We start from the raw sequence: 144,179 nt of genomic DNA, 5'->3' as shown, positions 1-144,179 counted from the left end.
CATTCTGTTATTTTATTTTTAAAAAGAAATTCCACCCCATTTAATAACATGTTATGTCCATGTGCAAACTTAGAAAAATGGTCAATAAACAGAAGGCTCTAATGCCCAAACAAAGATGCTTGTATTACATTTACTCTTTCACTTTTTAAAATGTAAATGGTCAACAGGGCCAAAAAGTTACACTTAGCCCACTGCCAGTGCTGGATTGAATTCCATTGGCATGAACCTGTTAGGATAAAATTACCCATCCAATAAGGCTTCTTTCCCACCCCCTACCTTCTCCCTCCACTCAGGCTTACCCCCAAACCTAACATTGCCCAAGCCCTTAACACAAGGCCTGAGAGGGACCCAATGGAGAGGGGAAAGCATGGAGATACACATCTCTGAAAGTAAATATGTGTTAACCTGCTTGACACCACACCTCAGGGCAGAGCAAACCAGGGGTCATTACCCTAGTCTTCAGCACCCCAAGATGGCAGCACGATAGTTCTGGTTTAAAGGCAAGGAAGAGCCATAGTTTAAACAGAGAAATCAGAATAAAAAGTTCAACCTGGGATGTGATGTAAAATGAATGTAAAAAGATAGCATGGAAAATAGTCATAATCACTCTTCAAAAAGACCATTCTCAAGGGAATTTAGCAGAGAAATTAACCAAACAGAGGCATAAACACAAAATTTGCCTGAACCACATCAATTTGCTAAACCTACACTTAGAATCCCTTTTGAAACAAGGCAAGTAAAATATGAATTTAAAAATAGAAAACCAGTTTCCTGAGCCTTAAAATATTATGCTTTGGGTGACAATTTATAAGAGAACTATACTCCATCTTTGTAAAATTCCCTTTGAACACATTTGACTGGGATAGACCCACTTAAATTCCTAAAACAATTAGATGAGAGAAAAACCAAAATAGCAAAATATCCTCTGAGTTTCTAATTTCCTCAGTTACCCAGAAGTTGCCATCCTCTCTAAAGAGAGGACACTGCCCCTCCCTGCCCCGATGAGCTGCCACAATCACAGAACTGTGCCCTTCCCAAAATGTTTGAGAGTGGCAGCCTCCGATGTGAAAGCATGAGGACATCTGCGTGTGGCTGGGCCGGCCCTGTGGCCTCCCTGGACCAGGCAGTCACATATCTGTCTCACACAGCACTTACCGAAGTCTGGGTGATTCTGTGCCAAATAATACCAGGTGTGGGACATCAAAATTACATGCAGTGCACATAGGGCTGTGTCACGTTAAGACTGGTGCCTTCTCAGTCTCTGTTCAACAAAGGTCCAAAAAACCTTGGCATCCAGCCACACCCAGGTCACCGTATTACCACAGCAATGACAAATATTATTCTGTATCAAATGCCCACCGGTGCATCACCTTGTGTCATGGGAATTAAGCGGTCATCCACAGAAGACACAGAAGCACAGAGACTACTGCCAATGGTCTCTCAGAAGGAGGAAATAAAAAGACAAGTGCAAGGGAGGGAGAGGGAAGAAGAATGGGAAGGGATGAGAAAAGAGACCTGCAGGAGCAGATGGACACTGGTCAGACCTGTGCCCCTGCTGCATGGTGGCTTTTTATTACGCAAGTTGACCTCATTTTTCACCCCATGTAGAAAAGTCACTCAGCACCCCAAGTTCAACATGGCTTGATCTGAATATTTTTTAGATGTTCAAGATACAGATCCGGGTCAGGGGACAAGTTTGTTCTTGTTGTCTCTATTTTCTTAAGTATCTCCAATGAATAATTTTTAGTAGAAAAATTTAAAATCAGGCTCTGAAAATTCATCTACAGTATCATCCAATTTGATGTATAGAATATATAGGTATATGGATAGTACAAGTGTCTGGAAGGGTATCCACAGTTGCAATTCTATGCTTCTCTCCCCAGCTGCCACAGTCCCTTACCCAGTTCTTTCTGCAGCCCTCCACTCTTACTCTCTGCACCTTCTCTCTGGGGATCACATCCACTCCAATGTCCTCAATTATCATTCATCCTCCGGTGGCCCCCAAATCTGTATCTATAGCCTAGTCTTCTCTGAGCGCCAGATCAATACATTCAAGTGACAATAGGGTGTATCCATCTGGATGTCACACAGTTACCTCAAACTCAATTTATTTTAAATGGATTAGGCTTCCCCTCCCAAATCCTTTTCTCCTGCCTAATAATAGAGCAAGAAAAAAGTTAGTTCCGTTTACCCTCATCCCATCCTTAAAAATGATGTCAAATTAGCCCCCACGTGTTCATGATTCAGTAAGGTCACCATACCCAACAACTTTAAGCTAACCAGTCCTTGGTCCTTTTGTCTACTATAGGCAACATTAGAGTAAGTATATGGAAGTCTGAGGCTAAAACCAGATCATAACTGAACAGACATTTTACCCTTTCCTGGCCTCATGTATAAAGCAGGATAAGATCTCCAAACTGACTAGGAATATGTTGTGAGGGCGGGTGAGATCATGTCTGATGAAACACTTTGTGTCCTTAGAAATAAGAAAACCCTATTTCTTTGAGAAATTATTGTAACAGTTGCCTTGCAGGAATGACATCACTCTACACAGTGGTCACTTAACAAAGTGCTAAACTTTATTGTTGTTATTATTTATTAAATGATGCTGACATGTGGAAGAATGCCCCCAGCGAAACAAAGGTCAACCAAAAAAGCTATCAACCTTGAATTCCAGGGAATTAAGCGTGCTCACTTTTCTTAATTAACTGCTATGTGCCAGAACATTCTAAGTATTTCCCATGTATTACTTCATTTAATCCTTACAACGAGCCCCATCTTCAGCACTCATCTATTATTTCAGAGAGAAAACTTCAACCCATCTCATGTTTAATCTAAATATTTTTTCCACTCAGTACATGCTCCAATCACCTGCTCCATTCCCAACACTTTTCTTTTTCAAAAATTTTTGAAAAACTCAGTATTTGTTTTAGATAAATAAGAACACATAGATGAATAAAAAGTAAAAAGGTAAAGATTACTCTATCCTTCCACCCAAAGATAACCACTGTTACTATTTGGATGTCTGTAATTCCAGAGGTTTTAGTGTCTACTTAAACGTCTTATATTCTCAAAAAAGTGGAATCATACTATGAATACCGCTATCTAACCTACCTTTCTCACTTAACAATGCATGATGAATATCGTTCCCTGGCAATATGGATTGCAAGTGACATATTTATCTTATACCGTGTGAATATTCTTTAATTTATTTAACCAATCCAGTGTGCTAAATTGTTTAAGTTGTTTCCAATTTTTACTATTTCACACATTGCTGGGATGAACAGCCTTGTACATACAGTTTTTGGCCAATGAATCAATTATTTCTTTAGGACAAAGGGTTTACATATTTTAAGGCTTATGATATGTATTACAAAATGGCCCTCCACAAACCTTGAGCCAGTGTAAGCTCATTCCTACCACCAGGGTTTGAAAGGATCCATTTTGCCACACCCTCAAGCACACTGCACAGTGGGTGAGAGAGGAACTTTTATATGAATTCCAATTATTCTTTCTAGTCAAAATTATTTACTGGCTCTCAGCGTTCAGTGGGATAATATTCAAACAGTTCTCCACAAACTGGCTTCAGCCAGTTTTCCAAATTTATTTACTTCCCATCCTTACACTCTCCACTCTAAGCAGACTAGTCTCCCCCTTACTGTCATAGGAAGACTTCCTACCTCCATGCCTTTCTCACACCAGTCCCCCGTCACTCCCATCATACGGAATGCCCTAACTACCTATCCCATAGAGGACTCATTTTAAATGGCCACTTCCTCCATAAATCTGTAGCTGACTATTGTATCCCACAGAAACCTTTGCTTCCTCTGTGCTCTGAACGCACATATTTGACGATGAATATATGCTTGAGATGTTGTTATCTTTTTGTTTGTATGTTTCTTATCTCTCCAACTAGATTATAAACCAAAAGACAAGGATGGTTTCTTTTTCTTCTTTCTTTTTTTTCCAGCATTAGCACACAACTTTATTGATGATATACAAATTAAGTCAATGCCCATGACAGGAGGGAGCTTATTTATGACGAATTGGTTCACTGTCACTTATGCAGAAGAAATAGTAAAAATATTTCAATCTAGGCAGTGAGATAAAAAGCAACAAACTTGTTTTCAGAACAGGTAGTGATATTCATTCATCCAGCTTAGACCTGAAGACCAACTCAGATAAATATCAGCGTTGATGATACAGTATGATATTCATTACTCAAAATTGGCAGCTGAAAGGATTCCTTTACCATATAAACAAGGTGGAGAAAAGGAGTAGTTTACAATGTGTGTTGCTTCTAAACTACAAAATCAAGAAGTTATTCCTGGCTCTTTGGGAACATATGCTCAGCCAGTTTGGCCATGAATTTTCCAACTTTTACTTTCACCAAAAAATCATGATGGCTTTCTATCCCCAGAATCTTATCAGCACACACTTGAAATTCTTTTAAAAAGAAAAAAAGTGAAACTTCGCTGAATTGATTCTGAGTAGGTTCATTTTCCTCCCATTTAAAATTGTCATTTATGTTCTCAAATATGACCAGAAGTTTAAGAATCACCTCTTTGTTCTCCTTCTTATTAAAGAGGGAACCCAGTGAAGATGGTACTTGGGCCCTGAGCAGTTCTCTAGTCATGGCTGGATTTTCAGCCAAATTCAAAAGGAGTTTCAAAACCTGAAATTTGGTTTCTTCATTTCCTGCTGAAAATAAACGAAAAAAGTCTGAAATGGAATTAGCAAGCATGTGCTGATACTCATTAGTAACAGTCATGTTCGTAAGCAATCTTAGTCCCGCCAGCTGCACAGATGAGTTCAAGCGAGAAGTGATTGTGTCATCACACACTTGATTCATGTATATCTTAAGCCTGCGCTGATTTTCAGCATTCACACTCAAGTTATTTAGGACAATTAAAGCCTTTTCCTTAACTATGGGATCCCGAGTATTGAGAATCTTTGCAACAATCGGGAGACCACCCAGATCACGAATAATATCTCTGTTAAATGCGTAAGCAGCATTGTTACCCAGGGCAATTAAAGCTGCTTCGAGAATATAAGGCTTTTCAGACATCTCAACCAAGCAAAGAACTTTTTGCAACTCTTGAGGGGACAAAATAGTATCATCTGAATTGGGGGAAGCCCTTTTCTGCACGGCCCGACGAGCCCGGGTAGCCCTGGCCCTTGCCCTGGCCCTAGCTCTGGTCCCAGCCTCAGTCCCAATCCGGGCCCAAGGTGGGTACCATACTATACCTTTGTTCTCACTGTTGTCATCATCATCAGACCAGTCATTGTACCTGGCCCCAGGACAGTCCCCAACATCATCCATGTCGCCAGACCCGCCCTCAGCCATTTTCTCTTTGTTCTGTTTTCTTCCCCTGGTCAGTCTATAAATGCAATAGCAGGCGCCAGCCCCAATCACCAGTCCTGCGGTCACCCAGCCTACTTTCCTGGCGTAGCCCATGCAATCGTCCCTGACGATATCAGGGACCAAGGAACAGAGTAGTCACAGGCTGGGGGAGGAGGGCTATGGGCCTGGCCTGGGTGCAGGCCTTCGGAGGATGATTGTCTTCAGCCTCTTCAAGGCCACAACAGCTGATTCTGGAGGCGGACCTTAGGGGGTGGAGGAAGGAAAAGGGGTTTGAGTTTCTCCTCTCCTTGTGTTGTCCCATGCAGAGAGTTGCACAGAGGGATAAGTAAATGAGTTCTTGGCAGGAAATGTAGATTGTTAACAAATTCTTTCCTCATTTCACTCTCCCCCTACCCGCCGCAGTCCACCCCCTCCCCAAGCCTAGATAAAGGCAACGGAGCCCATAGTCTGCTGGGCCCTCAGCCACCCCAACCTCGGGTGTTCCCAGGGAGTGGCACCTTGCACTAACCTCCTTCAGACAGGCAGTTTGCCCCTTCTTCCTTCCCCTGGAGGTGTGCCACACCCAACAACCCTTGCAATCTGCAGAGAGACCAGAGCCAGTGGGAACTGAAGCCTTGATGGATTGACTGTTCATTCCTTGCTTTCCTGATTCACCTATCTAGGTTGTCAGATTTAAAAAAAAAAAAAAAAAAAACCTCTCTATGCCATCCAAAACATGCATGTGCCTGCCCCTTCCCTAGCCTGAAATGGGAGGGATGTTAGGGAAATAAGGTAGGATTGGGTGAGCCTGTCCAACCGCGGGCGATTTCCAACCCCTCCCTCATTCCAAGCAGCCCCCACGCCCACACCGACCTCTACTGATCTGAGGAAACTTCCTCCCTCTTTTCAAGTGGTGCCACCTGCTACAGCAGACCTGCAGGATGACAGATCGAAAACGTGGGGACTAAATGCTGTTGAGAGAAGAGGATTATGAACAAACTATCTGATAGGTTTCCCTTCTGTCATTCTCCCCCACCCCACCCCCCGCGACACACGCGCGCGCGCTCGCACACACACGCGCGCACACACACACACACACACACACACACACACATCGCACGCCATTTCGCCACAGTCCCGGGAGTGCAAGAAACACACTCAGACTCAAATCCAACCTAGATTATTGCCATCTCTGGTTTCTCCCCACCCCCACCACCGCCCCGGTTAGGGTCCCCATTTGGTCTTACCCTCAAATCGACCTTCACCGATCGGGGTTAATTTCCTTCCTCTTCTCTAGCCTGGCGTAGTGCCGCAACCTACGGAAAGACTGGCAACCCGGGAGAGGCTCGGACCCACAAAACACAGAGCCATGGTCAGGAAGACACAGTCACAGAAAAACTGGAAACAGCCGCTACCGAGTGCTTGGTGGACGGACCGGTCCCCAGAACAGAAAACTCTTTCCTAATTCGGAGGCCTGGTTGTCAAAGGTTTCCCACCCCTATAACCCCTCTCGGGGTTCTGCTGACACATCACGTTGCACCCCCGCCTCCCCATGTCCAGCCTTTCCCCGCCGGCACTGTCCTGGAGTACTGGGGGCAAACACCCAGGCCGCAGCTCCCTTTCCAGATTATGGCCTCGGTTCCACCAGATTCCCACCTCCCAATCTCTGAGCTCCTCCCCAAACACCCCGCTGCTCACCATTTCGCAGCAACGAAATGGGCTGCGGGCGGGACAGATGTCTTGGAAAGCCGGCGGCAAGTGCGAGAGACGATGGAGGCGCCCCAGGACTCGCGACGGTCTCCGCCCTGCGCCCTCGGCCACCCCCACCTTCTGGAATCTCCCAGGCACTGACCTGCAGGGATCCGGGACAATTTCCTTCTCCTCCTCCTTCTTGCCTCTGCTGCAGGCCCGCTCGCCCTCAGGGCAATGGGGAGCTGGTACTCAGACGGGAACAACGACCAGAACAAGAAGGACTTCTGCACACGTCAGCTCTTGGTCACGTGAGAGCTACGTCATCCACCAACTCGGGTCCCCAATTTCCCCTCCCACCAGCAGTGCGGCAGAAGAGGGCCCGCCCCCCTCCATTCCCTCCCCCATATCAGGCCTTGTTACTCTTTCTTCTTTGCTAATCCCATCTCCCTGTAGTTGTGTTTGCCTTCCTCTGATTACCAGAAAGGGACAGCATCTTCCCCTGGGGTTACTGGCCACTTGTACTTTTTGAAAAATTGCCTCTTCCTTCCCTAGGCTCCTGGGGCAGCAACCTCTCCTTCCACCTCCCCACCTTCCAGCTACAAATGTCTACCGTTTCCTCTGAAATCTAGTCCCAGATCTGAAAAGAAAAAGCTATCAGAAAAGGAGACCTGGAGTGAGTGTGGTTTTTTCTTTCTTAATGCTTTTTTGTTCTTTCAGTTCTGCCCTCTCCCACCCCCAGCCTACATTCTTTTTATGAGAAAAGAATTGCTGTAAAGCTATTTTCATTTGAGAAAAAAAAAGAGTGGGAGTTGGAGAGTGATGTTGGGTGATGGCCTCCAAAAGTCCCACATTTTCTCACTTGCAGGGAGTGTTACACACTTCACTCAAAGCAATCTTAATGTCTTCTGGGGCCCAGCACATAACACAATCCTGAATGAGCTCATCAGTGTGTCTGAGGATACATAAATCTTTTGACTAGGCCAGTCTTCTAAACAGTAGACTTTTACTCCCATCAGTTAGCAAGGAAGAGGCACGGAGACCTCAGAAGCCAGTGACACAGAAAAGGTTGAGAAGAAATCACAACTATGTCGTGGATGTCTGTTAGATAGAGGGGCACGCACACTGACAAAGTGAGTGGCAGACAAAGAACATTACAAAATATACAAATAGTATCATCTTTAAATGAAATAGGTGTTAGAGGAACACTGAGACCAAGACAAAATTTGCTGAACTCGGAATCTAGCAATTAGTGTGAAAACTTTTCACTGACTGCTTTGATGAACTCAATGATTCACCTGTCAGCAATGAGAAAACTATTTAAGAGTGGGAAAAATAAAATAATGTCAGAACACGGGGTCTACAGTGGGATATGCCCTAATATTTAAGATATAAGTTTATTATCTGAGTATAAATTTTAAGATCCACAGACCATATGGGAGTAAATCAAGAGTCTGGGAAGTTTGGGAACAGGCAAAACTCCAGGGAAATACATATCGATGTAACTTCTGGAAGACAGTACTAGGATATGACTAAAATTTATTTTTTTCTTCCAGTTTTATGAGATATAATTGATATACAACACTGTACGTTTAAGGTGAACAGGATATGACTGAAATTTAGTAAGCAGAAACCAAATCAACTATATGATTCTGTATTTGGAGAAAGATCATGTGCAGCAAGGGGGCTTATTTAAGCACAGGAATATATGAAAAGGAGAGTCAGAGGAAAGTGTTGATAGTTCCCACCCAAGCACTGTCTGGAGGAGAGGGAGTCTTGGCGAAGATGAATGGAAAAAATAGCTTTCTTTGGCAGAGCCATCCCCGTGATGCATAAGTGTACTTCAAGTTTCTTAGCTGAGAGACACTTCTTAACATGCACCAATGCCCTTGCTCTGAGTTCAGGCTCACCACACAACCTTCTGAGGTTGTGGCTTCCCAAGGAGTAGCTTGCCAACAGGGAGAGAATGAGCTGGTAAAACTGACAGAAACCTCTAGTACCCCTGAAGGTTGTATTTCTCAGGATAAATTTTTCAGTTGTCATTCCTTTGTGAGACTTTGCTTCCCTTGTGGCCTTCTTACATGGAGAGAATGCAAAGATCCATGGGTTTGGGCATTCAGATATAGATTTATATATGTCTCTATGAATGGGAGTCTTTCCTTGACAGAGGCATCTGCTCTCATCGTACAGACAAAATCAGGTATTGATCATGAAGGGATGAGGAAAAGACTGAACTGTAGATGCAACCTTGTCTACAATCTTGTCAGGGAAGCCAAGTAGCTTTAGCTTAGAAGACAGCCTTGTGCGTCACCATTTCAGAATTGTACCTCTATAACGTTCACTTAATGTGAAAGTGAAAACTAAAGCATGCTGTGGCAAATAGGCCCCCAGCACCTCAGTTACAGCTGAACAAAGGATTCGTATCCAAAGTAGTTAAAGGGCTCCTGCAAATCAACAATAACATCTGAAACAGTTTACATTTCTCTCTGGGAAAAGAAAGGAAGTGCATTTTACATTTTACATGCCCTGTCATTTTCCCCAGCAAAAGGGTGGGCATTGTGCCCAAAACAGACCAACTCAATACTCTCTTACTGAAATTTAAACCTTGAGCAGAGATAGAAAACCAAAAATCAGTGGAAGTATGGCATCCTGAAAAGACCATATATCAATTCCTTCTACCTAGACACCTCAGAGCTGATGCTGGTCTTCAACATTCGTTTAAATTAAACAGGTTTGCTTTCTGTTGCTTGCAATTAAACAAAATTAACTAACACACAACACAAAAACAAATAACACAATACAAAAGGTAATATAGCTTTTTAAGATAACAATCTTCTATAATTTATTTTTTTCACCCTCCAAAATTCCATTAGTGTTACCATCTGCTGATCCTTTTCTGTTTTTGGATACTTTATAAATCACACATCACATGTGACCATATACTGATTTAAGCCAAAAGGTTCTTTTTGGCAGTGGCTTCACATAGTCTTTTGAAGGCTTGTCTGAAGAACTGCTTAAGGATTTTCCATTTTTGCTGTTGAAATATTATGTCAGGCAAATAGCATGTCCTTAAATAAATATTTGTTGGTGGATTTATAACGGAGAGAAAAGTAGATTTTAAATGCTAGTCTCGGGCTTCCCTGGTGGCGCAGTGGTTAAGAATCCGCCTGTCAGTGCAGGGGATAAGGGTTCTAGCCCTGGTCTGGGAAGATCCCACATGCCGTGGAGCAACTAAGCCTGGGCGCCACAACTACTGAGCCTGCGCTCTAGAGCCCATGAGCCACAACTACTGAAGCTCCCGCGCCTAGAGCCCGTGTTCTGCAATAAGAGAAGCCACCGCAGTGAGAAGCCTGCGCACCGCAAGGAAGAGTGGCCCCCACTCGCCGCAACTAGAGAAAGCCCGCGTGCAGCAATGAAGACCCAACGCAGCCAAAAATAAATAAATAAAATATTTTTTTAAAAATGCTAGTCTCCAGTTTCCTTGGTAGGAATTGTGGATCAAAATTACAAAGTAAGAGAACTGAAAGTGTTATCATTCCCATGGGGTTTAGGAAGTTTAAGAGAGGGAGTGGATCCAAACAGAAAAGGTCTGACAGCCTGAGAGAATGATGGTCAGGGGTTATACAGTGGAATAACTGAAAAATATACCAAAGGGGAGAGATATTTTTTACTAATGAGGAGCGGTAAGAGTGGAGCTTTTGTCCTTGAAGGCTGGCTGAGTTGTGAGAAAGTTCTTATTGGAAAGCCACGTCAATGACACTGAAGCACCTGCCTCTTTTAAGCTTTACATACTCCTTAGTTCTTTCTAATGTATATATTCAAAATAAATAAAAGCCACTTATATAAGTTCTTAGCAGCCAAAGATTGAATGAAAACAGTTGAATCTGCGAGTTCTGTTAGTAAGGTTTCATAAATAGAATTCGCTTGCCTCGGAGAAGCAAATAAAGGGCAATGAAAAGAATGGTGTAAGGAGATGATGGCAAAACAAATGAGGTAGGGGTTTAGAGAGATGAGCTGTAATACTGGTTTGTTTGGTCTATAAAAGTTTGAGGAAGACCAGAAAGCTGTGACATGCTCTTGACTTCTGAATTTTCACCAGCAAGGCACTCTGGGCTTCCTGGCTCACCTCCTGAAAGGGCCTCCCCCACACTGGGGCCCCTCACACAGGGAGCTTCCTGCTGGGGTGTCAGATTTCAGCGTTCTAAGAAAGAGGCTGCCTGAAGGGACTATATTTAGAGTATGACTCCCCACCGGGGACAGCTGAATGTCTGGGGACTAAGTTCTGCATACTTTGTCCCTGAGTTCTGGGATTATTCTGAGGGGCTTGTATGGGTGGTGCAGTAAAATTGTAACAGAAGGCAGGGAGTGGAAAGGACTCTTTCCCTGGCGACTGCTTGGGATCCTGTAAACCGTGCCTTTTGTGAGAGAAAAATGACGGATCTCAAGGGTTGTCGCAGTGATTTACAGTCACCCACAGACTCTAACTACTATTTCCACTGGAAAATGCTGGACACTAGCCGCTGCTAGGGGGACATACAGTGCACGAATGACAGATACCAGAGATATTTCTCCAGTGTAATGATGAAATGAAAATTCCATCTACCAAGTCTCATTTTCATCAATGGGATAGCAGGGAATCCTCTAATTTCTGGATGATTTATGGGTTACACCATGAAACTTCAGAATAGATTTAAATAAAGACATTTGAATGAAAAGCAAGCTCATCTGTGAAGTTACTAATTTGTAAGATTCATCTAAATTTGGGGTCTGCAGAAAGTCTGTCCTTTGAAGCCAGAATGAAAGCCATCCAGCAGTCCCCTCTGATGATCTCAATCGTGTGACGCCTAACACCAGGAGTTCAGCCAGGAAGAAGGGATAGTGGTTCACTTAACTAAACTGGTCACAATTAAAGCACTGACCACTTCACTATAGATTCATTTTATCCATCAATTTATAAATCATATTGAAAGCACACTGGCTTTGTTTGTAATGATATGTTTTTAAATTTTAATATACTGCTTGAAAGCTGCTATTTCCTGTGCAGTCAGAAGAAAATATTTTCAGTGCGGTATAAATTAGCTTAAATCGATGAGGCCTCCTTATTAACTAGGAAATCTTGTTATATATACATATATATATATATATTTGTATTTTCTGATTACAAAATAGTGTAGCTTGAATCAATAAAAAAAGGAAGGGCCGACGAAAGCGAACATAAATATATTAAAAATACTAACAAAAATCTCACTGCTACTTGGGCTTTTCTTCCCCGCCCCTCCGCTTAATTTTGGTGCAGAGACTGGTTGTGGGAAAGGGTAAAAATTAAGAAAGAGAGGACAGGAGCTTCAGAGCCAAGGAAAGGATAAGACATTTCCCCAAAAAGAAGTATAAGTAATGATAGACCCAGGAAAAGATGCTGCCCCTTCCTGTAATTAGAGAAAGGCAAAGGCAAACACCAGAGAGCCATGGTCACTTCTGGTTTCTGGTATTGTTACAGAGGAAAAGAGTGACAGGGCCCAGTGTGATGGGGGGAGGTACGGGGCAGGCTGGCGCCTGCCGCACTGCTTGTGGGAGTGGAAATTGGGGGCCAGAGCTCACTGGTGACGTGGTCGTCACGTGACCAAGAGCTGCCTAGAGCAGAAGTACTGCTAGTCGCCTCCGTCTGGGTACCAGCCCCCTGTCACACTGCAGGCGTGTGAGGGAAGAAGGAAAGTAGCCCCGGACCGTGCAGATCGGTATGAGCGTGGGCTCTGCTTGGAGGGAGATGGGATGGGAGAAGGCCAAGAGCGCCACGGATCCACGTTCGGGCCGATGGGGGCTGTGTCCCCTTCTCGCCTACTTTCTAAATACCGCCGCCCCCCCCCCATGCCCATTTTAGTAGAGAGAACTGGCGGACTTCGGGCGGCGGGTGAGGGGAGTGAATGGCTGGTACAGAGACTCCGAGGAAAGAAAGGTTCCACAATCAGGGCACTCGTGTCCCGAGTGCTGCTCCGTCCACCAAGCACTCCGTCCCCTCGGTCCCCCGTCTGTCTGCAGGTTTGTAGATCTGTTGGCCAGTAGGTCGCTGGGGAAAGTCGCGGCGAGCGAAGGACCAAAGTGCCTTGGGACCGTGCAGGTCGGTGTGAAGGTGGGATGAGCCCTGGCCCCTGGGTGGGGGTGGCGGTGGGGATGGCGCAGAGGGGGTGCTGGGATCGGTGCGGGCCGGGTCCGAGTCGCCCCCTCCCGGCCCCTTCTTTCTCCACACCCCCTCCCATTTCAGTGCAGGGAAAGGGGTGTGGCGGCCTTTGCTGGGGAAATGGCGGACGCCAAGGGGGGTGGGGCGGGGAAGCCCGCGTTAGGAAAGTCAGGAGGGTGTGAGAAATATTTTAAACTCAAAGGCTGGAAATTCAGAAAAGCGGGTACTGGGACCTGTGTTCTCAGTACTGATCCATCCACTACACTTTCACTTCCCCAAAGGCGGCTGTCTTTCCATCTGTCCTTCTGCCAGACTGTCTGTCCGTCAATCACTGTGGAAGGCGCACTGACCACAGAAGACAAGAGAAGGAGAAGGAATTTACCTGACTTTGGTAGAGGTTGGTGGGAGAGACTGCCTCTGAGTCTTTGGGGGTGGGGGTGTGGTGGAGGAGACTACCTGAGGGTTAGCCTCACCTGTCACCCTCCTGGCTGTCACAGCCCAGCCCCACCTCCTGCCCTTCTCTGTAGGCCCTGGAAGAGAAATGGTCGGTCCTGAGGGTAGACAGAGGATGACAGAAAAGAACAAAGAAATAGTTGCCAAATAATCCACCTCTCTCAACCAGAACTCAAACTCCACTCTGTCTGCCTGGTGAGGCAAAAATCCAGGCACAGCCCAAAGTCCTAATATTATTTTTCACCCATAGATTCATCACAAGAGAGCCTCAGGAGCCTGGGATATAGACTGAAGACGTCTCCCCTCCACCATCATTCAGGTGGAGCCTTAAGAACACTCTTCATTCAGGTGGAGCAAGGCCCTCTCCTGTCCTGCCCCCAGGCTGGCACGGACCTGAGCATGGGCCGGGCTCGGGAAGTGGGTTGGATGGCAGCAGGACTGATGATTGGGGCAGGTGCCTGCTACTGCGTTTACAAACTAACCATAGGAAGAGATGACAGTGAGAAGTTGGAGGAGGAGGAAGAGGAATGGGATGATGAACAGGAGCTTGATGAGGAGGAGCCCGAGATTTGGTTTGATTTCACAACTATGGCTCGGCCCTGGAGTGAGGATGGGGATTGGAATGAACCTGGGGCCCCTGGTGGCACCGAGGACAGGCCTTCAGGTGGGGGCAAGGCCAACCGAACACATCCGGTAAAACAGCGCCCATTCCCTTATGAACGTAAAAATACTTGGAGTGCTCAAAGCTTTAAAAATTTCAGTTGTGTTCTTGGCCTCTCCAAGTGCCCTTTCATTCAGGGAAAAGTGTTGTTAACTCAGCCCAGGGACACTGGTTTTTCATTTAGCCACGATATCGATAGTCATTTGGCCAGCCTCTCCATTGCTGGAAACACGATCCCTATTCCCGACCCTGCTGTTGAGGCTTTCTGTGCCCTGGATAACTTGAAAGCCAGTGTTGAAAATCAGGGCCAGATTAAGATGTACATCAACGAAGTGTGTCGGGAGACTGTGTCACTTTGCTGCAACTCATTTCTGCAGCAGGCCGGATTAAATTTGTTAATAATCATGACAGTTATTAATAACATGCTTGCCAAGTCCGTTTCAGACTTGAAGTTTCCTTTGATACCAGAGGGAAGTGAATGTGCTGAGGGGCACGTTGTGAAACCCTTGATGGGTTTGTCTGAAAAGCCAGTCTTGGCAGGGGAGTTGCTGGGAGCCCAGATGTTGCTCTCCTTCCTGTCCCTCTTTATCAGGAACGCAAACAGACAGCTTCTCCCAGAAATCCCGGCCTCTTAAATGGCCCCCTCCAACAGGATGGGACTGATCCACCCCGAACCAAAACCCGATCAGTGAACCACACACTTGTGTTCTCAATCAAAGACTCTGCAGTGGGTGCTATTGAAGATCCAGCCTTAGCCAATAGCCATATCTCTGGGTGAAAGTTACACTCGCTAAATCCAGGACCACTCTCTTGTTGGCCAGGCAGGGGTTCCCACAGAGCTTTGAGTAACCTCTTGGTTTTGCAGTCTGCAGGCAGTGCGCATTGTAAATTGCTCCCTTGCGGCCTTCTTCCTGTGGTAAAGGGATCATTTCAGCTGTGTGGTGAAAGGACAACATTTTCTAGCCTGACAAGGGATGCCTTGCCTGTGGTGGTCTCCCTGTCTAAGCTGGACCGTCTTGTGGAGACCAGACCCATATGGGAGCTTGTGCCGAAAATGCATTGGTTGCTGCGTAGGTTGAATTCTTTTTCATTTACTCTCTTTTCTTCACGAGCCTATGGATGGTAAACCTATTCAGCAAAAAATGTACACTCCCCTTCTATGAGTTGTACTGACTCAGCCTCATCCACCAAGTCTGCATTTTTATGTATCACCAATAAAGCTGTGTGCTTTAGCTGGCAAAAACGAGAACATGGTACTTGTCTTTGAGTTTATAGTCTGCGTGAAGAGGAAGCCCAAAATACATGATCAGTGCTAACTAACTGGGGCGTTTGCTCCTGAAGAATGTCCGCCTAGCAGTGCCCACAGGAGGCAGTGGAAGAGATGGGCTGCAGGGTTCAGGATAAGCTTCCAGAAGGGGCTGGGGGCGGGGCGGGGGCAGGGGAATGGGGTGGAGGGTGGAATTAAGAAGGACTGTTGGGAGGACTAAAGGAGACAGCACCTGTGAAGCAGGCAGCACAGTGCCTGATGCAGAGGAATCCTTCCCTCGATGAAGTTGTCTTTCCTCACCTGCTGGCCTCTTCGAGAGGAAGGTCAGTATGCTTGAGGTTTTGTCTACACATCCTCGGGGGCCACAGGGCAACCCATCCCTGCACAAGTTAGTGCACAGTTATAGCAGTAACAGTTGCTACTTGCTGAGTGCCTGCTTTGTGTTGTTCTCTCTCCTGAGAAGCAGCTGTGAAACCTACTTCCAGGCCCCCTCCCTTCCTTGGGATGCCAAGCTCAAATTCCTGGCCGAGTGAAAAGGCTTGGCCGTTGCTTCCTCTGGCCAAGGAAGGGCAGAACCTCCTTTCTGCCCTATCCCTGGTACTTCTGTGGGATCCAGGAAGGGGACAGTGGAGGCCTCCGTGGATCCCCGAAGGGGTGGGAGAGCAGATGCTGAGGGGCTGTGGCATGGCCATGGCTGGTCCATCCATCAGGAGACATATTCATGCCCTCCATCCAAGCCCCTGGCACCCCTTGGAGGAAAGGAAGAACACAACCCTGCACACTGAACCACTCCATGAATCTGGGCAACTCATTCCACCACCCCCTCCCAACATTTACGGACCCCTCCCAGCAAGCCTCAGCCCCTGCATCACCAAAGCCAGGTTCCCTGGGTGTTTCTGATGTGTCGTGAAATGGCTCTCTTCCTCAAAGCCCTGGCTAACAGAGGGGACAAGAAGCTTCCTTTGGGCGGTGCTGCTTCTGAGCTCGGTGCCCTTTCCTGGTCTCCCTGGGATGTGACTCTGGGCCACTGCTCCCTGGGCATCAGCTGTGTACAAGTGCTCTGCCTTCTGACTGCCCTCCTCCATATAGAGCATAGTTTTATTTCAAATTTTTAGGTTTTTTTTTTTTCAATTTTTTCCTCCCTTCTCCTGGAGTTTGGGGAGCAGGTGGGTTGCCACTCTCCTGCTTGTACTCATCCACCCCACAGTTTGGGCTGACTAGTAGTCATGGGTGCCTGCCAGGGACTCTGCCCCTTCCCAGGCCCTGCTGCCTTGATGGACCAGCATGTGACTGTGGTTGCTGCAACATCACACCCCCAGCAACGTTCACCCCGCTGGGGCTTTGTTTGCTGGCTCTGGGGCTCTGTCTTGTTTCCAAAGAGCTGCTAACGTGGTCCCCCCTTTCTCCCAAGCCAGCCTCAGGTGGGCTGGGCAGTCTGTTTCCCACGCAGGATTGCCCTGCGGGCCTCCCTGCATCCACTTGTCCCAGTGGAGCCTGCTGGCCGATGGTGTCTTCAGCGACACCTTACTGCTCAGCCTCTGTAATCTCAGCCCAAAGGCTGAGCGTTTCTCCTTCCTCCTGGCTCGGGGTCCCAAATTAACACGTGCTTCCCTCCTGCTCTGCACTCTGCCGAGTCCCCCGTTTTGAGTCCTGCCACAGGTAGTAGGTCCACCATCTCCGAGGCAGGCATTTGGCACTTTCAGGCCACAGCTGACTCCTATCGCAGGAGGGCCTCGGAGACCTTCTGCCCATCTCCTGAGCAATTCTGTCACAGGGCAGCCTGCCAGCATTGATGTGTCTCCACGGTGTGGTCTTGGCCCAAGTCAAGAGCCCCTTCTCCATTTGCTGGCACTGCCCTCCCGAAAATACTCCCTGCGTGTGGAAGCACAGGGCTCTGGTCTGCCCTTCATCCCTTTGTTGGTTGCTGTGCCAGGGCAGGAGCCCAGTTCTGCCTACTACCGGGGTGTGGAGGGGGACTTCAGAGGGGGGCGTGGAGGGGGGGCGCAGGGGGCGGGGCGCGTGCCTGCCAGTCAGGGCCTGATTAAGACATTCAGAGGCTTTCAGCACTGGAAAGACTAAGGTGCCTCCTCCCATGCTTAATTCAAAAATGAAACAGCAGGGGACCACCAAGCACAAAGTAACCCACCTCTCTTCTGCAACCAAATGAGCTTCTTGCCAGGTTTCCCCATGGCAAACATTAGACAAGGTCATCAAAGCTTGAGCTTGTCACACTCTGTGGGGAGATGCCTGCCTTGATGGGGCCGCCCTAGCCGAAGCTGTCTCTTTGGTAAATCTGGAACTGCCTCCACAGACTGCCCTCCAGCTCCAGAAAGGGCCTTGGATTCCCTTCTTCTTCATCTCATTATCTTGTCTACACTTTGTGCCTGTAGGTACTGATCTCTGCACTAACTCCCAGCCTGCTACATCTCCTGGGAATTTTGTTATTCGACCCCCCACTGCACCCCTCCCTGCCATAAGTGCAGGCAAGGTTGCAGACATCCAGCTTCCCAGCTGGTACACCCAGTCTCACACAATGCATCCCCACGGGGGCCCTTAGTGCCACTCTCAGAGCAGTTTCAACCACGATCCCCTCACTTTGAAATGTCACCAGGGACAGGCACAGCCCTCACCAAGTCGGTCTCTATGCTGGGCCACCACAGCACCTTTTGGCTAGGAGTGTGACAGCTGTGTGCAGCACTGCCCCCCACCTCCTCCTAGCGGCCACCGGTTGGTCTAAGATGTGATGGGCACTGCAGCACAGTCCTGTCGGGCATCAGTCAGTCCCTTGTCTGCTCCTCATGCTGCATGGATCACCTTACACTCTGTCACTTCCCCCTTCACTTTACTCACGACCTCCTCTTCCCCTGAAGGCTCATTTTCCCTTATTGCCTCTTGCTTTTGCGTGTGGCTTAGGACGGCCTTCCCCACTTCCCAATTACAAAAGGAGTCTCCTATATGGTTTCCTAATTCTTTCATACCTTTCTACTTAAAGGGTTGTCTCAGGGATATACTTGGAATTTCCTGACTCCTTTTCCAAATGGATAACCTGTTAACCCAGCACCACTTATCACTCCATTCTCACGGTATAATTGGTGCATTCTGGGACCTTCATGCACCCAGCTGAGCATCCCCACTGTGGCTTCCTGTTGTGGAATTCCTCTTGGGGCACAACCCTTTCTCCCAGGAACCCCTCACTGACTCGGGGACCCTCTGCTCACTGGGTGGCCTTGGCAGGTGGGGTGCGTGTGTTGGCAGGGAGGCTGTGTTGGTGCCTGTGAGCAGGCGTCTGCCCCAGGTACCTTCTCAGGACATGCTCTGGCCCACAGGAAACTTAGGAACCCCCAGCCCTGCCTGCTTTAGCACCAAGGGAGATGGGACTGTTTTCTTCCCTCACCAAAACTGCCTCATTTTTGTGAGGCAAAGCAAGCTTTTTTTCTATATATAGACTTGCTCAACAACTTACATGGTAGTCATTACCCACACTGGAAATATGGCTATTGTTATATGTTGAACTCACCATGGTTTCTCTCAACCCTTCCCTTTATTTTTCTTTTGTGTGATATATTTGGTCAATCAGGAATTTACATTTTCTGTGTCTATCAATATTTTCCTATTAAACTTCTATATTTCTATTTTATTTTGGATAGTCTTGGACAGCCCAAGGTTATTAGAAAACATTTGGCTATATTTCCTTCTAATACAAATAGTTTCCTTTTCAAAGTAAGTTCCTTTGTTAACCTGTGTGTTTGTGTGCGTGTGTACTATTGGTTTGAGGTAGACCTTGTACCTTAATTTTCTCTGAATGTGTAATTAATTACACTAATGTCATTTTTTACAGAATCTGGTTTTAATGTTTTGATTGAAATGTGCTACATTGATGGATTAATTGGCAACTTTACAATTTTCCCATCTAGGCACATTTGTTTTGATCCTTTTTGTCACTTAGTGAAGTTTTCTTCGTAATGATCTTTCACATTTATTTTGGGGTCTATTTTTGTTGCTTTGTGAAGGGTCATGGTCTTTACCTCTCCAACAATGCTATGCTACTTCAACTCTGCTGTCCTTATCCTGTCTGCCAGCACACTGGACATATCTGTGGTTTCTGCTGCTTTGGAACAACAGTGAAAAGGGGGGATGGTCAAGTGCCTCAGCATCATTACTCATAAAGAGGAGGGAAAGGGAAAAGACAAGGCATTAAGCCCTATTGTTCCACAAGTGCTCTTTTCTTAGAACTCTCCCTGTAGACCTTTCATTTCTTTCATTTTACTTTTATATTTTCTTCCTCCCTCTCCCCTGGCAGTGGAGGAGTAGTTCAAACAGGTTTTTCTGGTTTATCCAATCATGTTTCTTTAACCCTGGCAAAGTCTCTATTAAGTCTAGCCATCAGTATTCTATTGTTCTTTGTTCTTGGATATCTGGATATGGGATGATTTTGAAGGAAGGAAAGGTAGTTTGATGGCTCAGGTTATTTCCACAAATAAGCACTCCAAATAACATGTCACACAACCCCCCTCAGAATAAATATTTGCATCTCACAAAGAGAAATTGTCAATGCATAACTATATATCCTGAATTCTGTATTTTTATTTATCCAGGCCTTTATATTAAATAGTAGGTGAATTTGGTGACTTTCTCAACTAAGGAGGGCCTGTGGAGGTAAGGGGAGTGATGGGGGATGTTCTCACCACCTGTATCTCTCAGCCTTTTCTACTCTGCCACTTGTGCTGTCGCATGTCAGACCCCACACTTTTCAAAACTTGTGCCTGGGGAAATGAGAAACTAATCCCAGTGCTCTGAGATTTTCCAATAACTCATCTGGTCATTACCAACACCCACCCCCCTGTAGGGTTTCAATCTAGGAATTGATTTGATCCAGGAGACATGTGGTTGGTTGTTTTCCCTTCTTCTCCCCTCTCTCACTCCACAAAGTTCCTCTCTGATGGACACTTCCTTTAGGTTCCAAGTTCTCACTACCTATAGCCTGTGGTAGAGATCTATGGTCAGAGTCTTCCAAGCCTGATTTTTATATGTAATGAGAGTTTTAGGGATTTAGGAAAACTCTAAACCGATGGTTATGAGTTTTAAAAATTAGCTTTGAGAAACCTAAGTTTCTTTTTTATTTTTTATTTTTTTTTGCGGTACGCGGGCCTCTCACTGTTGTGGCCTCTCCAGTTGCGGAGCACAGGGTCCGGACGCACAGGCTCAGCGGCCATGGCTCACGGGTCAGCCGCTCCGCGGCATGTGGGATCTTCCCGGACCGGGGCACGAACCCGTGTCCCCTGCATCGGTAGGCGGACTCTCAACCACTGCGCCACCAGGGAAGCCCAATCCTAAGTTTCTTGATCCAGGTATAAGCAGTAGTTTGTTTCTCTTTGTGTGAGGTTATAATCCTAATTATTTAATCTTAATGATGAATGGGCTATACAACAACATTATTTACAGAGGCAGTTAGATATAGATTGGTTAAATATTTTTTATAATATCATTCCTGTTACATGCTAATGAGACTGCCCCAGATCAGAATTAAGAATGGGTAGGCACTCTCACCTCTATTATTCAACATAGTTTTGGAAGATTTAGCCACAGCTATCAGAGAAGAAAAGGAAATAAAAGGAATCCAAATCGGAAAAGAAGAAATAAAGCTGTCACTGTTTGCAGATGTCATGATACTATACATAGAGAATCCTAAAGATGCTACCAGAAAACTACTAGAGCTAATCAATGAATTTGGTAAAGTAGCAGGATACAAAATTAATGCACAGAAATCTGTTCTATTCCTATACACTAATGATGAAAAATCTGAAAGTGAAATCAAGAAAACACTCCCATTTACCATTGCAACAAAAAGAATAAAATATCTAGGAATAAACCTACCTAAGGAGACAAAAGACCTGTATGCAGAAAATTATAAGACACTGATGAAAGAAATTAAAGACGATACAAATAGAAGGAGAGATATACCATGTTCTTGGATTGGAAGAATCAACATTGTGAAAATGACTCTACTACCCAAAGCAATCTACATGTTCAATGCAATCCCTATCAAACTACCACTGGCATTTTTCACAGAACTAGAACAAAAAAATTTCACAATTTGTATGGAAACACAAAAGACCCCGAATAACAAAAGCTATCTTGAGAACGAAAAACGGAGCTGGAGGAATCAGGCTTCCTGACTTCAGACTATACTACAAAGCTACAGTAATCAAGACAGTATGGTACTGGCACAAAAACAGAAAGATAGATCAATGGAACAGGATAGAAAGCCCAGAGATAAATCCACACACATATGGTCACCTTATCTTTGATAAAGGAGGCAGGAATGTACAGTGGAGAAAGGACAGCCTCTTCAATAAGTGGTGCTGGGAAAACTGGACAGGTACATGTAAAAGTATGAGATTAGATCACTCCTTAACACCATACACAAAAATAAGCTCAAAATGGATTAAAGACCTAAATGTAAGGCCAGAAACTATCAAACTCTTAGAGGAAAATATAGGCAGAACACTCTATGACATAAATCACAGCAAGATCCCTTTTGACCCACCTCCTAGAGAAATGGAAATAAAAACAAAAATAAACAAATGGGACCTAATGAAACTTCAAAGCTTTTGCACAGCAAAGGAAACCATAAAAAAGAACAAAAGACAACCCTCAGACTGGGAGAAAATATTTGCAAATGAAGCAACTGACAAAGGATTAATCTCCAAAATTTAGAAGCAGCTCATGCAGCTCAATAACAAAAAAACGAACAACCCAATCCAAAAACGGGCAGAAGACCTAAATAGACATTTCTCCAAAGAGGATATACAGACTGCCAACAAACACATGAAAGAATGCTCAACATCATTAATCATTAGAGAAATGCAAATCAAAACTACAAGGAGATATCATCTCATGCCAGTCAGAATGGCCATCATCAAAATATCTAGAAACAATAAATGCTGGAGAGGGTGTGGAGAAAAGGGAACACTCTTGCCCTGCTGGTGGGAATGTAAATTGGTACAGCCACTATGGAGAACAGTCTGGAGGTTCCTTAAAAAAACTACAAATAGAACTACCATATGACCCAGCAATCCCACTACTGGGCATATACCCTGAGAAAACCATAATTCAAAAAGAGTCATGTACCAAAATGTTCATTGCAGCTCTATTTACAATAGCCCAGAGATGGAAAAAACCTAAGTGTCCATCATCAGATGAATGGATAAAGAAGATGTGGCACATATATACAATGGAATATTACTCAGCCTTAAAAAGAAACGAAATTGAGCTATTTGTAATGAGATGGATAGACCTAGAGTCTGTCATACAGAGTGAAGTAAGTCAGAAAGAGAAAGGCAAATACCGTATGCTAACACATATATATGGAATTTAGGGGAGAAAAAGTCATGAAGAACCTAGGGGTAAGACGGGAATAAAGATACAGACCTATTAGAGAATGGACTTGAGGATTTGGGGAGGGAGAAGGATAAGCTGTGACAAAGCGAGAGAGAGGCATGGACATATATACACTACCAAACGTAAGGTAGATAGCTAGTGGGAAGCAGCCGCATAGCACAGGGAGATCAACTCGGTGCTTTGTGACCGCCTGAAGGGGTGGTATAGGGAGGGTGGGAGGGAGGGAGACGCAAGAGGGAAGAGATATGGGAACATATGTTTATGTGTAACTGATTCACTTTGTTATAAAGTAGAAACTAACACACCATTGTAAAGCAATTATACTCCAATAAAGATGTAAAAAAAAAAAAAGAATGGGCAGGGACATAGTTGGGCAGGTGGGCAACCAGGGCACTGCCCTGTATGTTTGCCTCACTCCTCAGGGGTCTAGAACAGAGAGAGGTGTATGTGGAGTCAGGAAGCTCTACAAAGTATGTATCAGGCATCTCACATAACATGATATCCACAAGGCTGGGCAAAGACAGGTCAACCAATTCTTTATATTTCATCTTAAATTTAAATTTAATTTTTTTAAAAAAATAAGTAGGAGCCTAATGGTTCAAAATTCAAAAGATAACAAAGGGTATACATTGTAAACCTTTCTCTCACCTCTGTGTCGCCACTACCCAGTTTTTTGCCACCAGAGGCAATATTATCAATTTCTTGTGCATCTATATATAGAGAGAGGGGGGGAATATATGGCAAAATATGTAATATATGCTTGTATATATATATTCACAGACATATAATAATCTTCTCAATCCTTTGATATCACTACATTAAAAATTGCTTTTTAATTTATAGTTGAATAGTATTTTATTGTATAAATATGCCATAATTATTTAGTCAGTCCCTCATGTGTGGATATTTAGGGTTTTTCACCATTTTTCTTGATATTAGAAATAATGATTCAATGGTTATACATATTTACTTATTATACATATTTCTTTTTCTTCCCTTCTATTTCCTTGTTTCATCTACCCAATTTTAGTTGATTAAATTATATTTCTTAGTGTTTGTCTTTTTACTGCTCAATATACTTGGACCCCTATTGCCAGATTTGTCTGCTTTAGATGCCATGTTTTGACCCCCAGGTACTAAGGATAGGAAAACCAACATATTTACATTACCTCTCACTTTCTTTTTCTTTCTTTCTCTCCCAATTGTTGCTAATTATATCATTTCTACTCCATCTGGGTTTATTACCATTACATTTGTTCTGTAACCATAATCACCACGTTTGTTTTGGTCTTCGTCTTAAATTTGCATAGATTTGACACTAATTGCTAGACTTTTGCTAAGGTTTCTTCCTTTCCTGTCACTTTTGCCTTCATCTCTGTGATTGTTAAATTTCTTCTACATTTTCCCTGAGGCCTGACAGCTCACATTTCAGCTCATTCTTCTCTTACCATACTTTTCTTGAGCTCTTGCTTAATTGCTTCATTAAAACTTTCTAATTCATGGTGAAATATCTGTTGACAATTTTCACCTACTATTTTTCAGATGAGTTTTCTTTATCTGCCATGCATTTTCAGGTCCCTTTCCTTCTTTTTTCCCGTGCATTACCTCTGTTTACCTCTTGTGTCAGTTCCATTTTGATTCTCCATCTTTGAGGGATATCAGGTTTTATTGAACCAGTTTTTTGCAGAATGTTCATCTAGGATAAGGGCCAGGATTGTCTGATACCAATAATTTTTTTATGGCTCAAGTCATTAGAGAGAGGTAGCTGTGGGGCTGCTAAAAGTGCAGTCTCTCTTCTCTCCTGCTGCTCGAGGCCAGACTCATCTCTAATGCTTGTTGGGGACAGATTATTTCCTGCAAATATGACCTTTGTGACTCCTTATTTGGCCCAATCTCTCTTTCCTTCTTATTATGGATCTTCTGCTCCATAGTGGCTCCAGCTGTCAAGTTGTGCATGCTTCTTATCTTTAAGAAATACACAAATTTGTTAAGAGGGTAGATCTCATGTTAAGTGTTCTTACCATAATAAGAAAGAAAGAAAGGAAGGAAGGAAGGAAGAAACAGTCTTTTTTTTTTTCTGGAATTCATTGTTGTCTTGTAGCTTACTTAAGAAAGTAGAATCACAGCTAGAGAGTTTCTGGAAAATTAACTGAACAGACTGTAAAGCATAAAACTAATTTACAATTCATGGAGATGTTCTCTGTGAAGGAGTTAGAGCCCAGCATACTGCGAGACTTAGTTTGGACAGAGCCTGTAGTCAGGCCCAGAAAGACAAATAACTCCATGCTCTCTGCCAGCTTTCCTGAGCATTCTTACTACATGACACAGGGGGAAAAGTAACACACAACAAAGTTTCTTCCTGTCCCGGTAACTGAGATTGTGCCAATTAAGAGAAAATTGGGTGACACAAAAGATGCTTAAATCACATCTCATTGCATCTTTAGTCGAAGTAGCTTTTCATGATTAATTTTCTTAGCATTCATCACACTCCACTGTATTTTCCACTTTCTTTGCCTGTATTCCCCACGAGACGATACATTCTATGAACACAGGAATGATATCTGTTTTGTTTACTATTGAATCTCCATCTGCCCTGCACATAATTAGTGCTCAGTGTCTACTCAATTTGATTGTCTAGCATTCAAGCTGCAATTTTGACTCTGGACAGGAATTTGTGCTTATCTAGATATTTTTGAGAAATATCTTCAGTAAATGTGCATTATGTTTGCAGAGAGAAATTTGTTTTTAAAGTATGTTAAACAATATTTACAATATGGCCCTAATTAATTTAAAAAATGTAGGTACTTGAAAAAGACAAGAACCTTACACGCTCTGTATCTTGAGATCCTGTTCTCAAGTCTCTTCTCTTTCTAGGAATCTCATCCATTGCCATGGCTTCAGTTATCACCTGTATGTTAATGACTCACAAGTCTATATATCCAGAGTCCAAGATTAATTTATTTGATGCCTACAGATTTCATATCCCACAGATATTTCAACTTCAACAAATTTGAAATTAGAGTCATCATTCCCCAGTCCCACACCAAAACTGTTTCCCTTCCTGTCTTCCCTTCTTGGTGAGCACAATCACCATCCACCCAGTTGCACCTGCCAGAATCCTAGTCATTACTGATTCCTTCCTTCTCTCTCATCCCATATTGCTAGCCTATCTCAAAATCCCTTTTATTCCATTTATTTAATATTTTTTTACAAATGTTAATATTATCAGAACAATACATACATAATAGCAAAGCAATTAGTACAGAGTTTATGATGAAAATGAGTCATTTCCCCTCCTGCTCTTCCCTAGACTCAGGACCACTCTCTAGAGTCCAGAGGCAACTTTTCTTCACTTATCTGATGTTAGCTTCTTCTGATGCAGTGTTTCTCAACCAGGGGTGATTTTGCTTCCAGGGTACATTTGTCAGTGTCTGGAAACATTTTTGGTTGTCACAACAGAGGACAGGTGTGCTACTGGCATCTTGTGGGTAGATGCCAGTGATCCTCCAGTGCACAAGGCAGCCCCCAGCCCAAACACTTGATAGTACCAAGACTGAGAACCGTTCTTGTGGTCGTCTTCAAAATGCCAAAAATATACTTGTACTCTAATGAACTTCTGATATGTAAATAGGACACTTAGCTCATTAATCTTACAGCCCTTCCTTCCTTTCTCTTATTCCTGATGTTTGTAATGTTATTATTATTTTAGTTTAATCATACAGTCAACAATTATTTATTGAACACCACTGTGTGCCAAGCACTATTCAAAGCATTTAGAATTCGGTAGTGAACAAGACAGACAGCCTTTATTAAGCTTGCTTTCTTATGGAGAAAGTAGGCCATAAAATCAATTAAACTAAATAAAGTAGCTAAATTTAACTTTAAATTATATACATAAACCTTTATTTTGTTTCATAAACTTCCAGCAGGACTTGTTCACTTCTCACTTTATAAAATGAGGATATCAGCTCTGCTGTCTTTTCTTCTGTCTTTTATCATCTTCTTCTACATCCCACATTCTGTCAGCTATATTTTATTGTCTCATGCCTACTTAGAATTTCCTCCCCACAGGTAATATGCAAATCATTTTCTAAAACTATACAAAATAGATTCACATGTTAGGAGACTACTTCAGCTCAGCAATGAACAGCATTTATATAGTCATAATCATCTAAATACTGTTCACGAAACATTAAGGAAAGAAATTGAAGATGATACAAAGAAATGGAAAAATATTCTGTGTTCTTAGATTGGAAGAATTAATATTGTTAAAATGGCCATACTATCTAAAGCAATCTACAGATTTAATGCAATCTGTATCAAAATACCTAGGACATTTTTCACAGAACTAGAACAAATAACCCTAAAATTCATATGGAGCCACAAAAGACCCTGAATTGCCAAAGCAAGCTTGAGAAAAAAAGAACAAAACTGGAGGTAGCACCCTTCCAGACTTCAGACTATTCAACAAAGCCATAGTATCAAAACAGCATGATACTGGCACAAAACAGACACATAGAGTAATGGAAGAGAATAAAGAGCCCAGAAGTAAACCCACACACCTATGGTCAATTAATCTATGACAAAGGAGGCAAGAATATACAATGGAGAAAAGACAACCTCTTCAATAAGTGGTGCTGGGAATATTGGACAACTACATGTAAAACAATGAGATTAGAACATTCCCTCATACCACATACAAAAACAAATTCAAAATGGATTAAAGACCTAAATGTAAGACCTGAAACCTTAAAACTCCTAGAAGAAAACATAGGCAGAACATTCTTTGACATAAATCACAGCAATATATTTTTGGATCTGTTTTTTTAAGGCAAAAGAAATAAAACAAAAATAAACAAATGGGACCTTACTAAACTTAAAAGTTTTTGCACAGCAAAGGAAACCATTGACAAAATGAAAAGACAGTTACGGAATGGGAGAAGATATTTGCAAATGATAACAGACAAGGTGTTAATATCCAAAGTATATAAACAGCTTATACAACTCAATATCAAAAAACCAAACAACACAATCAAAAAATGGGCAGAAGACCTGAATAGACATTTTTCCAAAGATGGCTAACAGGCACATTAAAAAGCTGCTCAACATGGCTAGTTATTAGAGGAATGCAAATCAAAACGAATTATCACCTCACACCTGTCAGAATGGCTATCATCAAAAAGTCTACAAATAACATATGTTGGAGAGGATGTGAAGAAAAGGAAACACTTGTACACTGTTGGTAGGAATGTAAATTGGTACAGCCACTATGGGAAACAGTATGGAGGTTCCTAAAAAAATTAAAAATAGAACTACCATATGATTCAGCAATTCCACTCCTAGGTATATACCTGGGAAAAATTAAAAAACTAATTCGAAAAGATACATGCACCTCAATGTTCATAGCAGCACTATTTACAATAGCCAAGACAAAGAAGCAACCCAAGTGTTCTTCAACAGACAAATGGATGTGAGATGTGAGATATATATATGTGAGATATATATATGAATATTATATATGAATATATATATGAATATTACTCATTAAAAAAGAATGAAATTCTGCCATTTGCAGCAATGTGGATAGACTTAGAGAATATTATGCTCAGTGAAATGTCAGACAGAGAAAGACAAATACTGTATGATATCACTTATACGTGGAATCTAAAAAATAATCCAATATAGCAAAACAGAAACAGACTCACAGATATAGAAAACAAACTATTGTTTACCAGAGGGGAGAGAGAAGTGGGGAGGGGCAAGTTAGGGGTATGGGATTAAGAGATGCAAACTACTATGTATAAAATAGATAAGCAACAAGGATATATTGTATAGCACAGGGAATTATAACCATTATCTTGTAATAACTTTTAATCTGTAAAAGTACTGAATCAGTATGCTGCACACCTGAAACTAATGTAATATTGTTAATCAACTATACTTCAATAAAAAGTATATACTGTTTATTGATTTTCAATGCATAGAGTTGAAGGCAGAAAGCTTTAATGGAAGACTTGGTTGTTATAGAACATAATGTAAAAGTTAACTGGAACTCACGATAGAGATAGATAGATAGATAGATATAGAGAAATAGACATATGGCTATGTAAAGCAAAAAAACTAGGAACATTTTCTCCATTAGAAGGGCAAGTTCCCCTTGCTTTCAATACCCCATGAAGACACCCTTTTGATGATGATACCACCTGACTCCCTCAGGTGCCTTCACGTGTTCAATGTAGGTCTTTCTTGGGATGCAGAAGGGTTGGCTTTATATCTATTTGGTCACTTCAGACTGTTCTGGGAGCCATGTAGCCATGGTCCACTCATGCACTGTCGTCTGGTATGGTAGAACTAGGTGTAAGTTATAAATCAATGTTATCAGGGTATGGATGCAACTTATCCTGAGAATATTTACTTAGTAACTTAGGAGCTCGTTCAAGCCTGTACCATCCTAGGTGACATGGCCAGATCCCACAGACACCTAAGATTAGCTTTTGCTTCAATCTGGTCCACTATAGTCACTTAGAAATGTTCTGGAATCCGAGGTCAAGGCTCTTGACTTGAGTCGCTTAAAGGACACTGTTGTTAGATTCAAGACTAAATAGATTCTTTTTCCTTATACTCCTTCAAATGCTGGACTCACTCTTTATCTTAATTTGCTGTATATTTGAAGCAAGTACACACTTTGAACTTTTTGGGTTTTTTTAAGTCTGTTGTTGATTGCTGCCTAACAAAGCACTCCAAAACTCAGTAGCTTAAAACAGCCATTTTATTTGCTCATTATTTTGCGTATCAGGAATTTGCACTGGTTGGTTCTTCTGCTAATCTTGCCTGAGGTCATTTATGTGACTGGAGTCAGCTGGCAAATCAGTTGGGGGCTGATTTTCCTCTGACTAAGGTTGGCAGATGTAGCAAATAAAAATACAGGATGCCTAGTTAAACTTGAATTCCAGTTAAATAATTAATAATTGTTTTAGTATAAGTATGCCCCATGCAATATTTGGGACATACTTATACTGAAAAATGTTTTATGTTCATCTGAAATTTAAATTTAACTGGGAGTTCTGAATTTTATCTGCCAGCTCTTCCTAGGGGTCCTCAGAACAGTTCATGGCTGTTCTACATGGTCTCATCCTCTAGCAGGCTAGTCTGCTTGGCACATGGTGGTTTCAGAGCAGGAAGAGTGTAATGCCCACTGAAAATGCACTGTTCAAGCCTCTTCATGGGTCATGTTTTCTAATGTTCAAACTGGCCAAAGCAAATCACATGCCAGGTCCAGATTCAGTGTGGGAGGGGATTATACAATGGTATGGTAACAAGGAGGCATGGTCCATTGGGGGCTATTACTGTAATATTTTCTTAGAGGTCCTTCTAATTGTTTTTCTTCCCTTATTTGCCTGTATCATGCCCTTTAGTTCTTCTAACCTCTCAATTGATTTTAACAAGTCCCCTTTTGTTCACCTACTACCCCAAATCTTCTGTCTTCTTGCTCCACTTTGGTCTGATAAACCAGGGCCTGCTGTTTAGCTGTCGTCTTAAAATTAACCTTTATTGCTTTCCCAAGTTGTGATAACCATTTCCTTGATTCCATATTTACCTTTGACTTGATTACTACCTTCTTTTCTTGGAGTCCATGTTCAAATAATTTCCTAAGAGAAGGTCCACAAGAGGCAAAATTTGCGTACTTTCAGTCCTGAAAACATCTGTATGGTCATCACATACCGATTTGATATGTGCGTATGTCTGTTTAGATGTAGAATACTAGAGAAAAGCATCTTTCCTAAGAATCTGAAGGCATTTATACATTGTCATATCATATCCAGTATTATGAATAACATGTCTGATGCCAGTCTGCTTGGTAGATGGCTTTATTCCTACCGTTGAGAAATTTTAAGGTCTCCTTTTAATCATTATTATTCTAAAATTTCTTGGTGATATGTCTAGATGAGGGTTTTTTAATTCATTGTATTGGACACAAAATGCAGGTTTCTTTTTAAATAAAAAAAATACAGAGAAGGGGCTTCCCTGGTGGCACAGTGGTTGAGAGTCCGCCTGCCGATGCAGGGGACGCGGGTTGGGACGCGGGTTCGTGCCCCGATCCGGGAAGATCCCACATGCCGCGGAGCGGCTGGGCCCATGAGCCATGGCCGCTGAGCCTGTGCATCCGGAGCCTGTGCTCCGCGGTGGGGGGGGGCCACAGCAGTGAGAGAGGTCCGCATACCGCAAAAAAAAAAAAAAAAAATACAGAGAAAAATAATGAGGATCTACATATAAATCATTCATAATTAACAACAAGCATTAACACTTTTTTGTATTTGTTTATAATTTCTTTATTAACAGACAAAATTAAAGTACAAAATTGTTAGGGTCACATTTTCCTCAATCTCTTCCCAGAAGCAAGTAATATTGTAAAATTGATGTGCATCTTTCCGTACTCATTTTTAATTTTGTATCCAAAATAATATATAGTATTGTTTTATAATCTTAAAATTATATAAATGGCATTATATTGTATCTTTCTACAAATTGCTTATTTCACTAAACATTAGGTTTCTGAGAATTGTCTAGACTGATCTGTAGAGATCTAGTTCACCTATTTTTACTGCTTTATAAATTCTATTATATAGATAGATGACATAGTATATTATTCAAAGACCTACAGCAAATATCAACCTTACTGCTGAAACATCAGACATTAAAATCAGAAACATGACAAGTATGCACTGTATCATCAGTACTGTTGCTCTGGAGGTCCTTGACAGTGCAATGAGATAAGAAAAAGAAATGAGCTATAAAATATTGAATAAGAAGAGATAAAACTGTCATAATTTGTAAACTATGTTTGTCTAGTTAAAAAGTCAGAAAGAGGGCTTCCCTGGTGGTGCAGTGGTTGAGAGTCTGCCTGCCGATGCAGGGGACGCGGGTTCGTGCCTCGGTCCGGGAAGATCCCACATGCCGTGGAGCGCCTGGGCCTGTGAGCCATGGTCGCTGAGCCTGTGCGTCCAGAGCCTGTGCTCTGCAACAGGAGAGGCCACAACAGTGAGGGGCCCGTGTACCACACACACAAAAAAAAAGTCAGAAAGAAAAAAGAGGCAAAAAAATAAATATAATAAGAGAGTTCACCAAAGGAGCCTGACTGTAGAAACAATGTTCCATCAAGAGCTTTTATACAAACAAGCAAAAACCATTTCCCATAATACTTACTTTTTATGGAAAAAAATATATAAGTACAAAATTCCAAAGGCGCAAAAGACAGAAAAATAAAAGTGAGTGTTTTACTGACTTTTCCCAATACAAACCCAATATATCCAAATGGAGGCAAAAAGTGTTATGCCTATAAATGTGTATCACTACACAATTTTATATGATGATTTAAAAAAGATAATTTTTACTAAAATAGAAAATTTTAAATCATACATGACAGAATATATTACATAAAATGTTTATAATAATATGCATAACACAGTGTGCTCCAACTTGTTTTGCCGCAAAAAAATGAGGCAATTTTGGTGAGGGAAGAAAACAGTCCCATCTCCCTTGGTGCTAAAGCAGGCAGGGCTGGGGGTTCCTAAGTTTCCTGTGGGCCAGAGCATGCCCTGAGAAGGTACCTGGGGCAGACGCCTGCTCACAGGCACCAACACAGCCTCCCTGCCAACACACGCACCCCACCTGCCAAGGCCACCCAGTGAGCAGAGGGTCCCCGAGTCAGTGAGGGGTTCCTGGGAGAAAGGGTTGTGCCCCAAGAGGAATTCCACAACAGGAAGCCACAGTGGGGATGCTCAGCTGGGTGCATGAAGGTCCCAGAATGCACCAATTATACCGTGAGAATGGAGTGATAAGTGGTGCTGGGTTAACAGGTTATCCATTTGGAAAAGGAGTCAGGAAATTCCAAGTATATCCCTGAGACAACCCTTTAAGTAGAAAGGTATGAAAGAATTAGGAAACCATATAGGAGACTCCTTTTGTAATTGGGAAGTGGGGAAGGCCGTCCTAAGCCACACGCAAAAGCAAGAGGCAATAAGGGAAAATGAGCCTTCAGGGGAAGAGGAGGTCGTGAGTAAAGTGAAGGGGGAAGTGACAGAGTGTAAGGTGATCCATGCAGCATGAGGAGCAGACAAGGGACTGACTGATGCCCGACAGGACTGTGCTGCAGTGCCCATCACATCTTAGACCAACCGGTGGCCGCTAGGAGGAGGTGGGGGGCAGTGCTGCACACAGCTGTCACACTCCTAGCCAAAAGGTGCTGTGGTGGCCCAGCGTAGAGACCGACTTGGTGAGGGCTGTGCCTGTCCCTGGTGACATTTCAAAGTGAGGGGATCGTGGTTGAAACTGCTCTGAGAGTGGCACTAAGGGCCCCCGTGGGGATGCATTGTGTGAGACTGGGTGTACCAGCTGGGAAGCTGGATGTCTGCAACCTTGCCTGCACTTATGGCAGGGAGGGGTGCAGTGGGGGGTCGAATAACAAAACTCCCAGGAGATGTAGCAGGCTGGGAGTTAGTGCAGAGATCAGTACCTACAGGCACAAAGTGTAGACAAGATAATGAGATGAAGAAGAAGGGAATCCAAGGCCCTTTCTGGAGCTGGAGGGCAGTCTGTGGAGGCAGTTCCAGATTTACCAAAGAGACAGCTTCGGCTGGGGCGGCCCCATCAAGGCAGGCATCTCCCCACAGAGTGTGACAAGCTCAAGCTTTGATGACCTTGTCTAATGTTTGCCATGGGGAAACCTGGCAAGAAGCTCATTTGGTTGCAGAAGAGAGGTGGGTTACTTTGTGTTTGGTGGTCCCCTGCTGTTTCATTTTTGAATTAAGCATGGGAGGAGGCACCTTAGTCTTTCCAGTGCTGAAAGCCTCTGAATGTCTTAATCAGGCCCTGACTGGCAGGCATGCGCCCCGCCCCCTGCGCCCCCCCTCCACGCCCCCCTCTGAAGTCCCCCTCCACACCCCGGTAGTAGGCAGAACTGGGCTCCTGCCCTGGCACAGCAACCAACAAAGGGATGAAGGGCAGACCAGAGCCCTGTGCTTCCACACGCAGGGAGTGTTTTCGGGAGGGCAGTGCCAGCAAATGGAGAAGGGGCTCTTGACTTGGGCCAAGACCACACCGTGGAGACACATCAATGCTGGCAGGCTGCCCTGTGACAGAATTGCTCAGGAGATGGGCAGAAGGTCTCCGAGGCCCTCCTGCGATAGGAGTCAGCTGTGGCCTGAAAGTGCCAAATGCCTGCCTCGGAGATGGTGGACCTACTACCTGTGGCAGGACTCAAAACGGGGGACTCGGCAGAGTGCAGAGCAGGAGGGAAGCACGTGTTAATTTGGGACCCCGAGCCAGGAGGAAGGAGAAATGCTCAGCCTTTGGGCTGAGATTACAGAGGCTGAGCAGTAAGGTGTCGCTGAAGACACCATCGGCCAGCAGGCTCCACTGGGACAAGTGGATGCAGGGAGGCCCGCAGGGCAATCCTGCGTGGGAAACAGACTGCCCAGCCCACCTGAGGCTGGCTTGGGAGAAAGGGGGGACCACGTTAGCAACTCTTTGGAAACAAGACAGAGCCCCAGAGCCAGCAAACAAAGCCCCAGCGGGGTGAACGTTGCTGGGGGTGTGATGTTGCAGCAACCACAGTCACATGCTGGTCCATCAAGGCAGCAGGGCCTGGGAAGGGGCAGAGTCCCTGGCAGGCACCCATGACTACTAGTCAGCCCAAACTGTGGGGTGGATGAGTACAAGCAGGAGAGTGGCAACCCACCTGCTCCCCAAACTCCAGGAGAAGGGAGGAAAAAATTGAAAAAAAAAAAACCTAAAAATTTGAAATAAAACTATGCTCTATATGGAGGAGGGCAGTCAGAAGGCAGAGCACTTGTACACAGCTGATGCCCAGGGAGCAGTGGCCCAGAGTCACATCCCAGGGAGACCAGGAAAGGGCACCGAGCTCAGAAGCAGCACCGCCCAAAGGAAGCTTCTTGTCCCCTCTGTTAGCCAGGGCTTTGAGGAAGAGAGCCATTTCACGACACATCAGAAACACCCAGGGAACCTGGCTTTGGTGATGCAGGGGCTGAGGCTTGCTGGGAGGGGTCCGTAAATGTTGGGAGGGGGTGGTGGAATGAGTTGCCCAGATTCATGGAGTGGTTCAGTGTGCAGGGTTGTGTTCTTCCTTTCCTCCAAGGGGTGCCAGGGGCTTGGATGGAGGGCATGAATATGTCTCCTGATGGATGGACCAGCCATGGCCATGCCACAGCCCCTCAGCATCTGCTCTCCCACCCCTTCGGGGATCCACGGAGGCCTCCACTGTCCCCTTCCTGGATCCCACAGAAGTACCAGGGATAGGGCAGAAAGGAGGTTCTGCCCTTCCTTGGCCAGAGGAAGCAACGGCCAAGCCTTTTCACTCGGCCAGGAATTTGAGCTTGGCATCCCAAGGAAGGGAGGGGGCCTGGAAGTAGGTTTCACAGCTGCTTCTCAGGAGAGAGAACAACACAAAGCAGGCACTCAGCAAGTAGCAACTGTTACTGCTATAACTGTGCACTAACTTGTGCAGGGATGGGTTGCCCTGTGGCCCCCGAGGATGTGTAGACAAAACCTCAAGCATACTGACCTTCCTCTCGAAGAGGCCAGCAGGTGAGGAAAGACAACTTCATCGAGGGAAGGATTCCTCTGCATCAGGCACTGTGCTGCCTGCTTCACAGGTGCTGTCTCCTTTAGTCCTCCCAACAGTCCTTCTTAATTCCACCCTCCACCCCATTCCCCTGCCCCCGCCCCGCCCCCAGCCCCTTCTGGAAGCTTATCCTGAACCCTGCAGCCCATCTCTTCCACTGCCTCCTGTGGGCACTGCTAGGCGGACATTCTTCAGGAGCAAACGCCCCAGTTAGTTAGCACTGATCATGTATTTTGGGCTTCCTCTTCACGCAGACTATAAACTCAAAGACAAGTACCATGTTCTCGTTTTTGCCAGCTAAAGCACACAGCTTTATTGGTGATACATAAAAATGCAGACTTGGTGGATGAGGCTGAGTCAGTACAACTCATAGAAGGGGAGTGTACATTTTTTGCTGAATAGGTTTACCATCCATAGGCTCGTGAAGAAAAGAGAGTAAATGAAAAAGAATTCAACCTACGCAGCAACCAATGCATTTTCGGCACAAGCTCCCATATGGGTCTGGTCTCCACAAGACGGTCCAGCTTAGACAGGGAGACCACCACAGGCAAGGCATCCCTTGTCAGGCTAGAAAATGTTGTCCTTTCACCACACAGCTGAAATGATCCCTTTACCACAGGAAGAAGGCCGCAAGGGAGCAATTTACAATGCGCACTGCCTGCAGACTGCAAAACCAAGAGGTTACTCAAAGCTCTGTGGGAACCCCTGCCTGGCCAACAAGAGAGTGGTCCTGGATTTAGCGAGTGTAACTTTCACCCAGAGATATGGCTATTGGCTAAGGCTGGATCTTCAATAGCACCCACTGCAGAGTCTTTGATTGAGAACACAAGTGTGTGGTTCACTGATCGGGTTTTGGTTCGGGGTGGATCAGTCCCATCCTGTTGGAGGGGGCCATTTAAGAGGCCGGGATTTCTGGGAGAAGCTGTCTGTTTGCGTTCCTGATAAAGAGGGACAGGAAGGAGAGCAACATCTGGGCTCCCAGCAACTCCCCTGCCAAGACTGGCTTTTCAGACAAACCCATCAAGGGTTTCACAACGTGCCCCTCAGCACATTCACTTCCCTCTGGTATCAAAGGAAACTTCAAGTCTGAAACGGACTTGGCAAGCATGTTATTAATAACTGTCATGATTATTAACAAATTTAATCCGGCCTGCTGCAGAAATGAGTTGCAGCAAAGTGACACAGTCTCCCGACACACTTCGTTGATGTACATCTTAATCTGGCCCTGATTTTCAACACTGGCTTTCAAGTTATCCAGGGCACAGAAAGCCTCAACAGCAGGGTCGGGAATAGGGATCGTGTTTCCAGCAATGGAGAGGCTGGCCAAATGACTATCGATATCGTGGCTAAATGAAAAACCAGTGTCCCTGGGCTGAGCTAACAACACTTTTCCCTGAATGAAAGGGCACTTGGAGAGGCCAAGAACACAACTGAAATTTTCAATATCTTAAGCATTACTAAATAAAAGTCCTCATTTTCATTAGTGAACGAGTGATTTTTCTTCATTCAGACTATTTCCTCTTTGAGAGGCCCTAGGTTCCTACTGCCCATATCTCATGTCAACCTCATCCCCAGGACTTGGTTTTTCCTGGATCTTTGAGTAAAGACCAGACCCCTTACCCATCCTTATCCATCTGAAGTTCCCTACAATCCTGGTTGTTTCTCACTGTGGTTATATCCTCTTCTGATTATTGGATGAACACTGTAGCAACTTCTAGCCCTGACCTCCAGAACTGCTTTCACTAAATCGGCATTTCGAGCACACTCTATATCTGTGAGAAGTCACAGGAGGTTCTCAGTCTTTTAAAAGCTATCTAATTGTCATGTTCTAGGTAGGATACTGTTAGACGTTCTTTTCCTGGACACAAATTGCACTAACTGCCATCTGACAGGAAACTAGTGGAAATGCAAATACATAGAGCTTTCATATGAGTTTCCATAGATATACATGTCAATACTCAGGATACAAGGGTATCAGTATCTCTCTTTCCTGAGTTAGGGTCTTAACTTTCGAACGTTTCTCCTCTGGTATTTATCTCCCTTAAGCTCATTCCCACTGTTTCCTCAGAGGTACAGCATTTAACTTTTCCGGCACCCAAGTAAGAGGAGAGGAGAACAAAGACAAGGAGAGGTAGCTGAGTTGCCTCTAGACCCTGCATTTTGACTCCAACCTCCCTCCCCATCCCTATCTCCAAGAGATAACAATGTGTAGAGCAATTTCCTTCTTCCTTTGCCTAGATTTATGTCTACTTGTAGACACAGAAGAAAGGAGACTGGTAGATGTACAGGCACATATGTGTCCTCTCTCCAGAGTGAGAAGTCTGGCTTTAAAATGTCTCCCATTTAGGTCTTAGGCACAGCCCCTACCCTGCCCTCCAGACCATTTCATCACCCCATCCTTCCCCCACAAATGCCCACCTTTTCCATTCCTCTGCGCCCCAGTCACTCTCTTGACCTCGGTTTCTTCCATCAAATGGCCACTTTTCTGTTCTACCCGTCATTTCTGCTCTATAAACACTGCTTCCCCAGAGCCTAAAAGGATTGGGGTTAAGTAATGCTTTTCTGAAGGCTGGATCGTGAAAGAACAGGTTCTGGTTTTGGGCTTGCCTCTACCGCCACCTTGTGACCGGCCCAGGCCCCACGTTTCCTTGAAAGAACTCACTTCAGTTTCTACTAAACATCCTGCATGTAATGGGTTTCCTCTTCCTTTCCTTTGGGTTGTGCTGCCCCCTACAGACAGACAAGCTAACCAACAGATAAAGGTCTGTGAACATTTAGTGCAGGGTGTTAGGCCACAGTTCCTACCTTTTACTGATTCAAGACTGTCAAACGGTCCCCACCTCTCACTCCCAGATCCCAGCATCAGCTCTGCCCCCGACCTCATGCACCATTTAGAGAACTAAAATGAGCTGGTGGATAGCCAGAGGGTGTGGGGAAAGCTGACTCTGCCCCTTCAGGTCTCTGCTACCTAACTCCACCGCGACCCCAAGACTCCCCAGGCAATGCTCACTCTCACACCAACCTGAACACAATCAGAGAAGTTTCTTCCTTCTTCACTTGGCTACAAACACATCTCCCTGATATCAACAGGAAGCTGATGGCCGGACCAAAAAGACCACCTCTCCACAATTCTTGGTCACCTGAGATACGTCACCAATGAGCCATGGTCCCCAAGTTTCTCTCCTACCAGTAGTGATGCAAGAGTATGCCCGCCCCTCTCCTTTCCCCCCGCAGCACACCAGACCTGTCACTCATTTTTTCTTTGCCAATCCCAGAGACCAAAAGATAAGGCATTTCCATTTTGTTGAAATTTGCCTTTCTCTAATTTCCAAGGAAGGAACCTATCTTCTCCTGGAGCAACTATTTCAGTTTATACTTCTTTATCTTCTATTAGAATATAGGGCAACAGCCCATCTCTTCACTTCCCCTCCACTCAGCCGCTAATATCCATTATCTTTCTTGGACTCATGAGAAAGCACATTGCATGAAATAAGACATAGAGCAAGAGATAATTTAGATATTTATTGCCTCTGCTCATTTTCTTGGAAATACTGGCTTTTTATAAAGATTTGTACATGCTTTTATATGCATAAGGAGTGATGTTTGCCAAAATGTTGCCACTGGTTATTTCTGAGACATATATTTAAGGCATAATACATTCTAGGTATAGTGCCAACTGCTAAGGTCAATGGGACATGGAGATGAACAGACTTGTCTCTTAGTAAAGACCACCTGGTTTCTCAGACAGGCCCCCACAAGGCAGCATTTACCTTGCTGAGTTCACACACTCCAGGATCTAGATCTTAATTTTGTCTTCAGACTAAAAATATGCACAACTGGTGACCTTATGCACAACACAAATGCATACATATGTTCACCAAAAGACAAGAATAACAATATGCATAGTAGCACTGTTCATATTATCCCCAACCGGAAACAACTCAAATATCCATTAACAATAGAATGGATAAATAAAATACAGTATATTCATAAATGTGGAGTATATTCATAAATGGCAATGAATACTATATATGCAACAGTATGGATTAATCTCACAATGTTAGCTAAAATAAAAAAGAGACAAAAGGGGCTTCCCTGGTGGCGCAGTGGTTGAGAGTCCGCCTGCCGATGCAGGGCACATGGGTTCGTGCCCCGGTCCAGAAAGATCCCACATGCCGCGGAGCGGCTGGACCTGTGAGCCATGGCCGCTGAGCCTGAGCATCCGGAGCCTGTGCTCCACAACGGGAGAGGCCACAGCAGTGAGAGGCCCGCGTACCGCCAAAAAAAAAAAAAAAGAGACAAAAGAATACATACTGTGTGACTTCCTTTACAGAAAGTTAAAAAAAAAAAAACATAAAACTAATCCATGGTTTTAGAAGTCAGAATAGTGGTTACCCTTGGGATGCACTATTGACTAGATGGGCACATGGGGGAAGCTTCCAATGTGCTGTTCATGTTTTGTTCCTTACTCACTTTGTGAAAATTTATTGAGCTGAACACTTAGGATTTGTTCACTATTCTGTGTATATGGTATACTTCTACAAAGATTTACCAAAAGTTCTCAATAACGAGTTAGGGAAATGGGAGATGAGTAAATGAAACCAATCCTCCTGCTGATCTGGAGAAGCTGGACAAAACATAGATTTTCATTTCCCTGAAGGCATTAGAGGGCTAACAAGATGGTGAAGAATACCTGGTTCAGAATAGGAGTGGGAAAAGTTGAGCTTAATGTTACGGCCACTTTTCCCAATGGCGCATATGCAGTTATTGAGGGAACTACTGAGAGGCTATGTAGAATTTTGGGTAGCCTTGGGGGACTAGGGAGACAGGTACTGGAATCCAAATCTTGCCAAGAGGTATACCCAGTAAACCCTAAAATCTTTGGATTGTGATGCTGAAAGAGCTGCGCCTCAGAGTTAGAGTGAAGGAGACGTAGACAGGCTTTTTTTATTTTTTAACATCTTTATTAGAGTATAATTGCTTTACAATGGTGTGTTAGTTTCTGCTTTCTAACAAAGTGAATCAGTTATACATATACATATATCCCCATATCTCTTCCCTCTTGCGACTCCTTCCCTACCACCCTCCCTATCCCACCCCTCCAGGTGGTCACAAGCCACCTAGCTGATCTCCCTGTGCTATGCAGCTGCTTCCCGCTAGCTATCTATTTTACGTTTGGTAGTGTATATATGTCCATGCCACCTCTTACTTTGTCCCAGCTTACCCTTCCCCCTTCCCGTGTCCTCAAGTCCATTCTCTAGTAGGTCTGCATCTTTATTCCCGTCTTGCCCTAGGTTCTTCATGACCATAGGGTCTGTCATACAGAGTGAAATAAGTCAGAAAGACAAAAACAAATACCGTAAGCTAACACATATATATGGAATCTAAAAAAAAAAAAAGGTCATGTAGACAGGCTTTTACAAGGACTTCAGTTTAACTTTAAGTAATCTCAACCATTGGAAATTGGATTAAGGTAATTCCAGAGTGCTAATGCCTCTAGGTGCCTTGCAGAGACAAATACAAATTCTCTTCAGAGAGAAACAATATCGGCCTCAAATTTTTTCTGAAGTTTCGTAAAATACTATATCTAGCACACAATAGAAAACAACCAAGTACACAAGAAGACAAGACAAAATTAACAAAAGTCATCGGAAATGACACACAATAGAAAAAGACACATCGGGGCTTCAGATATTAGAGTTATCAGACATAGATTTAAAATAAATATGCTTACTATGCTTAAGGAGATAAAGGACAATATAGAGAATTTCTGCAGATAAATGGAAACTATTAAAAAGTATAAAACAAATTCTAGACCTGAAAAATAGAATAATCTCAATTAAGAACTGAATGGAAGGATTTAACAGCAGAGTACATATAGGTGAAGAGAAAATTATTGAACAGGAAGGTAGGTTGGAAGAAACTATCCAGAAAAAATGCCAGAGTCACAAAAGGATGAAAACATTGAGTGGCTAAGAGACAGAGAATACAGAAAGATTTCAAGTAACGTATGTATACTTGAAATCCAGGAAGAGAAGAGAATGAAGAGAGGAGAGAATGAATGAGGCAGAAGTAATATCTGAGGAAATAATGGTTGACAATTTTCTGAAACTTTCCAAAATGTCAAGCTACATATTCAAGAAGCCATTCAAATCTCAAGTATGATAAAATTTAGGATTAGAAGATGTGGTATATATCATGATTTCATATATACTTATTTTGTATATTACCACCGAACTCTCTTATAGTTCTTATAGTTTTATATCTTTTTCAGTAACTAATTATGTAATATGCAATATGTGGCATAAATGTTGCAAGTACTTTCTCCAGGGTCAGTGTCAGAAATCATTAATTGGTCATCTGATCGAGGCTAGGTGCAATAAATCCTTCTCAAGCTGCACTCTGTTGGGAGACAATTCTCTGTGGCTTTGTCATGTGCCTGCACATATTCTGAGTAAGGCACTCACTGCCCATTGTTCTGAACTATCTTTTCAAGGTTGTATAGCAAACAGCCTTGGAAGATAGAGATAGTGTCTCCCTCATGAGCAAAGGTAAGATTTGCTAGTAAGGATAAAAGACTCAGATTCTTTAAGCTCAGAGTTCTTCTGTGACATATCTCATTTTGTGTGTTGGTGTCATCTGGCTCTCTTCATATCACCAGCTGGGAAATGGGATCCAGGAACTGGTGTAAAAATGCTGATACTCTGGCTACTGCTATTGATGTGAGTAATAAATTGTCTTTCATTTCTGAAAAAAAAAAGATGTGGTATATAAAGCAAAAAATGGACAGAACTATAAGAAATAATAGAGGTGCCCAATCATAGTGGGAGATTTTAAAATATCTTATTTTGTAGATGACAGAATAAGCATATAAAAATAGCAGAAATATAGAAGATTTGAACATGATTAGCAAATATGACTCAATTAGTTCAATCCCTAATTGGTATAAAACTACACTCAACAATCACAAAAGTTTCATTCAAAAAAACATATGGAACATATACAAGGTATATCTCATTTTATTGTATTTCCCTTTATTGCACTTCGCAGATACTACATATTTTACAAATTGAAGGTTTGTAGCAACCCTGTGTCAAGTCTATCGGTACAACTTTTCCAGTAGCATTTGCTCACTACATGTCTCTGTGTCACATTTTGGTAATTCTCACAATATTTCAAAGTTTTTCATTATCATTATATTTATTATGGTGATCTGTGATCAGTGATCTTTGATGTTATTATTGCAAAAAGAGTACAACTCGCTGAAAGCTCAGATGACAGAATTTTTTAGCAATAAAGTATTTTAAGTTAAGGTATGTACATTATTTTTTAGACATAATTCTATTGCACACTTAATAGACTACGATACTGTAAGCATAACTTTTATAGGCACTGGGAAACTAAAATATTCATGTGATTCACTTTATTGTGATATTCACTTTGTTGTGGTGATCTGGAACTGAACCCACAATATATCTGAGGTATGTCTGTATCAAAATTGATCATATACTGGGACATAAAGCAAGTTTTAACAAATTTCAAAAGATTGAAATCATACAGTGTGTGTTCCCTAACCATGGTGCAATAAACTAAAAATCATAAAAATATAACCAATAATCTGCATATTTTTTGGAATTAGGAAATACATTTTTAAATAACCCATGGGTCAAAGAAGAAATCATAATTAAAATTTGAAAATATTTTGCATGGGATAGTAATAAAAATATTACATTCAAATTTATAGAGGATAGTTTGCTTCTGGCTATGACAGCCTACTAATAGAAGACCAATCCTCTCACTTAGAAGGATAAGAAAAGCTGAAAAATCAATTGTTATTACATTTAAACAAGTTAAATTGTTTAAAGACATTGGAGAGGGACTTCCCTGGTGGTGCAGTGGTTAAGAATCCACCTGCAAATGCAGGGGACATGGGTTTGATCCCTGGTCCGGGAAGATCCCACATGCCACAGGGCAACTAAGCCTGTGCACCACAACTACAGAGCCCGTGCTCTAGAGCCTGTGAGCCACAACTACTGAAGCCCACCCGCTCCAGGTCCCGTGTGCCACGACTACTGAGACAACGTGTTGGAAGTACTGAAGCCCACGCGCCTAGAGCCCACATACCGCAACGAAGAATAGCCCCTGCTCACCACAACTAGAGAAAGCCTGTGCACAGCAATGAAGACCTAACACAACCAAAAAAAAGAAGACATTGGAGAGCTGTGAAAGCAGCCAGGATTTGAAGTACCAAAATCGTGGAGAGAAGGGAAACTTAAAGAGGTGAAACACATTTGACACCAATTTTCCTCTTGAAGCATTTGTCAATTCATTATCAACATGGGTGGAGAGACTGAAAAATAAGCTGCTAAGAGTCAAAAAACCTTAGTAGAACTTTCAGCAGTTACACAGAGTTAAGGATTCAAAATCTAGAACTTAGGGCTACCTACACATCTAGGATTTGATGGGCTAAGATCTTGGAGAAAGGAAATTACAAAGAAATGAAACTGATTTTCTCTTTGAGGCATTCACCAATTCTTAAATGGGTGTAGAGCTAGAAGCAAAGAAACCAAGTAGAAAAAGGCGATTAAGAGGCTAGGAAGATAAACTGAGCTTTTGGCAGCTTCATAGTGCAGGGAAGATAAAAGTTGGAGTTTGTAGATTTCCAAGGTTGGGGGAACCAATAAATTCCCTAGGCTGTCAGTTAGAACCCCTAAAGTATTACACCCTAGGAATAAGGGTGAACTAGAAATAGAATAGGTCTGACAAAGATTGAAATCCAACCTCAAATTAGTTCAATTCTTGATTAGCTTAAGGTAATTTACTCTTATACTGCTTTGCCAAAGCCAAAGCAAATCTTCTACAAATCAAGACAAAGTCATCTACATTTTCTAGAATTTTTCATTCATAATATTTAGCACTCAAACAAAAGCATACCAAGAGATACGACAAACAGAATTTTTTTAAAGGAGAAAAAGAAATAAACAATAGAAATGGACCTATAGAAGATTAAGCTATTAGAGGTATCACACATAGACTTTAAAAGAATTGTGATTAATATGTTCAAGAAAACAGAAAACAAGATAGATGTTTTCACCCAATAACTGAAATGTGGGGGGAAAAGAATCAAATGGAAATTCTCAAAGTAAAAATGTAATAGTGAGCTTCAGCTCCAATATATGAAGAGTTGAAAGTCCTCATTGCCCTCCTTACAATAAGAAAAATGTTGAACAAATAGAAAATCAACAACTTCTCTAAGATTGATCAGAGAATTGAGGTCACAGGGCAAAACAGCACCCCCAAAGTCTGGAGATATAGGAAGAATCACAGCTAAGATGAGACTACTTGAAGCAGTAACTGGTCAGAATACCTTCAATGGTCATTTTGAATTGCTAGAGACTGGATGTGGATTCGCTTAAGAGTTAAAAATCTATGGGCAGGGTCACTTTTGAGGGGATCATCACATTTTCACTATTTTCTTCCCTGATGGAACACAACAGGTTCTCACAATGAAGATCAGAGAAAATTTCCCTCATATTTCTGTCAGGGGGAGGGGAAAATAACCATTTTGAATTATGCCCAGGGAAAAAATAACCATTTTGAAATACATCCAAAATGTTCTCCATAACAAAAGCTATCCTGAAAGGGAAACTACTTTACCAGGGCCTTATCTGACCTGGGGGAAGGACGACTGGCTAGTTTCAGCTCCATCTAGACTTCCTGTCTCATGTAAAGGGAGAAAAAAAACACCATTAATCAACCGGATCTAATTAACATTGGTAGAATATTTAATCCAACAACAGCAAAAAATACACATACTTCTTAGGCTCACATAAAATATTAACCAAGACAGACCACATTTTAGGCCATAAAACACACTTAACAAGCTTAAAAGAGTAGAAAGCATATGAAGTATTCTCTCAGACCACATGGAATTAAACTAGAAATCAATAACAGAAAGATAGCTGCAAAATCTCTAAATATTTGAAGATTAAACAACACACTCTTAAAACATGTGTCAAAGAAGAAGTCACAAAATAAATTTTTAAATATTTTGATATAAATTAAAATCTTGATATAACTTATCAAAAATTATGGTATCCAGTGAAAAAAGTGCTAAATTTATGGAAATTAATGCATACACAAATGTCCCCTGCTTTTTGAAAGTTTGCTTCATGCTACTTGCTTTTTTACAAAAAACCTACATTAGTACCTGTTTTCTCAAACTGAAAGAAATCCAAAGGCAATTTTTGCTTTTATGGAAAAAGATGAAAAGAGAAAATAGCATTCAGCATTTGTTTTGCAGCAAGCCAAGCTATTATGGAAGCAGCATGTACCCCAAGGAGTGAGAGTAGCATTCACTGCCAAGCTCCTTCCCTGTGAACTACACTCATCATCTCAGCATCAAGGTGCCATAGCTTTGAACTGTGCCTGTGAGCATCTGTGCTTTATCTTAGTTTATTTTGTGCATCCATTAACAATATTTGTCCTAAGGTAATTGCTTCTTCACTTTAAGCCATTTTGGCTTGTGAACGCTCTACTTTTGGACAGCAGTGGAAACCTGTATTAGAAAATAAGAAAGAGGGGAGATGTGGCCAAGATAGTGGAGGAGTAAGCCCCTGAACTCACCTCCTTTCATGGGAACATCAAAATTACAACTATTTACAGAGCAACTATCTATGGGAATGACCTGAAGACTAGCAGAAAACATCTTCCACAACTGAAGATATAAAGAAGGAACCACAATGGGATGGGTAGGAGGGGCAGACACACAATATATCCAAGACTCACATCCTTGGGTAGGTGACCCACAGTGGGAGGATAAACACAATCACAGAGTTTCTCCCCAAAGAGCAAAGGATCTGAGCCCCATATTGGGCTCCCCAGCCTGAGGGTCCTGCACCAGGGAGACAAACCTCCAGAATGTCTGACTTTGAAGGCCAGTGGAGCTTGCAAACAGAAGAGTCTGAGGGGTATAGGAAACAAAGATTCTGCTCTTAAAGCTCGTGCAGCTGTTTTGGAAGTTTCCTCATTAGCATCAGTGTCCTTGTAGTAGAAAGAACACCCACATGCCACGGAACAGCTAAGCCCATGTGCCACAACTACTTGAACCTGTGCTCTAGAGCCCACGCACCACAACTACTGAGCCCACGCACCACAACTACTGAAGCCTGCACACCCTAGAGCCTATGCTCCAAAACAAGAGAAGCCACTGCAAACGAGAAGCGCACACACTGCAACAAAGAGTAGCCCCTACTCACTGCAACTAGAGAAAGCCTGTGCATAGCAATGAAGACCCAACATGGCCAAAATTTTTTAAAAGTACACTAGAAGGAATCAACAGTAGATTAGATGATACAGAGGAATGGATCAGTGAACTGGAAGACAGTGTAGTGGAAATCACACAAGCTGAACAGAAAAAACAAAAAAGAATTTTAAAAAATGAGGATAGTTTAGGAGACCTCTGGAATGACATTAAGCTACCATTTGCATTATAGAGATCCCAGGAGAAGAGACAGAGAAAGGGGCAGCGAACTTATTTGAAGAAATAATAGCTGGAAACTTACCTAACCCAGGGAAGGACACAGACATTTCCTCTAGTATCAGGAACAAGACAAGGATGCTCACTCTCACCACTTTTATTCAACATACTATTGGAAGTCCTAGCCACAGCAGTCAGACAACAAAAAGAAATAAAAGGCATCCAAATTGGAAAGGAAGAAGTAAAACTGTCACTGTTTGCAGATGACATGATACTATTTATAGAAAATCTTAAAGATGCCACCAAAAAACTGTTAGAACTAATAAATTCAGTAAGGTTTCAGGATACAAAATTAATATACAGAAATCTGTAGAATTTCTATACACTATCAACAAACTATCAGAAATAAAAATTATGAAAACATTTACAACTGCATAAGAAAAGAATAAAAAACCTAGGAATAAACCTAAGCAAGAAAGTAAAAGACTGGTACTAAGAAAACTATAAAACATTGATAAAAGAAATTGAAGACAACACAAACAAAGGGAAAGATATACCATGCTCATGGATTGGAAGGATTAATATTGTTAAAATGACCAATCTACAAATTCAAATGGAATCCTATCAAAACACCAATGGCATTTTTCAAAAAACTAGAACAAATAATTCTAAAATTTATATGGAAATACAAAAGACCTGAAATAGCCAAAACAACTTTGAGAAAAAAAGAACAAAGCTGGACATATAACATTCCCTGATTTCAAATTATACTACAAAGCTACAATACTCAAAACAGTATAGTACTGGCACAAAAACAGAAACATAGATCAATGGAACAGAATAGAGAGCACAGAAATAAATCTACACTTACAAGGTCAATTAATCTATGACAAAAGGGGCAAAAATATACAATGGGGAAAAGACAGTCTCTTCAATAAATTGTGTTGGGAAAACTGGACAACTACATGCAAAATAATCAAACTGTACTACTTTCTCATACCATATACAAAAGTAAACTCAAAATGGATTAAAGATTTAAATATAAGACCTAAAACCATAAAACTCCTAGAAGAAAACATAGACAGTATGCTCTTTGAATCAATCTTAGCAATATTTTTTTTGATATGTCTCCTCAGGCAAAGATGATAAAAACAAAAATAGACAAACGGGATTACTTCAAAGTAAAAAGCTTTGCACAGTGAAGGAAAATATCAACAAAAGAAAAATGCAGCCTACTGAATGGGAGAAGATATTTGCAAATGATATATTTGATAAGGGGTTAATATCCAAATATGCAGATAATTCATACAAATCAATAACAATAAAACAAACAACTCAATTAAAAGATGGGCAGAGAACCTGAAAAGACATTTTTCCAAAGAAGACATACAGACAGCAGACAGACACTTGAAGTGATGCTCAACATCACTAATCATCAGGGAAATGCAAATTAAAATCACAATGAGATACCACCTTACACCTGTTGGAATAGCCATTACCAAAAAACACCAAAACAAAACAAAAAAAGAAAAAAAAATAACAAGTGTTGATAAGGATGTAGAGAAAAGAGAACCTTCATTTACTGTTGGTGTAGCTACTGTGGAAAACAGTATGGAGACTCCTCACAAATTTAAAAGTAGGACTACCATGATCCAGCAATTCCATTTTTGGATATTTTTCCAAAGAAAACAAAAACACTAATTCAAAAAGATATATGCACCCTTATGTTCACTGCAGGTATTATTTACAAGATAGTATGGATAATATACCAAGATACAGAAGCAACCTAAGTGTCCATTGATGGGTGACTGAATAAAGAAATTGGGGTATACATATATACCATTGTGTTAGTTTCAGGAATACAGCAAAGTGATTCGGATACACACAATGAAATACTACTCAGCCATAAGAAAGAATAAAATCTTACCATAGTGACAGCATGGATGGACCTTGAGGGTATTATGCTAAGTGAAGTAAGTCAGACAGAGAAAGACAAATATTATATGACAGCACTTATATGTGGAATCTTAAAAAAAGTACAAATGAACTTATTTACAAAACAGAAACAGACTCACAGATATAGAAAACAAGCTTATGGTTACCAAAGTTGAAGGGGGGAGGGATAAATTAGGAATATAGGATTAACAGATATACACTACCATATACAAAATAGGTAAACAACAAGGATTTACTGTTGCACAGGGAACAATATTCAATATCTTGTAATAACCTATAATTGAAAAGACTCGAAAAAAAAATTATATCCAAATGACTTTGCTGTACACCTGAAACTAACACAGTATTGTAAATTAACTGTACTTCAATAAAAAAATTTATTTTTTAAAATATTTATTTATTTGGTTGAACCTGGTCTTAGTTGCAGAAGGGGGGCTCCTTAGTTGCAGCACATGGGCTCCTTAGTTGTGGCAGGTGGGCTCCTTAGTTATGGTAGGTTGGCTCCTTAGTTGTGGCAGGAGGACTCCTTAGTTGTGGCACGCAAACTCTTAGTTGCGGCATGCATGTGGGATCTAGTTCCCTGGTCAGGGATCAAATCTGAGGCCCCTACATTGGGAGCACAGAGTCATATCCAATAAAAAAATTTTTTAAAAACTTTTATCCATCCAGAAATAAAAAGAAACTTCCATAATTTGATTAAAAACTATCTACAAAAACAAAGGAACAAACATCACAGTTAATGTTGAAATATCAGGAGATTCCACCTGAGATATGTAATAAGAAAAGGATGACCACTGTCATCACTTTTATTCATCACCATGATGGGGATGCTAGACTTTGCAAAAAGGGAAGAAAAAGAAAAAGTACAAGAATTGAAAAGGAAGAAAGACAATTTGCATACAAAATTATTGCATATGTAGAAAATCCAAAAGAATCTATAAATAAACTATTAAAATTAATAAATGATTTAACAAGATCACACAATACAATGTCTATATATATATATATATATATATTTTTTTTTTTTTTTTTTTTTTTTGTGGTACGTGGGCCTCTCACCGCTGTGGCCTCTCCCGTCGCGAAGCACAGGCTCTGGACGCGCAGGCCCAGCGGCCATGGCTCACAGGCCCAGCCGCTTCGTGGCACGCGGAATCCTCCCGGACCAGGACACACACCCACGTCCCCTGCATCGGCAGGCAGAGTCTCAACCACTGCGACACCAGGGAAGGCCCTGTCAATATATTATTAATAATCAGCTCTATTCCCATAACAGCAGCAAGAAATTAGAAATGAAATTTTAAGAACAAAGTCACAAAAACCTCCAAGTCCTAGAAATAATTCTAACAAAATATGTGCAAGTCTGAAGATGAAAATTCAGACATTATTGAAAGAAATTAAAGAAGACATAATTAAAGAACGAAATATACCATGTTAATGTATTGGAGAACTCAATATTGTAAAAACGTTAATTCCTTCCAAATTGATCTATAGATTCATTGCAATCACAATTAAAATCCAAACAGGTGATGTGTCTGTCTGTGTCTGTATCTGTGTGTGCATAAATTGGCAAGCTTATTTTTTAAATCTATATGGAAAAACAAAGTGCCAAGAATATCGAAGACAATTCCAAAAAAAAACAATAAAGAGGATTTATACTACCAAGTATTAAGATGTATCATAGAGTTTATTTTTATAACTTAGAGATAAGGAAAACTTTCCTCAGGATGAACAAAAGCCCAGAAGCCATAAAGGGAAAATATGAAAAACTTGATCACCTATAGGTGATCACCTATAAAGGGAAAAAAAACATGAATGATGCTAAATGAATTAGATATCCATCTACTTTGAGAGCACTAATTTCTACCTAAGTCAGCTTGCCCTGATTCCCTGAGCACAAAATAAACAACCTTCTGATGATAATTTGGTTTCTGATGCACATTGATCTTAAGGACAGAATGTTCTGAGCAGCCAACACTAAGAATCTGATCTATTTGGTAATTACATTTCGTATAGTAACATAGACTGTCATTCTGTTTTATTTTCAAAAAGAAATTCCACCCCATTTAACATGTTATGTCCATGTGCAAACTTAGAAAAATGCTCAATAAACAGAAGGCTCTAATGTCCAAACAAAGATGCTTGTATTACATTTACTCTTTCACTTTTTAAAATGTAAATGGTCAACAGGGCCAAAAAGTTACACTTAGCCCACTGCCAGTGCTGGATTGAATTCCATTGGCATGAACCTGTTAGGATAAAATTACCCATCCAATTAGGCTTCTTTCCCACCCCCCTACCTTCTCCCTCCACTCAGGCTTACCCCCAAACCTAACATTGCCCAAGCCCTTAACACAAGGCCTGAGAGGGACCCAGTGGAGAGGGGAAAGCATGGAGATACACATCTCTGAAAGTAAATATGTGTTAACCTGCTTGACACCACACCTCAGGGCAGAGCAAACCAGGGGTCATTACCCTAGTCTTCGGCACCCCGAGATGGCAGCACGATAGTTCTCATTTAAAGTCAAGGAAGAGCCACAGTTTAAACAGAGAAATTAGAATAAAACGTTCAACCTGGGATGTGATGTAAAATGAATGTAAAAAGATAGCATGGAAAATAGTCATAATCACTCTTCAAAAAGACCATTCTCAAGGGAATTTAGCAGAGAAATTAACTAAACAGAGGCATAAACACAAAATTTGCCTGAACCACATCAATTTGCTAAACCTACACTTAGAATCTCTTTTGAAACAAGGCAAGTAAAATATGAATTTAAAAATAGAAAACCAGTTTCCTGAGCCTTGAAATATTATGCTTTGGGTGACAATTTATAAGAGAGCTATACTCCATCTTTGTAAAATTCCCTTTGAACACATTTGACTGGGATAGACCCACTTAAATTCCTAAAACCATTAGATGAGAGAAAAACCAAAATAGCAAAATATCCTCTGAGTTTCTAATTTCCTCAGTTACCCAGAAGTTGCCATCCTCTCTAAAGAGAGGACACTGTCCCCTCCCTGCCCCGATGAGCTGCCACAATCACAGAACTGTGCCCTTCCCAAAATGTTTGAGAGTGGCAGCCTCCGATGTGAAAGCATGAGGACATCTGCTGTGGCTGGGCCGGCCCTGTGGCCTCCCTGGACCAGGCAGTCACATATCTGTCTCACACAGCACTTACCAAAGTCTGGGTGATTCTGTGCCAAACAATACCAGGCGTGGGACATCAAAATTGCATGCAGTGCACATAGGGCTGTGTCACGTTAAGACTGGTGCCTTCTCAGTCTTTGTTCAACAAAGGTCCAAAAAATCTTGGCATCCAGCCACACCCAGGTCACCGTATTACCAGAGCAATGACAAATATTATTCTGTATCAAATGCCCACCGGTGCATCACCTTGTGTCATGGGAATTAAGCGGTCATCCACAGAAGACACAGAAGCACAGAGACTACTGCCAATGGTCTCTCAGAAGGAGGAAAGGAAAAGACAAGTGAGAGGGAGGGAGAGGGAAGAATGGGAAGGGATGAGAAAAGAGACCTGCAGGAGCAGATGGACACTGGTCAGACCTGTGCCCCTGCTGCACGGTGGCTTTTTATTACGCAAATTGACCTCATTTTTCACCCCATGTAGAAAAGTCACTCAGCACCCCAAGTTCAAGATATCAATACAGAAGTTTTTATTATTTGCTCCATTCTCCAACTGCTCACCCTACCTGACACATAGGAGCAGCAAGATAAATATAAGTATCTCTGTTTCTCACCCAAGTCTCGCCTATAGGCAACCCCTAAGACTTCACTCTTTCTTCTACACCTTGCTGTGTGGGTTTCTACAAAGTTATGTAGTCAACGTACAGAATCTCATTTCCGTCTCTGTCTTCATCAGGGGGAGTTTTGTGTTGGCTATCTATGGAGGCATTATACAGATGTTTGACTCCATACTAAGCAACTTTAAAGCAACCAGTTGCTCAGGTTTGGAAGGCCACTGGCTCTGCCTCTTACTAATGGAGTGATCTTGGGAATCTTATCCAACTTATCCAAATCCCATTTCTTCTTCAGCAAAAATATAATAATATTTACTTGACATGATTATTGAGACTAAGGTGGGGGTGGGAGGGAAATATATAAAATGCCAATGTCTGACAAATGCTAGGTACCACCCCCCTCTTTTCTTCTATAATATACATGTCTTTGACATGCATATCTTGCTTACCAAATTTGAGTAATATTATTCTAAAAAGGAGAAAACTCAAGGGCTTCTAATATTGTCTGAAATTATTATTATTATAATCTTATTTAATTATTTACAACCTAAAATTAGGCATCAATGCCTTTACTTATAGCTCTTGGAGAGAAAAACATCTTTCCTCTACCCATCTTGGGTTCTGGGCTGGGACTCTGTGACAAAAGACAGGTTAACAAGAGAAGAGCATACACATTTATTTAACACAAGGTTTGCATGATATGGGAGGCTTCATAAGGAAATGAGATCCAAAGAAGTGGCAAAACCTAAATGCTTATATATTGGATTGAAGGAAGAAAAGCAATTGTGCAAAAGAAACTGAAATATGCGGAGACTAAAGGAAGATAAAAGTTATTTTGACAAGAACTGTTTTACAGAATTCTCTCAGCCTCAACTCCCCATCTCTGGAGACAATAATATGTCTTTCTTCCTGGTATAGGAAGGGCATCGTTCACATTGGATTTTTATCTCTTGTCTTCAGGAAGAAAAGGGAAGTTCAGAGTGCACTTCTTGTACCTGCTATTTTTCAAGTGCTTTTAGCTCAAAATAATCCTTATGCCAAAGTGGCATATTTTGGGGTAGCATATTCTGCCACTCTTCACTCTCATACAAAGTACAAAGCAAAAAACTCACAAATTAAAAATAAATCAAGCTACATAACTAAAAAAATTTAAATTAACATTAATTCCATGAGATTGATAATGTTGCTTTGGTGGCTCTAAATCAGTCTGCAACATAAATATGATACCAATGGCAAGAACACAGATTCTCTTGATTTAAACATTCCTTCAGTAGGGTGAGTCTAATGACTCCCCCTCAACCCTCTGCCAGTTTTGTAACTCAAACTACTGCCAAACCTCTATCAGTACAAAGTGATACTTAACTTACTATGGAGCAAATGCATCTTCTATGTATTATGTCTTTACGTAGTCTCATTGATGAGAAACAATTTCATTGATCTAAGATGCCTTTGATTTTTAGATACATCATTATTTTATATACCACTAAGAATGAAAAAAATATACTTCTATTTAAACTATGACACAATGCTAAGGTGCCACCAACTATAAGATCTATCATAACTTCAGAAATACTAAAACTGGGGAGCAGGGGGTGGCAGGGAAACATCTATCTTATGATCAATGAATACAGTGGTGCTCACACTTAGTGCCATGACAGTATTTAACATAAACACAAAATTTGGCTCCCAAGTCACCAGGTGACACTTGAAAATACAGAATATACTTATAATGAATTTCTTTAATGAAAACAGAACGCTTAAAAAACATTTATAGGAAATGCCTTAAACCCAGAAACATGTACATGTACTCCCAGAATTCCACCAACCCTACTTTGAGAAATACTTAGGCTTCATGTCTTCATGTCTGAACCCAGGCATTAGGAATGTTGTAAAAATTGATGAGATGGAATTGAGGAAACATATTCAGTTCTTAGAAGGGAACAAAGACCCTATTCCTTAGAGGAATTATTTTATCAGTTTATTTATTAAAATCCACTGGGCCAACAGGTACACGAAAAGGTGCTCAACATCCACTAATCATCAGGGAAATAGAAATCAAAACCACAATGAAATATCACCTCACACCTGTTATAATGGGTATCATCAAAATGACAAGAGATAACAAGTGTTGGAGAGGGCATGGAGAAAGGGAGCCCTTGTGCACTGTTGGTGGAAATGCAAATTGGTACAGCCACTATGGAAAACAGTATGGAGGTTCCTTAAAAGAAATTGAAAAGTAGAACTATCATATGATCCAGCAATCCCACTTCTGGATATATGTCCAAAGGAAATAAAAACAAGATCTCGAAAAGATATCTGCACATCCATAAGCATTGCATCATTCTTCACAATGGCTAAGATATGGAAACAATCTAAGTGTCTATCAACAGATGAATGGTTAAAGAAGATGTAGTACATATACCACAGCCATGAGAAAGAAGGAAATCTTGCTGTTTTCAATAACTTTGGAAAAACTTGTAGGCAATTATGCTAAGTGAAATAAGTCAGACAGAGAATGATAAATACTGTATGATATCACTTATATGTGGAATCTAAAAAAGACGAACTCAGAGAGTAGAGTGGTAGTTACTGGGGACTGGGGGTGGAGGAAATGGGGGGATATTGGTCAAATGGTACAAATTTCCAGTTATAAGATTAACAAGTTCTGAGGATCTAATGTACAACATGGTGATTATAGCTAGTAATACTGTATTATATATTTGAATGTTGCTAAGAGAGTAGATTTTAAATATTCTCACCCCCAAAAAGAAATAGTGATTATGTGACAGGATGGAGGTGGTAGCTAATGCTATGGTGGTAGTCATTTTGCTATATATATATATATATATATATATATATATATATATATGTATGTATCAATCAACAGGTCATACACCTTAAACTTACACAATGTTATGTCAATTATATCTCAATAAAGCTGGGGGAAAATAACACTAGCGTATGGCAGAAGGACAGCTTAGAAAAAAAGATAAATTAAAAATTATCCACCCTGTCTTTTAGCTAATTAAGGGTGTTCACTTTTATCAATTGACTCCTATGTTCCAGCACTACTTTAGCAGTTTACCCACATTACCTCATTTAATCATATGATATAAGGACTCTTAGTATCCACATCTTGACAGCTCATCTATCATTTCAACACATCCTCCTTTTTGGTCTAAATATTTTCCCACTCAATATGTGGGAAACATATCCATATAAACCCCACCCATTCTCCCATTCTATCATCTCCTTCACTTCCAACCGAGCCTGTACCCAACATTTTTATTTTCCAACAATTACACAAAAAATCAATATACATTACAGATAAGAAAATACAGATGAGGGAAAAGATTCAAATATTAAATTCATGCACTGTCTTATTACTCATAGCCATTTTTCTTATTTTGGTATATAGCCTTATAGAAGTTTTAATGCATGTAAATATTTTATATTTCTCAAAAATGGAATACACTATGTATATGGTCATGTAACTGGCTTTTCCACTTAAAATATATGCTGAGGGCTTCCCTGGTGGTGCAGTGGTTGAGAGTCCGCCTGCCGATGCAGGGGACACGGGTTCGTGCCCCGGTCCAGGAAGATCCCACATGCCGCGGAGCAGCTGGGCCCATGAGCCATGGCCGCTGAGCCTGCGCGTGTGGAGCCTGTGCTCTGCAACGGGAGAGGCCACAACAGCGAGAGGCCCGCGTACCACAAAAAAAAAATATATATATATATATATATATGTATATATATATATATATACATATATATATATGCTGAATTTTCTCCATGTAAATAAGTGTAGTTGCCCATCAACATTTTCAAGAGCTGAATAATCTTTCAATACCTTAATTTCTCAGCCAAGTGCGTATTTCAAGACACTTCGGTCATTCACAGTTTTTCACTCTTCAAAACAGTGCAAAGATGCACAAACTTGTACAAGCCAGTTATTTCTCCTAAACCAATTATATCTCCTAAGGACAAATTTGTATAAGTGGAATTACTGGGTCAAAGAACATGCACATCTTGAAAGCTTCTGAAACATGTATCCAAATGGATCTTGTACCAAGTATGCTCCCACCAGCACAGTTTGAAAGTGTCCCTCCACCCACACCTTCACCATACTCTGGGTTGGAAGAGAGGTGGATTTTCTCCAGTACGGATGCCAACAGCCCTCTCGAGGTTCCATAAAGACCCTGCCCCAACCAATCTTGTAAAAGAAATCTGATAGAAGCACTAAAAATTATTATTTCTTCTATTATATTTTTTCATAATTCCAAAATAATCACTAACATATTCACTCCCATAGACACCAGAGTTGGACAAGAAAGAGGATGTTTTCCTATCAAATGCCCTCAGGACCCTACAATAAAATTGTCCCTCTCTGTATGTCCCCAGGATAGGTTCCAGCACTTCTTCATTCAAAGCAACTCTCACTTCCTTCCTCCCCTTGCCACTCCCGTTGCCACCAGTGAAATTTCACACCTTTAGCATCTATGCCTGAACTATGGTGGTAACTTCCTAAGTGGTGTTCCAATCTCCAGTGGCCAATCCTGTCCCCACCCCAACTCTGACCCATTCTGCACACAAGTCAGTCACATAATGTTCCTTTCATCCTGTCACTCCTCTGGTCACAAAAGGGTTTGGTGTCTCCCAGGGGTTGGTGGAATAATATACAGACACCTCAGTTTAGAAATCAGGGAACCTCCATGAATGGAACTCATCCAACTGCTAGACTGTATTTTCCATCACTCCCCTCCCCACACTTTATTCCACAGAGAAGGCACAGCCTCCTTCTTCTGTGGAGAAAAATTCCCACCTCCATGCCTTTCTTCCCATCACTCCTCCTTCCTCCAATGCCCTTCCGCCCTGTTTTTATCCCATCCTTCATGCCCAGTTCTACTTAAGCATCCGGAAGAGAGCACTGTTGCCTGCAGAAATAGGAAACAGATGGCCATGATTAGAGGTTCTCAGTTTTGTTAGTATCTTTTTGTTTCCATACATCTTGCCTCTCCAAATATATCATAAACTCAAGAACATAATTTTTTTTTGCTGGTTAAAACACACAACTTTATTGATGAAACACAAGATTAACAAATGTAAACCAATACAAAAGTACAGCTTATTCGTGATTAGTTCGTTGTCAGTTTAAGTAGAGGAAAGAGTAAAAATATCTCAATCTAGGTAGCAAGATGGAATCAATACATGCTTTCTTTGTACAAGCTCTAGTATTCATCTGACATCCTTAAAATGGTCTAGCCTAAAACCAACCATCACAACCAGCATCACTGTTGATATGTGATATTCATTATTCCAAAATAGCAGCTGAAAGGATCTCTTTGACATATAAGCACAGTGAAAAGCAAAGAATTTACAGAATGCATTGTTCCCAAGTGCAAACTAAAAAAATTACCTCAGTATTGTTTGGGACAGACCCCCAGTTAAAGTTTGGTCAATACTTTTAGGACTTTTACTTTCACGACCAGATCACTGTGATTTGCTAATGCTTTGATTTTCTTAACACACACTCCAGATTCTTTGAATAAGAAAAAAAGTGAACTTCTGCTGAATTCTTTCCTGGATGAGGCAAGCCCTTCATTTTTTATGTTGTCATTTATATTCTCAAATAGGGTAAGGATATTAAGAAGAATCTCTCTGTCCCATTCTTTATTAAAGAGGGAAATCAATTCTGATGGTACTTTACAACTGACCAGCTCTCTTGTCATGGCTGGATTTTCAGTAAAGTTTATGATTAGTTTCATAATCTGAATCTTGGTGAAGTAATTTCCCAGGAATAACAAAGCAAAAAAGTCTGGAAAAGAATAGGAAAGCAAATGTTGGTAGTGATTTGTCACAGTCATGTTGGTTAACAGCCTTAGACCAGCCATCTGCACAGCTGAGTCCAAACGACAGATCATGGTGTCATCACACACTTGACTGATATATGTCTTAATCTTGCCCTGATTTTCCGCATTCACACTCAAGTTATTAAGGGCATTGTACGCCTTTTCCCTAATAATGGGATCTTTCGTTTTTATCAGTTTCGCAATAATTGGGAGACCACCCAATTCACGAATGGCATTTTGGTTAAATGAATATGCTGCATTGTTACCCAGAGTGACCAAGGCTACTTCCTGAATAAAAGGATCGCTAGTTCTTTCTAGGATGTTAAGGACCTTTTGAAGGTCAGTAGCACCCAGAATATCATCAATTTTATAGGGAAAGTTGAACTTGCCCCTTCGAACAGGCCATGATGTAGCTGGAGTCCTGGCGCTCTTACCTCTGGTCCTTCCCTTGGACTTGCCACTAGTCCTGCCCCCAGCCCTAGCTCCATTCCTCACAGGGTGGCAGCCTCCACCCCTGACTCCTGGGCAGGGTAAACCAGGTGTAAGGGTCCTGGTTCCGGAGATGGTACCCAACCTGGCCCCTTTGCCCGCCTTTGCACTTGCCTGTTCCTTCAGGGTGCTGAAAAGGGCCCTGGCCTTGGCCTCTAGGCCACCTCCACTCTGGGCCTTCAAGTGGGCCTCTGCCTTTACATCAGGTCCACTCCTGAGTTCCACGGACACCTCAGCCTTGGCCTTTGAGTCACCCTGAAGTCTGGCTCCAGCCCCTGCCCCAGCATTAGCCTTAGCTCCTTTCCCAGTCTCTGCAATATCGCTAGATTCCTCCTCCTCATCGTCATCGTGGTCGTCCCAGATTTTCTCGCTCTCATCTCTTCCCCAGGTCAGTCTGTATACGCAGTAGCAGGCGCCAGCGCCGATCACTACACCAGCGGCCAAGCAGCCAGCTTCCCGAGTTCGGCCCATGCTGCCACGAGTGTCTGGAGGGTTTGCTCTGGCCAGAAGAGTGCTCCCAAGTCAGGGGGCAGGGGGAGGGGGCTGTGGAGTCTTCAGCTACAGCCAGCAGGCTCTGCTGCAGCTACAGATACTGGGGGACCTAAGAATGAAAGAAAGATTTGAGGCTTCAGTCTCCTCCTTCTGTGCCTTCGCATGCAGACAGACTGAACTACAGACCTACAAAGAGACAAAACAAATGGGGACATGGCAGGGACTCAAGGGTAGATCACTGATCCCTTTTTTTAATCAGGAAGGTAATTTTGAAAATTTTCCCCACCTCCAGATTCTCCAACCTCATGTTCAACCACCCCACCCCAGTATGTTAAATTTAAGATAGCTAATCAGTTCCCTACCTCCCCTGCCCCTCCAGATGTCCTGGGGGCAGTGGCAGCCCCACATACACCCTCAGGGGTCCAGGCAGTTTCTTCTTTCTATTTCTTGCCTAGAAGTACACTGAGTCCTGCAAACCTGCATACAAAGCGGTGGGGGGAGTGGTGCTGAGAGCTCCTGGGACAGACAGATGAACCTCATCCGGGACAGGACACACGTTCCTCAGCGGAATCACTGGCCCTAGTCCCGCGGAGCCCAATATTTCCCACGTTCGGTTCCCCCGCTCTCCTCACTGAGCTGCGGCTTTGAAGTTCATTATGAGCCGCCCCCCCGCCCCCTCCCCCGTTCCTTCGATCTCCTCCAATCCTCCACCCAGCCCCCAGCCCCGAAAGTCACCGCCTTCGAAGGTGAGTGCCACAACTCCTTCCCTGTAACAAAATGGATGGTGGTGGAGGGAGAGTGTCTAGAAGCCAGACAGGCGTAAAATGCACAGAAGTCTCGAACTCCGCCCTTGCCTCCGCCACCCCCACCAACCCAGAGGTACCAGGATACTCCTACCCCCACCCATTATATCCACGGCTCGGGAGCAATTTCCTTCCTCCCTCATCTCGGTTTCCGCCTCCACCTAACCTAAGGACTGACAACTCTGGTACCAAAGAGTAATTTGGAGAAAGGTCCTCCCCACCCCCACCCCAGGACTCTCGTGACATCTTCGTCCTCCCAGCCACTTCTTTCCGTGCAGAGCACTTTATTTTGCAAGCTCCAAAATGGTCCAGATAGGAGAGGAGGAGGGGTATTTGGGGGAGGTCCACGGGCCCACTGGAGTTTGCAGTCTTCACCATTCTCCAGCCCAGGGATCCCTAAATAGTGCCACCATCTCACTCTGACATACTTGTTTCTGGACAATTTTCCTCTTCTTCCTGCTCCTAGAGTTGGATTGGCCTTCAGCCGCAAGATCCAAAGACACAGACAGGCGACAGGGCAGAGACAGACTGCTAGGCAGACAGAACAGCACTTCAGACAGTCCCAATACCAGCCTTTCCGAATCCAAGGTCCTGGTTGTCAAACGAATTTCACCTTTTGGTCTCTCACCCTATCCCCACTTCTCAGGACTCCTCTAACAGCAGCCCTCTTCAAGCAAGGGCGTCCATCCACCCCCTCCCCCAGCCCCCAGCCCCAGCCCCAGCCCCAGCCCCAGCGGTCGGCCATTTTCCCAGGAAAAACCACACCCCTTTCGAACAACTGGAAAGAGGGGAGGCGGGGCGAGGGAGTGAGAAAAACCGGAGGAGCAAAAGAAAACGCAAAGATCTCTTTGATTTCCCTGCACGACGCAGTCATAGCCCCAACGACAACTATGTTTCCTGTACGCGCTGTCATCTCCTATTTCCTAAATAAAAGAGCAGGGAGGTGACTGCGGAGTCAGTAATGCGCCCGAGTTAGGAGGAGGAACCCAGCCATCCCCGCCCTTCTGGGGACCGCGGGGCAATCCCACCTTTACACTGACTTGCAGAGGTTCGGGGCAGATTCTTTATTCCTTTGCTCCGAGTGGTACAGCGCCCTACTGAAAGACACGGGGAATGACAAGACAGACGCCTAGCCCCAAGATACTGGCTTGCTAGATGGACCAGCACACAGGACAAGAACCTTAACATCGGCCCTTCCCGATTCAAGGCCCTGGATGCCAAAGGTTTCAGGTTTCCCCCCTCCTGGTCTGGGGTCTCCCCTGTAATCTGGCCCCCAGGGTCCACCATTCTTGTTCTTGAAAGGGCCGGGGATAGTGCAAGGGTGTGGAGAAAGCGAGCCTCGTCCTTCTTTAGTCTCCACCCTCCTCTACCCGCACCGCAGGAATCCCCCGGGCAAGCACCCATCCACACATAGACTGGCTGGGATCAGGGAAGTTACCTCCTCCTCCTCCTCTCCTGGCCACAGGCCCGCCAGCCCTCGAGGTAATAGGGAGATGGCAACCGGACCAAACGAAAGACCTGGATTAGAAGGACGTCTGCACACGTAGGCTCCTGCTCACGTGAGAGCCACGTCACTCGTGAGCTCAGAACCCCAATTACCACTCCCACCAGCAGTGCGGCAGGAGCCGGCCCACCCGTTTCTTTTCACTTCACAGCAGGTCCTGCCACTCATTTTCCTCTGCCAATCCCAGAAACCAGAAGTAGCTTATCTTGTGGTTGGCGTTTGCCTTTCTTTGGTTAGCAGAGAGAAACTACATCTGCTCCCATGTCCATTGGTCTTTTCTTCCTCTTTGAGGAATAATTTTTCTCTCCTCTACTCCCTGTCCACCCACCTCTCCCTTCACGCCCCCCCCCACAACGCAGCCTCAATGCTCAGCGTTTCCCCTGCACCCCTATATGAAATGGGATTCAAGATCTCAGAAAAGGATATGGATAGTGGGAATGTCTTACTTTCTTAAACTTTTCTGTTCATTTTTTAAAAATCAGTAATGCATTACTCTTATATTGAGAAAATAAAATGATGCTATCTTCGTTTGATTGGAGAAGAATTTAAGTCGGAGGGGAAAACCCAAAAGGCCTCGCTAATTTTACTCTATTTATTTTTAACACAAGGAAAATGTTTCCACTGGTTACAGTCAGAAAGAAGCTTTCAAAACGTAGTAACCTGTTTTAAAATGGAAAGCTGTTATTTTTCACATGGTCTATGAATTAGTCCACAAAGATGACTAGTTGTCTAATCTTTGCCATTTTACATAAATGATCTGTTACTTTTTCTAATTTTGGATCAACTTACAATTTGATAAAACAAAAACAATAAAATCTTGTATTGTTTGATTAAAGAAAGACATGCATTCAATGTCACAAAGTCTTGGCTGACTGCTGTGTGAACCTCTTGTGATTTGATGGCTGTTCTGAACACCTGCTCCAGGTTAGCTTTTAGTCTACTAAAGCTGAGGAAGCTGAGGGTGTGAGGGATGCAGAAATCATCCGATCTTCCCAGCCTTGTCAAGAAGGAAGGGTGGAAGGTGATGCCCTCCCATCTCTCCTATATTCCAGAGCTTCTCATCCCCTGCGTTATAGAACCTGACTCTTTTTGCACACTCTAAAAATATACATGGTGACCAAAGTGGTAAATGCCACTCAGGTGACAAAACTGAGTAAACACCTTTGACTTCTTTCCTCCCTCCCTCCCGGAAATTCCCACAGAGGTAACTCAGGGATGCAGAGAAGGGACTGCTGCTGTTCCCACCTACTCCTGCAGCTGCAGGTTTCCATGAAGCCTAGAGAAGCAATTGCTGGGGGAAGCACCCAGGCCTGCCTGTCCTGCTCTGCCCTGATTAATGGTGGCCCAGTTAACCTTGTTCCTGATGCCGTCTGCTGCTACCACCTGGCCTGAGAGGGGCAGCCTGCTGGCCTCCCACCCCTGGCCTCCTCACCTCAGGGCACCCAGGGAGAACCCAGCCCTGCTGCAGGGTCATTGCCCGCAGCCCACACCCACCTTGGTGCTCCCTCAGCCAAATGTATGCCTGGGCCTGAAGGACTCTCCCCACTAACCATACTGATTAACCTAGAGTAGGAATTCTCAACTGGCCACCTCTTTGTTCTACCTAAAATTGTATCAAAGTCATGTGCACGCATATGTCCATCTTAGTGGGAAGAGGGGTCATAGCTCTCATCACATTCTCACAGGCAACTAAGACTTAAAAAAAAACTAAAAATAACTCACTTTGAAAAAAAAGATACATCCTCTTAGTAGAAATCAATCTCTGTCTCTCTCTCACACACATTATACACACTATTTTTTTAAAAATGTGCAAGCAACACAGAAATGTATAAAGTAGAATGTGAAAGTTCCCTGCAATGCCTGTTCCACCACCAACCACTGATAACAATTTCCACCTTTCTTCATGCAAATACAGAGTCTATGTATGCATATGTGTTGAACAACAATATACAGAACAACTATATACAGAACAAAAAGGCTCACACTGAGTGACATAAAGTGCAAAGAATCTGCACTTTAATTTGAGAACTGGTATCTTTAAAAATTGTGTCTTTCTATCCATGTCAACTTTTATGATCTTCAATAAATTTTACGTTTCTTCAGATGGGTCATACTCATTATTTGTTAAGTTTATTCCTAGATGTTTTATGGTTTTGTTGCTTTGGGGGATGACATTCCTTTTATGATTATATTTTCTACCAGGTTATTGCCGAAGCAAATAATTCTGATATATTTACTTTTAGTGACCTTTCTTAATATTTCTAATAGAGGCATAACTAATTTTATTGCACTTTGCTTTATTGTGATTCACAGACATTGATTTTTTTACTAATTGAAGGTTTGTGGTAACCCTGTGTCAAGCAAGTCTATCAGTGCCATTTTTCCAACAGCATGTGCTCACTTCACGTCTCTATGTCACAGTTTGGTAATTCTCGCAATATTTCAAACCTTTTCATTATTATTATATTTGTTACACTGATCTGTGATCAGTGATCTTTGATGTTACTATTGCAAAAACATTACAACTCATTGAAGGCTCAAATGACGGTTAGCATTTTTTAGCAGTAACATATTTTTAAATTAACGTATATACATTTTTAAAGACATAATGTTTTGCACACTTAATAGACCACTGTGTAGTGTAAACAAAACTTTCATATGCACTGGGAAGCCAAAAAAATGTGTGACTCACTTTATTGCGATATTGGCTTTATTGTGGTAGTCTGGAATTGAACCCGCAATATCTCTGAAGTATGCCTGTAGTTTTTCAGTTGATAACTGGTTTTTCTAGGTATGCATATATAATCATTTGAAAATGATGATTTTTTAAATTTTGCCTTTTTCAATCATTATTATCTCTTATTCTTTCATTTTCTGGATGTACTACATCAACCAGAACCTCCAGAACTATGTTGAATAATAATGGTGATTTGAGAGCCTCCTTATCTTGTTCTTGAAGTAAATGAGAATGCCCCTAATATTTCACCATTTAGTGTAATGTTAGCTATTTTGTTTCTGCTGTGCTTTTCTTCATCTGTGTTTTTGTGATGGGGAGAGATGTTTAAAACCTGCTCTCTCATAACCCTTTATGTAAGACTGAGAAAATGTAACTGTCTACATCAAAATATTGGGAGGGAGAGAGAAAGAGGGAGCATTGCCACAAGTGCTGTGCTTATTGTGAATATGTAGATGAGCAAAAACAGACACTAATTCTGCTCTCATAGTGAAAGCAAGACCTTAATGAAATAATCACATATACATACAAAGTGAGAAAAATACTTTGAAGGAAAGGGACACTGTTAATATAGTAAAAGAAGTGGCAGAGTCTGGGGATCAGGGAAGGCTTCCTTGATGGGGAGAGGGGTGAAACTTTGAATTGAGATTAAGGGAAGCAGGTGCTAACTAGGAGAAGAGAAGAAGAAAATAAAAATGTCTCAAATTCTCCACCTTGATGAACCATCTACCTCAATCCTAGGATAAATCCTGTGAAAACTGCTGCTAACTTTTCAATTGACTCTTTCAGGGTTTTTTTGTTGTTTCCTATATATCAACAAAAAAATTATGTAGATATATGTGAATGTGTGTACATGCATATCTTTTAAAAATAACTTGGAATCATTCTATGCAAACTATTCTGCAAACTACTTTTTCACCTAATATAACATGTACATCATTTTACCAGCTACAATAATATTCTCTAGTGTGGATTTATCAAAATTCAACCAATCTATTACTGGTTGATATTTATCCTCTTCCCAAACTTTGTCTATTACCAAAATGTTACAGTGGAGACCTTTGTTTACATATATATTTGACAATAGTGACATTATTTCCTTAGGATAAATTCCTAGAAGTGAAATCACCGGGTCAAAGTGGAAGTTCATTTTAAATTTTATCCATGCTGCCAACTCTCACCTCTTAAATTTTGATATATATTTTCCATGTTGTGCTCCAAATTTTTTGATTTTTTAAATTATAAGTGAGATTAAGCATCTTCCCATAGGTTTAACCATTTGTATTCCTGTTTCTATGAACTGCCTTTCCCAGTTTTTCCACTAGGTTTTTCATCTTTTTCTTATTAATATATGAGAACTTTCTGTAAATTAAGGAAGTGAGCTCTTAGACTGTCATAAGTATTATAAATATTTTCCCAGTTTATAATTTTCTTTGGACTTCGGCTATATAGAATTTTCAAAATCTTTATGATACAAACTGTATCAATTCTTTCTTTACATTTTTTGGGGTTTGTGTCCTGCTTAGGATGGCCTGAATGTTTTTCTAATTTTATGTCTGTTTTTTGATATTTAAATTTTGGTCCATATAGAATTTTTTTTGTTGCGTTGCTTCTATTATCAGTAAGCCAGAAATTTTATCCACCCTTGCTTTTGCACCATTTGTATAAATGTCAACACAGTGAAAAAAGCAAATGACATCTCAGTGCTATTATGAATATATTTTTTCCAGCTTTATTAAGCATATGGAATTAATATTTTCCAAAGAGTTAGCAAATTTTCCTGATACCCATTATCAAATAATACCTTTCTAGCTCCTGATTTTAAATGCCACCTTTATCATGAGCTAAATATCCACATATATTTGGATCTACTTTTTCATTCTCTATGCTCCTTTAATCTGTTATTTTTTTCTTTTTATGTCCCTAACTGTTTTAATTACAGTATCTTTATAATATGTTTTAATATTTGGAGGATAAGGCCTCTCTAATTATTCTTCTTTTTCATAATTTGCCTGTCCACTCACATTTGTTTATTTACAGATAAAATGAATTGTTTTGTTAAATTCCCTTTAAAATCCTGTTTTTATTTCAATTTGGATGAAGTTAATTCTAAGGTTAACTGAGGGCTAATTGGCATTTTTATATGAATATGTTACCACTTCACACCAGTTAGAATGGTTATTATCAAAAAGATAAGAGATAACAAGTGCTGGTGCAGATGTGGAGAAAAGGAAACCCTGTTTGTGGGAATGTAAATTGGCGCGGCCACTACAGAAAACAGTATGGAGTTTCCACAAAAAAAATAAAAATAGAACTACTGTATGATCCAGCAATCTCGCTCTGTGTACATATCCAAAGAAAATGAAATCACTCTCGAAGAGATATCTGCACCCCCATGTTCATTGCAGCATTGATCACAATAGCCGAGACATGGAAACAACCAATGTGTCCATCAATGAATGAATGGATTAAAAACAAGCATCATGTACATATGGTACCCTGTAGGTTATCAATAAACAGTTGTTGAATGAATGAGTATATCTTGCAAATTTTTTGTTATTCTTAAGCTTACTTTTTATATGTATAGTGGAATATTATTCAGCCATAGAAAAGAAGGGAATTCTGCCATTTGCAACAACATGAATGGAACTATATGTGGAATCTAAAAAAGCCATGAAAACATAGAGTAGAATGGTGGTTGCCAAGGGCTGCAGGGAAGGGGAAATGGGAAACTGTTGGTCAAAGGGTACAAACTTCCAGTTATAAGATGAATAAGTTCTGGGGATCTAATGAAGAGCATGGTGACTATAGTTAACAGTACTGTAGTGTATACTTGAAAGTTGCTAAGAGAGTAGATCTTAAATGTTCTCACCATAACAATTACCAAAAAATGGTAATTATGGTAGATGTGTTAACTAACCTTATTGTGATACTCATTTTGCTATATATACATGTATCAAATCAGCACATTGTACACCTTAAACTTATGCAATATTATATGTCAATTATATCTTAGTAAAGCTGGGGAAAAAAGAATATTTTTCTACCCAAGAACCCAGTTTCTCTAGTTATTTGTCTTCATTTATTTTTCCAGCAGAATTTATACGTTAAAAAATATAACTGGGCTTCCCTGGTGGCGCAGTGGTTAAGAATCCGCCTGCCAATGCAGGGGACACAAGTTCGAGCCCTGATCCGGGAAGATCCCACATGCTGCAGAGCAACTAAGCCTGTGCGTCACAACTACTGAGCCTGAGCTCTAGAACCCGTGAGCCACAACTACTGGGCCCACGTGCCACAACTACTGAAGTCCAGACGCCTAGAGCCCATGCTCCACAATGAGAGAAGCCACCGCAATGAGAAGCTCGCGCACTGCAACGAAGAGTAGTCCCTGCTGGCCACAACTAGAGAAAGCCCGCGTGCAGCAATGAAGACCCAACGCAGCCATAAATAAATAAATAAATTTATAAATATATATATATAACTCCTAGAACATTGCTTGGCACACTATAGGTTATCAATAAATACTTGTTGAATGAATGAATATATCTTGCGTATTTTTAAAGTTTCTTTTTGCCATACGCGGGCCTCTCACTGTTGTGGCCTCTCCCATTGCAGAGCACAGGCTCCGGACGTGCAGGCTCAGCGGTCATGGCTCACGGGACCAGCCACTCCGCGGCATGTGGGATCTTCCCAGACCGGGACACGAACCCGTGTCCCCTGCATCGGCAGGCGGACTCTCAACCACTGCGCCACCAGGGAAGCCCTAAAGTTTCTTCTTAAGTAGCTTATCTTTTCTCATGATTATTAGAAATGGAATCATCTTATATTTTTTATTATTTTTATATATGAAAGTGATTGTTTTTTGCATATTGATTTTATAACCAGCCTCTTTATGGAGTTCCTAAAGTTTCAAGAGGTTGATTTTCTCAGATTTGTTTCATTTGCAGTAATGATAATCTCACCTCCTATCCAATATTAATATCACATTTCTTTCTTTTGGATGATTGTATTAACTAGTATTTCCAGAACAATGTTAAATAATTGTGTGAAAGCTAACATCCTTGTCTTCTTGATTTTTATGGGAATGCTTCTAGTGTTTATTCCTCAAGAATGAAGGACTTCTTGTTAGAAACTTATGTATATTTTTTATCATATTAAAGAAGTGTCTACCTGTTCTTACTCCAATAAATTGTATTCAGAAGATATATGGCTTCAAGTACAATTTTTTTTAATTTTTATTTATTTATTTATGGCTGCGTTGGGTCTTCGTTGCTGCACACGGGCTTTCTCTAGTTGCAGCGAGCACGGGCTACTCCTCGTAGTGGTGTGTGGGCTTCTCATTGCAGTGGCTTCTCTTGTTGTGGAGCACGGGCTCTAGGTGCGCGGGCTTCAGTAGTTGTGGCACACAGGCTTAGTTGCTCTGCAGCATGTGGGATCTTCCCAGACCAGGGAACGGACCCATGTCCCCCGCGTTGGCAGGTGGATTCTTAACCACTGCGCCTCCAGGGAAGTCCCTCAAGTACAATTTGATTAATAGTCTCTCTGCTATGTCCTTCCTTACATATAAGCTTCATTCTTGAGCTGGCCACTCTGATGGAACCAAAATAGCTGCAATAGACCTAGGCCTTACATCAGCACATTTTATCATACAGATTCCCAACAGGAAAAAGAATCCAACTGAGCTGGTTCAAGAAACTCGAATGTAGGGACTACTCAAAGAGATATATGCAAGGTTAAGAGACCAAATTAGGGATTTTGAGGTACCCAGAGACTAGCAATAGCAGGAAGCTGTTACCCTAGGCCTAAAATGGCAAGAGCCTTTTTTAAAAAAAAAATGGAGCCTAGTGAGAGTTATAGCTATAAAGAAGGTACCTTATGGCAGGAGATGAAGTCTTGGCCCATCACTACCAGTAACCACCACCGATCCAAGAACCACCACCAGCCAGGGGCCAATATGCCCTGGGCGAGATGCCCACTTGGGACTGCCATCCCATCTGGGTCTCCAAAATTTTTACCAAATCAAACTTGTGTCAGCTTGCCCTCATGCAGTAAATCCAATCTACTGACACTGGGTTGTGGTGAAGGAAAGTGCAGCATTTATTACTACAGGGCACAAAGCAAACAGTACAGGCAGCTAAAGCTCAAAAGACCCCAAACTCCCCAATGGCTTTTAGGGAAAGGTTTTTTTAAGACAGGGTCAGGGAGATGGTTGTGGGGTGTATGATCAGCTCATGGACATTCTTCTGTTTTGTTGGTGGTGAGGTAATCAGAAGTCAACATCATCAACTGGTCTGGGATCTATGTACTTGTGGTCAAAATTAACTTCTTCCACCTGGGGGTGGGGGTTCAGTATCTGCAAAACAGCTCAAAGAATATGGCTCAGAATATTAGTTACAGCCCATTCATTCCTAAAGGTCCTTGACTTTGTTTAGTGGCTAAACTACTATTATTTTGTCTTGCTTGACCGTTTTCCTTTGTTTCTGCATTTTCTCACTTTTCTGATTAAGTTTATTCTTTGGAACTTGGGGAAGGCCTAGGAAGCTAAAGGTTTTCTGCAAACAAGAGGCAGGCAGAGGACATGGGGGATATCTGCCCTGGGAAGATCCCATAGGGTCCTACTTGGTTATACGCTTACCACTCAGCATCCATTCTTGTCCTTTATTCCAATGAAGAAACTCTCATCTCCAACAGGGAGGCAGGGACAAAAATCCCATCAGCCAATGTACTGTCATGGAGTAATGCTAATTCATATTCTCCACCTGAAACCTAATTTATTACAATAATCTCAGTATTTTTCATATATTAGAGAAAAGAAGGGGAAAATAGTAAATTACAAAGATACATCTAGCTGCTACCTTTCCCCTCTGTAGTTGTTCATGAGGCCAAAATCAATAATCATAATTTCATTCTTCCACTGTTCACTTCATACTCCCTTTAGGTGGTCAGAGTTCTTTCCCTGATGTAGTGATCCTAACCTTCAGTCCTGTCTTTATGGGATATCTGCATTTTCCCATTTAACAGGACTATTGGGCAAATGAGTATTAAGTGGTGTCCCAGTGACTATCCCTGGGCTCCAAGCATACTTCTCCTTGTTCTCATTGTATAGCAGCAACCCTGTTTCCCCTTGGTGATAGGATTTAATTACTCCAGACAGTACAATAGTCCCTGTCTCTGCTTATCAATTCAATAGCATGAGGAGACCAAAATGGCCAGGGTGCAGTTTCAGCTTTCAGTTTAATGGAACCATGGCTTTATTCCTTGATAGCAGCATTCATTCCTTGGAAAAATAGAACCTCCAAACCTGCTGAGCCCAAGGTTGTGGAGACAAAACAAAATAAGTCTTTATTGGGTTAATTAGTATAATAGTGAGAGGGACCACTCCCTCCTCCACCTTCATTCCCAGACCTGTGTATTCTTACTATGAGGGAAATAGCACTATATATTGGTCACTGTTTTTGAAGCAACTATTGTAGTCTTATAGCACAGCACTGTCAACCCGGAACAGGTGATCTCATAACTAAGCCTTCAGTAAGTCATTTACTTTCCTATCAGGCAAGCTGCTTCTGCATGATGGAGTAAGTGATAAAGACTAGTGAATATTTGGATATGACTCCATTATTGTACTTCATTTATCATTAAATGAGTTCCCTGGTCAGAGACAATGTTGTATGGGATACCCTGATGATAATTAAGACATCCTGGAAGTCCACGGACGGTGGCACTGACAGAATCATTGTAAGCAAAGAAAGCAAATGTGTGTCTGGAATATGTAGTTATTTCCATGAAGAAAAATTTCTGTTCTCACTGTGATAAAAGGTGTCCTATATAATAATCTTACCACCATGGGGCTGACTAGTACCCCAGGAAATAATGCCTTATTGTATTGAATGATTCATCTTCATCTTATTTTGTTGTCAGGTTGGGTATTCAGCAGTGTTAATCGGAGATCAGCCTTGATGAGTGGAAGTCCATATTGTTGAGCCCATGCATAACCTCCATAACATTGATGCTAATCTAACAAAGGGAAAGAGAGGCAGAAGAGTCAAAGAAGATGTGGTGATAGAATCAGAGGTCAGAGTGATGTAGGGTGATGGGACAATGAATGCAGGCAGTCTCTAAAGGCTGGAAAAGACAAGGAAACAGATTCTCCACTACAGCATCCAGAGGGAACACAGCTCTGTCAACCCATTTTTGACTTCTGACCTCCAGAACTATAAGATAATAAATTTGCCTTGTTTTACGCCATTGAGTTTGTGGTAATTTGTTACAGCATCAATAGGAAACTAATACAATGTTGTTGTTGTTGTTTTAAAGAACAGAAGAGAAAGTCTTTTATATTTACCCAGATATTTACCATTTCTATTGCTTCTCCTTCATTCCTGAATTCTAGATTTCCCCCTGGTATCATTTCCCATTAGCCTGAAGAGCATCTTTTAACATTTCTTGTAAAGCATGTCTGCTGGCAGAAAATTCTCTTGGTTTTCCTTCATCTGATAACATCTTTATTTCATTTCCATTCCTGAGGATATTTTTGCTGAATATGGAATTGTGTGTTGGCAATCTTTTCTTTCAACACTCTAAAGATATTGTTCCAATGTCTTTTAGCCTTCATTGTTTGTGATAAGAAAACTACAATCTTTCAAATTGTTGTTCCCCTACAGATAATGTGTTATTTTTTTCTAGCTACTTTCAAGGTATTTTTTTTTACTTTTGGTCTTCAGCAGTTTGGTAAGATGTGTCTAGGCATGGTTTTCTTTGAATTTATCCTGTTTGGGATTCATTAAGTCTCTTGAATCTGTAAATTTACGACTTTCAACAAATCTGGAAAACTTTAAACAATCATTTTCTCAAATATTTTTTCTATCCCAGGAGGGGAAAGCCAAGATCAGGAGCTGTCACCCCTTCCCAGCACCATCTCACAGACCAGGAGTGTCACTCAGGTAAAATGAGGTCCCTGCCTTCCGCTCTGGTGCAGTGATTGAGGCTCTTCCCAGGAGAAAAGGCGGGATATAAGGATGAAGAACTCTGCAGCTCTGCCTGAGGGAACTGACTTAATTTTGAAAAGGTAGTAGAAAATTCCACGCCTACAGGCATTGTCATAAACAATGGAGATCATGATGGAAGATAATTAAGAAGAGGCTGGTAGCACTGACACAAGAAAAATGTCAGAAGAGTCACAAGTTTATTGAAGAAAACCAGGGAAAGAGACAACCAATCAGAGCCCTCCTGGGATCATACACAATTGTAAGGATCAGGAAGACTGTGTGCATATGCTAGGCTGCATGGAAAGGCATGGAACAGGCTTGAAGGGTGTAAAACAAAGAATGTTGCTCATTACTTGTTTCTACGAGGATTAAGTCATAAGCCACTGCAGTTGCTGACCAACAGTACAGCCTAAAAAGAATTCAGGATGAAAAACAGGATGAGGCACTTTGTACTTTGGAAAAACAGGGCCCTTAGATAGCACCTTAGATAGATATATCTCAGGAAAATGTTCAATTAACCCAGATTCTTACATCTTCCCATACATAAAAAAGCACTAAAATCATTAACTGAGATATGTATTCCTCATGACAAGCAGTAACCTTTTACTGAGATGAATGCTTGACTGCATGTATTCCCTAGTCAAAATCATATATATACTGACTTCTCCCCCTACCTCTTCGGAGTTGTCCTCTCAGAGCTACTGAGAGGCTGTTTCCTGGGATCAGTCCTCAGGAAAACCCTGAATAAAACTTAACTCACAGCTCTTACATTGTATGTTTTTTCTTTCCATTGAAAAGGGATTCTCCAAGCCACACACAAACCCATAAACACCAGGCAAAAGCCTTACTGGCACAAGGAGCTTAAACACAACCTCTGACCAAGCACTGAATGAACCATAAGTTACTCTGACCCAGGGACGAATCCTAAAAAGCCAAGATTAAAAATAAAATCACAGTCATCCTTGGCAGTCTGGAACAATGTGTGAATGCCCAAGGCTATGCCTTTTTAGGAGCAATCAGAGAAGGAACTTCCGAGCTAGTAGTCCCAGTCTGAATGAGCTAGGGGCAAAATATGTAAACTCACTGAAATGTGAGAGCAGCCTCCAAGCTACACGTATATCCAATGGCAAAAGGTAAATATCTAATTGGGCTTAAGCACAACCTTTGACCAATAAGTGACTTATGCTAACCCAGGGGCAAAACCCAGGTAGACAAGCTAAAAGATAAAAATAAGGGGGAAAGATCTGAGCTGGGAAAACAGAGGTGTACACTATGGGAGGAAATAAACTCCACAGAATTAGTCCCACCAACTCAACAAACAATAAACAAATGACAGCAAACAACAACAACCATTGGGAGGAGGATCAGTATCCGGAGTTGCTAATAATACGTTTCCTAAAATGTCCAGTTCTCAACAAAAAATTAAAATACATACAACAGCTACACAGGTAAACATGAAAGACAGTATAAATGTATTTTGTTGTAACTATTTTTTCTTCTATCTGATTTAAAAGACTACTTCATAAAGCAATATGAATAAATCTATGTTGATATACATATAATGTATAAATATGTGAGTTGTATAATAACAATGCAAAGGAGTGGGGAGGGAATGGAGATATTAGGAGCAAAGATTTGAAACTGAGTTGGTATTGACCTGAACTTGATTTTTATAAGTCAAGCTATTAATTGTAATCCTCAGGGTAACCACTAAGAAAATACATTTTAAAATACAGTAAAAGAGGGGCTTCCCTGGTGGCGCAGTGGTTGAGAGTCCGCCTGCCGATGCAGGGGACACGGGTTCGTGCCCCGGTCTGGGAAGATCCCACATGCCGCGGAGCGGCTGGGCCCGTGAGCCATGGCCGCTGAGCCTGCGCGTCCGGAGCCTGTCCTCCGCAACGGGAGAGGCCACAACAGTGAGAGGCCCGCGTAACGCATAAAAAAAAAAAAAAAAAAAAAAAAAAAAAAAAAAAATACAGTAAAAGAAATGACAAGGGAATGAAAATGGTACACTAGTAAATACTTATTTAACATAAAAGAAGGTAATAGTGGAGGGATAGAGGAACAAAAAAGACATAAGACATATAGAAAACAAATAGCAAACTGGCAGATAATAATTCTACTTTATCAGTGATTGCATTAAATATAAATAGATAAAACAATTTAAAGGCATGGATTGGCAGAATCAATTTTAAAAATATGATCCATGAAAATACACTGTCTACAAAAGATATTCAGAATCACAGATACAAATAGGTTGTAAATAAAAAGTTAGAAAAGATGTACCATGCAAACAGTAAACAAAAGGGACCTGGAATGGTTATACTAATATCAGAAAAATTAGGTCTCAAGACAAGCATTGTTATTAGAAACAAAGAAGGGCCATTTATATTGATGAGAGGGTCAATCCATCAAGAAGATTTAACAATTGTAAACATACATGCACCTAATGATAAAACTCCAAACTACATGAAGCAAAACCAGATATAATTGAAGGGAAAATAAAAATTTATACAAGGCATAACAATAATATATGATATATGCCAATTACTATGTGCCAAGTACTACTCTGAGTATTAATCTTTTAATCATCACAGCAATTCAATAAAATAGGTATTTTTATTCCCATTCTAAATATGGGGAAAGTGAGGTAGAAAGAAGAGAAGAGATTTGCCCAAGATCACATAGCTATTAAGTGACAAAATCAAGATTTGAAGCCAAGCTATCTACTGGCAGAGTTTATGTTCTTAACTACTCTTTCTCATGGCTCAGCTGTGAATAATATTTATGTAGCCATAAAGTAAACATAGAATATTGATTTAGTAAAATATAGTGATGTAGGGCTTCCCTGGTGACGCAGTGGTTGAGAGTCCGCCTGCTGATGCAGGGGATGAGGGTTCGTGCCGCGGTCTGGGAGGATCCCACGTGCCGCGGAGCGGCTAGGCCCGTGGGCCGTGGCCACTGGGCCTGCGCATCCGGAGCCTGTGCTCCGCAGAGGGAGAGGCCGCACCAGTGAGAGGCCCGCGTACCGCCAATAAATAAATAAATATATATATATATATATATATATATACATCTACATATAGTGATGTAATAACAATATATTGGGAAACTGTGGGAGAAGTGTGTATATGGGATGGGAGGTTTAAGATAACTGAATCTTGGGCTTCCCTGGTGGTGCAGTGGTTAAGAATCCACCTGCTGTTCCTTTTTGTCCCTTTCTAGCGTTCAAGATGTCGAAGCGAGGACGTGGTGGGTCCTCTGGTGCGAAATTCCGGATTTCCTTGGGTCTTCTGGTTGGAGCCGTGATCAACTGTGCTGACAACACAGGAGCCAAAAATCTGTATATCATCTCTGTGAAGGGGATCAAGGGACGACTGAATAGACTTCCTGCTGCTGGTGTGGGTGACATGGTGATGGCCATAGTCAAGAAAGGCAAAGCAGAGCTCAGAAAGAAGGTACATCCAGCAGTGGTAATTCGACAACGAAAGTCACACCGGAGAAAAGATGGTGTGTTTCTTATTTTGAAGATAACGCAGGGGTCATAGTAAACAATAAAGGCGAGATGAAAAGTTCTGCCATCACAGGACCAGTTGCAAAGGAATGTGCAGACTTGTGGCCCAGGATTGCATCCGATGCTGGCAGCATTGCATGATTCTTCAGTGTATTTGTAAAAGAAAAAAATGATAATAAAAATTATTTGCACCATGTCACTCTTCTTGACACCACCTAACCCTTACCCCCTCTGTAAAATAAAACTACCCAGTGCAAAAAAAAAAAAAAAAAAGAATCCACCTGCCAATGCAGGGGACACAGGTTCAAGCCCTGGTCCGGGAAGATCCCACATGCTGCAGAGCAGCTAAGCCTGTGTGCCACAACTATTGAACCCGTGTGCTGCAACTACTGCAACCCGTGTGCCTAGAGCCCAAGCGCCGCAACTAGAGAAAGCCCGCGTGCAGCAACCAAGACCCAACTCAGCCATAAATTAATTGATTAATTAATTTTTAAAAAAGGAATAAGATTGTCAGAACTGCAAGGGATTAAAAAAGATAACAATCTTTTCATTGCAGAAAATCATAGCTGATGTGTAAAAATTAAAAGTCAAGAAATAAAAGTATAAACAGATTATTTAGAAATATGGAGTGATACCAGAAGAAATAGTTATAAGATTTGAAAGTGATTCTCTCTGAGGAGGAGAAATGTGGGATGGAGAAGGGTGAAGCAAAGTTCTGATAGATTTTTATTGTTGCTGTTATAAGCCTTATGGTACTCTATAACTATAAAAATTACATTTTCAAAAACCAGGACTCCAAACGTGTACAGAAAACTTAAGTACTGTTATGGGCTGAATGTGTGTCCCCCCCCCCCCCAAATTCATATGTTGAAGGCCTTACCCCCAGTATGACTGTATTTGGAGATAGGTCCTCTAAGGAAATAATTAAGGTTAAATGAGTCCATAAGGGTGGATCCCTGATCCTATAGGATTAGTGTCCTTATAAAAAGAGATATCAGAAAACTCACTCACTCTCTCTCCACACACATGCATCAAGAAAAGGCCATGTGAGGTCATAGTGAGAAGGCGGCTGTTTACAAGCCAAGAGGAAAGCTCTCATGGAAACTAAGTTTACCAGCACCTAATCTTGGACTTCCCAGGCTCCAGAACTGTGAGAAAATAAATTTCTGTTTTTCAAGCCACCCAGTCTGTGGTATTTTGTTTCAGCAGCCCAAGCAGACTAATACAGAGACATTATCCTCAATGAAATAAGCCAGTCATAGGGACATTCCTGGCAGGCCAGTGGTTAAGACTCTGCGCTTTGACTGCAAGGGGCATGGGTTTGATCCCTGGTTAGGGAACTAAGATCTCACATGCTGCGTGGCGTGGCCAAAAAAAAAAAGAAGAAAGAAAGAAGCCAGTCATAAAAGGACAAATACTGAACGACTCCACTTAAATGAGGTACCTCAAGTAATCAAATTCATAGACAGACAGTAGAATGGTGGTTGCAAGGGGGATGGGATAATGGGGAGTTATTTTTTTTAAACATCTTTATTGGAGTATAATTGCTTTACAATATTGTGTTAGTTTCTGCTGTATAACAAAGTGAATCAGCTATACGTATACATATATCCCCATATCCCCTCCCTCTTGCATCTCCCTCCTACCCTCGCTATCCCACCCCTCTTTGTGGTCACAAAGCACCGAGCTGATCTCCCTGTGCAATGCAGTTGCTTCCCACTAGCTATCTATTTTACGTTTGGTAGTGTATATATGTCAGTGCTACTCTCTCACTCCGTCCCACCTTACCCTTCCCCCTCCCCGTGTCCTCAAGTCCATTCTCTACGTCTGCGTCTTTATTCCTGTCCTGCCCCTAGGTTCTTCAGAACCATTTGTTTTCTGTTTTTTGTTTTTTAGATTCCATACATATGTGTTAGCATACGGTATTTGTTCTTCTCTTTCTGACTTAACTTCATTCCGTATGACAGACTCTAGGTCCATCCACCTTAATGGGGAGTTTTTGTTTAACGGGTATAGAATTTCAGTTTGGGAAGATGGAAAGAGTTTTAGAGATGGATGGTGGTGATGGTTATGCAACAATGTGAATGTACTAAATGTCAATGAACTGTACACTTAAAACTAGTGAAGATGGTAAACGTTTTCTGTATTTTACCACAATTTTCTTAAAACGGAAAAAAGAATGTATAGAGGTATGCATTGTAATATAGATGGGAGGCTGTACACTTGGTTTCAGTTCTGCATTCCTGCTTGCCAAAGTCTCACACATATAGAGCTTCCTCAGCATTCTGCTCTCAGTTTTTCAGTCTGTACCCCTTGCTGGGGCTACCTGACTCACTCCTTGTCTTCAGTTATCATCTACAATACATATCGTTAGTCAGACCTTTCTTCTGTGCTCTATATCCATACTTTTCAAATGAAAACTGAGCCTCTCCACTTGAAAGTCCCAAAAGGACCTCAAATTCAAAGAATTCAAAGCAGATTCATTCCCTTCCTCTCCCAATTCTACTCCTTCATGTTTGAAAAATAGAAAGAGAAAAGAAATGTTAATACCCTTCCTCCTTCATTCCATACTCCAGACTGTACTGTTTCTCCTACACCACACTGCCTTCAGGGCCAATTAGTTCATGTGTTTCCCAGAAATAGGCCTTTTTCCCCTATAAGAAGGACTGAATTTTCATCTTCAAAAAGTGATGTTAAATTATACTTCATATGTGCATGACCCAGCAAGGCCACTGTACCCAAAACCTTAAACCAACCCCTGATCCCTGAGTATGCTATAACAACAACACTAGAGTAAGAATCTGGGGACCCAGGGCCACAGTCAGACCCAGAACTGGCTATAAGACCACTTAACTTTCCAAAACATCTAGGAATGTTATCCACTGCTATCTTAGCCTCATTGCTGCCCCTAGAACTGGGGACGAGGGCCACCCTAAACCCCATGCTTTGAAGGGTCCTGCATATCACACACACACACATTAAAGAACACAAGGATGCCTGTGTTACATGGGATCTGGTGCTCATTGTTGGTACAGTGCAACTTATAGGCCTAAACATCTGTACTTTGCCTAACACTGATCTGGCTCCAGGAAGATGCTTCTCCACATCTGTTTCCCTGTCTCCTTTAAACAAAAGGCAACTGTGTCCAAATGCCATGAAGATTTGTGGATTGTGCCACTGCTGACATAAGAAATAGACATTATTTCAGACTAAAGGGAAGATTCTAGCAGTGAACCACTTAGGGAAGAGAAAAATACAAGCTACCTTGTCAGAGCCTTCTTCTCAGATACATGAATGCCATAGATTTTTGCTTAACAAACTTTAATTTCCCAGTAGTGTCCATTTTCTTGTTTATATTTATTTTCTGGTTTGTGGTTCCAAAGTAATAAAAAATTAATGCAATATTTGCAACAGTTGCATATATAGGCTAAAGAATATTTCACAATATTAAACAACAGATATGACTCTTGATTTGGGGATGTATGGAGAGAGAGAAACACGCATGAATCGTTGTCACAGATTGGATCCCCAGTAAACATATTATGAGACAAAGATTAGTATAGGAGGTTTATTGGGGAGAGCTCCTGGGATAAACATTTATGGAAGAAAAGGGAGAAAATAAACAGGAATGAAAAGAGGAAGAAATCAAATGTCAGTGCACTATCAGTAGAATGCCTCAGCATACACTGTAGGGAATTCTGAACTTAGGATGAAACTTCAAAGCTATCTCAAGTAGGAGCAAGAGGACCAGGCCTTTATATACAGCATCAGTGAGCCATTGGATGTGGGACACTCTGAGAATAGGGTGTGATCTTGAACAAGACAATTCTCAGCTGATGAGATGCCTGAATGGGGCTGGCATCCAAGGGCTCTCTGATGGCAACATTCTTAACAATTGAAGTAATAAGGCCTTTAGTGCTAAAGGGAACTCTGGGCAGGGCATTGCAGTATCCACCACAGTCCACCCTTTGTGCCTCTCAGATCTGCATTATATAAGTTCCGGGATCAGCTCTTCCAGGGGTCTGGTAGGCCTCTCTTCCTAGGGGAAACTTAAACTATAGCCCCCAACACTGCAGCTGGTCTCAAGGCTGAAAATGACCGTCCCTCTCTTCCACTATCAATTACAGATCCCAATCACTCTTAGGGTCTTGGTGGTTTGCCTGGTGGTATGATCCAGACCCTCACTCCTGATCATCATGGGTTTCTCAGGCTGGAGTTGCTGTCCTTGATGATACCCACATACCAAGCCCACCAATCTATACATAAGGCTGGGGTTTTTCCTTCTCAGTCAGCTTGTCAAAAAAGATCCCCCATGAGGCCACAGGTGTAAGGAGTGTGAAAGGTGCTAGCGCAACAGTGGTGGATATCATGGAGGATCTGCTCTAGCTGATTGTGCAGGTGCTTATATCCTCCAGTCCTGCTTGTGCTTGATCCTACGTGTAAAACTTCCATCTTGTTGCTGGGCCTGCCCACACTTATACCTTGGAGGAGCTGACAAAACTCAGTTCATAATGGGCAGTTCTGGTCGTATGGTCAGTTGCATGGTCATTTGATGTCCTATGACCATGTATTCCATATCTACCAGGACACAGTAGCATATCAGGAGCTGTTTTTAAAAGGTATATAATTATCCACTGCATGTGGCATGACTTTGTTCCAGAATCTAAGTTCTGGTCTAAGTTGTGACCTTCCCATTGGGGCTTACCAAAAACTCCACATGGCATCTTCCACCAACACAGATAACTCTAATACCTTAGAGTCTATTGATTTCATGGTCCAAGTGGCAGGACTGCTTGAAACCATGGCCTGGACCTGCTATAAGGCCTTCTTTTGTTCTAGGCCCCACTCAAAGTTGGCAGCTTTTCGTGTTACCCAATATGTGGGTCAAAACAGTAATTCCAGATGTGAAATGTGCTGCTTCCAGAACCCAATAAAGCCTACAAGACATTGAGCTTCCTTCTTCATGAGGAAGGTGGAAAATGCAATAATATGTACTGTACTTTTATAGGGAATCTCCTGGCATGCCCCAGACCATTCAACCCCTAAAAACTGTACTTAATGTAGCCAGCCCTGGATCTTTGTAGGGTTTATCTCCCATCCTCAGGAGTACACATGTCTTACCAAGGCCTCCAACGTGTTACCCACTTCTTAGCCATTTGGTCCAACTAGCATGATGTCATCAACACAGTGGACTAGTGTCATATTCAGATGGTCCAGATCTCTTCAGACTATACCATGACAGAGGACAGGAGAGTTAGTAGAGTCTTGAGGAAAAACTATAAATGTATACTGTTGTCATTCTATGTGAATGTGAACTTTTATGATGTTCCATTCTGATAGGGATAGGAAAAAAAATATTTTCCAAATCAGTAGCTGATTACTGTACTAGGTACCTAAGGCCATGTCATCCTGTTCTAGCAAAGATATCATATCTGACATGGCAACTGCCCTTGTGCCACTACTTGGTCGAGTTTACAGTAGTCTACTGTCATCTACCAGACTCTGTCCACATTTTTCAGGGGCCCAAACTGATGCATTAAATGGAGATATAATAGGGACCACATCCCAGCATTCTTTAGGTCTTTAGGTGGCACTAACTTCAGCCATCCTCTCCAAGATGCTATCTATATGTTTTCATTTACCATCTTTGCCAAGGAAGAGGACAGCAATTTCAAAGCTTCCACTTGGCCTCATCTACAAATAGCTCTGACTCCACATGCCAAGGAACCAATATGGGGCTTGTACCAACTATCATAATGTCTATTCCAATTATATATTCAAACACCAGAAAAATAACCATTGAGTGAGTCTGTAGACCCAGTGGAGCCACTATAAACCCAACATAGACTAGGAGCTTATATAATTTCTGGTTTGCATTATGGTATTTGCTTCTACCTGACTTCTGACAATTGAGCACAGTTATCCTGTCTCTATTGTTTCAGTGGCATCACCATTTCTATCAGTGATCTTCATCCTATAATACCCTCCCCTACTCTGAGCCCTGGTCTGCAGAGGCAAGCCACCACTGAACTTCTCAGTGATGCTGGTAACCCTTTAACCAGTGCATTCCTTATAGCTTTAGCAAATGGTGTGCCCTTTGGGTCCTCCTCCATAACATAGTCCTCTGGAGGGTTTTCTGTCTTTATAATATATTTATTCTATTCCCACTTCCCTGAGCCTTTAATCCCTTCTCCCACCATCTGCAATGGCAACTCTGGCCTTTACACCTCAATGTGGGCCACTGGTTTTTTTCCATTCTTTGAGGAGCCATTCTAATAGTGAGTTCACATTGATCTCCTGGGATCTTTTCCAGGATGTAAAATCCTGTATCTTGGTAGAGAACTCTCTAATCAATTAATTATCCCTTATTCAATTTTATATTCTAGCTCCCCTGATCAAGGCCCTCAGACTTCAGTCCCATGCTTACTCCCTCAGCACCTGCTAGAACATGCTGGCTAGGTCCTGCAGCTCCTTCTTGAGATATTCCCTTTCCTTCCTTATTAGGCCCAGAACAACACCAATGAAGTTATGTAACTTAACCCTAGACATAGGCCCAGTGGCCAGGATGGGAGGTGGGGGCAGATTCTGTGGGAAACACACATTATCTTACAAGGGAAAGGGCTCTGCATGTTCAAACAAGGTGAAGCACTAACGCTCAATAGGAAGGAGTGGGACACTTCTGAACGCTCAAGGAGCTCAGGGAAATCTGAGGATATAAGACTTTTAGGGACATCAATCCAGATGTCCCTATTCCATGTGTCAGGGTCACATTCCTTCCTAACCAGGGCCCTGGTCTTGGCATAGCAGACTTTCTTGGTTTAGATTTTAACTTTCTTTGAAGCTTGTTTCAATAAGTCCTGGGCTTGTTCCTCAGATTTCTCTACTCTCTACCTGAAAAAGATGAGGACCTCTTTATATGCTGTGAATGAAACCCTCTGGCTTTCACACATAGCTTAAATTGTTGACTAATTTAATTCAGCTTTTCATTATCTTTTCCTAGAGGTCCATCAAGCTGAGCAATAGCTACCCGATTTTCTGGACTTCCTTATATTTAATATACCTCACATATTTCTCAAATGTCTACCACATGGCACCAGTTAATGTATTCCCTTCCATGAATGCCATTCTAGTTCACCTCCAGTGAAAGCTCTAACTTCTCTGCTACCTGTTCCACATGTCTATCTACTCCACCTACCACAAATGATGGTGTCCTCATTGGCAGCTGGGCAGCAGATGATCCATCTCCTAAATTTCATCACAGTGTATGCTTTTCTGAACCTCTTCTTGTACCAACTGTTGTAGGATGGCTTCCTGGAGGGCAGACTCAGAGACAGGGTTCAGCATGAATGGCTTTTATTAGGGAATGCTCTTAGGATTAAAACCTGTGAAAAGGAAAAGAAGGAAGCAGGATTGGACAGAGGGAGAACTTAAGCTGTCCCATTTTGGGCAAGAAGGCCATGTAGATCAGTCATTGAATGTGAAGTACCCCAGAAAGGAGGTATGACCTTGGGGGAGGTGGCTTTCTAGCTGAGGCAATTCCCGATGAAGGCTGACAGCTGAGGGCTGTCTGCTGGCAGCACTCCTAGCAACTGAAATAATAAACTCTTTATTCATGAAGGAGGATTAGGGCAGCAGATTGCAGAATTCACCACAAGTATGACATCATTTTTTCCACTGGAAAGTTGGTGACCATCAAATGCTAGAATTGAGAACAGCTTTACTTTCAAAACGATTAATGAAATTTAAAACTTCAAACATTTATACTTATATTTATGGCTTTATTTAAGTAATATTTATTTTAAAATTTTATTTATACCTTCCAAATATTCAGACATAAATATGTGAACCTCCATTTATACTTTTGCTCTAGTGCCCTGAAATGCTATTAAGAGGCCTGCTTAGCCTGAATTCATCCGTTTCCTTTTAGTAAATTATGCAAAAAGTCCTGGTTTATTATATAAATATCAGAAAATACAGATAAGTAAAAAACAGGTAAAATTACCCATTAATCTTACACTCTCAGGGAACTATCCACATTCTCAAGAGTATACACACCAAAGTTTATACATAAAGATAATTTAAATATATGTTCTTTCTTCATAAAAAATATAGCATGTGCTTTTGCAGCCTATTTTCCCCATTTAAGATTATATGCTGAATTTTTCCCATGTAAATAAGTGTAGTTGCCCATCAACATTTTCAAGAGCTGCATAATGTCTCAATGTGTAGACATACCTTAATTTCTCAGCCAAGTGCCTATTTCAAGACACTTGGGTCATTCACAATTTTTCACTCTTCAAAAAGGTGCAGATGCACAGCCTTGTACAAGCTGATTATTTGATTATCTCCTAATGATAAATTTCTACAAGAGGAATTTCTGGGTCAAAGAGCGTGCACATCTTGAAAGCTTCTAAAACATGTATCCAAATGGATCTTGTACCAAGTATGCTCCCACCAGTACAGTTTGAAGGTGTCCCTCCACCCACACCCTCACCATACTCTGGGTTGGAAGAGAGGTGGATCTTCTCCAGTATGGATGCCAACAGCCCTCTCAATGGTTCCATAAAGACCCTGCCCCAACCAATCTTGTAAAAGAAATCTGATAGAAGCACTAAAAATTATTATTTCTTCTATTATATTTTTTCATAATTCCAAAATAATCACTAACATATTCACTCCCATAGACACCAGAGTTGGACAAGAAAGAGGATGTTTTCCTATCAAATGCCCTCAGGACCCTACAATAAAATTGTCCCTCTCTGTATGTCCCCAGGATAGGTTCCAGCACTTCTTCATTCAAAGCAACTCTCACTTCCTTCCTCCCCTTGCCACTCCCATTGCCACCAGTGAAATTTCACGCCTTTAGCAACTATGCCTGAACTATGGTGGTAACTTCCTAAGTGGTGTTCCAATCTCCAGTGGCCAATCCTGTCCCCACCCCAACTCTGACCCATTCTGCACGCAAGTCAGTCACATAATGTTCCTTTCATCTTGTCACTCCTCTGGTCACAAAAGGCTTTTGTGTCTCCCAGAAGTGGGTAGAATATACAGACACCTCAGTTTAGAAATCAGGGATCCTCCATGAATGGGACTCACCCAACTGCTGGACTGTATTTTCCATCACTCCCCTCCCCACACTTTGTACTCCAGGCAGGCCAGTCTCTGTGGAGCAAAATTCCCACCTCCATGCCTTTCTTCCCATCACTCCTCCCTCCTCCAATGCCCTTCTGCCCTGTTTTTATCCTGTCTTTCATGCCCAGCTTACTCAAGTGCCCCCTCCTCTGCAAAACTTTCCCTGAACACTGTTGCATGCAGAAGTTTCTTCTGCCTTTAAGCACTAATAGGAAACAGCTGGCTATGATCATAGGCTCTTGGGTTTTGTTAGTATCTTTTTGTTTCCATACATCTTGCCTTTCCAAATAGATCACAGATTCAAGGACAAAGACGTGTCTTTTTTTTCTGCTTAAAACACACAACTTTATTGATGACATAAAAATAAAGTCTCAAATGTATAAACATAAGTCCACACAAAGGACCAAAGATTACCTTACTTATGAAGAATCAGCTCAGTTTCTGCTCATGAAGCATACCAAAAATATCTCAATCCAGACAAGGTAAAAATCAACACATGTATTTTCAGTACAAAATTGAATTCATTTGGTGTTCATAAAATGGTCCAGCTAACGACCATCATAAGCAACATCACTTTAGAAATTATAATGCAATTTACAATGTGCATTACTTCCAGGCTGCAAAACCAAAATATTACTCAAATTTGTTTGGAAAAGTACAACTAATCAGAGTTTACTTAATAATAGCTCAACTCTTTCTTTCACCTCAGGGTCATTGTATTCTGCTGCTAAGACTCGAAGTTTCTTGGCACATGCTTTAGGTCGTTGGAATATGAAATAAAGGGAATTTTTACTGAACTTGTCCTGGGTAAATACTTTTGCTCTTCTTTTAAAATGGTAATTTATATTTTCAAATAGTGAAAGAGCATTAAGAATATTTTCCTTTGTCTCTTTCTTGCTAAAGATATTAATCAGTGATGCTGGTGCATTGGCAATGAGCAAGTCTTTTGTCATAGATGGATTTTTAGAGAAATTTAAAAGCATTCCCAAAATATGGTCTTTAGTTTCTCCACTTCCCACAGTTAACAAACGAAGAAATTCTGAAATGTAATTTGTAACCATATGCTGATATTCACTAATAATAGTCAGGTGCTTTATCAATCTCAATCCAGCCAGCTGCACATTTGAATTCAAGGGGTAGGTGATGGTGTCTTCACATACTTGGTTTAAGTATGTTTTAACCTTCCTGTGATTTTCAGCAGCCACCGAGATGTTATTCAGTGCATTTAAAGCCTTCTGCCTAACACTGGGGTAGGGATTATTGAGCAAGCCTTCAATGATTGAGATTCTACCTGCATTACGAATGACTTCATGGGAGAATGGGTAATCACGGCTGTTATACAGAGCATTATTGGCTATTTCATGAATAGAAGGATCTTCAGTCATCTCAATCATGCAAATGAGTTTTTCAAGCTCTCGTGGATCCATATTAGTTTCATGTCTACAGCGGCAGGCCCAAGGCTGAGTTTTCTCCCCAGACCTGATCTGCTTTCTGAGCTCATCTTCAGGTGGGAAGCAGGATTCATTTTGATATGGAAATTTCATTTCTGTCCAGATCATGGCTCCCGCCCATGACCCCATTCCTGCCCCAGGGACCATAGATGGATATGTGACTCTTGACTCAGCTGACTTTTTGGCTTTAGTCTTAGGTGCAGATTTGTCCTCACTTCTGTTTTCATTACTATCCCAGAAACAAGACTTTACATCGACTCCACCAGCAGCTTCAAGCTTATCCTTGGTGCTGGCCTTATCTCCAGCCCTATGCTCAAAATTGACATCTTTCTCACGCTTCGATCTGAATGCATTACTGTTCTCACTCTCAGCCCAAAACAAGGACCTTAAACTTATCTCCTCAATATCAGGGCTGGATGCTCTACTTAGCTCATCCTCATCTACATCTCCAGCCAAAGTCCAGGACCCCATGCCAGCCTCTTCCCCAACCCCAAGCCTAGACCCTGTAGTGGCTGTATCTCCATCCCAGAGCCAAGACTCCTGCCTGACCTCAGCCCCAACCCCAGCCCCAGCCTCAGCCCCCACACAGGAATCCATACAGGCAGCCTCATCAGATCTGATCCAGGACCCAATACTGTTTTTGTTCTCAGCCCCAAATCTAGAACTAATGATAGCCTCTTCCCTAACCACTGAGCTGGATTCAATACTGGCCTCATTTTTATCTCCAGAGCTAGACACAATACCAGCTTCTTCCCCTCTCCAGAACCAAGACCCTGTACTAGCCTCACTCCCAGCCCCAAACCAGGATCCTTCATTGGCCTCTGTCCCAGCACTCACCTGAGACCTTCTACTGGTCTGGTCTCCAGGCCTAGCCCAGGAACCTCCACTTTCCTGCTCTTCAGGCCCTAAGCTAGACCCTCTACTGGCCTCATTCCCAGGCTTAGACCCAGCCCAGGATTTTCCACAAGCCTGATCCCCAGTGCCAGCCCAGGAGGCTCCTCCACTGGCCTGATCCTCAAACCCAGGTTTGGAACAGCTACCAGCTTGATTCCCAGCCACAATCCAGGACCTTCCACTGGCCTGACTCCCAGTACCAACCCAGGACCCACCACTGGCCTGGTCTGCAAGCCCTGGACTAGACCCTCCAATGGCATGGTCCTGAGCACCAGACCAGAACGCTCCTCCACTGGCCTGATCCTCAAATCCAGGTTTGGAACAGCTACCAGCCTGATCCCCAGCCCCAGCCCAAGACCCTCCACTGACCTGACTCCCAGTATCAGCCCAGGACCCACCACTGGACTGGTTCATGGGCCCAAGCCCAGGCCCTCCAATGGCCTGGCCACTAGCCCCAACCCAGGAATCTCCTGTATTGGCCTGACTCCCACTGCAAGCATAGAACCATCCAGTGAACTGATCCTTGAGCACTGGCCTGGATCCTCCACTGGCCTGGTCCCCAATGCCAGCCCAAGAATCTCCAACGGACTGGTCCCTGGGCCCCAGTGTAGACCCTCCACTAGCCTGGCCCCCACTGTCAGCCCAAGACACTCTTCCAGATTTGGCCTGATCCTCATATATAGGCTTTGTCTCACCACCAGCCTGATGCCCAGGTCCAACCCAGGACCCTTCATTGGCCTGGTCCACAGCCCCAACCAAGAAACCTCCACTGGCTTGGTCCCCAGAGTCAGCCCAAGATCCTCCACTGGACTGGTCCTCAGGCCCCAACCTAGTCCCTCCACCAGCCTGGCTACCAGCCCCAGCCAAAGACTCTTCTTCACTGACCTGATCCTTAAATCCAGGCTGGGACCCACCACCAGGCTGATCACGAGTCCCAGTCCAAGAACCCCCACTGGCCTGATCCACGGCCCCCACCAAGAATCCTTCACTGGCCTGGTTCCCAGTGCCAGTCCAGGACCCAACACTGGACTGGTCTGCAAGCCCTGGCCTAGACCCTCTATTGGGCTGTTCTCCAGCTGTAACCCAGGACCCACCACTGGACTCATCCACAAGCCCTAGCCCAGACCCTCCACTGGCTTGGTCTGCAGTGTCAGCCCAGGCCCTTCCACTGGACTGGTTTACAGGCCCCAGCCCAGCTCCAGCCCAGGACACATTTTCATTGGTCTGATGCTCAAGTCTAGGCTTGGATCCACCACCAGACAAATCACTAGTCCCAACCCAGGATGCACCGCCAGAAAGATCACTAGTCAGAATCCAGGACCCTCCAGTAGCCTGGTCCACAGCCACAGCCCAGTACCCAATGTTAACCACATTCCCAGCTGTAGCCTGAGCCCAGGACCCTCCATTAGCCTGAATCCCAGCCCCATCCTGGGACCTTCCACTGGCCTGTGCCTCAGCCCCAGCCCAGGATGCTCCATTGGCCTGATTCTCAACCACAGTCCAGGACACTCCAATGGTCTCTCCCCCAGTCCAGGATACCCCACTGGCCTGGCCCCCAGCCCAGGAACTCTCACTGGCCTGAGCTCCATTCCAGGGCACCACAACAGCCTGGTTGCCAGTGCCAGCCCAAGAAGCCCCACTAGCCTGGTTCTCAGCCACAGTCCAGGACCCTCCAACAGCCTTGTTCCCAGCCTCTACCCAGTAACCCCCACTGGCCTGGCCTGCAGCCCAGGACTGTTCACTGGCATGACTCCCAGCCCAGAGCCCTCCACTGGTCTGGTCCCCAGCTCCAGCCCAGGATTGAATACCAACCTCATTCTCACCCCTAGCTGCACTCCAGGATTCAACATTGGCTTCATTCTCATCATCAGCCCAGGACATGCTATTCTCCCAGTATCCATCCCTAGCCTGAAACCTAAATTTGATCCACCGCTCAGAAGCAATCCAGTCCTCAACACCAATCCCATTCCAGTAGTAGTCATGGACCTTAGGCTGAGACTTTTTGCAGGCCTGAGTGCCTGCCCCACCCTCACTCTCAGAAGTGGGCGTGGCCTTAGCCTTCGGCTTTGGCTTTACAGAGGCATCTCCTGTGGCTTCTGCCTCAGACTTACGCATAGCCTTGTCCTTTGCCCCATACGAGGTCTTACTCTGGGAATGGGCTACAGACTGACGCTGGTCAGAGCCCATCGTACATGCACCAGCCTCTACCTTAGACTCAGCAACATGATTGCCCCTAACCTTACTCCTGGCACCAAGCAAGGCCTCACCCTGGGAATTGGCCACAGCCTGGGGTGGGGCAGAGCCTGTTGTACCTGGTCCAGTCCCTGCTTTAGACACAGCATTGGGATTGCCCTTGACCTTACTCCTGGCACCAAGCAAGGCGTCACCCTGGGAACTGGCCACAGCCTGGGGCTGAGTAGAGCCTGTTTTATCTGTCTGAGGCTGGGCAGAGTCTGCTGTATCTGGCCCAGCCCCTGCCTTAGGCACAGCACTGGGATTACCCCGGACCTTATTCTTAGTACCACACAAGGCCTCACCCAGGGAACTGGCTGCAGCCTGGGGCTGAGCAGAGCCCTTCGTATCTGTCTTAGACCCTACCTTAGACACAGCATTGGGATTGCCCCGGACCTTATTCTTAGTACCATATAAGGTCTCACCCTGGGAATTGGCTGCAGCCTGGGGCTGGGCAGAGCCCTTTGTATCTGGCCCAGACCCTACCTTAGACACAGCATTGGGATTGCCCCGGACCTTATTTCTGGCACCAGGTAAGGCTTCACCTTGGGAATTAGACTCAGCTTGGGACTGAACAGAGCCCACTGTATCTGGCCCAGACCCTACCTTAGACACATCATTGGGATTACCCCTGACCTTATTCTTGGCACCAGGCAAGACCTCACCCTGAGAATTGGCCACTGATTGGGGCTGGACAGTGTTTGCTGTATCTGTTTGAGGCTGGGCAGAACACGTTGAATCTGGCCCAGCCCCTGCTTTAGACATAGCATTGGGATTGCCCCGGACCTTATTCTTAGTAGCAGACAAGGCTTCACCCCAGGAATTGGCCACAGCCTGGGGCTGAGCAGAGCCTGTTGTATCTGTTTGAGGCTGGGCAGAGCCCTTTGTATCTGGCCCAGCCCCCGCCTTAGACACAGCGTTGAGATTGCTCCTGACTTTAATCTTGACACCAGGCAAAGTCTCACCTTGGGAATTGGCCACAGCTTGGGGCTGGGCAGAGTTCTTTGTATCTGATCCAGTCCCTGCTTTAGACACAGCATTAGGATTGCCCTGGATCTTATTCTTAGTACCACACAAGGCCTCACCCTGAGAACTGGCCACAGCCTGGGGCTGAGCAGTGCTTGTTGTATCTGTTTCAGACTGGGCAGAGCCCTTTGTATCTTGCCCAGTACCTGCCTTAGACACAGTATTGGGATTGCCCCGGACTTTATTCTTGACACCAGGCAAGGCTTCCCCTTGGGTATTGGCCATAGCCTGGGGCTGTGCAGAGCTCTTTGCATGTGGCCCAGCCCCTGACTTAGACACAGCATTGGGATTGTCCTGGACCTTCTTCTTGGCACCAGGCAAGGCCTCGCCCTGGGAACTGGCCATTTCCTGAGGCTGACCACAGGCCCTTAGTTCTGCCTTAGCCCCTGGCCCAGAAATGGTATCAGGATCACCCCTGCCATCAGTCCTGGAATCAGGGAAAATTTCAGCTTGGGCCTTGACCCCAGCTTGAGGCTGTGCACAGGTTTTCATGTCTGCTCCGACCCCTGCCTTACACTTGCCTTTGGCTTTGCCCCTAGCTTTACCTCTGGTACTAGGTAGAGCCTCAGCCTGGCTCTTAGTGGAAGTCTGAGACTGTGCCTTTGTGTCTGTCCCATCCTCTTCTTTAGACTTGGTGTTGGCATTGCCCTGAGCCTTAATCCTGTCATCAGGCAAGGCATCAGCCTGGACATTGGCCTTAGGCTGAGGCTGTGTATAGGACTCAGTGTCTGTCCCAACCCCCACCTTAGATATGGCATTGGAATTGCCTCTACCCTTACCCCTGGCATCAGACGTAGCCTCAGCCTGAGCACTGGCTACAGCTTGAGGCTGAGCGGCAGCCCTCGTGTCAGCTCCAGTCATTGCCTTAGATGTGACATTGTTATTTCCCCTATCATCAACCCTGGCACTAGACATTGTCTCAGTCTGTTTCTTGGTCACAGTCTGAGACTGTGTAGAAGCACTTGTACCTGCCCCAACCCCTGCCTCACACATGGCATTGGTATTAACCCCGGCATCAACCATTGCCCCAGGCACAGCTTCAGTCTTGGCTACAATCTGAGACTGAGCAGAAGCCCTCATATCTGCCACAGACCCTGCCTGAGACGCAGTTTTGCAATTCCCCTTGGCCTCAACCCCAGTACCAAGCATGTCGTCAACCTGCATCTTGGCCACAGCCTGAGACAGTGCACAGGACTTCATGTCTGCTCCAGATTCTGCCTTGGACTTGGTGTTATGATTTCCCTTAGCATCAACTGAGGTACCAGACCTGGCCTCAGACTGAGTCTTGGCCACACTCACAGTCTCTTCCAGGGCTCTCAACTTGGTCTCAGCCACACTTCCAATCTTGTTTATGGTACCCATCTTGGCCACTTCCCTGATTACTGCCAAGGCCTCATTCTGTGTCACCATCACTCTGTTCATTTCTGTCTCTTTTTCAGCCAATATACGAGTTTCTGCTTTGGTCTGGGTCATTGCTTCTTTCTTGGTCTCTGCCCTAGCACCAAGTGCCCAAGCTTTAGCCTTGGTCTGGGTCACTGCCTCTTTCTTGACTAGTCTCCCAGACTCAGAGTCAGTTTGGGTCACTGCTTCTTTCATGGCCACTTCACTGGCTTTGGCCTCAGTCAGAATCATTGCCTCTGTTATGACCACTGTTCCAGCCACTGTCTTGGCCTCAGATTGGGTCTCTGTCTCTGCCTCGGCCCATGCCTTGGCTTGAGAGTTGGCTTTGATTCTGGCTGTAGCAGTGGTATTAGTCTCTACTTCAGCCCCAGCCCCACCTCCTGCTCCAGTTTCTGCTCCAGTCTTGGGCTTGGATCTAGTCTCAATCTCTGTCCCAACCATGGCTTCACACATCGCCAAGGTCTGGTTCTGTATCCCAACCACAGTCTCCATTTTGACTCTGGACCCATTTCTGGCAAGTCTCCTCACACTCTGGGCTCTTCCCTTGGTTAATCTGTAAATGCAGTAGCAAGCACCAGCCCAGATCATCAGTCCTGCGGTCACCCAGCCCACTTCCTGAACACGACCCATGTAATCACCCTTGCTGAAGACACGAACAAGGTACAGAGGGGCTCAATCAGGCTGCGAAAAGTGGGTAGTAGGTCTGCGCATAGGCCTGTGAGGGTGTTGGTCTTCAGCCACTCAAAGGCCACTACAGTTGCCACTGGAGGTGGACCTAGAAGTGGAGGAAGGAAATGCACTAAAATTTCTCTTCTAATTCTGTGCATCACACAGATAGATACAGAAGGACAGGAAAGTGTAAAAATGATGTGCTTGGTGGAAGAAAAGGATGATTAGCAAATTCTCTCTCCATCCCTTTTATTTTATCTCCTCTCCATCTTCCCCAGTGCCCAACAATTTCCCCCAAGGTACTTCTGTACACATTTCCTTATACCAAATGAACAGTGGAAAGGATGGTGGTAAGGCTGACTATGAATGGTAAAGACTGGGAAGCCCTCAGACTTCGATTTTTACTGGACCTACTCTGGTCACCACTCCCACAGGTCCCCACCCTCATACCAACCTGTAATGATCAAGGCAGTTCCCTCCTCTTTCCTTCTCTTGATTGGAGATATACCCTAAAGTAGATCTATAAACTCATGAGATCTGTGGACCTAGAGACAGACAGATAGACAGGCGGAAGTGAAGATTTTGCTCTTGTTGTGACAGATATATTATTAGCAAACTACCTCTCTATCCCCTTCAATTCGCCCCACTCCCTGTGCCAAAATAAAGGTGAAGGTGTGGGGTAAGTGAAGAGATAGTGGGAAAAGTGACTGGAAAAAGGAGAGACTGAGGATCCTCCAGACTGGACACTGGCCCTACTGGATGGGCACTGGTCTCCAGCAACCCACCTTTGATGTCTACCCAGCCAGTCCCCAGCCTCTTACCAGTCTATACTGATCAGGGATAATTTCCTTCTTGTTTCTTTGCTTCCAGTGATCTCAAACCTTTCAGACCTGTAGACCAACCTGTGGACAAATAAACAGATAGTAGAGACCAGGTCCTTCACAGAACAAACAAGCACCTTGATCCCTGACTCCAGTCCCTGCCTTGTGAGAGCACATGTCCAGTTTGCTAATATGATCCATCCTTTCAAGTCTTCTCTCCGTCACACTCCGGCCCACCCTTACCCCAATATTTCTACTATTTCCTGCACTGAAATCAGTTAGTGGGGGTAGCAACACTGTGGAAATCTGGCAGAGTGTAGGAGAGGCAGAAGAACCCTCCACTGAGAGGACTGTCTCAAGTCTCAGCCACCTCATATGCCCACCCTCTCTTGTTACCCCCAGGCACTGCCCATCTTCACACCAACCTCCATGGTCCCAGGCCAGTCTCCCAATTTCCCTTGCTTTCAGTGGTAAACAGCCCTACTACCGCCCTATGGGAAGACCTAGGAAAAAACAGAGAAAAAAGGGAAGGTGAAACTTGAGTGCTTGTGACATCCCAGCATCTGAAACATGGGTCCCAGTATCTGCCTTACTGGATTTAGAGATCTGTTCTCTGGCAAGCAAAACCTAGGGCTTCTCCAGCACTGAAATGGGCAGGGTGGAAAGGGGAGGCAGGAAAAAGGGGAGAGACAGAGGTGAATTATTCTAAAACCACCTGTAGGATTCTAGGGCTTCTCCCAAAAGTCCATCTTTTCCTTCACCTGTGCGGACAGGTGGGAAAATCTGAAAAACTGGAAAACCAGGAGACACATAGAGGCCCCCATATCCCATATTCTAGAATCACAGCCTACTGCCATCTACTTCTCTTTAAACCCATCTCTAGGAATCTCCAGCATAAGAGACAAGGTGTGTGTGTGTTGGAGGGAGGCTTTTGCTTCTGCAAAATCACCATCCCTGCCCCACAAAGGCTATCTCCAAAAAAAAAAAAAAGTAATTCTTTGAGACAACAATTTGTATTTTCTGAGGCACAAATAAAAGCATCCCTAGAAAAGTTGCTGTCTTTATTGGTCTTCAACATACACTTTACGTTAAAAAGCCCAAGCTTGGTAAGTAAACGCAGTTTAGGGAAAGTCCACTATAGCCCCACCCTATATCCCAACCAAATAGAGGCGCCTAAGTTCCTGTCACAGAGAATATTCATAGAGCGCTTCAACTGTTCACAACGGGTGCCCGTGCCCACACTAACCTCCGCAGATCCTGTGCAGTTGTCTCCTTTCCTTCTTCCCTCGCCTTGCCGCGAACAGTGCCACCCCGAATTACTGTCTTCAGATAGGAGATAGTAAAGGCACTGAGCGCTGGGACCAGTACCCAAGACACAGATCCCAACGCTGGATTCAGGAACCCAGTTATCAAACGTCCCTCCCCACATTGCAAGACGCCACCCTCACCAACCCTGCCGTCCAGTCACTAAGGCCCACCATTTTCTCTGCAAACGCCACCGTGGCGTGTCCCTTCCACTGAAATGAGCAGGAAGCGGAGCAGGCGTGTGTGGTCTGTGATTAGATTCAGAGAGAATGGGGCATCTCAATCTCTGCATTTCCCTCTTGAGACACTCCCCCCACCATTCGCCCTGTCAAAGCTCACGGTTCCCCAGCACAGACGTAGGGAGGAGGAGGAGGGCTCGGGAGAAACTGAGCGAAGGCTCTGGGAACTTGAGCCTGCTTTGTCCGCCACCCCCCGACCAGCTCCGGGGATCCGCAGTCCGCTGCCGCCCTGGCTTTGGCGCACGGGGCCCTTACCTGCTCCGCTTCCCCCGGGCCCGATGCCAGCCCGCCGTTCGCAGGGCAGCGGGGAGCTGGTACCCAGACACGAGTGACGACTGCACCGAAAGCTGCGTCGCTCTGCAGCTCCCGGTCACGTGAGGGCCCCGCGTCACCGCCTAGCTCGCCCTCCGATCCACCCCCGCAACCAGGGCCGGCGGGGAGTTCAACCGGACCCTCCCCTCCACCTCCGCGCGCAAGATCTCCCCCTCCACCCAGCTGTGCGCGAGGCCCGGTCACTCAGCTCCTTTCCCTCCAATCTGAGAGCCCACAAGTGGCATCACCTCCCTGCGGTTGGAGTTTGCCCTTCTCCTGTTACCAGGGAGGGTCTGCGTCCCCCATCCACCCTCAGGCCTTGGCTCCGGCCTTTTCGGCTGCTTCTTTGAGGACTCTCTCTTTCTCTCTTACGCTGTTAAGACTAGCGTCCCCATTGGATACGTTGCTGCACCAAAATGGGCTAGGGAAGAGGTGTCAGGAAGGGGAGCAGAGAGTGCAAGGAGAGGTTTAACTTTCTTTTTTATGTTCCTTTTTTTTCCCTTTTAACGTCACATTCATTGTTTTTGTAATGGGGAAATGGCGTCAAGCCATTTTCGTTTGACATTTACAAATTAGGTTGTAAAAATAACAAAAGACTCATCCATTTGTTGACGTTATTTTGTGCCACATTAAGAATGTTTTCGAATTGCTATAAATTATTTCACAGCTTTCAAAACAGACTGGTAATTATTAACATTTTAAATATAAAATTTTCCTGAACAAAACCAATAGGTTTTCAATGTGACCTATAAATTCTTCTTTGGAAAGACCAATCTTGGCAATTTTACACAAGCGATTTACAACTTTTCGAAGTTCTGGTTGAATTTATTGATGATCTTGTGTCAGGTGTCTGAGAACTTCTTCATAGATGACTCCTGGGTGATGGAATGGAGACCCCACTCCTGATGAACCCAGCGCCTGAAAACTAGTGACTTCCCAGATTAACCTGTTTTCCACTCAAGGAGTTTTATTGGGATTTTACATAAGCGTGTGATCAAATCAGTCTCATCACACCCAGGAAAGGACCAACTGTGCTATCCCACGAATGGAAATGAAGCTTAACAGGTGGATTTTCATTAGATCATGACACTGGTGAGATATCTCCACTATCTGCCATTCATGCACTGTATGTCCCCATAGCAGCTGGGACCTAACCCTAACCCTAGCAGCGGGGGCATACAGTGTTCAGCATCTTTCAGTAGAGATAGGGGGTAAGGTCTGTGGCTGACTATGGATCTGTGGGCAATACTCCTGAAATCCATGTCATTTTTCTCTCACAAAAAGCAGTTTACAGGATCCCAAGCAGTCGCCAGGGGGAAGTCCCTGCCTTCTGTTACAATTTTACTGCACCACGCATACAAGCCCCTCAGAATAATCTCAGAACTCAGGGACAAAGTATGCAGAACTTAGTCCCCAGACATCCAGCTGCCCCTGCTGGGGAGTCATACTCTAAATATAGACCCTTCAGGCAGCCTCTTTCTTAGGTTGAAATCTGACACCCCAGCAGGAAGCTCCCTGCCTGAGGGGCCCCTGTGTGGGGGAGGCCCTTCTAGGAGGTGAAACAGGAAGCCCAGAGTGCCTTAGACCCTTACTAATGTCTTTTCAGAACTCAATCGACTGTGACCAATTTATGTTCCCCATCAGAGGGAAACATTTAGAAATTGATTATGAAGACATTTAAAATTTTAGTAAACTTAAAAACACAAACTCATGAGGATAGGATGTCAAACAGCTTATTTGTAATAATCTAAAAACTCTTACAAATCATTAATAAAATGGTAAGCCAATAGAAAACATGCCAAAGATGCAAATGGATTTGTTTGCAGAAAAGAAATACCAATGACGGATAAACATATGAAGAAAAGCTCAACTTCAAAGAAATGCAGATCGAAACAACTATGTGTTGCCATGTTTCATCTAGGAGTGCCAAAATTTAGAAACTTGATAATGTTATTGACTGGTTTATGGGGAAATGGGCACTCCCACGCTCTGTTGGAGGCAGATACTGTGATGCAACAGTTTTACAGAGAGCTATTTGGCAAAATCTATTATATGATAAATATAATATCCCACAAATTCTTTGACTGAGCAATTCTATTCCTAGGAGTTTAGCCAGCCTGATACTTACACAGTTTCACAAAGATTCATATACTAGGATATCTATTGCAGTGCTTGCAAAGGTTAAAACAACCGAAGCAACATAAAAAGTCCATCAATAGGGAAAACATTAAATACATTAGGTTAAATTTATGCAATACGGCTGATAAAAAGATTTAGATCTACGTATCCTGATGGAAAGATACTTAAAGTATTTTACTGTTTGCTTATTTTCTATTAAACTATTTGTTTATTTGTAATTGCACGCAAATTCTGCAAGAATACATTCTAGTGTAAGATTCAAACCCAGAAAAAGCACTAGTACAGCTTTAACACCACTGTCCTCATCAAAGCACAGTTACCTCCCCTTTTTATAAATTTTCTGTGTTAAATTCTTTTCTATACATTACACATACATGTCTTATTAAAATATATAAATGGGTCTCTTCAATAAGTGGTGCTGGAGCTTGCCTGGTGGCACAGTGGTTAAGAATCCGCCTTTTAATGCAGGGGACACGGGTTCGAGCCCTGGTTCGAGAAGATCCCACATGCTGCGGAGCAACTAAGCCCGTGTGCCACAACTACTGAGCCTGCACTCTAGAGCCCTCAAGCCACAACTACTGAAGCCCGCGTGCCTAGAGCCCGTGCTCCTCAACAAGAGAAGCCACTGCAATGAGAAGCCCGCACACCACAACGAAGAGTAGCCCCCGCTCGCCACAATTAGAGAAAGCCCACGCACAGCAACACAGACCCAACACAGCCAAAGATAAATTAATTAATTAACTAATTTTTTTTAAAGTGGTGCTGGAAAAACTGGACAGCTACATGTAAAAGAATGAAATTAGAACATTCTCTAACACCATATACAAAAATAAACTCAAAATGGATTAAAGACCTAAATGTAAGACTGGATACTATAAAACTCCTAGAGGAAAACATAAGCAGAACACTCTTTGACATAAATCACAGCAATATTTTTTTGGATCCATCTCCTAAAGTAAGTCTTGATTTCCACTATTCATTCCCTCTAAAAGCAAATCATAATTTTTTACCACTGAATTTGAATTTCAGACAAAATGGATCATATAAGTTATCAAAATTGGCTCAAGAAGAAGTAGAAAACCTGAATAGACCAATAACCAATGAACGTGATAGCCTGTTCCACATCGCCTCCTTCAGAGGGACCACTGCCTCTTTCCACGTTCCTAGCTAAAAGTAAAAGCTTTACTTTTTAAACTTTTCCACTAAAAATAAAAGCCAAAGTTGTAAGATTTCTAGCAGAAAACATAGAGGAACATATTCATTACCTTGGAGTAGGCAAAGATGTCTTGGACAGGATACAAGAAGCATTAATAATAAAAGAGAAAGGTAGACTTTATCAAAATATAAATTTTCTGTTCATCTGTACACATTATTAACAAAATGAATATGCAAGCCACAGACTTGGAAAAAATTATATATGCAGTTCATATATCTGACAAAGGACTTTTATCCAGCATATGTAAAGACATACAAATGAACAATCGAAAGGAGAACCCAATGTAAAATTGGGCACAAACTTAAATGGACACTTCACAAAAGAAGATACCCAATCCTCAACATCTTTAGTAATCAGGGAAATGCAAATTGAAACCACAATGAGATATCACCACACACCCACTAGAACGGCTAAAGCCAAAGACTAACAACACCAAATGTTGGTGAGAATGGAGAAACCAGAACTCTAATATATTGCCATTAGGGGTGTAAAATGGTACAAGCACTTTGGAGAACTTTTCTGCAGTTTCTTACAAAGTTTAATGTTCACTTACCCTACAAACCAACAGTTTCACTTCTGAGTATTTAGTAAAGAAAAATGAAAACATATGTCCACGCAAAGACTTGCACATGAATGTTTATATTAGCTTAGTTCATAATAGGCTAAAACAGAAAACGACAGGAGAAAGGATAAACAAATTGTTGTATGTATATACAATAGAATACCACTCAGTAATAAAAAGTAATGAAATACCGATACATGCAACAAGATGGATAAATCTGAAAAGCAGTATGCTGAATGAAAGAAGCCAGACACAAAGGAGTACTGTAACATTCCATTTATATGAAACAGAGAACAAACAAAACTAATCTGTGATGATAAAAATGAGAAAGTGGTTGTCTGGGAGATAGAGGGAAATTAACTGGAAAGAGGTACAAGGGATCTTTCTGGCGTGATGGAAATATTCTGTATCTTGGTTTGTGTGGTAGTTACATGGTTATACACAATTGTTAAAACTCTAAAAACTGAACATTTAAGATACGTGTGATATATTGCATATAAATTATACCTCAGTACACACCAATTTCTTCCCCAGAGAGGGTTGCCTTATTAGTTTGGGTATAGCACAACAGACCTTTTTCTATGAATTAAGTACACATATGTGTACCTACAGAAATACTGTTGGGGGGCATCATATTGTACATATGTTTCACAACTTGATGGTTTTTTTTTTTTGTTTTTTTTTTTTTTGTGGTAGGCGGGCCTCTCACTGCTGTGGCCTCTCCCGTTGCGGAGCACAGGCTCCGGACGCGCAGGCTCAGTGGCCGTGGCTCACGGGCCCAGCCGCTCCGCGGCATGTGGGATCTTCCCGGACCGGGGCACGAACCCGTGTCCCCTGCATCGACAGGCGGACTCTCAACCACTGCGCCAGCAGGGAAGCCCAACTTGATGGTTTTTGCTCATCAATGTATCTTAGAGCTCTTTACATGTCAGTAAATGTGGATCTTTTTAACTGTTGTATTGTATTCCATAGTGTGCTATAGCATGGTTTATTTACCTATTCCTCTACTGATGGACATTTATGTTTTCTTTAATTTTGAATAATATTAAACAATACTACAAAACTTATCTTTGAAAATTTTGCCAATTAGAAAACTGAGAAGTGGTATAGCAGTGTTGTAGATTACATTTTGCTTTTAAGTAGTGAGGTTGTGCATTTGTTCACATGTGTGTTGGACATACATAGCTCTATGAATTGCCTGCTCACATCCTTTTTCTATTTTTCTGTTGTATTCTTTACCTTATTGTCTTTGCAGAAGAGCTGTATTTAGTGTGGATAGAACTTGTTTCTCTCTTTATTATGTTACAAATATTTTCTCCCACTTTGTAGCTTGTTTTGATATTGTTTATGTTGTATTTCCACGTACTGAAGTTTTTCAATTTTGATGTGATCAAATGAATTGTTTTTTTCATTTATGGAATTTTTAACTTTAAAAATGAAAAATTACATAGTTATTGACTATATTCCCCACACTGTACATTTCATAACTGTGACTCATTTATTTTGCTACTGGAAGTTTTTACCTCTTAATCTCCCTGACCTACTTTCCTCCACCCACCCTCCTTTCTTCTGGCAACAACCTCTGTATCTATAACTTTGTTTCTGTTTTCTTATGTTTGTTCATTTGTTTAGTTTTTCAGATTCTACATGTAAATGAAATCATACAGTACTTGTTTTTCTCTGACTTATTTCACTTAGCATAATACCCTCTAGGTCCATCCATGTTGTCACAAATGGCAAGATTTCATTCTTTTTAATGACTGAGTAATATTCCATCACATATATATATATATATATATATATGTGTGTGTGTGTGTGTGTGTGTGTGTGTGTGTGTGTGTGTATGCCACATCTTCTTTTTTCCATTCATCACTTAGGTTGCTTCCATATCTTGGCTACTATAACTAATGCTGCAATGAACATAGGGGTGCATATATCTTTTACTGTTTTTGTTTTCTTTGGATAAATACCCAGGAGTGGAATTGCTGGATCATATGATAGTTCTACTTTTAATTTTTTGAGGAACCTCCATAATATTTTCCATAGTGGCTGCACCAATTTACAATCCCACCAACAGTGCATGAGGGTTACCTTTCCTCCACATCCTCCTCAACACTTGTTATTTCCTTTCTTTTTGATAATAACCATCCTAATGAGTATAAGGTGATATCTCATTGTGGTTTTGATTGCATTTCCCTGATGATTAGTGATGGTGAGCACCATTTAATGTGCCCGTTGGTCATCTGTATGTCTTCTTTGGGAAAAAAATGCATATTCAGATCCTCTGCCCATTTTTTAATCGAGTTGTATGTTTGATGTTGAGTTGTAGGGGTTCTTTGTAAATTTTGGATATGAACACCTTGTCTACATACCATTTGCAAATATCTTCTCCCATTCAGTAGGTGGCCTTTTCGTATTGTTGATTGTTTCCTTTGCTCTGCGAAAGCTTTTTCATTTGATTTGGTCCCATTTGTTTATTTTTGCTTTTGTTCCCCTTGCCTGAGGAGACATATCCATAAAAATATTACTAATATGGATGTCAAAGAGCTTACTGACTATGTTTTCTTCTAGAAGTTTTATGGTTTCAGATCTTATATTTAAGTCTTTTAATCCATTTTGAATTTATTTTTGTGTGTGGTGTGAGAGAGTCATTCATGGATTTTTTTCCTCCCCAGCTAAAGTTTATGAAAAATAGTATAATACTATTATAAGTTTTAAAAATCCATTTGGAACTTAATAATTGGCATGAGATAATTCTCTGATATTATTTTTTTTCCAAATGGATATCCAACTTCCCAAAAGCATCTATTGAAGAATCTATCCTTCCTCCCACTGTTTTGAAGTAGAACTTTTACCATATATTTAATGCCCATATGTACTTGGATCTATAAGAGGGTATATTGGTTAAAGGCAAGAATCTTATTGTACATACTATCCTGTACTATGTTTTTCCTCAAATTAATTTATAAATTTAGTACTATCCAGTCAAACCAGTTCTTTTTTAAAATAACACCTGAAGTAACAGTTTGAACTGAAACAGAATTTCTTAAATTTTCTAAAGCTGCTAGACTGAGCAAAACTAAGACTGAGCAAAACTAAGGCAGAGCATTCTTGGGAGAAATCACTTGCACTAGAGGAAGGGAATTAAGCATTTGCCTACCTTTCCAGTAAGATCTATATTTCAAGTAACCAAATAGCCCTGTTAATGAAGGAAAACACTTTCTTTCAGATTAGAAGAACATTAACTAATAAGCATATAAGAATGATAGGATTCAAAAATCATCATTTTGTGATCCCCAATGAAATAATTGATTTAGGCAAGGATTATCAATACATGCCTAAATCATCAGATGCCAGTCATAAGGGGAAAAACATAACTTTAGAAAATAGGAATTATATCATCACCAGCTTAACCCAGTTTAATTTAATTGAGTTTTTTCCCCTAGCTGCTTGAGATAGATGTTTTGATGGTTTATTTCCAGCCTTTATTAATTTCACAGGTTTGTTTGCTCAGGTTTATCAAAGTAAAATTTACACACAGTAAAATTCAGTTATTTTAGATGTAAAGTTTTATGAGTTTTGACAAATGTGTGCAGTCATGTAACTACCATCACAATCAAGATATAGAATATTTTCATCACCCTAAAAAGTTCCTTTGTGCCCTTTATAGCCAATCCTCTCTCCCCAACCTCAGCCTCTGGAAACCACTGATCTGATTTCTGTTCTTGCAGTTTTGCTTTCTTCAGAAAGCCATATAAGTGAAATAAGCCTTTTGCGTCTGAGTTTCTAAGGTAGTGCTTTTGAGCTTTATATATGTTGTTACTTGTATTAATAGTTCAGTCTTTTCTGTGGCTTAGCATTGTACTGTATATATGTAGCACAATCTGTTTTCCATTCACCAGTTGATGAACATTTGAGTTGCTTCCAAGTTGAGCCCATTACCAATGAAGCTGCTATAAATGTTTTCATACAAATCTTTGTTTACTCCTCCCTAGGTATATACTTAGGAGTGGGATCATTGATTTTCTATTAAAAAACTGTTTTACCAAAGTGGCTGTGCTATTTTACATTCCCACCAGAATTATGTGACAGTTCCAGTTGCTCAAATCCTCACCTGTACTCGGTTTTGTCATTTTGTAACTGAACAAAATTTGGGTCTGCTCACCTGCATGCAGTAAAGTCAATCTACTCACTCCCAATTGTGGTGAAGGAAAATGCAGCGTTTATTGCAAGATGCCAAGCAAGGAATCCAGGTAGCTAATGCTCAAAAGACCCAAACTCCCCGATGTATTTCAGGGAAAGATTTTTAAAGACAGGGTGAGGAAGAGGGTTGCAGGATGCACAATCAGCTCGTGGACATTCTTCTTATTGGTTGGTGGTGAGGTAATCAGGAGTCAACATCATCAGCCTTCTGGTTCCCACCGATCTGGGGTCTACATGCTTGCAGGCAGCATGCAGTTTTCTCCCACCTGGTAGGGGTTTCAATATCTGCAAAACAGCTCAAAGGTTGTGGCTCAGAATATTATCTACATTCCTTGAGGAGGAACTAAAGGTCCTTGACTTTGTGTAATGGCTAAACTATTATTATTTTGTCTTGTTTGACTGTTTTCCTTTGTTTCTGAATTTTCTCACTTTTCTGATTACATTTATTCTTTGGAACTTGGGGAAGGCCTAGGAGGCTAAAGTTTTTCTACAAACAAGATATGGAGGTGTGGGGCATGTCTTGGAGAGGCCCCATAGGGTCCTGCTCCATTACAATTATTTAAAGTCATTGTAATAGGTATGGCTATTCTAATTTTTTGCCCACAATTTTAAATTGGGTTGTTTTTTCTTATTATTGACATGTAAGAGTTCTTTATATATTCTGGATACAAGCCAGAATTATATTAGCTATGTTGACTTGAAAATATTTTATCCCAGTCTATGATTTGGCTTTTCATTTTCTTAACGGCATCTTACAAACAGCAGTAGTTTTTAATTTTGATAAATCCAATTTATTTTTTCATTATGGTTTGTACTCTTTGTCCTAGAGAAAATTTTTACCTGACCCAAGATTACAAAGGTTTTCTATTACATTTTCTTCTAGACATTTTATAGTTTTAGCCCTTACGTTTAGGTAGATGATACATTTTGAGTTAATTTTTGTGTAAAGTGTGAGTTTTATTTTTTTTTCCATATGGGTTGCCAATTGTTTCATCATCATTTGTTAAAAAGACTACCCTTTTTCCACTAAATTACCTTGAAACCTTTGCTAAAAATCAACTGACCACATGTGTGGGTCTGTTTCTGGACTCTTTATTCAGTTTTTTTGATCTATAAACCTATCCTTTCACCAAAACCACATTCTTTTGATGACTATACTTAAGTCTCAAAATCAGGTAGTGTGAGATCTCCAATTTTGTTCTTTTTCTAAGCTGTTTTGGCTATCCTAGGTCCTTTGTTTTTTCTGTATAAATTTTTAAATCAGCTTGTCAATTTCTAATCCAAGAAAAGGCCTCCTGAGATTTTGCACCCCACAAATTTTAATATGTCACAATTTCATTAATGCTCAGTTCAAAATACTTTCTAGTTTCCATTTTTATATCTTCTTTGACACACACATAGGTTATTTAGAAATGTATTACCTAATTTCAAAACATGTAACAATTCCCAATTCATTTTTAATTAATTTCTAGCTTAATTTCACAATGGTCAGAGAACATACTTTGTGTTATTTCAATCTTTAGAGTTTGTCAGGACTTTTTTTATGTCCTTCACATAGCCAGATTTTGTAGATGTTCCATCTGTACCTAGAAAGAAAGTGTATTCTGCTGTATTAGAGTATGGGGTTCTATATTTGTTGATTATGTTAAGATTATTAATTGTGCTATTCAAATATTTTGTATTCTTATTGATTTTTGTCTGATTTTATACTGAGAGAAGTCTGTTCAAAATCTCCCATGACATTTCTGCCATGGAACTATACAATAATGATAATGAACAAATTGAAACTGTATGCAACCACATGGATGAATCTCACAAATATAAAGTTGAGTGAAAGAAGGCAGACACAACATAGCATGGAGTGGATGATTCTATTTAGATAAAATTCAAAAACAGGCAAAACTACTCTATGTTTTTAGAAGTCTGAATAATGGTTATTCTTGGTAGGGAGAGAGGGTTTAGTAACTAGAGGGGGATAACATTGGGGCTTCCAGGGTGCTGGTAATGTTCTCTTTCCTGATCTGGGTTCTGGCCACACAAATATCTTCATTTTGTGAAATTTTATCAAGGTGTACATTCATGGTTTGTGCACTTTTCTGTCTGTTACATCTCCTAAAGCTTACTTTAAAAAAAAATAGTCAACCTCACCAGTGATCAAATTCTGCAAATTCAAACAACAGTGAAATATTATGTTTTCTCACCAGAATTATAATTCTCTGTATTTGTATACAGGTAGACAAATGAATACTCCTTTGCATAATTGTCTAGAGTATAAACTAGTACAATTTTTTGAATGAATATGTGTATTAGAAAGTTTTTAAAATGTGTATACCTTTGAACCCAAGAATTTAATTTCTGGGAAAGCATCCCAAAGAAATGAGAAAAAAAATGCACAAACATGTATTCATAAAGATGCTCATTGCATAGTTATTTATAATTCTATAATGCTAAACAACTTGAATATCCAGTAGGGGATAGGTTAAAGAAATCATGATACTTTCATATAATAGAGTACAGTGTAGTCTTTAAAAACTATAACAGAACTAAAATTTTTCAATGGAAATATATTTATGATATACATTATTATTATTTTTTTTTTTTTTTTGCGGTACGCGGGCCTCTCACTGTTGTGGCCTCTCCCGTTGCGGAGCACAGGCTCCGGACGCGCAGGCTCAGTGGCCATGGCTCATGGACTCAGCCGCTCCGCGGCATGTGGGATCTTCTCGGACCGGGGCATGAACCCGTGTTCCCTGCACTGGCAGGCGGACTCTCAACCACTGCGCCACCAGGGAAGCCCGATATACATTATTTTTAAGTAAAAATAGGTAACAAGATATGTATATCATGGGTTTTTTATTCAAATACATATGTATATACACATATATACAAACATACAAGGAAAATTCTAGATGGATATATATACATATAAAATAAAATGTTAACAAGGTGAAATGTCCCTTTTTGTCTTTACTGATACTCCTTGCTTTAAAATCTACTTTATCTGATGTTGCCATGGCTACATCAGATTTCTTTTGTTAATATTTGCATGGTATATCTTTTTCCATCCTTTTACTTTCAAACTTCTGTGGCTTCGTATTGAAGGTGAATCTTTTCTAAGCAGCAAATAGTTATTTTTTTAATCCAGTCTGACAAGTTTTGTCTTTTGATTTGAATGTTTAGGCTGTTCACCTGTAAATTTGTGGTATATTTGGGCTTAAATCTACCATCTTACTATTTGATTTCTACTGTATTTGTTCTGCCTGTTCTATATTGTTCTTTCTCTTTTCTCTTGCCCTTTTTTGGATTGCTTAATATTTTTAAATTCTATTTTCCCTCTCTATTACCTTGTTAATTATACATTTTTTACTATTATTTCAGTGGTCACCCTAGAGATTACAAAATGTGTCCTAGACATTATTAAACTCTAATACAAATAATTTTACCACACTGTCTAACATAAAGTGCTCCTAAAATATTTGATCCCTTACCTGCATTCCCCACTTCCATCTGTGATTTCGAAGCCTGTGCTTTTCTGTCTATATATCACTGCATTGGAAACCTAATGATGTCAGTCCTACACTTCAGCCCTTTAACACAAGGTAGGGGTTTTTATCTCCCTTTCCTCATCTCATCAAAAGAAGTTGAACTGGCACCCATATGCATGTGTCACTTCCAAGCAACTATAACATAGTCAATCTTGATCCCTGGAATTCCATCATCTAAAAGGGTAAATGTGGTAAAATTGGGAAGTTGTGCATGTCAAGTCAGGGTAAGAACCCAGACTGAATTCAGGAAACCTGGAAATGTTTTTACCCCATCTCGACCTATCTTCATTTATAGGTCACTTGATATTCTTGGCTCTACCACTAGATGTCAGCAAATCCTAGAAAGGGATGGGTTGTTCAGGGTGTAGGATTCAGGGTGTTTATTCCTATTCTCTGTTTTAATGTATTTTCCAAATGCTCTACAAAAGAAAAAAAGAGGTATCACTTAAATTCTAGGAAAAAATATAATTAATATTACCCATATCAGGCACTTACTAGCACCATATCCATTCCTCTTTGTTATAGAGCAAAATAATACAGTTCATTATCACTACCAAGCTATCAGTGGGTATCTTACTTCTGTAAATCAAGTATCTTTCCCAAAGACAAGGCTGGTTCTCACTCTCCCCAAGACTCAGTTTCCACAACTTTAAAATGAGGATAACAATTCTCCCCCAAAGTGTTGATCAAAGTATGTAATGCCACCATGTAGGTGCGAGAGCCAAGGTCTGTGCAAATCGATCCCCACCCAGTTCAAGAGATACACAGCAAACACAGGAGTACTGTAGGGAGTAGCCCACAGTGCAGGTTGCCCAGAACACAGAGCACTTGGGAGACAAAACTGGAAACGTAGTCTGGATCCATGGGATAGAGAATGCAAGCTGGGGAAAGGAGTTTGAAGTTCTCTTGGTAGGTAGTGGATTGCTTCTGAGAGTGTTTGTGTAATTATATCAGGGTCCACTTTAGGGAAACTACTATGGGCAGCTGTGTGTAAAGTGGCCTGGAGAGAGGCAGGTGGAAGGTTTGGGAAGCCATTACAGTGGTATGATACTTGGGGGCTTAAACCACCTGCTTTTTCCAGGGGGCCTTCTCTACAGTGTGGACAGGTCAGCAGACCTTGATGAAAACTGGGGGTGGGGGAAGGGGCGGGGCAAGAGAGAGGTTGATAGATCTATGAATAACGCATATATGAAACTAAATAGATATGCTTTTAGTCTTTTTATATAAAAAAAATCTTTCAAGCACAATTTCAAGCACATATACAATAAGTATATGTACTGCTTAACAAGCAACTTTAAAAATAACATTTTGTTTACTCTAAAAAAATGACTTTTCATTAGAAAAGAGAAAAATATGAAGACAGATGCTGCCTAGGGATCAGAATTAGAGTTGCAATTCTGAAGGTCTCGGTACCAGAGGCTTTGCAAGTGGAGGAGAGAAGGAGAAGGGACTTGGCCTTGGCCTCACAGCCAGGTCTTTGCAGAATTTACCACCCGCTGGCAGCAATCTCTCTGAATATAAGACATTCAGCGGTCTCTAAGCCCTAAAACTAGACATCAACCTCCTGCCTGAGTTGAAGAGAAAGCTGCATGTGTGAAGACGTTTGAGACATAGAAACAGACACATACACAGATACACTGTCAAATCAGTTGCTTTAACCTACTCTTTTCTCAACAAACAAGTATATTGTGAGCACATTTCCAAAACATAACATATGAGTACATAATTTTCATCAGTTGGGTCACATATTTTTGCTCTTTAGTAATTTTTATCTTAATAAATTGTCCTGAGTATAAATTTCAAACAAGGCAAATATGTATATGTGTAAATTGAAATTATCTTATAATCCCATCTGCCTGACCCTCAGTCCTTTTTTGTTAATATTTATTTATTTATTTGGCTGTGTCGGGTCTTAGTTGTGGTGGCATGTGGGATCTAGTTCCCTGACCAGAGATCAAACCCAGACCCCTGCATTGGGAGCGTGGATTTTTAGCCACTGGACCACCAGGGAAGTCCTGACCCTCAGTCCTTGACCCAAAGATATTCACTGAAAATAGACAGATGTCTATTCTTCAGGTGTGTTTCTCTGTATGTAATTTATTAATGTATAATTACATATAATCAGATATTTACATAAAATATACTAAAATGCACATATTCTTCAAAATTATAATCATGTTATACATATAATTCTGCAACTTGCTTATTTCACTAATATGACTTCTATTATTTGCTAATGTTTATTAGCCACAAATATTGGTCCTCTAGTGAATTTTCTGTTGACATCATTGACCTGTTGGTTAGTAAGTCTGCCTAACATAGCAGAAATATAAACCCCATGGAGTTTGCAAATATTTTCTCTCTACTTTTCACATAACTCTTTTTTCCTGCCATACAAAGTATTTTACATTTTTCAATATTATTGACTAAAATTATACAGTTATATATAAAATTGTTCAAAATAAAGTTTATTTTTAAAATAAATAGAAGTCACACCCATTAGGATGGCTATTATATTTTTTTAAAGCAGAAAATAACAAGTGTTGGTGAGAATGTGGAGATATTAGAATTTTGTGCATTGCTGGTGGGAGTGTAAAATGGTACAGCTGCTGTGACAAACAGTATGGAGGTTCCTCAAAAAATTAAAAATAGAATTACAATATGATCTAGCAATCCCACTTATAGGTATATACCCAAAAGTAGTGAAAGCAGGGATTCAAACAAATATTTGTGCACCAATATTCATAGCAGTATTATTCACACTGATAAGACTTTCTCCTTCACCAAATTTTAGTCGGGTTCCTCTGAACCTTTTTCTCAACTAGGTCTCAACCTTTGGACTCTTGTGTTCATCCTTGCATAGCCCAATTTTGACAAAAATCCTGCTAAGTCTACTTAGCAAGAATCCCCACTCCCAATATCTGATCACCATGGCCTGCCTTCAGCAAGAATCCTGGTCAGGTTGGTTTAACCAGAATTCCTCCCCTGCTTCAATTTTCCATCCACTGACTCCCCACTCTGCTCCTAGGCTATGAACCTGTATTTGTCCATGATGTACTCAGAACTGAGCTCAGTTATAATCTGAGGTTTCTTTACTCTTATTACAATAGTTCCTGTATAAAATCTGTTCTTAATACTTTAACTACTATACAGCTCTGGTTTTCTTTAATAGCAGAAGCCAAAAGATGGAAACAACCCAAATGTCCACCAATGGATGACTATCATACAGTGGAATATTATTCAGCCTTAAAAAGAAATGAAATTCTGATACATGCCAAATGAAAGAAGACACACACACACACACACACACACCCTAAATACTGTATGATTACACTTCCATGAGGCACCTGGAGTAGTCAAATTCATAGAGACAGAAAGTAGAATAGTGGTTACCAGGGGCTGATGGAACTGGAAATTAATGTTTAATGAGCATGGAACAAGATGAAAAGAGTTCTGGAGATGGACGGTGGTGATGGTTGTACAACAATTTGAATGCACTGTACCACTGAACTGTGCACTTTAAAAAGATTATAATGGTAAATATTATGTATATTTATAAATAAATAAATAATACAGTCCATTGTAATAGAAATTGAGCAATACCCTGGGGAGCATCCAGTGCCAGCCCCTAGAGAGATTAGAGCACTCAGAGCCCAGGCAGCTTCAGGACACAAAGGACAAAGCTTTAGAGTAATTCAAGGCTTCACTATTTCTCTCTCTTAACCCAGCCCACACTCAAGTACAAGGATTACGCATGCACGTGCATGAATACTAGGAAGCGTGGTTCATTGGAGCCATCTCTTTTTTTCACAATTTATATACACATTTTCCCTTTACTTCTTTTCATTCACTTGGATACTTAATCTATCCATATATTCTAACTTAGTTATCTCAATTACAGACTTAAGAAATGGGACTCTATCAAGAGTCACTGTTGGGCTTCCCTGGTGGCGCAGTGGTTGAGAGTCCGCCTGCCGATGCAGGGGACACGGGTTCATGCCTCGGTCCGGGAAGATCCCACATGCCGCAGAGCGGCTGGGCCCATGAGCCATGGCCACTGAGCCTGCGCGTCCGGAGCCTGTGCTCCGCAATGGGAGAGGCCACAACAGTGAGAGGCCCGCATACCGGAAAAAAAAAAAAAAAAGAGTCACTGTCAAATCTCGCTTTATTTTGAAAATGGATGACCTAAGTAAGTGGTTCTTTCTCACATTCATGGCCCCTTAATATGTCTTCTTCCTAGGTTCTGTGTGCTGGACTAGTGGATATATATTGCTTCACCTCTACAGACAACATAAGCTAGAGGGGAAGAGGGTGGGAGACTAAGGGGATTAAGAGGTACAAACTTGTAGCTATAAAATAAATAAGCCACCTGGATGTAATGTACACATAGGGAATATATTCAATAATATTGTTATAAGTTTGTATGGTGACTGATGGTAACTGGACTTATTATGGTGATCACTTCATAATGTATAAACTATTGAATCACTATGTTGTACACCTGAAACTAATATAACATTATATGTTAATTATAACTCAATTAAAAAAACACAGGTTTGCTTTTTGAAAAATAACTTAGACTGAAAGAAGCAATCATATCAAGTCCGTAGAAAGAGATGACACACAGAATCAAAATGATGATCTTTTTATAGCTGCTCTCATCTCAGGGCTCATTTTTAAATAGGTTCTTAACAATTTATATTTTTTATTAAGGTTCACAGTCTGCTAAATAAAAGCAGTAATAAGATATTTCATAAAGTATCATACAATTTAAATCTTATGAACTTAATTTCATAAAAAATTAGGTGCATATTCATACTGGCTACCCTAAAAATGCTGTTTCATCTATGGCCTAAAATAATGTATAAGAGATTTAGTTCCACCACTAAAAACAATCCCATCACTACATTTTTTGCATGTTTTACAACAAAAAGTTTGTGCTCTTAATCAAAAAGATCCATAGACTAATTCAACATGTAAAAAATAATTTTACACAAACACCAAGAAAACCTTCCAAACTCACTTTTATTTTCCTTTTTATTCCTCACAGAACTTCTCCATACATCACATTTCTTGCAGCTATAAAATCACTTGATGTTGGTCAGGTACCATTTTATGCCTAAACTTTGCTGGCATGAAAATATGACACTTAACCAGTGTTAAATCTATAAAATATTTATATAGGGCAGCACACTAAGGTTTATACACTTGGCAATTAAACCACATCAAAATAGGACAAGACCCCCATTCTACATGTTTCAAATCAAGCGTTCACAGTCCCTATCTGGTGACTGTCCACTGATTCAAAAGGCAGCAGAGGCAACAGGCAGTTACTTCAAAGGACATTGAACACTATGATCTAGAAGCACATTATGATGTTACCCCAGTGTCATGTACCACCCTACCTTTGTCCAGGGTGGTCTCATAATTCTAGAATGGCAGGTCCAGCTGATACAAAATAAAGACAGACAACATAACATTTAGTCTGTGGAGATATCCTAACTCATTACTATGCACACACTGTGATTTTGAACACAACTCGTCCTAAGAACTTGTCAAGAACATCCTGGTGTTTTCAATTGGGTAATCCATCTACCTTTCACTTGACTGTTACTTCTTTTACGGTACTGCAGGGTCAAAGGTGACCTAGATGTCAACTAATGGCAGTAGATACCTCACATGCAGTTTTTTCTCATAATATGGAAAATATTTTATTCCTATAATTCCATTGGGAGGATAAGTTGATAGAGTAGCTGTGCTTTCATCCTTCGAAATACATTCTATAGTTGGTTCTCCTTAAGGCTTTAATTCAATTACTCTGTTTTCACATGAATACAAGGCTTTCCTCTGGTATAACCAAACTCAGGATCATCCACACCACCACATGCTTGAAGTAAGACAGTAAAAAACTGACATGCAACATAAATTGGACTTCTCTGTTCAAAAGGCACTTCATCAGGACAGACTGTGAGATTCTTCTGTTCTTCTAAGTCATATGGCTTTAGGTCTTCAATGTACCCTTTATAGGAATCTGGATCAGACAGATTGAATGAATATTACAACGCAGTCACTGACTTTGGAAAAACCATAAGTCCTGGACTATCTGGTCACGATATTTTGGAACCTCATGGTTCAGATTCTGAAACATAGCCCACATTGTGAATGAGAAGAGTGCAGCCAGGAACCCATAAAAGCCTGGGTAAAAGGGCAAGATCAAACCTTTGTTTAAGGGTCTTTTCACTGTTCAAATACAAGTGCGTTTTCGTGTATGATGCGCTTGTGTGATTAACCCACTGCTGTACATTCAGTGTACAGTACACACTCAATACTCCCACTCTTTCCGACTGGTTGGGGTGGCAGCGTGAGTCACAAGACAGCTGCAGGGGTGGAAATTTCCTCTTCCTGGGAGTGGAGCAGGGTCTAGCTTCGCTGAACCGCTCGGCACCTCCGCCAGAGTCTCTCCGTACAAAGGCGCGCTGCGTACAAATAAGGCCCCGGGGGCGCTCGGGCCGCAGGCTCCGGGCTCCAGGAAGGGGTCCCCGGCTTCCCGGCGCCGATCAGGAAGGGAGGCTCCGGCTCATTGGAGCCGTCTTAGAGGCTGCTTACCACAGCATCATTTGTCCATCTCTCTATACTGGTTGCTGAGAATGCTTTCATATATCATGAGAATTAGCCCTAATTTGCAAATATTTACTCTAACCATTTCAGACAAGCTTTGCTGGGATGTTATTGCTTTTGTTATTTGCCATAGGACGTTTTAAATTTTTCGGTAATAGAATCACTTACAAGTAATACAGCTCACTATAAAAAATGATCAAAAAGTAATATCCTGGCCACCATCGACTGCACAGGGAGATTAGAGCATTCAGAGCTCTGGTAGTTTCAGGGACACAGTGAGAAAGCTTTATTGTAATTCCAGGTTTCACTACTGAGCAGGCATTTACAAGACAGTGTCCCTGATTTACTTCACCTCTCCTAACTTCCCATAGCCTGGTCTGAATTAGGGATTTAATAAGAAGTAACCTGAATAGCTCTTAAGATCAAGGGAGATTTTTGGGAGGCTGGTGCTTAATCCCTCAACCACAGGGCTCCCCAGGGCGGGAGACATGATGAAATCACAATGCCACATGAACAGTTCTGTGGACCAGTGACTGGTCCCCTCACACTTTAGGAGAGTGACATAGTGTCAGCCACTGTCTGAGTCAATGGCGCAAAGCATGGGCCTGGGCACACTGCACTCTGTATCCTCTTTGCTTTGACCCCAGGCATGTACCTCCAACAGCCCTCTCAGCTCGCAGTGATTCTCTAGATCCTCGTAAAAAGTAAATGTCATTTTTGTTTGTTATTCACATCAGTAGTTCTCCAACTGTGGTCCCTGGACCAGCAGCATCAGCATCACCTGGGAACTTGCTGGAAGTGCATATTCTTGGGCCTCACCCAGATGGGGCCCAGTAATTAGTGTTTACACATTATACAGATGACACAAGACAGTTTGAGAACCACTGCTCTAATCTAGAAATGACTGATAGAGTTTTATATATTATCACCTCTCTGAGCCTCAGTCTTCTCAGTGGATGTGACAAAATCCCTCACTTTACCACAGTGGTGTGAGGAATAAATGGGAAATCCTTTGCAAATGGTACCTGTTGACTCTTCTGTGTTGTAAGATGAATTACCTCCTGGAGCTAGGAAAAGAATAGAAAATCCTTATACTATTTCCTTTTTTTAAAAAAAAAAAAGTACTGTAACTGATCTAAAAAAAATAAAGTCTTTTAAAAATGTGCTTTCTTTTCCTCCTTACTTTATCTTCCAGGAGACTATAATACAAAATATAGTGAGAAAATCTATTTTTAAATGTCTGGCACACAATAAGACTTCAAAAAATATTAGTCCTGGCCTACTCTGATTTCCCTCTCACATAAAAGAGATGAGTTTGATGTAAACTACATAGAATACAGCTATCATAGACAGCATCTGGAAATGTAAACAATAAGTAAAATATACATATATTTGCTTAATGTATGAAGCTTTGGTGCCATGTCTTCATTGCATGAAGGAGGAGTCCTGAGGGAAGAAAATACTCCCACCGTGTCCTTTTTTTAAGATTTATTTATTTATTTATTTAATTTTTGGCTGCGTTGGGTCTCCGTTGCTGTATGTGGGCTTTCTTTAGTAGCAGTAAGCAGGGGCTACTCTTCATTGCGGTGCATGGGCTTCTCATTGTGGTGGTTTCTCTTGTTGTAGGCTTCTGTAGTTGTGGCTCGTGGGCTCTAGAGCACAGGCTCAGTAGTTGTGGCACATGGGCTTAGTTGCTCCGTGGCATGTGGGATCTTCCCAGACCAGGGAATGAACCCATGTCCCCTGCATTGGCAGGTGGATTCTTAACCACTGCACCATCAGGGAAGTCCCATCCACCATTTCCTTTTATTTCAGGTGGTTACTTGACCCTATTAGTTTAGCTCAAGTTTGACATTGAAGAGGAATCATTTCTGCCTGATCAGTGTGGCTAGAGGTTTTGCCTGAGCCTCAGGCCTAACGCAAACATTACCAACTTGCCTAGAACACTGTCTGTTACATACCAGCCATTCAGTACATGGGAATGAACGAATGAATGATAGTGACTCCTGGGCTCAGTCTCCGGATGATCACCCATCTCTCCTCATGTAGAGGGCTGCAATCATGACCTCTGATAAATGGAAAGAAGCAGGTTTTGAGAACCTCTGTATATCAGGCTTCGTTCTAGGTGTTCGAGATACATTAGTGAACAAAAAAAAGTGTTAACCCTCCATGTAGCTTACATTCTAAATTCTTAGAATATAGAGGAAGAATCAGACAATACACACTGTAATGTCAGGTGATGATAAGTGCTATGAATGTGCATGTGGATATGAGGCTTAGCAAATAGAATTATTATTCCTCCAGCAGCTTAGAGAAATGGCTGATGCCAATTCTCAGGCACTTAATGTACAAGATAAGTCTAGAATATCTTGTCATATCATTTAGCAAAGAAGCGGTCAAAGATTACTAGGGTAAAAAAATAAAGGAATGCTGAGGTCATGTCAAAAGGACACAGGAGATAGCCTGAAGAGTCTTCCACTGGCCTAAGATAGAACTTGAGCATAAAAAAAGAGTATACCAAAAAAAAAGACTATAACAGATTGAAACACATTGAACATGTTTTTTAAACTGTCAAGACAGTTCTCTTAAATATATGAAATAATATTCAACCTTACTCATAAGAGAAGTCTAAATTAAAACTAAAATAAGATATAATTTCTCACTTATCAGATTGGCAAAAAGTCAAAGGTTTGACCACATAGTCTTTGGTGAGGCTGTGAACAGACATTCTCATGCTTTGATGGTGGGAATGTAAAATAGTACCACCCCAATGGAGGGGAAGTTGTCGAATCTTGCAAAATTACATAAAGCTTTTTCCCTTTGACCCTGTAATCCCACTTCTAGGAATGTATCCCAAGGATACATTGGCAAAAATAACAGTAAAGCATATGCAGTAGATTATTCACTGCAGTTCTGTATGTAATAGCAGATGGTTAAAAAAAACAAATGTCCATCAATAAAGGACTCTTTGAATCAATTGCAATACATCCCCATTTAGGAGTATTATGTAGCTGTAAAAAGAATGAGGAATATATACTCTGTATACTACTTTGGAATGATCTCCTGGTATATTGTTAAGGTGAAAAAGACAAGGTGGAGAAAAGCACGTATAGTATGCTACCATTTACCTAAAAAGGGAGAGAGAGGGATGAGTACACAGATGATAGTGATAGAGGATGATGAGAGAGAGAGAGAGAGAGAGAGAGAGAGATTCCTGATATTAAATCAAAATAATGGGCAGACATCTGATCCACTCCCATCTTGGGCCCCAGGAGTTCAGGCTATGGGATTGGCAGCAGCAAAGTAGCCCAGCTTTGTGAAGACTCCTAGGCACCCAGGCACGCATCTTCCTCACTGAAGCCACCACCAAGATTTCTAAGAAGAAGGTCAATTCAGCTAAAGAGGCAGTAAAGAAAGAGCCCAAGAGGAGATTCACAGGTTGTAGCCAAACCTGTTCCTTCCAAAGTTGAGACTAAGCCAGAAACAAAAGGCAACAAGAAAGAATAAACCTTCAGGAAAAATGTGCAAACAAGAGGGAAAGGAGGAGCAAAAGGGAAATCCACTGGGACTGGGGTGGCTAACCAAGACACTAAAGGCTGCAAAAAAGAAGAAACTAAAAAGGAGAGCATGGCCTCTGATGCAGCAGGATGGAAAGAAGTCAAGTCTGACTGGCATACTTAAACCAAGTCTTACTGGTGGTCCCAGTGCCTCCCTTCTTCAACAATATGGAGGGATGTTTTTTATCAGCTATTTAGAAAACGCAAATTTTTTAGTAGTTCCAGAAACATATTTTTAAGAAGGAAGAAATTCCACCTCATTTAAAAAACATATTTAGATAAGTGTAAATGCTTTGTTTAGGAGATGAAATCATGTGCTGGCTGTTTATTTTTCTGTAAAGCCATAAATTAGTCAGATATTGAATGAAAGGAAGCTTTGACTGTCTTGTGTGTCAACTTAGCATTCCGTAGACTGGAGATGAGGGTAGTGTTTATATCCTGTTATACAAAGCATAACTAAATGGTAATTTAGAGCCACAATCATGCACTTAACATGTCATAAATATTTAAAATTATTTATTCATATGGTTTTATTAATTATCATATCAGAAAGCAAGAAAGCTATCAAAGATGATTGGGGTAGTGTCAAAAGCACTCAGGAACCAACTTGAGAAGGGCTACAATGCCAATTTGAATATCATTAAGAATAATAACTGCAATGAACTTATGAATTGAAACACATCAAAAATGTTAAAAACCCATGAGTAATAATGACTCTGAAAAATATATTCATTGGTCACCTTTGGAGGATGGTGCTAAGGGAATCCAAGCTGTCCCTCAGAGTGATGAAATAGCTTTCGAGAGGAATTTTTCCTTTATAGACATATTGCAACTAGTAAATGAAGGAAGAATTATAGAATTGGAATATCACCATCTTATAAACCCCTAATGAAATAATGAATCTAGGTAATGACTATCAATGACTGCTAATATCACAAAGAAGAGATTCAGCCAGATATTCTGTACCTCTTGATGGAAATACACACAACATTTATGAAATATTACTAAAAAAAAAATATTACTGCCCAAAAAAATCAATCTTGAATCAGATCAAGGCTCTAGATCTACCAGTTTACAGGAAGTATAAGGAACAAAAGAATACGTTAACCAACACGTCAGAGATGTGATCAGCAAAATCCAAAATGTGAGAAACTTTACAGGATAAACAACCTGTTTTCTTCAACAAATAAATTGAAATAATAATTTAAAAATAAAAACAGAGACAGGGAACCAATGAATTGAGAGACTTAAGAGACATCCACAAAATACAATGTATGGACTTATTTGAATCCCGTTTCAAAGAAACTGTAAAAGGAAAATTAGGCATTCAGGAAAATTAGAACACTAAGTGGAAATATAATGTTAAGAAATATTGTTAATTGTTTTATGAATAATAGTGATTTCTTTAAAGTCCATCCTGTTTGGATGGATTAAATACAATTGACTATAAATTGATAATTATTGAAGTTAGTTGGTGAGAATATGTTAATCTATTACTATCTACTTAGGTAAATACGTTTGAAAAAATCCATATTAAAAATATAAGAAGCATACATCTACAGCGTCCCTACTATAAATTCATGTCCCTACTAAGAGTTGAACTCAGCATGAACATAAATGCACCATTGGTCTAGTTTGGTAGAAGTGGTTCAGAAAAAGCAATAATGAGGTCAGAAAAAGAAGTATAATTAAATGAATTATGAAGGTCAAACACAGTAAGGCAAAAAAACATAAGCTAAACCCTTCAGCCATCCATAGGCACTCAAGATATTAAGAAGATAAAAGTAATACTAGAGCTTTTCAGATACTCTTGGAATTATATTTGATTGGAGTCTTACCAGATGCATCTGGTAAGAGAATGATGATAGTGAGTTAGTTCTTCTAAAAAACCAAACTTTGATCATCTGCAGCCTCCTCTTCTGCCTTTCTTCTCTGTCCCAGTAAAAGCTGCCATTGCCTCATCCAACCAGTTGTTCAAGCCAAAAACCTAGGAATCATTGACACGTTCTTCTCCCTCATTCTCCACATCCAATTCTTTACCAAGAGCTGTTAATTTGCAAATACTTCTAAAATACTTCTACTTCTCTCCATCTCTACCCCTACTATCCTAGCAAATGTCACCATGATTCTCATCCAAACAACTGCAATAGCCTCTCAACTCTTTTAGTCATCCCTCCACTCTTGCCCCCTCCAATCAATTCTCAGAAGTGCAGCTAGAATGTTTTCAAAATGTAAATCCTGTCAGGCTCATTTCCCTGCCTAAATCCCTGCTATGTCTTCCCCTGGGTCTTGAGATAAATACCAGAATCCGAAACACAGTATATAAGGCCCTGTGTAATCTGGTCCCTGCTACCTCTCCAGCTTCCTCTTCCACCATTTTGCCTCCCACTCTCTGCAGTCCAGTCACACTGACCTTATGTTCTTCAACTGCATCACACTCCCTTGGTGTCAAGGTCTTCATGTATACGGTTACCTCTGCCTGGAACTCTTCCTCACACCCTATTTCTTGACCCCATTCTTCTGGATAACTCCTATTTATCTTTCAGATACCAACTTAATATCTGTTTCTAGAAGTCCTCTGACCCTAACTCCTCCACTCCCAGATAAGGTAAAGTGTTGACAGAGTACTTCTCCCATCATAGCCCTTATCACACCGTATTACAATTATTTGTTTAATATACTTCTCTCCCAGTACACTTTAAGCTCTATAAGAGAAATAATCAGGTATGACTTGTTCACTATTTTATTTCCAGCATTTAGATCATTGCATGGCACAGTTTACTCAAAAAATAGTTGTTAAATGAAAGACAAATAAGTCCCTTGTTGTTTTGAGGATTTCCCTGTTCTGAAGGTGACACAACTGTTTTGTTAATGTTTATTAATGAATACTGGTTTAAAAAACACCAGAAGAGTCTAAATGTTACAATATTTTCATGTCCTGATGTTCCGCCTATCCACAGACGGTGAGACATTCTATCAATAAGGCCTGTGCCTAAGAATGAGTTTATACATTATGAGTGCCTGCTGTTTAAGGTCACTTCTCCACCTGTACTCTGCATCCATTCCTGTCCAGTATCTTCAGATACTTTGCCTACATCCTTATCTCTCTTTATAGATCATTCTAATAGATCATAGTAGCATCTAAGCCTGCTCTAGTATCACTCATCTTTGAAAAGCCCTCACTTGATCCATATTCCTCTCCACCTACCACTCAATTTCTCAATGCCTCTTGAGAGTAAAATTTTTCTAAAGAATTATCTATTCTCATTGACTCCTCTTCTTAATCTCCCATTCACTCTTCAGTGTACTCTGAAATGGCTTCTCTATCTGAAATGGAATCTCTATCACACCACTGAAACTACTCTTGTCAAGGGCACTGAAGACCTCCATGTGCCAAATCCAGTGGACACATTTCTGTTGTCTTCTTGCTTGATGCCTTAACAGTTGAATTCCTTTTTTGAAACAGTTTCCTCTCTTGAATCCTGGGGTACCACTGTCTACTAATTTTCTTCTCACTCCACTAGTCACTCCTTCTCAGTCCCCTTTGCTGGATTCTTCCATATGCTGGGGTTCCTCAGGGATCTTTTCTTGACCCTTTTCTCATTTCCCACTCTATACCCTTTCCCTAAGAGGCATTCTCATGATTACAATTACAGCCTATGTACTGGTGACTCCCAAGACTATAACTCCAGACCAATCCTCTCTGCTGAGCTTCAGATTCATATACCTGACTGCCTGATGGACATCTCCACTTGATGTTCTTCGAGTACTTCAAATTCGAACATGTCTGATAGCAGAGTCATCATCTTCATTTTAAATGTGCTCCTCTTCCAATGTTACCTATCTCATGGGCACTACCATCCAATTGCAGAAGCTAGAAAACCAGAGTAATTCTTTTTTTTTTTTTTTTTTTTGTGGTACGCGGGCCTCTCACTGTTATGGCCTCTCCCGTTGCGGAGCACAGGCTCCGGACACGCAGGCTCAGCGGCCATGGCTCACGGGCCCAGCCGCTCCGCAGCATGTGGGATCTTCCCGGACGGGGGCACGAACCCATGTCCCCTGCATCGGCAGGCGGACTCTCAACCACTGCGCCACCAGGGAAGCCCCAGAGTAATTCTTGATTTATTCTTCTCCTCTATCCCTAATCAGCCACGAAATTCTACTATTTCTACAGCATTAATATCTTTTGACTCTTTCCAAGTATCTTTTCCCCATCCCCAGAACCAGAAGCCCTATGAATTAAAAATATTGTGGTACTCCCATTTCTGCTCTAATTCAATAGTACTAAACTCACATGTATGTTAAAATTAAAATAGCTTCTGACAAAGACTCCCTCCTTGACCAAACTTTAATTAGGCTTCGCTGAGCCCTCTTCTTGACTAAGACTCAACCTTGGCCTACCTTTAGCAAAGAATCCTGTTAAGACAGTTTGGCAAGAATATCCCTACGCTTGATGTCTCCTCTTAGTAATTTTCTATACACTGACCCCCTCACTCTTCTCATAGACTATAAATCCCCAGCTGTCATTGTGGTATTTGGAGTTGAGTTCAGTCTCTCTCCCTTGCTGCAATAGTCTCTCCCTTGTTGCAATAATCTTGAATGAAGTCTTCCTTACCATTTTAACAAGTGTTATAATAATTTTTCTTTGACATTTCTTCCAAATTTATTGATTATACACTTAATAATTTCATCAGAACTAATTTTTTCTTTTCCTTGGTTCCTCCACCCTTCTGGTGCCCTAAATATCAATATATGCTTAGTCTGCCTACTGGGAAATTTAACACTATTCCCTCCTACACTTTAATTCGGACTATCAACACTTATTGCCAAAGCAACATGTTTCCTATGACCATGCTGAGTTATTTGTATTGCTGTTTCTTCTAATTGGAATCCCTTTGTCTGTCCTCCACATTTGATGGACTAACTTTAGCTTTCCTTCAAATCTCTTCTTAGACATAATTCACTTTGGGAAGCCTTCTCTACCCCAATGGTGTGCTAGAATTAACTTATCCTGACTTTCAAGAGCCTATTATGCACAACTCTATGTTCAGTGACATCAATTTGGTAGCTTGAAACTGGTCATGATGGCAGCATTTCCACCATGAAAATCACCAAACACTAACAAATCAGGGCTTTTATTTTTTTCAGAGAACTGATCATTAAACATTAACCAGCACACCACTGCCCTGCCTCCTCCCCACCCATCCAAAATTTGCGTTAGATGGCTCTGCTATGAGCTCTGATAATAACCCTAACACCCATCACTATGTACTGTAGGTTACTTGTCTGTGTCTCCCTCCATACTGAAATTTTCTTGAGAGTAGAGATACTATATCTCTAGAATCTTAGCCAGTATTTGGTTCTTAGCCAGTATTTGGTTCACGTAAGTTACTAATTAGTGTTAGTAGTCTTTGACAGATTATTTATCTGAATGAATGACTAGAATGCATGCTTGTTAAACACTTGCCAACCCTAGGAGAACCATTAGCAGAGATGATGGTTCCTGACTACCATCTTCAGTGATCACTTATTTGCCTGAAAAGCATGGAATCAGAGCAAGTGCACTGAGCTGGATACTTTCCATGGCCTGTGCCATCAAGCTGTGATTTGATGCAGATATTTCATCTACACCACAGGTATATGTTTGTCCTACAGAATGAACCATGCTAACCATGGTCCAGGGATCCCTCACTCTCTTCCCTGTCAAGCAGCAGAAAAGACTGTAGTGTTTGCCTGTCTGATTCACCCTCTTCTTGGCTGCTATTGTTCATCAGCCAGCATTTACGGTTAATATCAAGGGACTACAATAGCATGCAGATCCAGTAATATCTGGCATAGCAGATTTCCAAATCCACTCATATAAGGAGATAGAAATGGTACCATAAGCAGAGTTCTGGTGTAGAGGAGAACCTCTCTAAAATAGCTACAGCCAGAAGCTTGAGAGTTGTAACTCAGCTAGACATCCTTGATCTGTGACTACAAATTCCTGGATAGCTGGAAGCACCCCTGGGGATTCCAAAAATAGTTATGGCAGAGTACTCCATAGTCCTGCTACTCAAAGTATGATCTGAGATCAAACAGCATCAGCACCACCTGAGAGATTGTTAGAAAAGCAGAATCTGGGACTTCCTTGGTGGCACAGTGGTTAAGAATCCGCCTGCCAATGCAGGGGACACAGGTTCGATTCCTGGTCCGGAAAGGTATCACGTGCCACTAAACCCGTGCGCCACAACTACTGAAGCCCACGTGCCTAGAGCCTGTGCTCCACAGCAAGAGAAGCCACTGCAATGAGAAGCCCGTGCACCGCAAGGAGGAGTAGCTCCCGCTCACCGCAACTAGAGAAAACCCGTGCGCAGAAACAGACCCAACGCAGCCAACAAATTAAATAAATAAATTTATAAAAGAAAGAAGAGTAGAATCTTAGGCTCCACTCTGGATCTATTGGATTAGAGTCTGCATTTTCAGCAGATTCCTCCAGGTGATCTGAATGCATATTTAAGTTTGAAAGGCACTGATCTATAGAACATCAAATTTTCTGTAACCAAGCAGTTAGAGCCTTGGAGTTTAGGGCGTTAATGCTAATGACACTTCATAATAATAAATACTATTTATGTACCATGAAGGTATTTACATTCATTGTCATTGAATGAAAAAAGAACTCTACTACTTAGTCAATTAAAGTCAACATGACGCTGAAGTTTGAAAGCTCACCATCTGAAAAAGAAGCACCCTAATAAACACCACAGGCTTGGGAGTTAAACAAAGCCTGGATTTGAGTCCTGCTTATTTCATTCACTTGTAGAATGATCTTGAAAGAACTACTTAACTTTTCTAAATATCCATTTCTTCATCTGTAAAATGGAGATAGTAATAGTATTTTATTTTCAGAGTGGTGGTGAGAATTAAATACAAAAATATATATAAAATGTCTGGCATATGGTAGTTACTCATTAAATGTAAGTTCCCTCTCTCCCTGCAACCTCCTTTCTGAAAAGAAATTAAATTTAGAATAAAACAAACAGCTCAGTCATGCCACGGAGAGCCTTTGGAAATTTAACAGCCAAAAGGAAAATAAGTTCTATTTTGTACATGATGTGGTAAATTCAATACCACTTCTGTGTGGTGCAATGAATTGGTTTGATAGAACCTGGGTTGAAAGAAAGACCGTTACATTCTTTTCAAATCAATTCGTGGGATTTCCTTTCAGTTTTTGGATTTCCTAGGTTACTATCAGAGATGCATGGTATATTCTTCCATGCTCTCTGGGAAGCATATTTTGGCCTGGTGTCTTTACCTATCAAAACAGAGACACAAGCCTAGACAGACCGGAGAGAGTAAATACTGAGGAGTACTGGATGGGCAGCCCAGGTCCCACACAGTCTTTCCCAATCCAGGGCCACCACCATTAAAACTTCTTCTCTTTACATCTGTTTTGTCATCTGATTGTTCTCTGATATCCCTGTTCCCACCTCCCACCATGCTCTATGAATATCAGAAGCAAGTTTTTCAGGGTTTTGTTGTTGCTTCTGCTGTAAGGAAACAACACGATGGTGACAGCAGCAGCTTCCCCTCCCCTTAAGTGTGGGTTGGACTCACTTCCAACTGAAAGAATATGACATAAGCAAGGGTGTGTCTAGGTCACAGGTCTCACAGCTTCCTGTTTGATCTCTCTAGGTTAATTCACTCTGGAGGAGGTCAGTAATTGTGTCATAAGGACTCTCAACCAACCCTATGAAGAGATCTACATGGTGAGGAACTGAGACATCTTGCAATCCCCATGAGCCCATCTTGGAAGTGGCTACTTCAACTCCAGTCAAACCTTCAAATGCCTGCAGTCCTGGCTGACATCTTTTTTTTTATAGGTATATTCTTTTTTTCAATATAAATTTATTTATTTTTGGCTGCGTTGGGTGTTCATTGCTGCGTGTGGGCTTTCTCTAGTTGCAGCGAGTGAGGGCTATTCTTCCTTGCGGTGCATGGGCTTCTCATTACGGTGGTTTCCCTTGTTGCGGAGCATGGGCTCTAGGTGCGCGGGCTTCAGCAGTTGTGGCACACGTGCTCAGTAGTTGTGGCTCGCAGGCTCTAGAGCGCAGGCTCAGTAGTTGTGGAATATGGGCTCAGTTGCTCCGTGGCATGTGGGATCTTCCCAGACCAGGGCTCGAACCCATGTCCCCTGCATTAGCAGGTGGATTCTTAACCACTGCACCACCAGGGAAGCACCCCCTGGCTGACATCTTGACTGCAACCTCATGAGAGACCTGGAGCCAACTTAGCCACTCCCAGATTCCTGACCCTCAGAAATACGTGAGATAATAAATGTTTGTTGCTTTAAGCTGCTGCATTTGGGGGTAAGTAGTTATGCAGCCATAGATAACTAATAAGAGATTTCAAATAATTTGCTCCCCTCAAAAGGCAGACTTATATATACTACTGGAAACAATGTATAAAGTTGCCATTCTCTGTCCCCTGGTTTTGTTTAACAATTCTCCCCATAAGAGACATCACATGTCTGCTCTTCTTCTTGTATTACTCAATCAGCTTTTGTGGAAGCCATAGCATTTGTTTAGTGGTAACACTGAATGAACAAGATGAGTACATCTGAAACTATAAGAGACCAACCAAGGGGGATTTAAAATCTGCTCAAAAAGAACCAAGAGATAAGAAATCAGGGTGGCTGGAGAAGTAAAAAGTGGTTTCAAAGAAGAGGTAAAACATTTTCAGTATATTCTGCGGAGAATAAAATTGTTTTTCTAACCAAAAAAAGTAAACTAACATCAACTGAGAAATACTGAATTGGGAACAAGTGGAAGAACCAACATTATATATAGCAAATTTTCCTATCCAGCTCACATACACTTCTGTAAATTTGAAGATAATGCTGTAACAGTTTGGGAACTATTTGTCCTTGATCTAGTCAGCAGTGAGACCTTCTAGAAAAGAAGGAAAGTGCATCATCACAGCCCATAAACAATAAAGCCAACTGTCAACTGGAAATAAACATATATTGAGCACCTACTGTGTGCCAGGCAAGGGACTCTGCATGGGGAAAGGTGGCTTGCCTTAACCAGACTCCTCTCCCCAGGGTTGGCACCCCTCCTTTTCGCCCTGCTTGATACTCTTCCTCCACAAAACAGATAAGAGTAGGGGCAAGGAATCTAGACATAGAGCTAGAGGGGGAGGGGCAAATTCCTGTCACTGCCACTAATGAGACTTCATAATAAACATGTAACATGAGTATAAACTAACAATTATATTCATTTTGCCATTTAATCTAAAAACAACTGCATTTTCTCCACTCCTCTCTAATTTCCAGCAACCTGCTTTTTTACCAAAATAAGGCTGGTCCTCCCCCTTCCTTGAGACTTGGTTTATTCTTCTCTGAAATGAGAGTAACTATGCTCCCTCATGGGGTTGATCTGAGGATGCAATGACATCATGTGTATGTGAGAGCCAAACCCTGTGAAAATTGAACTCTAGCATGTTAAAGGGGTGTGGAGAATGCAGGAGTCTCTTGAGGGAACAGACAATGGTGTAGTTTTCCAAGAGCACAGATGGCTTGGAAGAGAGGACTAGAAATGTAGTTTGGATCCATGGAGTGGGGAGCATTGAATGCCAGCTCAGGACTCTACAAATAATGTCAGAATCTCCAGCCTGGATAATGTGTTGGTTGGGGCAGGGGTGAGAATACTTTGGCATAAGAATAATAATATTATTTCAAGTGATAATGGCATACAAATGTTATCTTTTATCCCTTTCCACTTATTTCAAGATCTTATTTATTGTGGTTAATATGCAACATGTCTTATTTTCTAGAATTTTAACTCCTAAATTTCATCTCAAATGAAGCTGTATACATACATAACATTTGTATTTTACTCACAACTTTCTGACAACAATGTTATTCCAAGACCTTAGGAGATGGAGGGAAGTGACAGCCAGGGTAAGGAGTATGTCCTTCTATTGATAGGCAATGGGATGCCTCTGAGAGTGTCTGGGTAATGAGATCACAACCAGCTTCAGGAATCCTCTTGGGGTTAATGAGCTTCCCAGGATCCCACGGAACTGACACAACCTGTGCTCAGTAAATATGACTTTCTTTCCTTCTGAGACTCTATCCCCACTCGTTACCCTAACCCCCAAAGTGTTCACTCCTGACACAGGCCCCTATGGGGGTCATGATTTATTTGTGGAAAATAAATGGTTCCATTTTGGGGTTAACAGTCACACCTCACATGAGACTTAGCACATGATCAGTGCTCAACAGATATTTTTTGAATGAATGAACAATGGATGGATAGGTAAATGGAAATTTGGCCACACTGCTCTCCCGCTGCCTCTTACCCCCAGCCATACTGGCATTCTTTCAGTCCCTTTTACTCACCATGCTCTCTCTGGACACATAGCCTTAATCCTTTTCCCCAACCCCCAGCTCCAACCTAATTAGTCTCTATTCTTCTGTTACCTCTCAGCTCAATAATCCGTTCTCAGAGCAACATTCCTGACCACATTGACTAGTCAAATCTCCCTATTTTATAGGCCCTCATAGCATCATGGACCCCTTCTTCCTGGTACTTGTCCTCACTGGCAAGTGCACTCTTGTATAGATATCTGCATGCTATTTGGCTCCCCTACTAGATTATGAGCTCCATGAAGACAGAGACCTTGTAGATGATTTTTGCTCGCATCTGTTTCCTCAGCATCTAGCACAGTGCCTGGCAACAAGTAGGCCCTCAATATGTATTTCGTGAATGAATGAGTAGGCATTTTTAGGTGGTCTTTAAAAAAATTGCCCTCCTGCCAGCAGGCCAGACTGATACATACTACTAGAAGCACTGTCTGAGAATGCCTTCTGTCAAAGAGAAACAGAGCCAGACACCAGACAAAAGCAGTAAAGACAGATTTTTTGCAATAGGGGAAAAGAGACTTCAGTACAGAACTGGGCTCAATTATGAATACAACAAGGACAAGTGGGGATTTATAGCCAAAGAACAGAGTTGAGAGAGTCAGCAGATGGAAAAATTACTAAGAGGAGACATCAAGGGGAGGGAGATTCTTGCTAAATTGACAACAGAATTTTTGCTAGAGGCAGGCCAAGGTGATCAGATATCAAGGGTGGGGGATGACTTCACAGGAGCCTTGCTAAAACTGGGCTAGGCATGCCAAGGACACGATCACAGGACAGGGTCCCAGAACAAGGCCTAATTGTAAAGGGGGCTTAGAAGAGCCTGCCTAAAGTTTGGTCAAGGAGAGAGTTTGTCAATTCCTCAGGCTGTTGTATTTTTATCATTATGACCTACCTTTCCTTTTAGTCTTCCCACAAAATATATCATATCTCCACTATTCTTTACTTATTACTCCATAGGCATTTAAAGTATTTCTTTGAGGTATAATTTATATTCATAAAGTTCACCCATTTTAAGTCTACAATTCAATGGCTTTTAGTAAATTTACAGAGTTGTACAAACCATCACCATAATCTAAGTTTAGGACATTTATCTCTAAAAGATCTTCCATGCCCATTTGCAGTCACTCCCCCATCCCCACCCCATAGGCACTTTTAAAGACCCTCATATTTGCTTAAGGATAAAAGATATATACACTACCAAATGTAAAACAGATAGCTAGTGGGAAGCAGCCGCATAGCACAGGGAGATCAGCTCGGTGCTTTGTGACCGCCTGGAGGGGTGGGATAGGGAGGGTGGGAGGGAGGGAGACACAGGAGGGAAGAGATATGGGAACATATGTATATGTATAGCTGATTAACTTCGTTATAAAGCAGAAACTAACACACCATTGTAAAGCAATTATACTCCAATAAAGATGTAGAAAAAAAAAAGATACAGCCTAACCATCAAACAAAAATCAAAACTACCACATGTGAATAATTTGAGAACCACCAAGTAAGAACTGTACAGTCTGATTATTTGCTTAAAAAGATTTAGGAGAGGACAAATCAGTGTGAACTGAGGAATGAGAGAAAGTTTCAAGGAAGATGTAGAATATTTTAAGGCTTTGCTACAAGGAAAAAAATGCAAAAAAATAAAAGGATAATAATATGAGTTTATAAATACTCAAGCAGACAAAAGATCCAAGATGTTTTCAGAACTTTTAAAGTTCCAATATGGTGTTGTGACAGTTGGATAGTCAACAATGGGAGCTTCTGTAACAGAAGAAAAAGGATTAATCACAAGCCATAAAAGTTGAATCAACACTCAACTGAAAATAAACATATATTGAGCACTCACCGTGTCCCAGGCAAGGGGCTCTGCATAGAGAAAAACCGATCACCACAGCTCACAAGAGGCCCCCTGCTCTCTGGGCTCCCCTGGGGTTGGGGAGCACTGGGCATGAGAAGCACGACTCCCTGGAGGGCCAGCCCAAGAAGACCCACAGAGGGGGTACCCAGGGAGGTTACAGGGCCATTCCTTCCCTGGCCTGTAGCCTGGTTTGGCCTTGGGCCTCCTACTCCTAGTGCCCAGCTGGACTGAAGGGAGCCAGAGGGTCTTGGGAGGGCAAGCGAGGTTCCCAGGTGACAAAATAAAAATTCACATTTTAAGTTAAGACAAGAAAAATTTACACATAAAACCTTTTCTCTGCCCTTTGGCCTCCTTCCTCCCCTCTAGTGTGTATCTGCTTTATGCATTAACCAGACCTCCCCAATGGCAGAAATACCTGCTCAATCATAAAGATCAATTTTTCTACTTCTGGCGCCAGCCATGTAGCTCCTTAGAAGGTAACATTCCTTTATCAATCCTGTAAGGGGTCACAATGATCCACCACTCACCTTGTATGTGTAGACATCTTTGCTGAACTTTATGTACAACATATATGCCAATATATCATTTCCCTTAAAGATAGTACAGAACAGACTGGTCATATGAGCTGGAGAGCTACTGAGCCACACCCAGTGGAAATTAACTTAAATACTTACTTATTACCTTATTAATGTTACTAGCTATACTACTTGTATTCTGCCTATTTTACAAGACTAATGTTTCTTGCGTTACCAAATGTATGACAAACTTAGACTAGATAGCTAGTGGGAAGCAGCCGCATAGCACAGGGAGATCAGCTCGGTGCTTTGTGACCACCTAGAGGGGTGGGATAGGGAGGGTGGGAGGGAGGGAGACACAAGAGGTTAGACATATGGGAACATATGTATATGTATAACTGATTCACTTTGTTAGAAAGCAGAAACTAACACACCATTGTAAAGCAATTATACTCCAATAAATATGTTAAAAAAATAATAATGATGACTAGGCTACTTGAAACAATTGACTAAATATAGTTCTGTAAGATCAATGATTGTAATGTGTAACTCTACATATGTGAAGAAGCAACAAGAAGGAATCTTTTCCTGGACCATAGCTGTCTAGTAAGACAGGTGGTCCAGAGACTTTTGGCTACCGTTAACAGGGCCTAGTTCAATAGTAGCACCTTGAGTGGCCTATCAATGAAATCTTGCTGACCTAGGAATGAGCATTCCTAGCACCATTGGACAAAATGGTCATGAAATGCTTCCCAAACCTTGGTCAAAATTAAGACCAAAAGGGAGGGCATCATAAAATAAAGAATGTTGCCCACGATCCAGTTCTACAAGAATCAAGTTATTAAGCCACTGCAGTCGCTGACCTACAGTACACCCTGAAATGAATTCAGGACAAAGATCAGGATGAGGCACTTTGTGCCCCGGGAAAACTGGCAAAACTGGCCCTCAGATAGTTTGATACTTCCAGGAGAAAATTTTATGAACCCAGTTTCTTGCATCTTCCCATACTTAGAAAAGCACAAAAACCATTAACTAAGATATCTTTTCCTCTCAAATAGCAGTAACCTTCTACCAAGATGTGTGCTTGATTTCAAATACACTTTATCAAATAAAAAATGTCAATGGCCATCTGGCTGTACAGGGATTGAGTCATTAGCCACTGCAGTCATTAGCCACACACCCTAAAAGGAGTTCAGGATAGAGTTCAGGAATGAGGCACTCTGTACTGTGGGAAAACTGGCAGAACAGGTCTTCACATACCTAGATATTTTCAGGAGAAATTTTTTATGAACCTGGATTCTTTCATCTTCCCCTACTTAGAAAAGCATAATAACCATTAACTAAGATATCTGTTCCTCATGACTAGTAGCAACCTTCTACCGAGAGTGTGCTTGGCTGCACATAACCTCTTTGCCAAAATCACATATATGCTGACTTCCTCTCTTACCTCTTCAGAGCAGTTCCTCAGAGCTATCTGAAAGGCTGTCTTCCAGGCTATAGTTCTCAGTAAGTCCCCAAATAAAACTGAAACTCACAGCTTTCACATAGTGCGTTTTTAGTTCAGTTGACAGTTTTGGCAACCATGAAGAGACCCAGAGCAGACTTCTCTCCTTAGCTTGAACTCTACAAGGATCTGGAACCTTGATACCAGCAGGACCCCTTGTGCCCATCCACCTTTTCAGTGAGTTCAGACAAATTTGAGTAAGCCTTTCCTGGTTCTTGGATCTCCTGATTATTGGTTTATGATCCAAATTGAGTTTTATTTGGCAGTGTATAACAAGTACCTGGCCCCCCCAGTTGAAAGACACTGTGGGAGTCCTGTTGAAAGACACTGGGAAAAACGGTGTCCCCCAGTTAAAAGATACTGGGCGAGCCTGGTTGAAAGACGCTAGGATTTACTCAGTTGAAAGACACTGAGTTGTCTGGACTGGGTGATTATGTGGGAGGTTGGCCTAATGTCTTTCCTAAACAAGGTGTGTCAAAAAGCCAGCCTCCAACTAACCCCCCATCCAGGCTAATATACATACAAAACTTATATTTACAAGTACTTACTTAATTGGAAATTAATGGAAATCTCACCCTGAAAATGGCCGAAATGAGGCTCTTTTACTGCGTACGCAGTTAAGTTAGAGAAAGCTGACTTGGTAAAATATCTTTTCAGAATTTTGACCCTGAGGGAACAAGTCCTCCTAGAAGAACTTGCTTTTCTCTCCCTGTGCCTTGAGATATAAATGTTATAGCAGGGCTCTCAGGAACACTTACCTTATCAAGACCATTTCTAATTCCTGAGACTGAGAAAAAAAAGGAGAAAAACTCAAGCGAGTAAACTTAACTTACTATAACTGTTATTTATATACTGGTGAGTTTTATATTGGAATACTCAATTCATGACTAAGTTTTAAAAATAAAACTGTAAGATCTCTGGATGTATGTATGTCTATGTGTGTATATTATAAATATGATATGTCTCTACCTGTGGATGATATTACCAAAGTTAATTTGTAAATGAGTTCTATTTAATTGACTTGAAAGAAATTAAGTACTTATATAAATTATCAGAAATATAAAAGAAATTAACCTAAATGAATTTAAGGTTCATGTGATCTGGAAAATATTCAGTATTAAATTAATATCTGATATTAAAATTAGTTTAAGCTTATTGGTTTCATTAATATAGACATTTCTTTAGATTCACTGACATTAAGTATAATACTTTTATTGTACCTAGGTTTACTGGAAGTCAAATAATATATCTGTTGCAAAATTTGTCAGCAAGAAGAATAACTTGGTATGATGAAAATTTTTATAATTAAATGTAAATGAGATAAGAGCTTTTAGGTAAACTCTTCAGGAATAATTATGTTTTAGGAATATCTAGTTAAAAATAGTCTCTCCAGATTTTGGTAACTTGAAACTTGAGTTTTACTAAATTAAGTTAAATGAATGGAAGTTTATTAACTGTAGAGGTCATTTCCAAATAAAATACAATATTGGAACATTAATTACTGAACATAGGCTTCCTTTTACAAAGAAAATAAAGATATTTAGGACTATTAATAAATATGTTTGGTGCCCCACTGAGACATTTTCTATAAGAAAACACATGTTTTTTAGAAATTATAAATAGTGTTTATAAGTTTGCCAATCTACAGGTTGCTAATGTAAAAGTTCATAATTGCTTACTTCTTAGTTTTCATATAAATTAAGGTTTTTAAGGGTTGAGAATTCTAATTAATGTATGTAACTAAAACTACTAAAAATTAATAAGGAAAACATTTTCATATGCAAGAAAAACGAAAGGATAAGAAATAGAAATGCATTCTGTTAAGATAAAAGTTTTTGTCCTAAAGCTGGTTATTTCTAAATGGGAAAGAAAATAAGGGACAAATTAATATGGAAATAGAAAGTTGTAAGATGTTTGTAAAAAAGAGAAAAAAGAACCTTTAGAAAGGAAGTCTCTATGGTCAGGACTGACTAGGATTAGAATAAATTTAACTGAGTAACTGAATTTTAATATTAAAGGTAAGGTAGTGCAAAATCCAAATTTGGTTTTTCTCTCTGTTAAGAGAACAAAATTTTCTTGAAATATTGAGCTGCTTTTGATAACAGATTGTAAGTTATTTTACCTTTTAAATAATCTGTTGTACTTTCTGTATTTACCTTTGAAATCTTTTATTGTCACTCGGTTAGGTGAATAAGTATTATTTCACAGTGCCCGATGATCCTATTTGTCCAAATGTTTTAAAACCTTTTTGAGGGACTTCCTTGGTGTCACAGTGGTTAAGGATCCTCCTGTCAATGCAGGGGACATGGGTTCAAGCCCTGGTGCAGGAAGATCCCATGTGTCATAGAGCAAATAAGCCTGTGTGCCAAAACTACTGAGCCTGTGCTCTAGAGCCTGCGAGCCACAACTACTGAGCCCACGTGCCTAGAGCCCATGCTCTGCAACAAGAGAAGCCACCGCAATGAGAAGCCCACACAGTGCAACGAAGAGTAGCCCCTGCTTGCCGAAACTAGAGAAAGCCCGCGTGCAGCAACGAAGACCCAACGCAGCCAAAAATAAAATAAATAAAATAAATAAATAAATAACTTTTTGATATTTTTGACAAGCTTCCCAAAGATCATATTCTAATTGAAGTTCTTTTGACCTCTAGCCAGGTTTGGGATACTTCAGAGGTCCCCTGAGACATCTCAGAAAGAGATATTAAAATAATTAGGGGCTTCCCTGGTGGCACAGTGGTTGGGAGTCCGCCTGCCGATGCGGGGGATGCGGGTTCGTGCCCCGGTCCGGGGGGATCCCGCATGCCGTGGGGCGGCTGGGCCCATGAGCCACGGCCGCTGGGCCTGCGCATCCGGAGCCTGTGCTCCGCAGCGGGAGGGGCCGCAACGGTGAGAGGCCCGCGTACAGCAAAAAAAAAAAAAAAAAAGTAAAATAATTAGGCTTATTTGGTACGTTAAATTACATAAGAAGCATTGTCAAATGAGTGATAAGCCTCCTAAGTTATACCGTATGGGTAAATGTTATTGATATAGATATTCTAGAAATTATATGGAATTCCTAAAAATCTGGTATGTCCTGGTAAAATATTATCATTCATTAACTCTAGTTATTATCTTAAAATGTTGTATGTCACAGCAGTAACCAAGTTTCTTTGTCAATTGCATTGTAATCAGGTCTTTTTTTTTTTACTGAAGTATAGTTGTTTTACAATGTTGTGTTAGTTTCTGGTGTACAGCAAAGTGATTCAGTTATATATATTATTTATATAATATATATATATATTCTTTTTCAGATTCTTTGCCATTATAGGTTATTACAAGGTATTGAATATATCAATAGCTCCCTGTGCTATACAGTAGGATCTTGTTGCTTACCTATTTCATATATAGTAGTGTGTATCTGTTAATCCCAAACTCCTAATTTATCCCTCCCCTCTCCTTTCCCCTTTGGTAGCCATAAGTTTGTTTTCTATGCCTGTGAGTCTGTTTCTGTTTTGTAAATGAGTTCATTTGTATCATTTTTTTAGACTCCACATATAAGTGATATCATATGATATTTGTCTTTCTCTGTCTTACTTCACTTAATATGATAATCTCTAGGTCCATCCATGTTGCTGCAAGTGGCATTATTTCATCCTTTTTTTGACTGAGTAGTATTCCACTGTGTATATATCCCACATCTTCTTTATCCATTCACTGTTGATGGACATTTATGTTACTTCCATGTCTTGGCTATTGTAAATAGTGCTGCTATGAACATTGGGGTGCATGTATCTTTTCGAATTAGAGTTTTTGTCATTTTTGGACAGGAGTGGGATTGCTGGATCATATGGTAACTCTATTTTTAGTTTTTTAAGGAACTGCCATACTGTTCCCCATAGTAGCTGTACCAATTTGCATTCCCACTAACAGTGTAGGAGGGTTCCATTTTCTCCACACCTTCTCTAGCATTTATTTATTATTTGTAGATTTTTGATGATGGCTATTCTAACTGGTGTGAGGTGATACTTCATTGTAGTTGTGATTTGCATTTATCTAATAATTAGTGCTGTTGAGCATCTTTTCATGGGCTTGTTGGCCATCTGGATGTCTTCTTTGGAGAAATGTCTACTTAAGTCTTTTGCCCATTTTTTTGTTGGGTTGTCTGGTTTTTTGATATTGAGCTGTATGAACTGTTTGTATATTTTGGAAATTAATCCCTTGACAGTTGCATTTTTTGCAAATATTTTCTCCCAATCTGTAGGTTGCCTTTTCATTTTGTTTATGGTTTCCTTTGCTGTGCAAAATCTTATGTTTGATTAGGTCCCATTTGTTTATTTTTGCTTTTATTTCTTTTGCTTGGGGTACTGACCTCAGAAAACATTGCTACAATTTATGTCAGAGAATGTTTTGCCTATGTTCTCTTCTAGGAGTTTTATGGTGTCATGTCTTATACTTAAGTGTTTAAGCCATTTTGAGTTTATTTTTGTGTATGGTGTGTGAGGGAGTTTTCTAACTTCATTGATTTACATGCGGCTGCCCAGGTTTCCCAACACCACTTGCTGAAGAGACTGTCTTTTCTCCATTGCATATTCTTACCTCCTTTGTTGAAGGTAATCAGGTCTTTGTGCCTTTTGTCATTCATAGACGGTTACTGTTTTACTCTGATACCTTTGCAAAAATGCTTCATCTTCAAGAAGATTCATATAAAGGACTTATTGACAAGTATATGTTTCTGACAAATTTCAGATCATACCACTGAATTGGATACGAAATTAAATAATTCTAATGGAAACCCTGATGGCTTCATAAAACTGTTAACAAGAGATTAAGAATTAGCTACATAAGACTGAGTGAACTGATGAATATGGTTATAACTTTATGGGGTTTTTTTTGTCTGAAATATTACTGGGTTTTAATCTGTGTTTTCCAGATATGAGGAAACCTTTCTCCTTAAGCTAATTATGACTTACAGCAATTTGGTAAATTATACCTTTGCAAGCAGAACTGAAACATTTATCTTTTCTCTCTACCTGATCCCTCCAGAAACTGGAAATTCTTAGGTTCCCAACAGCCTTACCAGGTGAATAAGAAAGGCCACCTCCTGACAGGTGCAGGAATCTCAAGATATCTTGGGGACCTCAAGAAGACAGGAATTCATCCAAATCTATAGATACTGCAGGTAGAATCTGATGGCAAGCCCTTGCCATGACTTTCCTGGCCTTGAGAGGCCTTTTGAAACTTGAATCTGAGATTCCTTATGAAAAGTTCCAGCAAAGCCAATTTTTTTAAAAGCCTGTACGATCAATTACACACATGTAAATAATCAGGCCAAGTTTATTGAAACCAGACTTATTTTGCAAACAAATTAGCCTTTATTTGGCTATATTTGGTAGAAATAAGGGTAATTTTAGAGAGAAAAAATTATGTTTCAATAATAAACCTTTGTGAACATTCTCTGACATAAATCATACCAATGGTTTCTTAGGTCAGTCTCCCAAAGCAATAGAAATAAAAATAAACAAATGGGACCTAATCAAACTTATAAGCTTTTGCACAGCAAAGGAAACTATTAAAAAAAAAAACAAATGAAAAGACAACCTACAGAATAGGAGAATATACTTGCAGATGATGTGACAGACAAGGTCTTAATCTCCAAAATACACAAACAACTCATACAATTCAACAACAAGAAGGCAAACAACCCAATTGAAAAATGGGCAGAAGACCTTAACAGACATTTCTCCAAAGAAGACATACAGATGGCCAGTAGGCACATGAAAAGATGCTCAACATCACTAATTAATTATTAGAGAAATGCAAATCAAAACTATAATGAGGTACCAGCTCATACTGGTCAGAATGGCCATCATTTAAAAGTCTATAAATAACAAATGCTGGAGAGGATGTGAAGAAAAGGGAATCCTCCTACACTGTTGGTGGGAATGTAAGTTGGTACAGCCACTATGGAAAACAGTATGGCAGTTCCTCAGAAAACTAAAAATAGAATTACCATATGATCCAGCAATCCCATTACTGGGAATATACCCAGACAAAACTATAACTCAAAAAGATACATGCACCCCTATGTTCATAGCAGCACTGTTCACAATAGCCAAAACATGGAAAAAACCTAAATGTCCATCTACAGATGAATGGATAAAGAAGATGTGGTACATATTTACAATGGAATACTACTCAGTCATAAAAAAGAATGAAATAATGCCATTTGCAGCAACATGGATACAACTAGAGATTATCATACTAAATGAAGTAAGTCAGAAACACAAATATCATATGATATCACTTATATGTGAAATCTAAAATATGGCACAAATGAACCTATCTACAAAACAGAAACAGACTCACAGACATAGAGAACAGACTTGTGGTTGCCAAGGCGGGGTGGGGAGGGAGAGAGGTAGACTGGGAGTCTGTGGTTGGTAGATGCAAACTATTACATTTAGAATGGATAAACAACCAGGTCCTAATGTACAGGGAACTATATTGAACATCCTGTGATAAACCATAATGGAAAAGAATATAAAAAAAGAATGTATATATTTGTATAACTGAGTCACTTTGCTGTACAGCAGAGATTGGTGCAACATTGTAAATCAACTATACTTCAATTTTGAAAATTTTTTTAAAAATTAAAAATATATATATACTTTTGTGGATATTAAGTTCTAGCACTGAGGTTTGGTATTCACTGCCTAAGACTCACTTCCTAGATGGCTCCCTGTTGCAATGTTACACTATTATAAAGCTTAATTGAATTATTTTTTTAACATCTTTATTGGAATATAATTGCTTTACAATGGTGTGTTAGTTTCTGCTTTCTAACAAAGTGAATCAGTTATACATATACATATGTTCCCATATCTCTAACCTCTTGTGTCTCCCTCCCTCCCACCCTCCCTATCCCACCCCTCTAGGTGGTCACAAAGCACCGAGCTGATCTCCCTGTGCTATGCGGCTGCTTCCCACTAGCTATCTAGTCTAAGTTTGTCATACACTTGGTAACGCAAGAAACATTAGTCTTGTAAAATAGGCAGAATACAAGTAATATAGCTAGTAACATTAATAAGGTAATAAGTAAGTATTTAAGTTAATTTCTACTGGGTGTGGCCCAGTAGCTCTCCAGCTCATATGACCAGTCTGTTCTGTACTATCTTTAAGGGAAATGATATATTGGCATATATGTTGTACATAAAGTTCAGCAAAGATGTCTACACATACAAGGTGAGTGGTGGATCATTGTGACCCCTTACAGGATTGATAAAGGAATGTTACCTTCTAAGGAGCTACATGGCTGGCGCCAGAAGTAGAAAAATTGATCTTTATGATTGAGCAGGTATTTCTGCCATTGGGGAGGTCTGGTTAATGCATAAAGCAGATACACACTAGAGGGGAGGAAGGAGGCCAAAGGGCAGAGAAAAGGTTTTATGTGTAAATTTTTCTTGTCTTAACTTAAAATGTGAATTTTTATTTTGTCACCTGGGAACCTCGCTTGCCCTCCCAAGACCCTCTGGCTCCCTTCAGTCCAGCTGGGCACTAGGAGTAGGAGGCCCAAGGCCAAACCAGGCTACAGGCCAGGGAAGGAATGGCCCTGTAACCTCCCTGGGTACCCCCTCTGTGGGTCTTCTTGGGCTGGCCCTCCAGGGAGTCGTGCTTCTCATGCCCAGTGCTCCCCAACCCCAGGGGAGCCCAGAGAGCAGGGGGCCTCTTGTGAGCTGTGGTGATCGGTTTTTCTCTATGCAGAGCCCCTTGCCTGGGACACGGTGAGTGCTCAATATATGTTTATTTTCAGTTGAGTGTTGATTCAACTTTTATGGCTTGTGATTAATCCTTTTTCTTCTGTTATAGAAGCTCCCATTGTTGACTATCCAACTGTCACAACACCATATTGGAACTTTAAAAGTTCTGAAAACATCTTGGATCTTTTGTCTGCTTGAGTATTTATAAACTCATATTATTATCCTTTTATTTTTTTGCATTTTTTTCCTTGTAGTAAAGCCTTAAAATATTCTACATCTTCCTTGAAACTTTCTCTCATTCCTCAGTTCACACTGATTTGTCCTCTCCTAAATCTTTTTAAGCAAATAATCAGACTGTACAGTTCTTACTTGGTGGTTCTCAAATTATTCACATGTGGTAGTTTTGATTTTTGTTTGATGGTTAGGCTGTATCTTTTTTTTTTCTACATCTTTATTGGAGTATAATTGCTTTACAATGGTGTGTTAGTTTCTGCTTTATAACGAAGTTAATCAGCTATACATATACATATGTTCCCATATCTCTTCCCTCCTGTGTCTCCCTCCCTCCCACCCTCCCTATCCCACCCCTCCAGGCGGTCACAAAGCACCGAGCTGATCTCCCTGTGCTATGCGTCTGCTTCCCACTAGCTATCTGTTTTACGTTTGGTAGTGTATATATGTCCATGCCACTCTCTCACTTAGTCCCAGCTTACCCCTTCCCCTTCCCCGTATCCTCAAGTCCATTCTCTAGTAGGTCTGCATCTTAATTCCCGTCTTTCCCCTAGGTTCTTCTGACCATTTTTTTTCTTTTTCTTTTTTTTAGATTCCATATATGTGTGTTAGCATATGGTATTTGTGTTTCTCTTTCTGACTTACTTCACTCTGTATGACAGTCTCTAGGTCCATCCACCTCACTACAAATTATTAAAAGGACATTCTAAGTTTGTTTCTGAAGCTTATCACAGTAATCTACCTTTGGATGAAGATCAGATGTCCCATGACGTGCAACTAGGAGATTATGCATACTGGAAAAGACATCATTTAAAGGGCTATCTCCAACCTAGATGGAAGAACACTTATCAGGTTCTCTTAACTAGCTCATACACAGAAAAACTGAAGTGAATTGACTCTTGGATTCATATTTCTCACTTAGAAAGTGCTCCTGCATCGGACTGGTCTATAGAGAGGACTGCTGACCTCAAAATCACCTTAAAACAATGCTCAAACTGAGGAGAAACTACACCCATACCAGGATGAGAAGAAGATGACATCAGAAGCAGAAAGCTATCCCAAGGTACTGGACCTGAGCCATATGATTATTTACAGTGCTTTCTTAATTTCTTGGATTTTTGCATAAATCAATGTTTTCCTATCATGGGCATAAATCCTATGCAGAGTTTAAAAATTAATCCAGTTTTTGGGTTTATGGTCAATTACTTACATCCAGTACTTCTGGGTTACCTTGGTGGATTTCTCCTCTCCAAGGATCTAATTGGATGGCCCTTAGGAAATTTATTCTAGAAGAAAGAAGTTATAGCTCTGTTTGGGCCACTATTGATATTACTAGCTGGGACCCCCTCACTTGGCCAGTCAGTCATACTTGCTCTGACCATGACCATAAATATGACTTTTCTTTTAAAGTTACTCAAGCTCAGTCAGAGCAATGAGCTAAATTTCAGTCAAAGAATATAACCTTCCTCAGTTATGGGATGGATTAATATGACTAACATCAGGCTACAGTCATCTAAGTTTAAAGCCCCCTAATGTTGGGAACAATTGAATCATACTAAGGATAATCAGCCTAATAATCAGCCTAATAACTAAGGATAATCAGCCTAATAACAGTAGGTAATTGAGCTGGGTGCCTTATGAATAATGACAATATATCCTTACCTTAAAGATAGAGATTGGTATGAAACAGACCAGGCCAGATGACCTGGGGATATACTGGGCCACACCTAATGGAAGTTCTTAGCATAAGTATTTACTTATAACCCTATTAATGTTACTAGCTGGGAATTCCCTGGTGGTCCAGTGGTGAGGACTCCACGCTTTCACTGCCGAGGTTGCAGGTTCAATCCCTGGTCAGGGAACTAAAATTCCACAAGCTGCAAGGCGTGGTCAAAAAAAAAAAAAAAAGTTACTAGCTATATTACTTGTATTCTGCCTATTTTACAAGATTATTTTTGGCATTACCAAAGTATGACTGAGCCCCCAATAAAATGATGATGACTAGGCGACTTGAAACATCTGACCAAATATAGTTCTATAAAATCAATGATTATAATAGTGTAACTCTAGATATGGGAAGAAGCAACAAGAGGGAATCATTTCCTGGAACATAACAGACTAGTAATACAGGTGGTCCAGAGACTTTTGGCTACTGTTAAAAGGGTATAGTCTAGTAATAGCACATTGAATGGCCTATCAATGAAATTCTGGCCTGACCTGGGAATTAGCATTCCTAACACTGTGGGACAAAATGGTCATAAAACGCCTCCCAAACTTTGGTCACATTTATGACAAAAAGGGGGCACTGCCAACTGAAGAAGGTCACTCACCATCCACTTCTACAAGGATTGAGTCATTAGCCACTGAAGTCACCGACCTTTAACACACTCTAAAAGGGGGTTAGGGTAGAGATCAGGAATGAGGAACTCTGTGCTCTGGGAAAACTAGCAGAACAGAGCTTCATATAGTTAGATATTTTCAGGAGAAACGTTTTATGAACCTGAATTCTTTCATCTTGCCCTACTTAGAAAAGCACTGTAACCATTAACCAAGATATCCATTCCTTGGGACTAGCTGCAACCTTCTACCAAGATGTGTGCTTGGTTGCAGGTAGCCCCTCTGCCAAAATCGTACGTGCTGACCTCTCCCCTTACCTCTTGGGAGCAGTTCTTCAGAGCTCTCTGAGAAGCTGTTTCCAGAGCTATAGTCCTCAGTTAGTCCCCAAATAAACCTGAAACTCACAGCTCTCACTTTTCGTTTCTCTAAAATCTCCCCCTTCACCTCTTTGGAACAGTGCTCAAAACTCTGAGAGACAGGTCGCCCAGGTTATAAACCTCAGGTTGGCTTGAATAAAAATTTCCATTTCTGGACTTTCCTGGTGGCGCAGTGGTTGAGAGTCCGCCTGCCGATGCAGGGGACACGGGTTCGTGCCCCGGTCTGGGAAGATCCCACATGCAGCGGAGCGGCTGGGCCCGTGAGCCATGGCCGCTGAGCCTGCGCGTCCAGAGCCTGTGCTCCGCAAGGGGAGAGGCCACAACAGTGAGAGCCCCGCGTACCGCAAAAAAAAAAAAAAAAAAAAAAAAAAAAAAAAAAAAAAAAATTCCATTTCTTTCTTAAATTGACTATTGATTAATTTTTTTCACCTACAGGGGCCAGACTTAGCACGCCCTGGGTGTTTACCAAAGTAGGTGTCTCCCCTCTCCGGGCTGGGCAGGGACTCCGGAAACCCCTTCCTCCCGGAAGCCACGGGCATCAGTCACCACACTAACCACGCCCCCTCAGCCGCGGCCTGTCCCAGGGTTGCCATTGCCAGGCTCCCTCCCCATCCTGCTTGGGAAAGGAAATACACGGGGGACGGAGAGTGGGAGGGTCGAGGGTCTCTGCAAAGCGGGAGGGGAGAGGGAATAATGAATTCTTATCAAATTCTTTCTCCGTCCTCCTGAGGCGCCCCTACCTGACCCTCTCCCCGACACTCGCGGGCTAGCAGTGGGGAAAGGGAACTTCGGTCTGGGGAGCGATAGAAGAGCTCGACCCAGCGCTGGTCAGCGCCACCCTCCTCCCTCATGTATCAGGGCACGGGTACCCTTCCACCATCCCCTGAGGATCTGAGACATTTCCTTCTCTTTCCCTGGCCAGACGTCATTTCCTCCACTCTCCAGCATTCTGCTTCTTTCCCAAAGGCAGGGTTGATTCCTACCCTCCCTGAGACGAGTTTCCTCATCTCTGAAGTAATGACATGAGTGCATGAGAAACGAGTCCTGTGTGAAGAAGGGAGGGAGGCAAAGAGGGAGGGAGAAAAAGGACTCTTGGAAAAAGTCCTTCCACAGACAGACTCCAGGCACAGCCTAACCCCCTCACCTCCCAAATGGGGTCTTGCACCACGCTAAACTGGTGACCCCATAGACGTGCGTGTTTTGTATTCACAAGACTGAATTTTGGTCAGTGTGGGAGCAGGTTGTGAAATGGCCCTTGTGACAGTCCCAGCCTGTATCAGGCACAGCAAGTGGAATTTCATTCCATCAGCAGCTGTTTTGCAACAGTGCTCAAGGCCCAGCTTGGAGAAATCTTCATTTTTGCTGAGAGATTAGGCATTTTCACTGAAGGAAAAGGACCTTGATTTGTAAATGAACTTGCAGTGTATTTTCATATCAATTCGAGGGGTGGGGGGTACGGGCTGTCAAGGTACAAAAGATGTGCCGTGTTTACAGATAGGATTGTCTCTGGCTTACTGACCTCCTTTATGGTTGGATGAATAAATGTAGAAATAAATGAATGGGTGAATAAGGAAATCCATACATAAACCAGTGGTTCTGAACATCAGAATGACCCGTAGGGCTTGTTAAAACACAGATTTTGGGACCAACCCCCAGAGTTTCTGATTCAGTCAGTCTGGGATGGGGCCAGAGAACTTGCATTTCTAACAA

General features: G+C 41.6%; 6 protein-coding genes and 1 pseudogene across 33 annotated transcripts; 2 read left to right on the top strand and 5 right to left on the bottom strand.

The window, feature by feature from the left end:
* Positions 1–2,557: 2,557 nt before the first annotated feature.
* ARMCX3 (armadillo repeat containing X-linked 3) lies at positions 2,558–7,346 on the bottom strand. 8 transcript variants are annotated; one of them, XM_032620542.1, is made up of 5 exons: positions 7,197–7,346; positions 6,592–6,671; positions 6,218–6,315; positions 5,874–5,944; positions 2,558–5,607 (listed from the first exon to the last, which is right to left on the bottom strand). In XM_032620542.1, exon 5 carries the CDS (start codon positions 5,456–5,458, stop codon positions 4,322–4,324), a length of 1,137 nt encoding a protein of 378 aa, XP_032476433.1. In that variant the 5' UTR covers positions 5,459–5,607; positions 5,874–5,944; positions 6,218–6,315; positions 6,592–6,671; positions 7,197–7,346; the 3' UTR covers positions 2,558–4,321. The 8 variants fall into 8 exon arrangements, with proteins under 8 accessions (XP_032476433.1, XP_032476438.1, XP_032476435.1 ...); XM_032620547.1 differs by having other exon boundaries at positions 6,218–6,278; positions 6,592–6,660; positions 7,197–7,338; XM_032620544.1 differs by having other exon boundaries at positions 5,874–6,023; positions 7,197–7,336.
* A 5,301-nt stretch (positions 7,347–12,647) lies between these two features.
* On the top strand, positions 12,648–15,565 carry LOC116748101 (protein ARMCX6-like). 3 transcript variants are annotated; one of them, XM_032620959.1, is made up of 4 exons: positions 12,649–12,768; positions 13,070–13,148; positions 13,490–13,605; positions 13,912–15,565. In XM_032620959.1, exon 4 carries the CDS (start codon positions 14,061–14,063, stop codon positions 14,955–14,957), a length of 897 nt encoding a protein of 298 aa, XP_032476850.1. In that variant the 5' UTR covers positions 12,649–12,768; positions 13,070–13,148; positions 13,490–13,605; positions 13,912–14,060; the 3' UTR covers positions 14,958–15,565. The 3 variants fall into 3 exon arrangements, with proteins under 3 accessions (XP_032476851.1, XP_032476850.1, XP_032476852.1); XM_032620961.1 differs by having other exon boundaries at positions 13,070–13,160; XM_032620960.1 differs by having other exon boundaries at positions 12,648–12,768; positions 13,490–15,565.
* Positions 15,566–35,914: 20,349 nt separating this feature from the next.
* LOC116747144 (protein ARMCX6-like) lies at positions 35,915–37,254 on the bottom strand. The gene is made up of 2 exons (XM_032618943.1): positions 37,251–37,254; positions 35,915–37,076 (listed from the first exon to the last, which is right to left on the bottom strand). The coding sequence occupies exons 1-2, from the start codon at positions 37,252–37,254 to the stop codon at positions 36,526–36,528; spliced, it is 555 nt and encodes a 184-aa protein (XP_032474834.1). The 3' UTR covers positions 35,915–36,525.
* Positions 37,255–57,866: 20,612 nt separating this feature from the next.
* On the bottom strand, positions 57,867–62,015 carry ARMCX1 (armadillo repeat containing X-linked 1). 16 transcript variants are annotated; one of them, XM_032620776.1, is made up of 5 exons: positions 61,893–62,015; positions 61,483–61,551; positions 60,883–60,982; positions 60,014–60,128; positions 57,867–59,760 (listed from the first exon to the last, which is right to left on the bottom strand). In XM_032620776.1, exon 5 carries the CDS (start codon positions 59,628–59,630, stop codon positions 58,266–58,268), a length of 1,365 nt encoding a protein of 454 aa, XP_032476667.1. In that variant the 5' UTR covers positions 59,631–59,760; positions 60,014–60,128; positions 60,883–60,982; positions 61,483–61,551; positions 61,893–62,015; the 3' UTR covers positions 57,867–58,265. The 16 variants fall into 16 exon arrangements, with proteins under 16 accessions (XP_032476667.1, XP_032476668.1, XP_032476672.1 ...); XM_032620777.1 differs by having other exon boundaries at positions 60,883–61,045; positions 61,893–62,013; XM_032620781.1 differs by having other exon boundaries at positions 60,883–60,985; positions 61,893–62,008.
* Positions 62,016–75,883: 13,868 nt separating this feature from the next.
* Positions 75,884–76,332, top strand: LOC116747784 (60S ribosomal protein L23-like). The gene is given in 2 exon segments (XM_032620321.1): positions 75,884–76,193; positions 76,196–76,332. Coding segments are annotated over 2 exon segments (420 nt in total). The 5' UTR covers positions 75,884–75,910.
* A 4,952-nt stretch (positions 76,333–81,284) lies between these two features.
* On the bottom strand, positions 81,285–95,700 carry ARMCX4 (armadillo repeat containing X-linked 4). Of its 4 annotated transcripts, XR_004348116.1 has the most exons (7): positions 95,617–95,700; positions 95,064–95,140; positions 94,243–94,320; positions 93,818–93,898; positions 93,451–93,541; positions 83,387–83,573; positions 81,285–81,419 (listed from the first exon to the last, which is right to left on the bottom strand). XR_004348116.1 is itself a non-coding variant. In XM_032620317.1 (6 exons), exon 6 carries the CDS (start codon positions 92,955–92,957, stop codon positions 85,989–85,991), a length of 6,969 nt encoding a protein of 2,322 aa, XP_032476208.1. In that variant the 5' UTR covers positions 92,958–93,102; positions 93,451–93,541; positions 93,818–93,898; positions 94,243–94,320; positions 95,064–95,140; positions 95,617–95,700; the 3' UTR covers positions 85,650–85,988. The 4 variants fall into 4 exon arrangements, 3 of the variants coding, with proteins under 3 accessions (XP_032476208.1, XP_032476209.1, XP_032476211.1); XM_032620317.1 differs by lacking the exons at positions 81,285–81,419; positions 83,387–83,573 and adding an exon at positions 85,650–93,102; XM_032620318.1 differs by lacking the exons at positions 81,285–81,419; positions 83,387–83,573 and adding an exon at positions 85,650–93,102 and having other exon boundaries at positions 95,064–95,136; positions 95,617–95,696.
* A 17,147-nt stretch (positions 95,701–112,847) lies between these two features.
* On the bottom strand, positions 112,848–121,298 carry LOC116747143 (annotated as a pseudogene).
* Positions 121,299–144,179: the final 22,881 nt, after the last annotated feature.

This window comes from Phocoena sinus, chromosome X (assembly GCF_008692025.1).
Source record: "Phocoena sinus isolate mPhoSin1 chromosome X, mPhoSin1.pri, whole genome shotgun sequence".
Taxonomy (NCBI): domain Eukaryota; kingdom Metazoa; phylum Chordata; class Mammalia; order Artiodactyla; family Phocoenidae; genus Phocoena; species Phocoena sinus.
The sequence above is the reverse complement of the archived record's forward strand: the minus strand, read 5'-3'. Positions and strand labels throughout refer to the sequence as shown.

Bases quoted from the DNA above. Each gene is read 5' to 3' on its own strand.
- ARMCX4 (XM_032620317.1), bottom strand. From the start codon at position 92,957: ATGGGTCGTGTTCAGGAAGTGGGCTGGGTGACCGCAGGACTGATGATC.
- ARMCX1 (XM_032620776.1), bottom strand. From the start codon at position 59,630: ATGGGCCGAACTCGGGAAGCTGGCTGCTTGGCCGCTGGTGTAGTGATC.
- LOC116748101 (XM_032620960.1), top strand. From the start codon at position 14,061: ATGGGCCGGGCTCGGGAAGTGGGTTGGATGGCAGCAGGACTGATGATT.
- ARMCX3 (XM_032620542.1), bottom strand. From the start codon at position 5,458: ATGGGCTACGCCAGGAAAGTAGGCTGGGTGACCGCAGGACTGGTGATT.